We start from the raw sequence: 144,179 nt of genomic DNA, 5'->3' as shown, positions 1-144,179 counted from the left end.
AACGTCCCCGATGTTGTTTTATATCAACTATTCAATTATAACAATAATTATTATCATTATAACATTTTCGTATTATTAGGAGGCATATTATTATATAACGTTGCAGGCCGTTCGTTTTTACATTTCATCCCTTCAACGAGTTTTCAATATATACGATGTTTGTGCGTGACATTTGCCTGCCGTTGTCGTCGACGGTCCATTATTATTATTATTATTATTATTGTCATCATTATTATTGTTATTTATTTTCATTCATACAATAGTGGATACGAAACTAAATGGCAATTTAAAAAAAAAATGCAGCCTTGGAATTCAGAACAAAATGAATGATAAGTGGTGTGTTATTATTATTTTTTTCAATTTAGGGACGATTGTTACGCAGATGTCGCGATTCGCGACTATTATATTAGTTCAGAAAATCGGAAACGTACCTACTCTGACAAAAGAGTACCACATATCGTGTACAGCTGCGCCGCTGCTCTGTATATGATATACACGCACGTGTAGAGTGGTGATATTTTTTCATTTCCCGTATTCTTGCACGCATAAAGACATTGCGTAAAATTGATCTTAATCGGCCAAATATATATTATATTTATTTCATATTGGTACGCAAAATGTATATTGTATAACATGATATTATTATAACTTAAGAGAATTCGTTTGAAAATATATCGTGTGCTCGAGGAATGTACTTATATTCGTTCACTCCGACATCTGCTTGCCCCGATTTCAAAACAATAAACGAGACACGCGATATTGCATTAATGTCTGACGAGTTTATTGAAACTACGGTTACTACCTATATAGGTACTATATAACTGTTATAGTTTTAAAACATTTAACAGTTAAATGATGTTTTCTTTTAATTGTTTTATAATATTATTTTACCCTTATATCTACCTATCTTTTTCAAAACCGAACATATTTGCAATATCCAGAAAAACGTAAAGAAACTGTTGTTTTACTAAAATATTTTCCAACTATTTTACGACATGACAGTAACCATTTTGTTTGATGCACTGTACTTTTAAATTTTCGATCAAAGATGTATTTTAATGTGTTTGATTTCTTTTTTTCAATGATGGTATAAACACATATTGATTTGAAATTCGTGTATGTATTTGTATAGACAATACATTAAAAAATAAGTGTTTATATGTTTATATGTCGACAAGAATAATAATTAGAATAAATTCTAATGTTTGATAAATCCACTAGATATATGTAAAATTTGTAGTACTAATATTTCTAATGTAAGTAAAAAAAAAAAAAAAACATTTAAACATTCACTTTCGAAGAATCATTGTATGTTTCAATAGTATACAGGAAAAATTATAGTAAATAAAATAATAAAATAAACTCATTCCAAAGTAAACACTTAAATATAGTGAACATTTTTTACTTAGAGTGGTCCGTTTGATATAGGTACTATTTGAAAACCATAGGCATTTTAGTGGTTTACTAAGGATGGGTAGCGTATGTGTATTCAGTGTTGTATATATTTACTTACTATCATTAATTTCAAACTTTTATCTACAAAACTATATAAATAGAATACGTTACGATATCTCATTATGAAACTATTTTCTCGAATCGCCGGTTGTCACGCGAAAACAAAACCATACGGTGGCGATAGAAGGATAGTAAGTATATATTATAAAATATATTTAGAGTTTACACAATTCCAAATATATCCTGCATAGTAATATATATAAATGTGTGTGTTATTTGAGTTCGTAAACAAATAAACAAATAAACAATATTACTGTAAAAATTATCCATAGAGTAAAATAATATATATATTATCCAGTTTATTAAAACGTAAAAAAGTAACTGGAAAATAATATATTGATTTTTTAAACCTATCTTTATATTAAGATATTTGGTATCTAACATACAATAGATATAATATTATCTTTATAGCACGAGTATAACCACTTTTTTACCAAACTATCAAGTAAGTGTTTAGGAAATGCAAAAAAAATATAATCTATACTATACGTCAGAATACAGTAGTAGTTGTGAGTATTTCTCGTTAGAAATTCTAAGACAACATAGAAAGTTTATATTATAGTATGAAAGAAATAAATATAAAATAGTTACAGATAATAAACAGCAAGACAAATAATGGGTTTCTTAATTCCAATATTTCAGAATTCGCCTACAATTAATAATACAATATCACGGCGTTTTAGATAGGCAAATAAAGTACTCACTTATCGAAAGAAAATCTTTTCGGTAATTTATAATCAATATTATATTGTGAAGGAGAGGTAAAATATTAAAAAAAAAAATCAAAACAAAAGTTATGGTTGATTTATTGTCAATAGCACTTTTGTTGCCTACTTGATATTTATTATTTGTCGACATTAGACTTTGTACAATCGATTTCAATTTAAAACTAGTTTTTTAGATAATCTTATATTCTTGTGGGACATTTTGGTATAATTTCGTTTGACAAATGACTCATGAAGTAATATAATATAATGTATTTAACTTATAAATTATACCAAAATTAGTAAAGCGGTGGACAACGAAGAAGGCAGGTGAATGTATTTTTAATAATCCATAAGGTTTTATTATTCATTTTTAGTTATAGTTTTGTTTATGCGTAATGTGCTGTCCTGATGTCTATATAAATAATATTATAGTATACATCGTATGTACACACTACACACACGAAAGCCGTGCACTGTATAAGAAGAATGAATGACTACGACGACAACACAGTTGTTTTATAAATTCTTTTTAAAAATGTACCGCCTGATCTATTCCCAGCGGCCCGTGTACGCTTATCCTGCGATTATTCTTCTACTCTCGTGCACATAGTATATTATGTAGCCATACTATATACACTCGCTAAACATTAAATATTAAATCCAATTTGTCTGCGGCCGTTGATTTGCAGTCCAAAGTCAATCGGTCAGCTACGTTTTACGTTTATGCTAGATGCGGCTATGTACCACTACCAATGTTCGGTGAATTATCTGTAGATATATATTTTGTAAACTTATCTCGTCTAGATAGTTTATAAAAAAATGACCCATTATATTTTATTTAATAATAAAAACGATATTTTTTTATTATTATCAAGATAATTCTTTACTGTATTGTCCATTTCTTTTTTTCTAAGAATTTCCTAATGATTATCAATTATATTATTTAGTTAACGTAATTGTGTTGTTTTCGTACACACGATATTGAGATAAATGTGGTAGCAGTAATAAAATGATATTAAGAAAACAACATAAGATATTTGATGCATAATGACTTAGGATAACCTACAAGTAATATTATTTAATATTATTAAAATTGTTTGACGAATTATCAAGTATGCAAATATAAAAATATACCATTTAAATTTAAATTAATTTTTTTATATTCGGCCAGTTATTTTAAAAATTATCTGAGAATCCTGTAAGCAATTTTACTGAAGTGAACTATTATACCATTTATATACTATCTAAATGACTTTTTGTACTGCAAATACAAAGTATTTATTATCTATTTTGATCTTTAGATAATATTATTTAATTATCAATGCTGGATTTGTTATTTTATTATTCTTTATATGACTGTACAATTATGACTTAGACACTTAAAGTAATGAGTAATGACTAATAATAATGTTATGTTTATTATAATATATTAGACATTAAACACTTCATAATATTATATTATTTATATTATTAATAAGTCTCATCAATACAACATGTTGTGTACATATTACATTATTATTTAATATTATGTACGGCAAACATTTTCACGGTAATGAAAATCCTCATCAGAAAAAAATAAGTAATATAAGTATTCGTAGTATAACTCTGTTATAAAGCACAGTATACCTTGAGGTACGACATGTCCGTTTATACAACAGCTGCGGAGTTCAGTGACAAGAAGTCGGTTCACCGAAAGTTTTTCGTCATAATAGAGAACAATAAAAGATATTGATGGCGATTTGAAATTGTACTCCAGGATCAGAACGCAATAACAGCCTCTATTGCCGCAAAAATGTCGGGGATTCCGGAAGAATATATAATTTTGAAACGTATTTACTGTACATCTAGTCTATGTTCGTAGAACCGATAGACGTGCGTGTACACCACCTGAACGCACAAATACATATTATATTGTATATAGATACCTGAAAATCGCGTGACACAAAAAACAATGCGTTTTTCCAAATTGCCCACGTGTAATACTATAATATTATACAGATACTACCGCAGCTGCATGTATTTTATCGTATATTGTTGCGTATAATAGTCGACCTGCCTCACAATATACAAGTCAATACATAATAAGGTTTCGACGAAAAAATAATTCTTGCAGATTGCATAACGTTATATATATACGAGTATACTATACGAATTATAAATAATACAATAATATACTATGATACCGCGTATATACAAGATGGTCCACTAAAAACATTCACCTCATTTTTCTTAAATAATGTATGTACCTACTCAAACTCTAATTCTTGAAATTTGAAATTATAATTTATAATAAGAATTCTATTATTTTAATTACTTAGATTTGGATATGCTGTTTCCTGTATCCTGTATTTTGTTTACAATACAAACTACTTTTTCCAAGTCACAGTATCAACCCTTTCTTATAGAATTTTTGTTAATTAAAGTATTATTATTATTTTAATAATAAAAATTATTGAAATTTCAAGTTATTATATTCCTCATCCCTTCTAAACGTAGGTTAGGTATAATCAAGGACATAGAATCATTAGTACACAAAGATAAAAAGCACATAAACTTTATTCGTTCAAATGTCGTTTTAATTATATCAAAATAAAAAAATAAATAAATAAACTTAACAATTTAAAGTAAAACAAGGCGATTTGTATTTGTAAAAAATAAGTTTGTGTCGCCATGACAAGGACATTTCTTAAATGGTATAAAAATTCTAAGTATTTTAAAACGTAGTGTACTTAAAAATTTCAAAAATCATACATTATAAACATAAAAACGCGGCGAGCATGCTAGGTGAACAGCACTGTATAGGTTTACCTACTGTAAATTCCAGTGCAAGGACAATATCGGTTGCGTGTTAAATATTATATTGCGAGAGTATTGTTCATACATTATAGCAGCAACAATACCATTGCAATTACTATATTAATTCCGCCCGTCGTCAAAATTGACGTTTCATAGAATCCTGTGCACGGACGCCGTTTTCCTCGTATATACTTCTAGAGTTGTATAACATACGTAAGTCACTTCGTACAGATACCTTATTCAAACCGGAAACTGTTTTTTTCTTTTTTTTTACAACGCGCCTTGTGTTTTTATACATACAAACGTTGTATATTATATTATTATATTTTTATCATCGTTCATAATAATAAACAGGCAAGGTATGATGTTATTACCGTCGTACCTGTACACACTATAACCATCACTACCTACATATTATTGTATATATATATTTATATATTATAATACGCATTACCTATACGGCCAACACTCCTCTCGGTTTAGGCACATACCGCAAGTGTGTACACTGTTCATAATATTAATATTATATACGGCGGCGCACGTGTCCGACTATATAGTGTGTACAATATGACGTTTAATATATGGCGTACGGATACTAAAACAATACAATATATATTTTTAATCATCATCATTGTTATTATTGTTCACCGACAACAAAAACAAAAAAAAATGACTGGACGAAAATCGTCTCTGCGACGGTGAAATTGTTATCGTTAATTCGATACCGCATTATTATTATTATTATCATCAATATATTTATATAATGTTATGTATATTATTATACGACGCTTGTGTAAGTATGAACCTACGAACGAGTATTATATACCTAATAATCCCTCCGGATTTATCGCCCTCGCTCGACGCTGTTATCCTACGATTAACAGGCAAGTGTCGTTTTTCCGGCGCAAATTTTAATTAATTTCGAACGCGATGTACATTTCCGTTTATTGTATATACATATTTCTCGAAGAAATATGTATAAACCATATGATATATTGTGTATATATTATTATTATTATAGTATTCATCGTTCGGTTTAAATCATTTGTGAAATTCAACGCCTGCAGTGACGTTTACCCTCTCTCGTATGCCGGCGCGCGCAGTATATATATATTTTGCACAAGGACCTGTTCGTGTGGCTCATTGAAACGACAAAAAAATGAAAAAAATAAAAATACCGTCCTTGTTTTATGGGGTGCGCTAATTAGGTTGACAGAATTCCGAGGGTTCTCGTATCAAAGGTTCATAAACGCGACGCCGCTACCGCCAAAAATGCAGTAAAATGGAAAAAAAAATATATAATAGTAATAATAAAAAAAAATAACTGGTTTCTTTATATTATATTCGTCTTTTTTTAACCGTCCGGTTATTTAACTTTAAAACAATTTTTGCTGTGCTAAAACCTCGTGAAGTAAATATTATTAAAACGTTATAATATTATATTGCATAAAATAATAGTTGTAGGTTGTAGATAAGATATAATTGGATTAAAGTTTTTAAATTTGGTTTCACTTTATCATCATGAGTGATTTACATTTTTTAACAAAAGAATCCAATTATAAAGTATAAATCGTTTGTGCCAGTTTTTTGCGCAAAGGTTTTTTTTCAATATTTAGATTTTTAATTAGTATATTTTGTTGTTACAATTTAATAATTATAATATTGGTATGAAATTATGTATGTATACAGGTCTTTTTATCTAATGGCTAACGGTAATGAATAATGATGCTATACCTTTACATTTTATATACAAAACATAGTATGATAATTAAATGATATCTCTTTGACAATCTGCAGTCTATCTGTTAAAATTAAATGTAATAGAATAGATATATTATACTATATGCGTATGCTGAAATTCAAAATGAATAAAATTTAAAAAATTTTAAGACAAATGAAATGTTTTTTAATCGCATATATTTTAATTTTAACTAATGGAGATAATATTGTTTTTTGGTATCTTTAAAAATTAACTAAGACTTTCGTTAAGAAAAATTAATTTATAATTATTATAAACAAAACATTAACCCAGTAAACTAATTTATGGTTAACACATCTATTAAAATCCAAATGGATAGGAGAAAACATTTCTTCACATAGATGATAGGTACCTATATAAAATATTATGTTAAGTATGATGTATATATTGTATTTACTATTTTAAGTTGATTTTGTCGGTAATTTATTATAGTTACTACTAATATTTATTTGTAATATTATAACGTAATAGTTTATAATAATTAATAATACAATATAATATAACTGTAAATTGTAATAGGTACAAGTTAAAACAAAAAAATCATTTTTATTCTAACAAATAAGAATGGTGGTTATACTAGGTATATTACACACTATAAACACTCATGCGAAATTGTGGCTTAACTTTCTAATACCTATAAATTGAACAACCAATTAGGATTAGGGGATGTTTTTGCTATCTACACTAGATACGAGTATAGAGGCCATCAATAATTCAAGGCAGCCTTACGCTATCGAGCACCATATTATTAGAACTATTTCCAAACTATAATGATAACCAATGGTATTGAATAAATATAAATTATAATATATCTAAGCGTTTCTTGTGCAGTCGTCTACAATTAATATATCGACGATTACGCTTTATATATTCGCAATTTGCTAAATTGTATTGTATCATGAATGACAATTATTAATTAATATTGACTATTGTTAAAAGTGATTTGACACTTCGATATGTTTCTAAACGTTCACGAAGTGTTTCACATCCAAACACGATACATTTTACTGAAAACTGAAACTATTATAAGATATAATTCTCGAGAATAATAAAATAAAATTTTTATTGTAAATATTGTAAATATTTCATTTTAGAAAATATCTGTAATTAATAAATATATAGCAGACAATAGGCGAAAAATATACAAAAAAAAAGTTTACATACTCTCGCCTAAGACTATTGAAGCATTACTTACGTTTATTCTTGTTATATTTTAAAACTCATATTTTTTATTATTAATTAAGTATATATTATATACATATAATCAAATATATAATATTATATTTATATCAAAAGGAATATTCAAGTCCCAAGAGGGAAAGCGGAGGCGATGAATCATTTAATCATTTTCTCCCTCATAATTACTCCTGTATTATACCTAACTAGTTCTATATTTTATAGAAATATATGCGTTAATTAACGAACAAATAATGCGAATATACCTACTTAAATAGTAGGTGTACGTGCGAAATACATAATGATTTTTCAATTTGCAGATGTTCAGTAAGATGTGTTATGATATAATATAATACAATAATATACAGTCCACACAAATACCTGCTGTCAGGCATCAGGAAGATGGTATTCAGCTTGTAGCTAATTGTTTTCTACTATATACGTATAACAGTTTCTAAGTTTTTGAGAAAATGATTAGTTATGATATATATATATATACACACCTAACACTCGAGTACTTACTGTGTTGTGCTCGTAAATGCGTCATATATATATATATATATAATATACATATATATTATGTACGTTTCACTAATGGATTCTTTTTTTTTTATTAAAAACCATTAAAGTCGAAACTTAATGATTAAATGTCTTTTACCCTTCTGTACAAGTATATATATATATATATATATATATAGATATATACCTATATATATATTATACCTTTATATATGTTTTCCGATTTCAACTTTGGTCCACGATAAAGTTTCTTTGCAGACTTCATATCGACCATTATATATATATATATAAATTGTACTTGGTAGATTGGTTGACTAGAAGTTCTATAATACTTATACCGTCCACGTGCATTCGAAATTATTTCAATTTCGTATTATAATATATTAAATATTTTTTTATCAGTCCTTCCGGGTAGTACGGTCCGTTATTATTACTCCCTCGTACATACATTTTACTTCTACAATAAGTATGTATGATCCGTATCATTGTATACAGTGAAAAACTTACTCAGACGGAAAAAAAAATACAAGTGTAAGAAATAATTGTACACAACACACGTTATAGTATTATTGTATATTATACCTATACCTATATAATACATGAACGCCGCACTTGTATAATATTATAACTGTGTTTATAAAGTTTATATAGGTACTTATACTATATACCATATTAATACATACATAAGGATTTGAGAGTTGGTTTTTTTATCGTCTAATATGACAGAACGGCGTTACAATCGTATATACATGAAAAAACTGCTATCTCTTTTCAAAGCCGCCACCATTTTTTCGGTGTGATCTGGATTTCACTATTAATTACAAAGGTACATATTTTATACTGTACAGGATGTTCAATGTGTAAATGACTGTAGCAATGTCCTTAAACCTCATTATACTCATGGCACATTTAAATTTTAAACTATTATTTATTTTTTGCAACTCACATATGTTTAAAAAAAATTGATAGGTATTTGATATTACTACTAATTTTTTTTTTTATATTAAAATTTCTGATTAATTCATTTTTCATTTCATTTAATTCATAAAATTGAACGAAATACATTTTTATTAATAATTTATTATAATATATTTTTTGATATTAATTAAAAGTATACGTAGTATTCAAATACGAAATTTACGCAACTCAAGATTAAGTCGGAATCAATGGTTATAAGGACCACTGGATTATAACGTTTTACTCTGAGGCTATTTTGTAACCTTTGATATCTTGCATAATGCATATTGATAAAGACCATACAATAACATGCATATTCGAAAGTATGCTTCATTATAATAATTCTTCCTCCATATTTTAGGAACAATACATATCTTTTGACATTCTGAAACGTACACATTATAAATAGGTACATTGCTAATTGCTATTCAATTGAACACTATATAAATTGATTTAATAGAATATTTATTTTTTATCCTATTTACAACTTATAATAAGAGCCAATATAGGTATATAATTACAACTATATATTATATTGTCTATCAATGAAAATTTCATTGTCAGATGCCTATAATATATTGTATAATATATAATATATAAATATTTGTAATTTATATTATACGATATTGGCACAAGTATGGGGTGCATCAAATATATATATATTTATAGAAACCACTCGAAAGAATTTAATTTTAAATGATCATACGCAAGGTATATTATATTATGGTGTACGACATATTATGAAACTTGATAAAATAATAATAGCATAGCTATTTTTTTATTTTAAATTTATTTGATTTTAGATACTGGCAAGGAATGTATTGGTTTTAGAATATTGTGAATTTATTTTTAATCGATCCGAGTACAAGCACTCGTGTTATTAAATAATATAAATATAAAACAATATACGATATATATTATAAATAATATAATATACAATATACATATAAAGTTACAAACAATAATAACATTTAGGAAGTTGATTTAAAAACTTCTACATAATAAGAAGAAAAAAAATGATCAACACCAATAACACTATAACAGAGAGGAATACATGAGAGAATATGTATAATAAGTAGGACAGATTCACAGATGACTTGCAATATTTACATATTTATTTTATATTTGTATACAGCTATAAAAATAACCAAATTGTAGACTATATAGTAAAAATCGCGTTTTTCCTAGTAGTGTTGTGAGTGGAGCTCGAATGCATTTTCTGGTGATAGACAAAAAAAGATATTTTATGAGATAAAAGTACATATAGCCTTATCAATGTGGTACTATGTAGATAATGTTAAGTTCACAGTGAAAAATCTTCAATTAATAAAATAATAATATGTTCGATAAAAATAATACTTTTCATTAATTTAAAAACCCTAGGTAGCAAAATAACAATATTATAACATTATAATAAAGTTACAGCCGTAATAAGTAATATTTATATCCACTCATTAACTATTAATTGAATTTAAATACATTACAATTTATAATAATATAATTGTATTATTATTTAGCAAGTTTGAAAATATTGCAATAATAACATTTCAAACATAACATTTTTATAATTACATAAAAATAAATCATATTATTATTAATAATAATAATGTAACTACTCGTATGTAAGTGCATATTTGGTAATTTTTTAATAAGCATGTATTTATTAAAGAATATGAAAAAGATTAAGTGGTTTCCATTTGAAAATTAAACATTCGAAGCTTAAATTATAATATACAAAAATAAAAAACCAGAAGTATTAATTATTATAATTTATAATAGTTGAGAACGCTGTATAGAATATTTAAAAATACAAAATAGTAGTATAATCCAAATTCATAAATGTTGACTGTTGAGTACCCTATACGCCTATGCACGTCATTATTTTATGAAATAAAAATATGTCGGCAGAATAATACGTTATTCAGGATTTTATAGGTATACATATAATATTATAATATAATACGTAAACAATAAAATTGAATACTAAAAAAAAAAACAATAGTCATTATCCTTGGCCGAGTTGAAAAAACGGCTGAAAAAAAACTGTATAAACGTGTCTGCTCATTAAATTGTTGGTGTGTGAAACATTTAGCCAATTAGAATGGATTTTCGTTTTGGCGCAAAAAGCACACGCTGTATATTTATATATTATTATATTGTTTTATGTTCTTTTTCGTTTTTTTTTTACACAACATCATGAAAGAAGAGTAGCTATTATAGCAATATTTTTTACTTTTAAATCTTGAAAATCGGCTTGTCAAATTGATTAATTGACTATTGTCGAACGATTCCTAATTGGCTATAGTCCCTGAGACATTGTGCACCATACGGAGACAAGCATATGGGATTGCTATTGTAATACATAATATTATATTGTACCATCACAGACTATATGAAATATATAACTTATATTTCATATTGTATATTCCGTGCAAGTATTATAATATTATGTCAAATAGGTATAACATGCGGCCCATATTTTTCTAATTTCTTGGAATGCCCAAAATCTTGAAAATAATGAATTCAAGCAAGAAAAAAATTTCTTCATACAATTTGTTAAGAAGATGTGACGTCTGCTGACTGCTTTTGCTGCCAAATTGTCACCGTCTTACAAAAGTACATCGTAGACATTTTGCGTTTATACCAAAACCAATTTTGCGATGTTATATAGTCGGCTTTATATAATACATATTAGTTAGAATAAATTGACCAATAGCCAAACTTAAAGGTATATGACTATATGAGTATAAATATCGTCTGTGTTTTAGGTTTTGAATATTGATTTTCTGTGATATTTTAATTTTGAAATATTTTATAAGTACCTACCTACAACAGTACAACATACTTATGTAAGAATAGATATCAAAATACTTATATTTCGTTAAAAAATCAACATATATGATGTATTACAATATATCAACTACAAACACAGTTGATATTGTTCTTACCTTTCAGTATAGACACTATTTAGTAGCTATAATATATAATAGGTCGATTTAGTTCAACAGTTTAACATGAGAGGTAACAAAACAAAATTGTTTTTGCTGATCGTAAATTTAATATTGTGAATGTTCATAAGACGGAGACGAGTGTGACGGAGGTAGGTAATCATAATAAATTATATTTTTAAAATAAATTATATTCTTATTATCGAAAATCAATTTAAAAAGTTATAAAATGATAACTTCTGCATTTTAACAATTAGATATTAATGAAAAAATAAAATGTCGACGAATTATAATATTATATGATATACTATACCATGGACTTACTATAAATGTACACCCTTTTTTTTATTTTCCTGTTTCATTGACTCATCGTTTACAATGTCACGAGGACATGGGGTACTCGAGCTTCGCAGCACCCCGACAGACGGTTACAACACATGGATTATTGTCATATCAATATGTCATTTTAACTTCATTGAAAATGGTTTATGGACTATAGTTGACTATCGTTAACGAGTATAGTCGTATAGATAATATAATTATATTGCAGACTACTTGTTTGGGCTTCAGTAACCGAAATTACGAAATCCCCCGCAAATGGACAGATGGTAATAACTCGACGGCTATAACACGTAATAAATCCTACAAAATAAATGTTATACAAATATAAATTTTTTGACATTATATTATTATGCATATTGTTGTACATTCATTTTGATATTATAATACATATTCGCCTGAGATAGGTAATTAGGTACTAGTTTGATCAGTGATGGCAGCGCTAGTTTAAGTGACACATAATAATACGCAATAAAATGTCTCAACTCTTAACTTCGTGCGCAGTTTAACACTATCAAATAACTATTTATTGAAAATTGATTAATAATATTATTTATATTTTATAAATTCAAATACCTTATATAGTACCAAAACTACCAAATATAGTGAAATATAATCCTATAACTAAAGGCCCCAAATTACCATGGGCTCTACTGGTCTATTTACCTATAGGTATTGTTTATAATTTATCCAAAAATTGGTGTTTCTTTCAAATTCTATCCAAAGCATTACAACAAAAATATCTTTTAATGATTTATTGGGTCATTCAATTTGTATGACTTTTTTAATATTTATATTTGATTAATAGGTTATGGATACCAGTAAATTACAAATTAAAAATAAAATAATTTATACACATTTTTTTTTTAATATTTCATATTAAATTATTAACATTTCATGTTACATTAATATGTTTTTAATAAGTTTATAATTATCACGTATACACTATACATACGTTACATACGTTACATTTGGGACTTATAATTAAAACTTAAATATAATTTGGTATAAAACAAATGTTGAAATATGTATAAATAAAAAAAATTGCACTACAAAAATGTATTATATTAAATAATAATGTCATTAGTTAACTAGGTTTATAATTCATATATTGAGTAAAAATAATCTTATCAATAAATTTAGAATAGATTTTTTGTGCGTATAAAAACTCACCCATTCAACCCAAAAACAATATTGAGTACCATAATAATTTTATAAAACAGGTACTAAATGTAGGCTGATTAAATACAATAATAAATTTTTATCTCTATTAAAATAATAACTTAAAATATAAAAAGTTATAAAAATAAAAAAATAACTAAATTAAATGAGTAATAAAATTTCAAAGTATAAAATATAATAGTAATAAAATTTAAGATGAAATAATACTGAAAATAAAATTGTGGTAAAAATATCTTGACACATTGCAAGGAATATAAATTAAATGTTTGGACCATTATGGCAATATTGTAATAAAAAAAATATGTATATGGCCCCGATGAATTGAGCTTTAAGATATTACAATTGATATTTCGATAGAAAAAATAATTTTATTTTATTTAACAGTCTTTTTAAAATAATATAATTTTTTTTTATAAATCATTCAAAATTATGTGTTTAAAATCAAATAATATCTTGGAAGAATATCTAATTTTTACTAATTTATCAAGATAAAGTAAAAAAATGCAGATCAATCAGACCTATACTACATACATATATAAATGTATATTGTATATAGCAGTGGTTCTTAACCTTTTGTAGATCACAGATCCCCTTACCAATCTTTTTCGAATACCTTTTTTTTACATTTCGTGGTAATAAGTAAAATTATAATAAATGTTTTATATTATAATTACATAAGTAGACATAACAATACATACAGATTTAAAATTATATCTTGTCACAACATATTAAAGCTGCTGTGGTCCCCAGGGGCTGCTAACCACAGGTTAAGAACCGCTGATAGATGATAGATAACTAATAATTTAAATGTACCTAATCAATTGTTGAAAATAAGCAGATAAAGATGTGTTACACAATATGCCTTAATACTATGATAGTTATATATGAGGTATGTTCCAAAAGTAAGTGTATTAAATTAATTGGTATGCACATCATGAAAACATAAAGCTATAAAATATCAGGAAATCAGATAAATGCTATTGAGTTATAAAAATTCTAAATCCAATGCAAAGATATTGAACAATGCACAATAAAATGTTTGGAAATCTAAAAATTTTGCTAATAAAAAGTTTGAAAAATTCAATTGCATCTTATGTATATACTACATATTTGATTTTAATGCATACCGCACACAAAGTTCATTAATAATTTTCACTTAATTGCTTTTATCATGCACCTGCTAACATACCATTTTTAGTTTATGAGTGTTTAGCCAAAAACAATATAACTAGAAATTGAACCACAGTAAGACCACCTAAGAGTAACACTTAGAAAAAGAAAACTAGTAATTATATAGAAACATATTATATTCTAAATTTATAAGAAAAAAGATAATACACTTAATTTTGAAGCATACCTAATATACTGTTAAAAAATTAAGTAGTTTACACTCAATTAAATTTGAAGACTAGAAAATACATTGAATCTTGGTCTGTCAAGTCTAATAGTATATGTTAAAAATAATAAAACATTTAGACAGAAGTTTCAGAGTTCAGCTTAAGAACAAATCTATTTGATTTTGGATTAATAACTTCCTCTATAATACTGAAATGGGGAAGTTTATGTACTGTACACAAAAGTGAAAGATCATTTTGTCGTAGTTGAAACACAGTTCCGTCTTTGAGTGCTCGAGTCAATAATTCATTACAAATTAATGACCAAGATTGAAGTGATTTTTGTTCTTTTTCATTCTAAAAAAAAATAATACAAAAATATGTTTGTAAAAAATTATAATGACAAAAATAATGAATAAATTATTTAATCTAAAAAGTTACTTGTAATACAGGAGATGCACTCAAGTAAGGTTCCAAGAATGCTTTTGGTGAAGCATCATGAGTTAAACATAAGGCAAGGTGAGACAAAATTGACTCTACAGTATGCCTTGGCTGTTGTCTAGTTACTCTTAAATACTTTTGAAGAGATCGTGCAATAGTTGGGAAAACAGCTTGAGCAGCTTCATAAGGATCCATGGCAGAACCGCCACCTTAGAACAAAAGGTTAGTTACTTATGATTTATAAGTCATAACTTATAAACATTATGTAAAAAAAAAAAGGCATAATATTAAATGTAAAATAATTACCAGGATCATGATGTGATCGTTTGACATGGGTGAATGCTTCTTCAGCAGCTGTTAAGAGCCTAGCTCTTCGCTTCTTAACTCTTCGTTCATAGTCATGTTCTTCATAGAACCGTTCGTTATGACTTGAATCTCGACGTCTAGCATGACCATTCATTGTACCTCTTGATTGACTCATTTGGAGCGTGTTACTTCCAATACCCTCAATATCATAAAATTTAAAGCTAGAAGCATTTTTTTTAGATTTGGAGACGGGTAAACGTTCTAAGTATGGATTGTATATCGAAAATTCAGTATAATATCGTTCAAGAACCCAAACAGCAGCACGTTGAATGCTTAATTGACCAATAGGATATGATCGACTTTCACCATCAGGACTCCTAACAACCTATAATTTATGATAAGAATTTAAATATATTATAAAATAAATAGATAGAATGCAAATTAATTTTTTTTTGTCATTACAACTTAATGCATTCTTACTTATTTTGTTTTAAACATTATCACCAACTATTATTTATACATTACAATTATTATTTTTTTTTACCTTTGTAACAATTAAAAGTACTTAGGTAGTACGACATTGGCAATAACAAATATTATACCTACTCAATAATGTTGACTAAATGTTTACACCAAAACAAAGGTTCAGTTTCAAATAAAGAATAAAATAATAATTATCATCATTTTAAGCTATTTCAAGAGGTTTTCTATTATCACAATAAATGCATAGACTAATACCCCACACAATATAGAATAATACTGTATAAATGAAGCATCTCATCAGTCTATTACAATACGACATAAATTCACCAAATCACATAACTTCTCTAAATTTAATCTATCTATCTATCACACAAATAAATAAATTATTAGATTATTTAGTTCAAATTAAACTAAGTTATGTATACAAAATACTTTTTCAAATTAGTTAATAGAACATATACATATTAATATTGATTTACTTTTATAAAATACAAAAGAGACATTTAAAAAAAAATGATTTATACGAAGGGATCTATTTAAGTGTTTATACTTAATAATTAAAAATTTTAAAATCCAACTTTTTTTAAAAATATATTATTTTACATAATTTTATGTTTTAAGAACTAATTTATGTAGTAATAGGCAACACATAAAACGAGCATATGTTACTTAATTTATTTAATAAATACCTTGATATAGAAAACTGGCTGAAGATGTCTTATTTCCATTAACACTATGGCAACATAATGAATACAAAGTAGACAATCACATAGCGAAGAAGAATAAGACACCAAGGCACGATATTCAAGTAGATCTTCACCTGTAGCTGTCGCTCGTACTCCTGAAAAATAAAATATTCTGTGAAATACATTTTATATTTTATAACTTATAAGCAAGTAAAATAAATAGAAATCTTAAAAAACACTAAATTAATATTAATAACATATACGTTATGACTTCTAGAATAAGCTAAGTAAAGGAGTGTTTTATAAAACTTTTTGATTTTTATCTCATTTGGATAGTAAAATAAATTATAATATTTTCTATTTTTTTTTTTTTTATCAGAACTTCTATATTTCTAGTACATTTGGACAATTTAAATCTGTTACTGAAAATAACTATCGATAAATTACCATTAATAGTATTTTGTAGTTATCAAAAATCATTATGAAAAATATTAATCCTACCTACATCTGAAATAAAAATAAATATTTTAAAAATTAAGCTGTTCTAATAACTAGTATATTTAATACTAGATATTTAGTTTACAAAATTCCATAATAATTAAAAGCATTAAATTTAACATGTGAAAATTTTCTAATACAAGTTCTTACACAACTTTGAACTCTACTCAGATTTTATGTTCAAGTTTAAGATAAGAAAAGTAGTATTTTTCTTTGTGAACACAATATTTAAATGTATTTCTATTATATATATATAATAAGAATGTATATTTTTAATGTGATTGTTTCATAAAGAAATGGTTAGGGTTTCTTGATTTTAAAAATACATATTATACAATTAAAATTTTTATTGAGTAATAAAATTCAAAACTTACCCTCCGTGACTTGAACTACATAAAAAAGCCAAAAAATACCACAGCAAATTGATACTAATGCTAAGACAATTGCTCTAAAAACATGAATACGGGGCATGGTTGCTTTCACTGGACGTAGGAAAATTGCCCATGACGCCACAGCCAATAAAAACATTTTGAATGCTAATGAAACTAATACTCCTTTACATTCTGCACCACAATTTAATAGGGTTTCTCTTTGTTGAGGGCTAAGATTTGTAGCTGCAGGACTAAAAACACCTATTTAAAAGAATAACAATATTAATTTAATTTAATATTTATATTATATTAGAATGTATAAATGACATTTGGGAGGTGGGTGCATGAGGATGCACTTGCATCCATGCTAATTTTTCTGTGGGGGTAAAAGTATCATTTTGCTCCCACAAACAACAAGTCAGAAATATTATTTTTAATAGGTAAAATAATTAATGTAATACATTTTAAGTAATAATCATGTTAAATTATAGACTAGTTTAATAATTTATATAAATAATATAAATAATGACAAAATTATTTAAAATGTTCAAATTATCTATTACTTTTCAAAATTTTTTTTAAATTTTTTAATCATGTATAGACTTAAATTTTCTACGAAAATCCTAAAATAACAGTAATAAATCATTATTATTTCATATTATAGTACATTTATATTTATTTGTAAATAATTAACTGTTATTATTTATGTTGAAAAATACCTTACAATATACTAATATATTTATTAATAACCAATTACATTAAATAAATTTAAAAAAAAATGTCTTATAGGTACACACCTAATGCCAAATAAGTTTAATGTAGGTAAGTACCTACATAATTGTATTGGTCTTAACTTCTAGTAATTTTAATAGTGATTTGATGACTTAATATAGAATTTTAATTTGATAAAATCTTAATTATCATGCAGTAGTGATGGTAAAATATTAGAAAGAAATTGGAGTAAATCATTATAAGAGATCACATCCACATGAGTTTTTACCAACTGCTACATATGTGTTATAATTATAATAATTGTTTTTATTTCTAAATGTTTTTAGAATAAAAAAAAATTAAAATTATGAAATTATATTTGATGGCTTAACACTACTACACAGGTATCCAAAGTTTATGTTAATGTATTAAACAAAAGTAAAAAAAGATGAAATTTGGCTTATAAGAGTAAGCATACTAACAAATATAAAATATTTAATAACATGTTAAGAATACATTACCTAATTTTGGTAAAACTAGCATAGCTAACGGGCTAAGAAAAGCGACTAGAGACAAAAGCCCAGTCAAGGTAGTAGCTATATAACGATGGCACAATATTGGAAAAGCACTTTTTTGCTCGGTATCAGGCCATAGAGCACCCATTTCTTCCATCGATCCAGACTGTACTGAAGTATTACCAGTAATTGCTGTAGTGTTTTCACCCCAATTTTCATCCTAAATATAAAAACATAATAAAATGTTAAACATATAAAATCATTATAATAATTTATCAGTAATACCTATTATTAATGAATAAAAAAAACAAGATATATATATACCTATATGTTTATATATTTTTAAAGAATTATATAATCTAAACAAAATGACACAATAAACATGTATGAAGAAAGTGGGAAAAAAATAACATGAAATTACTTGTTTAGGAAGTCGCCAAATAGTAATACTTCGTTTGAAAGTGAAAAAAGGAAGAGAAAAACATACTAAAACCAACTGACTTAAACCAAAAGATATCTACATAATTTTCTTCCCAGAAAGTATCAAGGTATTTTATTTTCTGATAGGAGAGTTTTCACGATTATCTAAAAGAATCACTTTTAAAATACTCTAATTGTTTTAATATCACTCATCATAAAAGGTCTGATATAAAATGTAGTGTTAGTGATTGTATATGGTGTAATATTCTGGTAAGTATAGATTTGTCTTTTAACAGTTTATTATAATTCTTCATTTAAAATAGCAAGGTTTAGGTGACATTGCAAATTAAACAAAGCTATTAAGAAGCATGTGTTGTCTCTGTCTTACTAGTATACATCATAGCAAATTAGCGTTCAGCAGAACACATTATATGAAGTTAGCTTTAGTATTAGAGTAAATTTACCTTTAATCAAATTTAAAGGTAAGAATATTATCTAAGAAATGTCATATGCTTTCATGGATATTATCATTTTAGAGTGAGTTATAGCTATAAACTATTACAACATTAAAATGTAAAATATTAATACATAAATATTTTAATGTTTAAAATAGTATTACTAATTAGATGCAATAAGAAATGCTTAATTTCTTTAATATGTTATTAAAGTTCATTAAACTATGAAAATGTTTAAGATGATTTAAAGTTAACAAAAACAAGCAGAGTAAATTGTGTTATGATATTGATCAAGTTTAATAGTTTTATAACAACATAAGTATTGCATTGACTTAGGCACCTAAATTATACATAGGAATGAAAAATGAATAAATTTATGTTGGATAATAAGAAACTAATAACTAATACTAGAACAAATTAAAGACAAAAAAATAATTTATTATTATTAATATTATATTTGTAATATTAACATGAATAATTACTTGAGGTAATATTTGTACTTCAACAACATCTTGTCCATCTCTTGTATCATCTAACATCACAGTAGTTTGATATGGTGCCATAGTTGTTTCGTATGGATTATTTAAACTATCAGAATATTTGCGAGCAGTTCGAGTATTGTTTCTACACAATATAAAGATGTTAAAAATGATTTAAAACTATAAGCTGTGAAGTAAGAAACTAAAAAAACTTACTTATAACTGTTAGATCTGTGATTACCACTAGATTTTAGTGTGTGACTCTTGTATTTGGATTTGGAACTGTACTCACTCATGGACCTTATAGACTCGGTGTCCATAATGACAACCCAATGTCTTGCACATCACCTGTAAACAGTAAATCTAAAAGGTAAAATTATAGACCTCTAGAAAATCAATAAAAATCTCACACACCGTTAAAAATGTCAAATTCTATAATAATTTTTAAAATATTTTCATTAGGGTACATTAAATGTTATGGTAACACAGGAAATATTAATAATGGGAAACGATAAATCAATTTTACTATTATTATTAAAATAAAAAACTAGAAGGTATGAGAAAAAAATAATTACCCTTTATTTATAAACATAATTCGATCTTTGTCTGTGCGACTGTGCTGTGTACGGTGCACTCATACAGTTATACACATACTTTTTAGTAATTTGTATTCGTAACTATTTTCAATTTTGTTTACATCCGTCATCTAGCCATGATAAATTATGTATCTTGTCCACAGTCCTGTAGAGCTACAAGCGTATAATGACCCTAAGTACGTGACGATATCACGATTGATATTTGTTGTAGGTTATGCTCGTTGTAAAGACATTTCACGTTGTATCTACTGACACCCTGCTGATAGCAGTTGTTCTGGAAATCCAGTATCCCATTATCATCGTCATCCATAAATCATAATATTATTATTTATATTATTATGTTTTTTATTTTTACCACATCACTATTGATTACCATATAGCTTAGTAAAAAATACTTTGATAATGGTAAATACAAAATGCAGTTACAAATATAAACATTAAAAAATATTCACAATAAATTTCCAAAGAACAAATTCGAATACTTGGCATGTATATTTAAACACTTCTTTTAGTTGTTCACTTGTACAAAAAAAAATTAATTGTGTAATTTTTTATTTAAAATGTTACGTAATGTACTTATATGTGTATAAAATGTAATGTACTAAAAATATTATATAGATATGCTATGATATGTATGTATCATTATAATATAGAACTTTGTACTACCTATAACTTAGGAAAAATTTGCTATACTTATTTTAACTTTGAAATACCACTCAAATACCTACTTTAATATTAATTAAATAATAAACGGCTGTTAATGAAATAAGTATAAGCTTAATCATTTGTTTTAATTATAAATAAAATAATATAATGATTGTCAAGACATTTCAGAAATTTGACAAATAATTCTTTTGAATTTTGTAAAGTATTTAGTTATCTAAATAAAATTAATAATTATAATAGTATTTGATTTTTAAATACTAATATTTTTAAGATATCATTTAAATACTTTATAAAACAGATCAACTACCTAGTTCTAGAACTATTTATAAAATAGTCTTTAGTAAGGCTATATACTATATAGTATATACTTATTATTGATTACTATTACTGAAAGTGCTGCTTACTAAAGCAGTGTTATAGTAATACAATCTGTTGAACTATAATTTATATCCATCTATATTATCGTTTATAGTATAAAATAAATAGAGCTGTTTTTACGAAAGGGGGCATCAGTTCCCAGACCTAAAGTCTGGTATTTGCACTTTTTCTTTAGTTTTAGTAGATATCTTGTCTTTCAGAAAAAAAAATTGAAATATTGGTTTTAAAAATGTTATTATTTTATTTTATTATAAAAATTATTATAGTGATAATGGGATAAATATGGTAGTGTAAAATTAGGAACTAAGGAGTACAATATTTTCAGAAATCCCTATAAAAATTAGCTTTTCTCGTTCCATACACTGCTTGAATCCCGGACGAAAAGTCCAAAGACAATTAGTCCATGAACAAATGTATTTATTTACAACATTTATTTTTTTTGATTTACGGCGTTTTTCCTTAGGACGGCAGTATATTACTAATTATTTACGCATTATCACGATTGAACTCTAAAAATTCGCAATACTAGACTTATTATCATAAGCGAATAATTGGTCTTATTTGTGGGGGCTTAACATTTTTGTCTTAGTCATATGTAAATATATATTTTTAGTCTTTTAGACGCTTCAACCGTCGTCTGATGTGGTTTGATTATGTTTTGAGGGGGCTTAAGCCCCCCAAGTCCCCCCCAATAACCGCCTATGCAGTTATTATATAAATACAATTTTTATGTATAACATATATACTTTTTTTTTAATTGAGTAAAATTCCCCGTATTTTAATGAAATAAGCTTCAGATTCCCATTTTTTCCTTTATAAATTTTGACGTAAAATTATTTGTTTTGTGTAGTATGAAATACCTATATATAATAAAATATAATTATAGATGAAAATTTAATAAAATATTTTAATTATATTTTCGGACTTTTTATCCCGTATCCGACAATAAAAAATGAATCCGGACTTTTTGTTCATTTTTTTTTAAAATTTTTTAAAATTTTTGTCCCCGAACTTTTTGATCGATTACCAATTTGTTCATAGCTATGTGTAACGTATCCATATCAATAACTGGTAACCGCTATACGAATATAATATGATTTGGTATAATTCAAAGAAATACTTTACTTTTTTGGTTTAGGCTTCTAAGGAGGAAAATTCTTTTGAAATTCGTTAAGTTCAAACCCATTAATAAAGACAATAAACATTTTTTAAAAACACTTAATAAATCAAATTTAATTTCATTATTCTAATTTATTTGTATGTTGGTCTTCACGATTATTATATTTTTTCGAACTTCTCAAATCTTAAGAACGACACGTCCATATCATTGGTGTATTATCCTGAGTTGAGCGCATATAAGCCTATACGTTCGTTACGAGCTTTTGTATCTGAGGTCGCTACATGTTTTAAATTATCGATAGGACCAGTGGCGTAGCCAAGGGGGGGGGAGCTAAAGGGGCTATACTCAGCTATAGCCTCCCCCATTGGCTGTATTTTTTATATTGTTTTGAAATATGTATTTAAATTTCCTTAAAAATTATACTAATATATTTCTTGTTATTAGTTGTATACTTGTATAATAGAATATTTGAGTTAAGAAAGTATTATTAAAAGTGTTTATTAATTTTTTTGTTGTTTTTGATTTTCAATAACTCAAGTTAAAAGTGTTTAGCACTCCCCATAAAAAAATCCTGGCTACGCCTCTGGCCATAAGACTACAGTCGTGTCATAATATCGTATATTAAGTTGGCTCTGTAATACCTCGAGGCTAAGGGTACAGTCTAAAATTATGCTATAATAAAAATGTATTCAATCAGTCAATTCAATACAGTTCCAGCCTTTAGGCCTAACGATCCATACAGTAATAATTTACAATCGGATATTATGAGTATTTGACTTTCGAAAAAAGGCGGTAACGGTGTACAGTGTGACCATATCGCGGACTGGTATCTTGGGCACCTTCGCGCCGGTTCACGATTCTCGTCCGCCACCGGGGACTAGTCGCCGCGGCTACCGCAGCAGCAGAGCTGCTCTAGTGCTCTACAGTCTACATATTGTCGACAAGTCCGATCCCCACCACCACCGCAGTCGCAGACCCTTTAGATACGCAACGCACACACGCGATCACAACATTACTGTATTATACATATATTTAAATGTATATATACTAGTAACCGTATATATATATATATATACATATTTTACACGGACCGACCGTCCCGTTTCTTCGTACGGGTCCATCCCGCACCGACCGATTACCGTTTTAGGTCATTTACAAGTGCATTATCGCCCAACGCCGTACTAGTCCGGACTTAGCATTTATTATAACGTAGCTTCTGCCGCCGCCTCTAGCCAATCGTTTGCACCGCCACCGCGCCCGTCCACGACAACGACTACGACGACGACGACGACGACAGAGTACAAACATTATCAATATCCAACGTGCTCGTGATATTTCGGTCAGTGAACGCGATACCTACCCGATAGTATTATTATTGATCATTATTATTATTATTATTGTTAATCACGATCATCCATCCCGTTTGCATCGCGCAAGTGCTCGTTCCTCGAAACTGGTAAGTCGTGTCTCCGTCCACCGAACACGCGTCTGTTTGTCACTGGCCCCTGGACCGATTTTGGGTGTTGTCGTTGGCAGCTGTTTGCCAGCACACGATACTTCCATAGTTTTGCTGGTTCGTGTAATCCGTCAGCTTATTACCCTCTCGGCTCGACGGAATCATAGTGTATCTTTCGTCGTTACACAAAACCATGTGTCCCATTTCCCTATCAATTTTGGTTACTTGTTCGCAGACAATCCACACACTCTTATAATTAATACTTAATAGTTCTATCAAATTTTATGTGTGTACAGTAATGAGTGGATAGAGTTATTTATTTTTCATAGCTTCATACGAGTGGATACCATCAGTTTATTTCTGAAACATTTTTAAAAGAACTAATAAAAATATATAGGTACAATCTAAAATTGAACCTATATCGTGTTACTGTTGTTTTTATTAATACCTACATTACTACCACCAACTCTGTTGAGAAATATTTTATATTTAAAAGTATATTTAAATAGTTCTAACTACAATATTATAAAGTTACAACACTATCATTTTCAATTAATTTCCGTGAGAATAGCTCAGTTGTATTATTAATATAATATCTTGCTGTTGCATTCAGCTTTAGCAATTTGACTTTACTCACTTTTCCACTGTGCATGTTATTTCTTTACAAAATGCTGCGTTTTCATTGAAATAATATTCAGATAATCAGTACTGTCCATTTACATTTAGAAATATTTTATGATTAAATCTCATATTATAATCATTTACATGTACCTTATAATCAAGAATTGATTAATAATGTATATAATATGTAGGACATTCAATGTTGTCAAGCGTATTGTTAAAGCATCTTTAAGACCCCAATTAGTATTCTTGTTAATATAATATAAAATTATAATAACTAATATTTTTTCTTACAGTTTAAGAACATTTGAATAGATGCCCTATTGAAGTTCATTGTAACATAAAAAATACTTAGTTAATTTTATTGACATGGAGACTACATCTACCGTGTCAGAAGAACCTTCTGTTGATAAGACTACTCAGGTTAGTATATTTATTTAAAGTTTCTATTGTAACTAATTTTATATTGATCATAATTTATTTTACAGCAAAATAATCAAAAAGATACATCGTGTGTATCTAGTACAGTTACAGAATCTTTGCCCAAACAAGCAGATGTTGCTGATAGCACATCTGTAGCCACTCAAGCTTCAGAGTTAGATATAGCAGATTCAAATCATCCGTCTAATGAAAAGAACCGTAAAAAAAAAGATCGTCATTTAGCTCAAGCATTGAAAACTGTTTTGAATAGTATGAATTCTTTAAATACACCAGAAGAAAAATTAGCAGCATTATGTATTAAGTATGCAGATCTTATGGAAGAAAACACTAAGCTAAAAGTAAATAAAATTTTAAAAATAGAAGTAGCAACATTCATTTTTTTTTAAATATATTAATTTTTGGTTTTTAATTCTATGTATATTAGACTGCTTATAAACAAACTGAAAAAAGGGTATCTCAAGCATTAACAGAACGTGATATAGTCAGAGGTGAAATGAATAAAGCAGTTATGACAAGAAGTCGATTGGAGAGTTTGTGTAGGGAATTGCAGAAACAAAATAAAGCAATAAGAGTAATAATTTGATTTCTTTATATATTATTTAATATTTTTAATTTATTAATAAAATTTGTTTTTTTTTTCAGGAAGAGAGTCTGAAACGTGTTAAAGAAGCTGAAGATAAACGCATGGAAATGACAAATAAATTTCAAAACACATTAAGTGAAATAGCTTCAGTAATGCAACAAAATAGTGAGAAAAACAACAAGCTTCGAGATGATAATATGGATATGTCTTCTAGGCTTAAGAATGTGTGTGAACAATATGAGCTTAGAGAACAGGTAAATGGCGCTGTAAGCACATACAAGTTTATTATTATTATTTTTGTACAGTTTTAACTAGGAATTAATTCTTAGTATAGAATACTTGTTAATTGTTGTAGCAAGTAGTTAAGTTAGCTAAACAAATTGAGCTTGAGACTCAATTATGTGATGCTAAGCTGGCCAAAGCAAATATGGAAATCAGTGTAGAACGAGAAACTATTTTAAATGAGAAGACTCATTTATTAAAGGTTTGTATTTTTGAGTTTAATTTAAATTTATTAAAATTAATTTCATAAAATAATTTTCATTTTCAAAAGGAAATACGACTCTATCAAACCAGAATTGAGGAAATGCAAAATACTGAAATAGACTTGCGAAACCAAATTTCCCTGTATAATGAAAAATACGAAGAATTTCAAAATGCTCTAGCACGAAGCAATAAAGTTTTTGCTGGATTTAAAGGAGACATGGAATTAGTGAGTAACAAAAAATTAATTATTTATAAGCTTTATTTGTAATGAATATATTTTTTTATACATAGATGTCAAAAAAAATAGTTAAACAAGAAAAAGAGTCTGCTAGTTGGAAAATGCGTTATGAGCGCTGTCAGCAACTTTTAGATGAAATGACCACTGAACGTACTAGAATGATAAGTGATTTATCTGTAGCAACTCGACAATTGAGTACCTTACAAAAATTATGTCGAACTCTTCACTCTGAACGACAGGCACTTTTATCTAAGTTGGAACATGGTAAAAAAATTCCCGATTTGCCATCAGATGTTACATCTGGGGAAATAGTTGAACGCATGACGGAGGCCGGCATGTGTGCAATGGCGGAATGGTTTACACGCTCAGAAAATACAAAATCTAAACGTAAATAAGTCTAAAGTTTTCCTCAATTTTGTACTTATGTCATTATCGCATTTCAGCGGATCAAATAAAAGAGATACTACAGTCAAAAGCAATGCTACAGTCAATTATTGAAACTTCTCTATTTTCCAAGGACTCAGCTGAGCAGCCACCTCTTACAAATGGAGAAGAAATGTCGCCAGAATCACCTTCATCATCTCAATCACCTACGTCAGATGAACCTGCCTATGATACCGGTGTAAGCAGTAGTTCTTCAGTTAATGGAGATAAAGTAGAATGTGTCGTTGAAAATAATGTTGAAAATAAGTCAGTTGATGATCAAGAGTCCAAAAAGACTGACATTAAAAAGGGCAAGGTAATTATAATTATTTATCACTACACGACATTTATTTTTTAAATATTTATAATTTGTTCTTTTGAAATAATAATAAATATATAATTTAAAATTTAATTTTAATATAATTGTGCATATAAGATGTATCTTTTATAGTTATAAATAAAAGATCATGTATGTATGTCATGTTGTACTTCCTTAGAGTTTTTGGATAAATATATGTTAAAATCTTAGTGTCAGTGTAGTATAATAATATCAATAGTTTGATACAAATTTTTATAAATAATTGTAATATATTACTGTGATAATGACAAACAACAATTCTGCTGTGAGATGTAATATAGTTATAATGGAAATATTTTTTTAAAGTGGATAAAAAATATCAAAAAAAATTTATATAATCTTTATAAAAAAATAAATATATTGTGCAACACTTTCAATATATTCTAATTTAATCATAATTTTTAAATTAAATAAATTCTTGTTTTCTTATAAAGTTGTTAATTAATAATATTTAAATTTGAAAACTATAGTATGAATTTAACTAATACTTCTTTAAATTGACGTGTCGTGCTTTGTTTACCATTCATCAAAAATTCCTAAAATGCGTATTGAACTTTACTATCTACAAAAAAAAAAAAAAACTAACCTGTGTATCTTACACAATGCCAAATGTAAAAATAAATCTACTGTACATTACTCACCTGACTGCTATATATAATTTTGTCAATTGAATGTTTCAGGAAACTCAATCGAAACGGAAGGCTAAGAAAACGTAGTAATTTTTGTCTTTATTTTAACACGTAGTAGTTCACTAATACTAAATTTATGAGTTGAAACTGCCAACTGTATTTGTGAAACAGTGGATGTTTCTTATAAGCAAAATTTTTATTGTTATTTTATTTTCAAGTCATTATTTATCTAAAGATTATTACCTGTAAACGGTTTTAATTTTGGATTAAATTAAGCTATATATTGAATACATGAAAACAAACATTTTATTATTAATTATTATAATGGTATTTATTTATACATTGTAATTATTGTAATATCTATCATCATTTATTTATATAGCTTTGCCAATTTTGCTTTTATCATAAAATAAAAAACAAATAATAAAGAATATTATTTAAACAAAACAAACTTATTTTATTTTTTTTTCAAATTAATAATCTTGTATTTTTAAATGTTGCCAAAAACAATATTAGACTATGATACGTGGAAATAGTATCTGTTATATTTTATTGAATAAACTCGAATTGTAAAAATTGTCCTTGAACTATTTTCCTTTTCAGTATTCACTTTAACTTATCTATTTTAAATTTTAAACTTCTCATTTATATCTAGTTTAAATTATTACCTATCTATTATTAATATTGGCGATTTAACAAAAAACGAGTTCATTTTGTCAAACTAAAAAAAATTATAACACGTCTAGTAGCTTATTCAGATGTGGTCAAAGGAAAAAAACGACATTGTTTCTTGGTTTATTATTTAAAATTATAAATTGACATAATTTGTCTCAAGGTCATGGGGCGATATCTGTCTTATTATTGAATTAATTATATCATTACCTATTGTAATTTTAACAGAATGTTAGAAGAGAAAGATAACCATAATTATCTAATGAATTAATTTAGTTATGTCATAACTCATAATACCTTTATAATTCAATTACTTGAAAGTGGTAAAAATTAACTTTATATTTTCATGGATCATATTAAATTTCATCTGTGTAATTATTTATTATTGTATTCTCTTAGAAAGATATTTTTTTTAGCTGTTCTAGCTAATGCTTAATAGTATCACATCACCCTCCCCGTGAACTTACATAAGTTGCTAAGCTAAGCATAATTATGTTGTAATTAAAATTTTCTTGTACTTTTGAAGATTTTAAATTTATAATTTAATTTTATCTTTATTGATTAATATCCTCGTTATAGTATTTCATTCACAATAAATGGATTCATTATGAATAATAATCAAAAAAAAAAAAAATAGTATTTATTGGAAGATTTAAATATATGTATATAAATATTAAATAATTTATTCATACATTCCATTTTATGAATCACTATTATAATATTAGCTGTTCGATAAAAATATGCACAATAGTATTATAATATAAATCTATTAATAAATTATAACGTTTGTATTTAATATAATTGTAGTTTTATTTGTTACGTATAAAGATTAGTACCTTTATAATATATTATATATCATACATAACTATTACCAGAGAGCAGAGACTATATTATTATTATTATTATGATATTATTATAGTCTGTGCCAAGATTTAAGATATTATACAAAATAATGTAGTATATTTTAAATCGTGGTCTGTGCTATTACTGTTATCACATTCAAACTTTCGTGCTTATCAATTATTTTTTATCACTATAAACTCAAGGAAATAAACGCAGTCTTAAAATACTATGGATTAAAATATCAGTATATCACGCACAAGTGCACAACCGAAGTACTGCGTAGTGGTGACTTATGGCGAGGTCTTAGGTATGAAAATTGAAAAATTCATTTGTTGTATTTATATATTTATATAATATGTTATATATCTCTTTTATTGTACTAAATATATAGTTATTATTACGCGTTTGGATTTGTGTCAAGTATTATGTATTAAGGTAAAAACTAGAGTTCAAAAGTTTGTGTACCTAAATAGAATATAGGGAAGGGAATTAAATAATTTGTTAAATACACTTTTAAAAATTCTAAAAGATACTTAGATACCTAAGTACCTAACTATACAATCAGCTCAGATTTATACTACAATACTTTTTTTTAACATAAATTTGCTATTTTTAAAATTTTTTTTTTTATACATAATTTAATTAAATTTATTATATGTGAATGCAATAATATAAATGACGCTATTAAATTACGAAGGATTATTTATCATTGAAAATTTCAAAAACCTAAGGATATACATAATATACAGCACATTTCATTATTAAATTCAATATAAATTCATTATTGTTAGGTATTATTATTATTATAATACTATTGTAAGTATTCATTAAAACAATATAATTTAAGGTTATCGATGTATGAATGAACTATTTATAAATTCGTAATGATTTCACGAATAATTTACATTTTAAATTGTGTTGTGTATATAGTAAATATTTAAATACTTTTTGGACTATAACCCATAAGTACTCCATATGTAGGTATCTACCTAAATTATTCGTAAGTAACATTATTTTCTTAGAAATATTTTAAAAATCATACAGACATAAGCATTTTGATTCAAACTTCTAAACTATTAAGGTAGGTATCTAAAAAAAATATAAAAGGACTGCAATGATGGAAAATAAAATTTATTGGAGATAATATAAAATAGGTAAGCTAGTGGGCAAGGTGGATATATATTCAATTTTCATATATATCCATCTTGCTAGTGGGTACCTCTCTACTGTACAGTGTACATTAGGTGTTAACTAGGTTATGATTATTATACGGGTGTGTTAAGTTTGAATTCAATGATGTATTATTGTAAGCGAAATACAATAATGAACGGTGACGGTATATTAGCCTATAAGTCACTTTAAGTATATTTCATGTTATTATCGTAAAATATTTTACTTTTATCAACATTTAACTTATACAACGCAAAACATAATTACGCCTATCCATTTACTACCGTAAACCAGTTACCAGTATGAATAGATTCGTAACATACACATAAATGGAATATTTTAAAATGAATAAAAAATGTTATTGCATATAGCAAAATTCATAGTAATATAATGTGCGTATAATTTTCAAGTTTCCCCGAGTATTATTTTTAAATTATAACAAAATAATGAAAATCGTTATTTATCGGTTAAAATTTCAACTTGAAATATCCATGAAAAATAATTGTACATGCATTTTTTAGATTTTATGGTTTGAGCATGAACTACTTTTAATGAATCTTGTTTTAAATTTTCAAGACTTAGATATTAAATTAATGTTTTTATGAACTTTCCAACAATAATATAGTTTATGTTAAATAAAAGTAATGGGCATTTTTAATTTTCACTTCTTTAAAGTAGAATCTAGTTCAAAAACACCCTCAAAGTTAAAATCGATAAATTTTTTGACTACTTATGGTGTAACACAGGCACAAAAAATAACAACTCAAATTATTGTTAAATCAATACATTTATCGCTCCACTTAGAATCTAATGTACCAAACTGAATATATCTCTAGATTGGGTTATGTGAAAATTGAGGCATTTAAATATAAAAATATAATTAATGAATTATAAACATTATAAAATATTAGCATACTCACCAACATTTTAAAAATGGTTGTAAGCCAAAATAATTAAATGAATAATAATAATAATATATTTTTGGAGTGTTAGCCAGTTCACCTCATAGTGCATCCTGCATAATTTAAAATGAACTGAGATGTACTCAAAATATGACCTATTTTCTTGGAATACTTTTGTGAAACTCTTTTTCAGTGTATTGCAGGGTGCATAGAGTTAGTAATGAAATTGAAAACAATTGATCATTGTGAAATCTGAATAATAATTTTATTAGTTAATGAATTAAATTAAAATTGAAATACTTACATTAGTGAATTTCTATAATATTTGAGTCAAAAATATTATAACTGTAACCATTATATCTATACGTAGGTATAGTTTTATTACATTAAATATTTTTATAGATTAAATTTATTTATGGTATATAGATATTATGTTCTACAGACTAGTGACTACACGCAAGAGCACCTAAAAATGTACATTTTTTATTTTACATGAAATTTTAAATAATTACGCCATCAACTATGTCCAGTTAATTAATTGTACCTATCCTAAAAAAAAAGTACAAAAAATGCACTTTTAAAAGTCAAAAATTAGGTACTTCCCATGACATAATCATTTAATTTATTGATATTCGGATTTCGGATATTCCTCCTTATGTCTGTAGTTTTCAAACTGTTTTATCAAAAACATCCTTTTGTATTTATTAAATATCTTAAATAAATTTACCTACAGCTTAGAACAATAAGTTATAATATAATTTTTATTTTATACAGTTATAAGTTAGGTAAGTATATGTATCCATAATACAAACATAAAGTTTTAATATCAAATAAAATAAACCAAATACTTTCGTAAATAGTTTAGTAAATATGTATAAATAAAAAATAATTATATAATATGAAAAGGTAAATGGGTAATAACTAATAGTGAGGGTAAGCTGTATACACATTCACATAGGTGGTTATCCACAAAAATAGATAGGTATCTAAAATGTATTGTTTAATTTAAATAACAAATTATTAAATATTTTGTACACACCAAATGTCGAACTACCTATTTAAAAAAATGATAGGTTACCACAAAGATCAATTTAGACAAAAAATACAAATAATAAGAATAATAAAACTGTTGGAATAATATTGTGTGTAGAAAAAAATAGTACAACGTAGATTTAGCGTCTTATTAAAATAATTATTTTATTGAAATGTTAGCTTAACTATTACCATCGCGCGGGGCGTCGCGAGGGGGGGTAATAGGGGGGTGCACTTTCACCCCTCCCTGACTTTTCAAAAAAATAAAATTGTATTATATAATATAATATTCATAACATCAAATAATAATAAATACAGTGTACTCTCGATTATCCGCGAGTGGATTATCTGTAGTCTTCCGCGGAATCATCTACTTATCATATGTATACAACAATTATAAAATTTAAAATATTTTTGTAATATTATATAAATTTTTAAATTAAAAAAAAACATGCTCTAATTTAATTTTCCTTTAATACTATTCAAAATTACATGCTTTAATTTTCGTTTGAATTTTAACTTAGCGGATTATCTGCGGAATTCGCTTATCTGTGGATTCCAAGCCATCCTATTTCGCCAATAATCGAGCGTACACTGTAATAATAATAATAACTTATAATATTATTTAATAGAATAGAATAAAATTAGAAATCAGCGTACCTATACCATGCACGATGCACCCCCCTGATAAAAATTCTGGCGGCGCCAATGCCTGTCACCTATGTAGGTATATATGATAATCAATATAGTTTAAAAAGTTTTTCAATTTTCAACTTTGAAAGTGGTTACTTTTATACTACATTTATCAAATTTGTGCCATAGAAAAAATACTGGCAGTTATTAATCTCGATCTTTCTAGAATATAGTCATATAGATAGCTGATAGGTATCTACTTTTTTAAAGCACATAGTAAATAAAACTAAATTTCTATATTATTATTTTCAATTTATTGTAAGCGCTCGTTCGTTCGTAGGTATAGATATCGTTATAGTGTAACCATTAACCAATAATAGTATATATACGCGATTACGACGAAAACGATCAGAAAATAAATGTGTTTTTAATACAAATAATATTATATATGTTCATATACCAAATGACGCGCATACGTCTATACCTATATAATATAGACATTTATATATATCATATAATATATAATTGGTCAATCAATTTCGTCTTTACATTATTAATGCGTAGTTCCGCGTTTATAGTCTGAGACCAGGGACCGTGGGCGTCGAGCAAACAGTACGCCGCTGTGCAACTGCGCGCGCAAAACGCGTCCGCGGCACACTGCTCACAGAACGCGACTGCGATTCGATGGAGCCGGCCGTGGCGAACGCGACCGCGTCGTTATCGTCGGCCGTCGCGACGACAGCTTCCGCGCTTCCGGTCCCGTCCGCCGCCCGTTTGCCGAGTCCCTTCGTCCAGACAGCCTTTACCGGGCTGTCCGCGTTCGGCATACTGGGCAACCTGTTGGCGCTGTTCGTACTGTACCGGGCCCGGTCGGGCGGCAACCGCAAACACGTGTTCATGTTGCGGTGCCTGGCCACCAACGATCTGATCGTGCTCGTCGGCAGGGTGGTACACATGTTCGTCAACGTCAGGTGGCCGTACACCAAGAAGACCGTCTGGTCGTGCCGGATCAGCGTCCTGTGGCGGTTCTTCGGGCTGAACTCCGGGTGCGTGGCTCTCATGATGGCCGTCGAACGCTGGCTGGCGCTCACCAAACCGTTTTTTTACAGAAAGGTGCGTACCTACTCATAATAATGTGTCGTTTACTATCGTCGCTCGCAGTCTTAACTCTCGACGGTGATAGGGTCGCGCAAACAGTTAAGTCGCGTCTGTCGCGTGAGTCAAAAAGTCCAGGTCGGTCCGACTAGCGGCGGTAGACCGTCCAAGACGGTCGTTAGTAAACCGTACCACGAATTACAATGGAATTTAGATACCGCGCGATACTGTGCGTCTGTGATGTATAGCTGGAACGTTAGGAACACAACGCGAAAGTGAAGGCGTGTTGTTGTGATGGCGGACGACGACGACGTAGCTGTGGACCTGCAGGATTTATAGATATAAAGTTAAAAAATACTTATTGTATATATAATATATTATAACGTTTGTAATAGTTGTATACATCAAAAAATGAGATGGGCAATGTACCTACCTATACGATCAATGTAGTTACTCAATGAATATGCGTGATAAGAAAAACTTAAAGTCCATCTATATATAGTCAGTCTATATAGATATAGATCATCTATATCTATAAAAATACTATCAGTGATTGTATTCGATGTATTAATTTTGTTTTGGAAGTAAAACGTGTGTACGTTTTCGTGATTCAAAATGTTATTATAACGTTGAAGTTGAAAAACTTTTGGGTTAATCGTTATTTAGAGTTAAAGAATCGTGCGACTTTTGTGTTTATCGTAAAGTTAGAATTTAATTTTGGATAAATTATATTTTTGCAACTGATTATTCTATAAAAACATTAGTAAAAATTAGATTTTAATAATATGCACCAGTGGATACTGCTAATCTATTTATTTTATACGTGTTAGAGTCTTGACTTTTTGATGGTTGCTCTTCAATACATAGCTTTTGTGCACAAGTTAATTAATAGTTAATTACCTTTTTTTAGAGTTCCTTAACAGGATACACTTTGAAATTTCAGGTTTAAATGGAAATAATCGTCTTTCTTTGTACTTACTATAATGTTCAACAAAATATATAATTACATTTTGTCTTGAATACCATCTATTAAATGATAAAAATATGATAATATTTTTATGGATTCACGTATAAAATTTAAAAAAAGGTGGGCACATGAGTATAGTAGGTGTTGAGTAAGCCACTGAGATGGATCATGGATATGTTAAATTTGAATTCAATGATATATTATTGTGAATAAATATGAATTTTAAAAGAAGATATATATCACTAATTATATTAAATTATAAACATTTTTATATTTTTTCGATGTAGTTATTAGGTAAAGTAATTTATTTTACAATTAGTAGTAGGTATAGAATGTCGTATTATTTTTTGCTGAAAGCGTTACATATTTTGGAAATATCATGTGTTATAGTAAATATTAAATGTAAATGTTTCATATTTTTACTAATTTCATAATGTTATTTGGGCTTATAATATTCTAGTGGGTAGATAATATCTTTTTGTAATAATTATCACTCATGATAGCCGACGATAGCGATCGTACGGCTAGTATTATACCTATTATATGTATAATGTTTTTACTAATCAGTCATCGCTCAAAAATTGTACAACCGCCCATTAACGAATACACTGTATATTTACGTTGGGAAATGAATTATAAATAAAATAAGTTTACTTAAATCCATTAATTAATCGAACAAATATATTGGTGCATGATGTATTAAAGTACCTAGGTAAATAAAAAAAAAAACATTTTAATCTAGATAGTAGATGTTATCACTTTCTAACTTAGTTCAAAAATGCTGTATACACATGAAGTTCAATTAATTTTGTATAATTGCTTGCAAATATTTAATGAATATAATGGAACTTTGATAACTTTGGAAGGGAAAAAAATTCGGTCTTTATTTTACCAGAAAATACAAGATTTTCTTTAATAAAATATTTAAAAAAGTATCCTATAGCAATAATTTGAGTATTAATAGTATAATTAGTACTATTATAAAATTATAGTTCATATAGCACTATTTTAAGAAAAAATCGGCTTTTTTTTTTATTGTTTTTTATATTGCAGATAATAATATATTTTGACCTTCATATAAATTTACTAATAATGTATGGTAGATAAAAATTAATTTAATATCGGCTATTAATCTATTAAATTTATAAATCGTGCTTTTGAACATTACATAAAGATTAGGTTGGTCTACTATAATCGTTATTTATATTGTATAATATTTATGTTGTATTCATATCATGTCACGTTTTTCTCGAAATGGACTACGTTTTCATACATTTTATGAAATGGAACCGTGTATTCTCCACTTCACGTAATTATGGATACATGAATCATATTTAACGAAACTTGTTCCATTATTTGGATGTTCATATAGTGAATTCAAAAACTTTAAATTTTATAGACAAGTTATGGTGTACATAGACACAAATAAAAAATACAGATCATTGTACATTTAATACATTTATTACTCCGTTTACAATCTAAAAAAACCTACAGTTTTAAAAAAAATATTTTTAATTTTAACTTAATTAGTTATTTTTAAATAAACTAACAAAAGCAGTTATTTTTATAGACAATTAAACTAGTATTTGCGTTGATTAGAAAATTAACTTACTAGTGAAGTTAAAAATTAAAAAAAAAAAAAATTTTACTAGTTAACGAGTGGGCGATAAAGTTTATCCATAGCGCTTTTATGTCCAAACGAGTATATTCTACGCCCTACAGACAGGATTTCTCTATAATATATGCTGACAATAAAAATTAAATTAAATTAAATTTGTAAGATTATTTATAAAAGGTTTAGTTTATTATTCAGTTCACTAAGTAATATAAAATAAAATATCCTTGGTGCATTACAGAGGTGAAAGTAAGAAGTTTCCTGCAGTTTATCAAAAAAAATCGGGAAAAGCCACAAAAAAGTGACCGAAAAACGGGAATTTTTATGCAAAAACAGTTTTCGACAAAACTGACAAAATCGATTTTTTTTATATAGTTGTAACTAAAAAACAAATTCCTGTAAATACTTGAAATTTTCACCAAATGTTTATATTAGGTAACGTTATTTATACACGGTTAAATTTTAAAAATATTCTGACATTTTTTGAGCTATTTTTAGACAACTGAAGTTTTCGATTTTTCTAAGTATTTTTTTTTTTTTTTGAAATGTCATTTAAAAAAATTGAAAATTTAATACGAGGTTTTTTATAAGTTGTAATTATTTTACTGTATTATTGTAGGAAAAAAATTATAAATTATTAGTCACAATTAAAATATTTCTATTTTTCCTTGTCCTTTTTGTCCTTGTTCGCTAATGAAAAATTACTTTTCAGCTATGTTGAAACAATAATTTATGTTTTATTTTTTTATTTCTAATCTTAAAATAGGTATATAAAGTTTATTATTTTAATTTAGGACAAACAAAATTTATTATGAAGTATAGTTATATATTCCTGTTGAATTGAATTGAATTAATGAAATAACTTACTGATACTAAATTTTGAATAATAGATTAGGAATGTACCTACCTACTTCGCCGAAGCTATATGTTTTTTTGTAAGGTAGGTACATCTCTTCTTATACTATAGGTGAAATATAAATTTATTATTTTTATAATTTTTTTTTTTTTTTAGTCTTAAGACATTTATTTATTTATATATTAACAATAATTAAGGTGTTTTGGACTCAACGGTTTTGGTACATATGTCTATGCTGTGCTGAGTGCTTCCTTATATGTAACTACTAACTAACCTAACCCTCTTTTCCTATATATAAGGTCCACGACTTGGCCACTGCCCTATTGTTGTGTGCTTCAAAAGTTGTTGTCTCCGTAGGTGCAATTTGTGTGGGCTCGTATGATGATAACGGCTACTACCATATACGTTGAAACCCGGATATTCACGAACTACAGCTTAATAATTATGATTTTGATTATACACTTGCACATCTTGATTTGTAAGGTGGGTCTAAGAATTATTGTGAAACAACATGTTTTATAAATACATACATGGCTCTTAGAATTTATAATATTTTGGTATTCTACTACAATAAACTTTTATACTTATAAACACACGTACATGTATTGAACGATTTTATAGAAAAATGAAAACTGTAGGAAAAAACTGGTAAGTTGAATTATTTTCAAAAATCGACTGAGCAATTTTGATTTAAAAAAATACCTAAAAATGATATTGCATTTGTCTGTCATTTATGATATAACTGATAAGAGTTGTCAACATAAAAAGTATATCCTTTAATTTAATATAACCTCATTAACCTCTAATAAATTTTAGACATAGTATTTGAGTTATTTTAGTTATATGTTTAATAAAGAACAAATATTTTTAAAGAATCTTATAAGTAAGTACTTCAAAATATGACCAGACACAATTATTATAGTGTCGCAGTATATTTATTTTGTTACTATTAAAATATGAATGTTTAGAATGATTTTTTATTCGATTAGGTTTTATAAATTATTTGTTTCGATATATATAGTTTTGTATTAGTTAATTGTTATTTATATTTATACTGAATAAAATATTTCCATATTTTAAAGTATAGATACTGATATGTTCGTATTTACATTCATGTGCATTTTTATTTGTATAGGTCCTAAAAAACAAGCTTATATTATTTATAGATACGTTATGAATGAATAAAATAATTTAGTAATAAATAATTTTAGGTGTACGATGTTATTTTGTAATAATTGTTTATTTTTAGGTAGCTAATTCCTATACCTAGACTTATTTAAAAACAAAATTATAGATATTATTATAATTATTAGATACAAAATTGACGCAACCAAATGAAGGCACCAAATAAAATAGTATAAACTGCATACATTTTCTACAAGTCATAATTTTCATCATAAAATAAATTTAACCAAATTGATATTAATTGTAAAATTAATATGATTTCAGCATTTTAGCCTTCAATTACTCAAAGGAATGATGGCTATACTTTGTTTAGAAATACTGTGTTTAATGTGCGCACCGTACTTTGGATTTGGATATGGTCGTTACTGGGATGAGAAATCGTCAACGTGTGTGAGTTATAGGAATGCCAAAAAGCCTTTGGACGTACTTCACGTTTACGTTTATTTAGGTCATGGTAAGTAAGTTACCTTAACTGGCTTATTTCTTGGCCATAGGTCATATAATTAATTAAAAATATTCAAACAGTATAAAAAAATAACACATGGTTTGATATTATATGTAAAACTAAATTAATTCACTACCTTATTTTTGTATAATATACATGAAGTTAGGTTAGGTTAGGTTACCTACCAGAAATACATTTGAAACTTATTATATGACCATATCATACGCAAGGTTATAATAAATAATAATTTGTTATACTCTAGATATTATATTGCAATTTATAGTGTAAATAACCTAAGTTAATGTCTTACCAAAAGTAACATAAATATTATTTATAATATGATCGTTTGTAAACTATATATTCAAATGCAAATAAAAATAAATAAGTTTTATTGATTACAGCTAGGCAGGGGTTAAGCCTAGCATTTTACATAATAAAATAATCAAAATATTTACATTTTTAAGCTATTTAAAGTTTTGAGAACTTTTTAAAATTTTTTTTCAAAAATGGTCGATAAGTATACTTTTACTCTTTTAAAAATCGTATTAATTTATTACAAGGTTCCTCATAAGTAATGGATCTTATTATTTTGAGAAATGTCGAAAAAATCATGGAAATTTACAAATTAAATTTTAGTTTTAAATTCATAAAGCTATATTTTTTATATCTAAGATTTTAAAATATAATACGAGATTTTTATAATTTTTTTAATCCATAATAAAAATCATTTTTATTTTATTTTACTATAGGCGTATTTGTATGTTTTGCGATAGTCTATACGAACATAGCTGTTATGAAAGCCTTATGTATGAAGAATAGTTCTCACAACCAGCATACCGTGACAATTAGACGCACCAACCGAGAATCTTCATTGACTTGCAACACGGCTTCCAAAGAAGAAAGAAAATTCGGTTGGCTCATGTTTTTTCTGTGCATCACGTTTCTCACTTGTTGGGTTCCGCAAATGGTAAATACAATAATAAATTAAAAGATAAATGTTGAGAATATTGTTGACATTGCAGTTGGGTATTTAAACTTACTAACTGAGACAACTGAGTGTTAGTAGTTAGTATATTAGTATTAATCTAATGTAAAGTGTATGCATTTTTTCAAACAATATTATTGTAAAAGGTCCGGAGCGCCGAGCGATGAACTGAAAAATTACTTATAAAAATGTAATAAACAACATTGTAAAAACAAACTTTTGACAACAGAATGGACCGAAATTTGTTCGGTTAGTTTATTAAGTTTTCGTTGATAGAAGTGGTCTACCCTTAAGGAACTGTGCGTTTACTGACTGTGTTTGTGCTTCGTACCGGCATTTATAGTCACAGACTCACAGACGCTGCGGTGAAAGGCAACATTAGGAAAAATCTAACATTACACAGAGGTTAGAGATACATGGCTGTGTTGAGTTGAATCCATTGTCATATTGAGTGACTGTGGTACCGGTGGCGATTGTCGTCTTCATCCGTGTAGATTGTTGTTCCTCACGATGTAGGTATTTATTTTGATTTTGCTGGTGCTTCGTTGATCGGTTGCGATTGCTAACTAATTAGTATTTGTACTTGTAACCCAATATAAGTGCTGTTATAGTTTATCCCGAAATTTATGTATATTGTATAGCAACTTGCTATTAAAGTTGAAAATCTCATCTAATCTCGAGGAATTTATTGAAATCGAACTAAAAGTTTTTGAAATCAGCAGTTAGGTATATCTAACTACTAACTACTTTACTATAGTAAAAAAACCTCATTTAATATTTATTTATTCGTTTATGTGTTCCATGGCAGATATCAATACCGTTATCCAGGTTCGTCGAGGATGAGTCGAATATTCGGCCGTTTATTATCACTACAGATATGTTGTTGGCTATACATTTTACGCTTAACCCATATCTGTACGTGCTCCAGAATTGGAAGTTAGTTAAGATGATCTGCTTGCGGTCAAATATCAAAGAGAATGGTACTGCTAGCAGCGGAAGCGCAAGTCTTAGTAGTTCCATGAGAACAACGGAGGAAGTATTATCAGAGCGACCGCTCTGATTGCGATGTATGACGGCTGAAGACTACTGCTGACTTGTATACCTATTTGAGCATAACTTCATAGTAATATATAATTGTAATGTCTCTTTATATTTATATATTTATGTACGAAAATATATATATTCGAGTATATCGTATATATATCGTACAACTATATGCTTTACGTCATTTACGATGATATTATTATATTAATATTTTTCATTTTTGGAAAACTACCAGCGAATGTGCTTGTAATTATTGACAAATATATTATGTACATAATATATAATAATTATTACATGTAAGACATTTTTTTTTTTCATTTTTACAAGATATTTACAAATTAACAATCTATTTACGAAACTATAAGCAAATGTGAAATGAAGAAAGTATTTTTGAATATTTTTCAAAAAAGTAGCCTTCCAAAGATAGCTCTGTCTATTTAAAATACCTAGGAGATTATATATTAAACCATTTATGTTTAAGATGTCTACAAAAATTACTGAAAATTTTGCATAATCGCATATGAAACAAATTTTTAAAGCTTTGTGTTTGGAATTTGGAAGGCACTTGGAATAATTTTAAATTTAATTCAATCTACTCTTTAAACTTTCCAGATAACATTTCTAGAAGAACAATTTCTGAAACTTTCATAAAACTGGTTGAAAATTGTTTGATTCTGCAATAAGCTACCAAATTATGGACATTGCTTTTTTTCGTAAGTTTGAATAGCAAATAATAAATTAAATATTATTTTCTTTTATTTAAAAATAATCCCATAGCAAATCTTGCTGGGTCATATAGTTTATTAGCATTTTTTTTTAAAATTTTATTTCCATATACTTACATAAAAATACAATTTTATTTTCATGAATTTAAAACGAATTTCATATATTAATCAATCTATAGAAATTTGCTATAGTATAATAAGTTGAATATCTGAATTCTCAATTGGTTTCGAGATTCAATGAATCTACTAAAAGTAGATAACTTTATCGTTGGACCAGTAGTTTTTAAAATTAACCGTTAAATTGTAAAAATACTCATTTATAAATAATAATACATTCACAATAATTGAAAACTATATAAAAAAGAAATTGTTTATTTTATTTCTAGACTTAATGCCAAACTTATCTTATGAATTATTTATTAAAAGTTTGCTATTTTATAGATTTTAGTTAATTATTATGTCCCTGTAAAGATTCCAACATTTTACCTTAATATCATAACATTATATCTGAAGAGATTTATGTCCGTAGACGGGTTTCGATGCAAAAACTGATGGTTATTGCTGGTGAGAGAGTGAGATAGGGAGTAGAGTCCTGGGCCCCATAATTCCTGTTCCAGCCTGTTCAGCTGGACGTTCAAACTAATCATTTTGTTTAATCATTAGCAAATTTTGATAAACTAAAAGTATACAATAATATAACAGTCCACCAATAACGTTGAAAACAAAACTTATTATTGTTTTCTTCGAACAAATAGAACAATTTTTAATTTAATTAATTTACTCAATACCTAGTCGTTAAAACGTAAACAACCACCGTTTGCTTATTTCGAAGCAATAAATATTTGTTTGACACAGTTTACTTTATAAATTATCTTAAAAATGTACTTTTTTATAATTATATAGTATTGGATTAAAATATATGATATGAGATAAGATTGTACATGTACAGTTGGAATTAGTTTTTATTTTGTGCATGTTAATTATTGTGCTATGCGCTATGGGTTATTTCAACGATATTTCGTCGATAACGACTGACTTTGATATAATAATAATAAATTGTATTACATAGATATAATACTATACGTTAGATAAAATTTTTACGTATTTCTTGTTATGAAAAGCTCACATAAACATGGTGTTCCGAAATCGTCGCATGTAAATAGGTAAAACAAAACATGGCAGTCAAAATGTTATTATTTGATACTTGGTTATTAGTAACTAGTAAGAATTGTGTGTGTGTTTATAGTTAATTTTGTGTTTTGGAAATGCATTAGTTATGGAAAGTTATATATAAAAATCCAGTGCATAAAATAGAAGAGAAAACGAAGCAAAGAAAGGTAAGCTATCATTTGGACTATTTTAAATATATCGGTATTTTAAATATCCCTTCTCTGAGTTACCGATAAGCAGGTTGTGAGTCCGGTTCCAGTACCATATGAATTGGAATGTTATAGGAATAACACAATTATATTTTACAGAATTAGTATTAATTCAAGTAAGTCCATTCATAATGAGTACGTGATAATTTTACAGAACAATTTACTTCCGCGTCCCAGGTACAGCCATTATGTAGATATATTAATATAGGACTTATATATCCTTACCTATATTATAGGTAATCTTGATTTCATCATTAGTCTTATCTTAAAATTTCTATATGCTGCAATTTCAAATAGATATTTTTAATTTTCATATTATTATCTTAGATAGTGTTATGGAATACGTCATAACAGTTTTATCCGAACAAAGGATTATCTTAATATTTAACATTTTCCAGAGATTGATCGAATAAAAAAATTATAAAAGACCAATTTCAGGAAAAAGCTGTTGAGCTGGTAAAACAATTCCCAAAAAACTTAGAAAAAGAGTTTACAAATTAATTTCAAAGTTTATAATATATTCAGACATCTTTAGCGAAAATTACTTACTTTGGGATCTTTTGATATTCCGAATGCAATCAAAACTTTAAATCTGAATTTTTTATTTTCTATCCTTACTTGTAGCTCTCCGAATATTTATAAAAATTTTAAATTCTTGCTATAATATTAAATGCAGAACGCTCTCTCTCTCAGTATACTTAAAAGGGATAAGGCCATGAGGAATCATAAGCTCTTGGTCCTACAAAAGTTTTCACCGCGGTGCTAGTAATTGAACAGTACACTTCCTAATTTGTTTATTAATTTAAGTATCGTAGGTACACCACTATTACGACGATAACCATAATATAATATATAATTGAAGGGTGTGCGGGAATAACGTGCTATGTACCAATTCGTAAATTGTTCAGTAACGACTAAAAACGAAAAATGTATAATGTAGCACGTTATTGCCGCCCACCCTTCAATTAGTAAACAAAAATTGTCATTGTTACATTATTATTATGTACCTGGTGACGTATTTAGTCACGCACAAAACGCAAAGGCTATTCGATGGAGCTCTCCTCGGCAAATGTTACCACGCTGCTCTTGCCGACGTCGACGGCGATTCCAATCAACACACTGAGCGTTAACGAAACTCTATTTTATATCGGATTGGCCGTGATCGGCATAGTCGGCAACCTGCTGGAGCTGTTCATACTGTACCGGACCCGATCGAGCAGCAACCAGAAACACGTCTTCATGTTGCGATGTATGGCTACCAACGATTTGATCATGGTCGTCGCTTTGTTGGTCCAAGTATGTGTGAACTTCAAAAGGCCGGACTACATGAGGAACCATGTGTGGTCGTGTCGGCTTCGCGTCGTGTGGCGGTTCTTCATGTTGTACTCGGGGTGTTTGGCCATGGTGATGGCCATCGAACGCTGGGTAGCGCTCACCAAGCCGTTTTTTTTTTACCAAAATGTGAGTATTCGTAAACCGATGCAGATTGAAACTTAATCTCGACCTCAATGGTCTAAAACCCCAAGTGGGGTTAAGTTATATATATATATATATATATATAGTTAAGAATAGTATATTAGCAGTTTAATGTTAAAAAAGTGTGTGTACTACTTGCGCATATTTGAAATGAAACTTCTTTCGTGAAAGCAGCTAGATTGAATACTATTGTTTGGATAAGGAATAAGAATAGAAATAAAATTTTTTTAGAACGACATAGAATACTATTTAGATAAAAACATTATAGATTCGAATAGCACTAAAATATAGTTATTAGCACTATTGGTTGTAAAGTTAGTATTGGAAAACATAGTTATTGGCACATGATTTTTAATTAATTTTCTTCAATTGTTCATAGCCATAGGATAGCATACATGTTATTACTGTTACTTGGCTATTCTTCATTGATTATTTATGGTTAAGTTAAAAACAAAATTAAATAGGTAGTTTAATTCAGCTGCTATATTATCTGTAGAAAATATAGATGATTTTTCCAAACATTATGATGAATATATAAAGTATAAGAAAATAAATGTATATATTTAATAAGATAATATGATAAACGAATAGGTATGGTATAATACAACATCATTATCGATTAAGTTATTTCAATTTATAAATTATGTTCAAAATATATATACTAATAGGTATTTAACCCTTTCAGACCCGACAAAAATTGTTCAGATTTTAATATTTTTTGTTACCATAGTGAACCAATGTCACTTATAGAGGACATACTCCTAAGTCCGTCAAAAATTAAATTTTTTTTTTTTTTTAACGATTTATTTTTATTAGAGTCCATAGTAAAAGGAATATGCAAAAAAAAAAAATTTTTGTGGTAGAAGTTAATTTCTGTCTGAAAGGGTTAAGTACATTAAATTTGATATTACATAATTAAAACATAATAATAGATATAAACCTAAATCCAGAAAATTAAAAGTAGGCATCTATGTATACATTATTTTACTATACATATTGCAAATAATAATAAATATTAATATTATTTTATTTCTAAAATATTAAAACTTAATATATCACCACAGAATAGAATAATCACTATTGGGTGTATCTAAGAATTTTATACTTTTAAGGTAAAAAAAAACAACAAAAATTAGAACAATTTATTTGAAAGTTATAGCTTCGAATAGGAATAATAGTTATAAATTAACTATATTATACATAATTTATACAAATTATATAATTGGCACACCATGTCAGTGGTGTATTTAGGATTTTGTCTAGGGGAGATAAGTAGATTGGAAAATATATAATTTCCTCGGCAGGGAGGGATACACTCATCATCACCACTGTTTCTCAAAAATGTTGAGAATTTATATACTTATTATCAATAAGTAGGTACTTACACATAAATATATAAATTTGTATTCAATTTTTTTTTGTAAATTTATTATTTTTAGGTAGGTATATAATTTTTTATAAAATGGAGAAAACCATAAGAATACAATATTTAGTACTTATTGATAAATATACAAAATTATATGTACCTAAGACGAAAACAGTAAATGTGAAGAATACAGAACAATTAGCCTCATAAAACATGCTTCTAAGATTCTCACAAAAATAATTTATAAAAGAATAAAGTCAAAGATAAATGAAAATTTAGCTGAAGACCAATTTGGTTTCAGAAAAAATGGACGGAAAAAATAAAAATGTTGAGGTTTTCATGAGAATGAATATTTAAAAATTAATATGGTATACACTAAAATTGAGAAGAAAAGCATGGATCGGACACGTAATAAGAAATAGTTCTTAGACAACCACCACATTAATAGAGGAAAAAATCGAAAGAAAACCGGAAGAAGAAGGTCTAGAACTCCATTTCTGAAGCAGGCGATGGAAGATACCGAAATAGGAATTTATTGGTACTTGAAGACGATTATAAGTGACAGATATAAGCGAAGAAAGACATAAATAATCATTCAACCAATCTTCGGACTGAAAATAAATATATATAAATTAAATTAAAGTATATGTACTAATTATAGAAACCATATGATTCCAGAATATCAGTCTTCGTCAACTTAAACTAATGGTGGTCATACTTTGGTTTGGAGAATTTTGTTTAGTATGTGCCCCAATCTTTGGATTTGGTCTGTATTGGGATGAAAAATTGTCGTTATGTGTGCGTTACCGGTATGCCAAAAAGCCTTTGGACGTACTATACGCTTACTTATATTTCTGTCATGGTAAGTAGGTAGCCTTATCTGACTTAAATAGATAATCTTTAAAAGGGGTTAAAAATTAATTAAAAATATATAAATAATATAAAAATAACAAATGACTTGTCAATACTAAAAAGAAAATTAATTTAAACTTTAATTTCAATAAAATATAGTTACCTACCAGAAATAATTATTTATTATACTATAAATAATATATTGTGACTTATTGTGTATTCTAATTTAATTTCTTGACAAAAGTAACATACAACTTTTTTAAATGATTTTTAATTTAGATCTTGAATTTTATTTAACATTATATGATTTATTGTAAACCACATAATATTAGATAACACAAGCAAAAATAAACAATAATATTATTAATGTTTAAAAATAGAAATTAAACTGAGCATTAAAAATAAGATATGTAAATAGGTTTGAATTTTTTACAATTTACTTGAAAATTCAAAAAAGTATAGCAACTATTAAAATTTAATATTCTTAGCTGGGCAATTAACGTATACATTTTTAAATAATGATTTTTCTTAGAAGTAGTGTCAATAGTTGATCCTTTCGGCTTTCCTTCACTTTTTAAGTCTAGTACAAATTGTGAACTTATTTATTTATTGTATTATTTTGGGTATTCACATTGAAAATATCTTTTATAAATTAATAAAAAATATGTATATCTTATATCTAATATAAAAGTTATTTTAATTTTTGTGCTATTTATAATCTCAAGAAATATTTGATTTTTAATTTGTTATCAATTTATATAACTCTGTGATAAAAATATTTTTAACTATTAATAATTTATTTTAGATTATTTTAGATATTTAGATTCCTTATAATTATTTCAGTCCATAAAAAAATAAAAACGTCTATTTTTTTTTTTAGGAGTATTTTTATGTTCTACAATAGCTTACACGAACTTGGCCGTTATGAAAGCTCTATGTATGAAGGATAGCCTTCAAAATACGCACAACGGGACAATGAGACGTTCCAACCGAGAATCGTCATTGACTTTCAACACGATAACGAAAGAAGAAAGATCGTTTGGAAGGCTCATGTTTTTGCTGTGTGTCGCGTTTGTTACATGTTGGGTCCCGCAAATGGTAAATTCTACTGCTTCCTATAATAAATATTATACACAAAGGTAGTGCGATGTTAGACTTAAACATTTATATTTGTGATCCACTATATTACAATACATTATTGGAATGTATATTGTATATAATTTATTTTTTTCTTTGGAAAACATAATTTTATATTATAATATTCCACTTGCTGTTGATGCTGAAAATAGAAGCTAAAATCGTTCACTTAGTCCTGAGGAATTTATATATAATTTTATTAAAACTCTATCGGTAGTTTTTCTGGCAGTTATGTAATAAAAAACTTATTTATTTATTTTAAATATTTATAATTTATTTATGTTGCAAATTGTATTATTTTTTACGTTTTTTTTTTGACAGATATCGATACCGTTGACCAGATTTGTCGAGGACGAGTCGAGGGTTCTGCCGTTCACCATCGCCGGGGACATACTTCTGGCTATACACTTCCCGCTGGATCCATTTTTATACGTTCTGCAGCAATGGACATTAGTAAAATCAGTATGCTTTAGTGAGTTAAGACCGAAGAACAAAGAAAATGCAAACGACGGTAGAATTTCCATGAGAACAACAGACGAAGTGTTCTCGCAGCAGCAGTTCTGATTGCAATATGCGACAATCTAACCTAATGTTAAATAAGATAAAAAAAAGTTTATATAGGTTTTTAATCTGTTATTAAATAATTTTAATGTGCTAAAACGATTAGAATTTAAAAAATCTTATTTTTCTTTAGTTCAACAGGGTTTGATTTGTTGATAATGGTCGAATTGCCCTTATTTTAGTTGGATTTAAAAAAAAAATAGATAATGGCTGAACTGTATTTGAGCTCAAAAAGGATATTTCAACAAAAATATTATGCATTTAAAAGGGTTAAACGTTTAGAAAACACTTATATCCCTTTCCACTTACAGGCTTAGGTCTGACAAAGGTCTCAATCACCAGTGTGGTTCAAAATGATTGTTTTAAGATAACATTATGTTAATATAATATGGCAATGTAACACACAAAGCCGTAAGGAAGATAAAACAACAGATAAAAATGTTAAGAATCTAGTGTTTGAAGAGTCTAATTAATTCATTATGCATTAACTCAATAACCAATTAATTACTTTGTTTCATGTTCTAAACAACTATAACACACTGAGGCAAGTGCATAAAAGTATTTAGACACAAATGACCAAATTAAGGAGATCTGTGTAGGCAATCAAATTAACTCCTTTTTAACGATACCTACGGTTGAAAAAGTAAACAACGCTTATCACTTCTGATAGGGTAAAAAGGTTAGGCAAAAGAACACGACTATTGTTTGGCCTTTGTAACATACAGAATACAATACAATAATTATTCGTTTCTCAAGAAATAAGGATAATCAACTCAAACTTAAGGGGAGAGCAAATTAAAATTATTAAATGAACAAGATGTCTTGGAAATCAAAAAATTAGAATTAACAATGGCAGATCTTAAAATAATACTATTGATCAGTTCATTAAAATCCATGAAGTTAAAACGAAACCTGTAAAAGTTCCGTAACACTTGGCGTATTGATACTTGGAAAAACAGTCAAGAAGGTTACTCAGATTTCTTACTTAAATCAATAATTCAAGTTAATACCACTTTTTTTATTGTAGTTAAAAATGTATGAACATTGTTGTATAGGTAGTTAAGAATTGATATTTAATACAAGGTTTTTTAAAAGTTTGAATTACATTAATTATAAAAAAGTTGAGCGTTGACCAAATAAAAAAAAAATATTTAAAATTTTATGAAATCAAAAATTCACGCTTAAAATAACTAGTTGGGACACTTGAAATTTATACTAGTTATTTAATTTGGGATTTTCTGTACACGTTTTACTTTTATAGTATTCAGCTCATTAAAAGAATCAAACTTAGAAATCTTGAACCACGACAATCTCACGACACCACTACTGAACCAAGAGATTTTGTTTTCAATCACATATGTTAAGGATGGAACTGGACTTTTTCTTAATGTACCAGAACTTAAAAATGTTTTGAATCAAACAGAATCAAGTTAAAAAGTTCTATGAAAGGGTAATTCCGCACCGGAACCACGTTAAAACAAGCCCAACAATATTTGTAGGCGATACTATTATATTATGATAATTAACATGTATATATATTTAATATATTATATAAATAAAAATAGTACCTATTCATTGTATAATTATTTATATTATCTTTTATAGAAGCATAATACAAATATGTATTACAATAAGATTTTTATTAAATTAATAAAAACGGTTTTAGGAGACAAGTTCTCCACTGTTCTGTGTGTTGAGTTAATAGTGGATGATGCAACTGAACTTATTTTTTTATTTTTTACTTTGGAAAAAAATTTACACTAAAATACAAGCTGTTTGTCAAATATTTATGATGTCTCTAGTCTATATGTTATTTTTGTTGAATTTAATAAAAAAAAATAGGTAATTAACTTATTTTTTTTTTATTTAACTAAATATGTCTGATAGTTTGAGTGTCGTTGTAATTTCCTATTTTGAAAACATTTTTATGATATTACATTATTTAAATGTATATCACATTAATTACGTATTCAACTTTTAAACGAATTTAATAATATAATAAATAATATTATATTGTATCTCATTTATTTTAATGATCGTAATTAGTACATTTTTAGCGTACGTTTTTCTAAAGTTCTATTTTCCTTTCAAAATTAAACAAAACTTAATCTATTAACTTAAAATTTGTTTAATTTCATGGACACAAGTAGTATGAAAATCCAAAATGTATAGGTTCAAAACCCGTAGCACAACAGCTTCACAGCCCGCAGCATACTCACTATTCCCCTCACTATAACCATCGACTCAATAATTTTTATCATTGTTATTAATAATAACATAAATAAAAAAATACTGCCAAAAGTAATCACCTCCTTTGTCAATTCTCTAAATGCACCACTGATTTTCGGGTGACAATTTTAATATAACTTACAGAGTTAACAATATGGTCACCACTATGAAAAATTAATAAAAACTATTTTATATTTAAATCAACTTTCTATTTAACTATATTATCTTTACATTTAATTACAAAAAAACGCAAAACCGCTCTTGCCTTTCTATTTACGCAGAAAAAAATATTTAGAGAGATTGACCATTTTTAAAGTTAGTTTAACTTTAAATTCTAGTTATGTATAATGTATATGACAACCAGATAATTAATTGATGTCACCAATTAATTTTAGTTGAATTTATTGTGATATTAAACAAAAATTTAGGTTAGATCAACCAGTTTTTTAGCTGTTACAGCTATTTATTATGGTAAAATGTAGATATAAACAAAAATTAGGTTAGATCAACCAATTTTTAGTTGTCACAGCTATTTATTATGGTAAAATTTTTTGCGATATAAACAAAAATTTAGGTTAGATAAACCAATTTTTAGTTGTCACAGCTATTTATTATGGTTAAATTTATAGTAATATCGAAAGAAAATTTTAGGTTACATCAACCAATTTTTAGTTGTTTCAACTATTCATTTCAGTGGGGTATTTAGGGGGGGGGTATCGGTATAGGTGATAGATCCCCCCTGATATCTTATTTGTTACTAATTTATAACATTGTGATATCGATGGTAATTCAACTAATTCCTTAGGGAAATTAAATTTTTGCTAACATATATCCCCCCTTGAAAAAATCTTAAATATGCCACTATTTCATTTAGGACAAATTTATAGCAATATTGACAATTTTCTTCTCTTAACTTTTACTTTTTTAATCTTCTTTTTAACAATTTGCATTACCACATTAAATAAAATTTCTTTCAAAGTTCTTTTAACATCAATTCAGTGAGAGATATTAGTGCTTCACTATCAATACATTCATCTAAATACAAATAAGTAATTATTAAGTAAATAATACACCTAATATATATATTTATATTTAAATGCTTATATAGTAAATGAACTAATTTTCAATGTTAATAATTTATTTGTCAGTTATTATTTAAATAATTACATTTACCTTTAAATTTTTCAATACAATTTTCCAATTTCCACTCTTTTAATTTAGATATGGTAAACTCGTCAGCCATTTTAAAATTTCCAACCTATTCAAATAATAAATTTTAATGTGTAGTATCAGCATTATATTAACCACCACTAAAGTTATTAGTCAACCCTGTTAAGCACTAACAACGTAATAGGTGAGTTGATTCCCAAGACCTATGTTATGTATTAGTTGATTCTCGGGCCATTATTAGGTATGTACGAGTTTATTCCCGGGTCATTAAGAGGTAGGTACGAGTTGATTCTCTATATTGTAGTATATCAATTATCAATAGATTACATGAGTAAAGAGTTTACGACTGTAAAAAATTCGATCGTTGTTTTTATAGTGGGCACCCAAATATTTGTTTATGTATTTATCAATGAGCTGTTATAGGTACAATCGGAAACGTACATAAAATGCAGGAGTGATGGAACTATGAAATCTAAAGAACATACATTTTTTAAAATTTTTTACCAAATAACTAAAATTTCTTATAATTTTTTATTAAATAACTTATTTTTAAATATTTTTTTGCCTATTATTTTTTTATATTTTTTACCTATCATTTTTTAATTTTTTTTACCAAATAACTTATTTTTTAAATTTTTTTACCTTAAACTTTATATATTTTTTACCTAAAACTGTTTTAAAATATTTTTAACTAAATTTTTTTATATTTTTTACCTATCATTTTTTAATTTTTTTTACCAAATAACTTATTTTTTAAATTTTTTTACCTTAAACTTTATATATTTTTTACCTAAAACTGTTTTAAAATATTTTTAACTAAATTTTTTTATATTTTTTACTTAAAAAATATCGTTTTTTAATATTTTTTTTAATAAATAATAAATATAATATAATACAAAAAATAATTAATGTGATTAAACACACAATACTTAACTATCATAATCAATAAAGTTGGCCTTCGCCTTTAATATATAGTAAAATCACATCATTTACCATTGTAAACAACTGTCAACTTAACGACCATCTTTAAAAATTAATACTATAGTAAGTAAACAAAAATTATGCATAGGTACATGGTACATTTATACTTACATGTATACAAATAACAGCAAAAACCTGACAAATTTATAAGTGACAATTGACAACTTAAAATTTAACACTTAAGAAAATTTCAATTTCAAATGACGCAATGACGATGATGGAACGGGAAAAAGAATAAAACAGTAAAAAGAGGTTCGCTACACTACAATACATTCTAGGACTCTATATTTGTAATGCGAAATATGTATTTGTATATTACTCTACTGTACAGTGTATAAATTGGCATAAATAATATTATTGCAAAAAGGACTTAAGTGATGAACTGCAAAATTACAAGTTACAAATACATAATAATAGCATTGATTAAAATATATTTTTAATGTATACATAATCAATGTTTATAGAGCGTGACAATTTTGTTATTTATGATTTTTCGACTTATGAGTCGACTACCATCATTGTAGTTGATACAATCTTTTAAAGATATAAATAACCTAACTAAATTTGATATAATTTATAGTTTATACTATATTATAGTGTTAACTATACATTTTTCTTTGGATTATATAATTTTATATTATAATATTCCTGATAAGCCGTTAATTATTTTAAGATTACTCTTATCTTATTTCCGTGAATTTTTTTAGTATAAATTGCATTCTAAAAATCTAAAAAAATCTAATATTATTCAATTATTTTTTTTATATTGTTTTGTACTGAATTTGGCTTTACTAGAACAGGTTACTGTTTTAAAAAAATTAAATATACACCATTGGAAATATGTAGAAATATTAGGTTAATTTGAAGGGATTTTTTCACCTGGCCATTCATACAAATGATTTTTTATAATTATTAGCAAATTTTAATATAACTACTAAAATTATACAATATTATAACAATCAACCAATAACGTTGAAAACAAAACTTATTGTTTTGTTTTGAAAAAATAGAACAATTTTTAATTTAATTAATTTACACAATAGTCGTTAAAACGTAAACAACCACCGTTTGCTTATTTCAAAGCAATAAACATTTGTTTGACAAAGTTTACTTTATAAATTATCTTGAAAATGTACTTTTTTTATAATTAAATAGTATTGGATTAAAATATATGATATAAGATAAGATTATACATTGTACAGTTGGAAATAGTTTTTATTTTGTGCATGTTAATTATTGTGCTATGCGCTATGGGTTATTTCAACGATATTTAGTCGATAACGACTGACTTTGATAATAATAATAAATTGTATTACATAGGTATAATATTATACGTTAGATCAAATTTTTACGTATTCCTTGTTAAGAAAAGCTCACATAAACACGGTGTTTCGAAATCGTCGCATGTAAATAGGTAAAACAAAACATGGCAGTCAAAATGTTATTATTTGATACTTGGTTATTAGTAATAACATAGTAAAAATTTTGATTTTACGAATTGTGTGTGTTTATAGTTAATTTTGTGTTTCGGAAATGCATTAGTTATAGAAAGTTATATATAAAAATCCAGTGCATAAAATAGAAGAGAAAACGAAGCGAAGAAAGGTCAGCTATCACTCGGGTAATATTTTAAATATCCTTCATTGAGTTACCTATAATATGGTGAGTTCGGTTCCAGCACCAAGTGAATTGGAATGTTATGATAACTATACAATTATATTTGATAGAAATAATATTAATTTAAGTATGTCTATTCATATCTATAGTACGTGATATTTTTTTAAAACAATGTACTTCCGCGTCCCAGGTATAGGCATTATGCAGATACATTGATTTAGATGATTCTAATTTTATTATTAGTCGAGACTAGAAATCTCCATATGTTGCAATTTTAGATAGATTCCTTGTGGGTTCTATAGATTTTAGTCTGCTAATATCGATATTCTCAGTTTTCTTATAATCTTACATAGTTTTATAGTATTGAAAGTGTTTCTATGGAAGGTCTAATAAAAAAAGGTAATAGATCAGATTTAGGAAAAAGTTATTGCACATGTAAAACAATATCCAAACACTTAGAAAATGAGCATACAAATAAATTTTTAAGTATTTTTTATATTGAGCCAACTATAGAGAATAATGATTAGGATCTTCTGAAGTTCTGCATGTAATCAAAACATTAAATCGGAAAAATTTATTTCCTATCCTCCTTTTAGCTCTACGAATATTTACTAAAATTCTTGATACAGAATTTAATGCAGAACGCTCTCTCTCAATATTAAAAAGAGACAAGGGTTCATAAGCTTTTGGTCCTATAAAAATTGTCACCGGTTCTAGTAATGGAGCGGTACACTTCCTTATTGATTTATTAATTTAAGTATCGTAGGTACATCGCTATTACGACGATAAACCATAATATAATAAAATATTTTTTTTTTATTAATAATTGTTGATATCCACGCATATAATAGACTTGATCAAAGAAAAATGTCATTAATTATATTATTATGTACATAGTGACGTATTTAGTCCAAGAGGAGTTGTGGGCGTTGAATAGTGTTGCACCGGTTCACCACGCGCTAACAAGGCGACAGTGATTCGATGGAGTTGCCCGCGGAAAATGTGACCACGCCGTCATCGTCCGCGTCGACGGCCTTTTCGGCCCGGGCGGTTTCTTATCACCGACCTTTTATGAAGTGATAGTTTATATCGGGTTGGCCGTGTTCGGCATATTCGGCAACCTGCTGGAGCTGTTCATACTGCATCGGGCCCGATCAAGCAGCAATCAGAATCACGTCTTCATGTTGCGGTGTATGTCCACAAACGATTTAATCGTGCTCGTCGGCATAATGGCCCAATTTTTTGTGAGCATCAGATGGCCGAACACCCAGAAGAGCGTGTGGACCTGCCGGATTACCATTCTGTTGCGGTTCTTTGGGATGTATTCCGGGTGTGTGGCCGTCGTGATGGCCGTCGAACGCTGGGTGGCGCTCACCAAGCCGTTTTTTTTCTACCAAAATGTGAGTATTCGTGGATTTAGTGTTTTTACCTGCTTTTACAATATCCGGTCTGTTTATGTCACGTGGGGTTAGGATTTATGTAGTCGGAAATCGTCTCTTTAGATTGTCTCGCCTATCAGATTCATACCGGCTGATTGCGTTTAGTACGAAAATATTATGGTATTTGTCACATTTGTTAAATTATTATTTTATCTAATAAAAATGTCAATTACATAGTAAATATCACAAGTAAATGAGTATTTAAAAAAAATAAAGGCGGTCAAGCTAAAAAATATAGTAATTTGTAATATGCGTCTAGATGCATCGAGTGTGAAGTTCAGAGATATAATAGTATTGTACATGAAAAATGATTTTGAGCTTAAACTGTATCAATACTCATTATCACTTAGTATATACATTTTAAGATATTTTTTTTGATATTATTGTTTGTAGAGTGATTTATTTTACTTTTAACATATTACAGTAGGTTTATATTCATATTAACTCTTGGCGTCAATGCAATCGATGGGAGTTATATATTTATTATTATGCCAAATATTAAGATGTTCTTAAATTAATGAGGTTAGTATTATATTTTGGTTAGTGGTTATTTAATTTATTATATTATTGTTATTAGCTTTTGAGTAAATACTAACTTAATCGTAAAAATATGAATAGTAATGGTATAAAAGAATAAATAAGTAAACTTAAAAAAAATTAACTTATTCTTAAAAAATGATTGCGTATAATTATAAATTCATAATTTAAGTATTAAAGTTAAGTTTTACGATTTAAGTAGTTCCCTGGAATAATGTTTTTGAATAGAAGTACCTACATTGTTTTAAATATAATTTTAAACAAGTAGAAACAAGTGTTATAACACATACATAACCGACCATTTTTTATAAAAATTTATTTTAGCATTTATTATAACTGTTTTAAATTTATTGCTATAATTATTATACAATTTACGTAAATTATGATGTAGAGCACGCTTTTTGATCTTTTTTAAATAAATCATTTTTACGCGTAATAATTATAATCTGCATAAGTCTTCTGGATTCAGTAAATGAAAATCAAAGGATATTTGTTGTTCTAAAAGTGATGACGAATGACTGACAAAACACAAATCATTGTAAAATCAATATATATCCATTGCTGTGCTCAGAATCTAAAATTAGTAATATCCATTATTAAGTAGGTACTCATAATTTTATCTCTTATTTTCATCACTACTTTACGTACCCTCTAATGGGCCTAGTTAATTAAATATACAAAAGATAGGTAGCAATTATAGGTATATTATATTAAATAGGGAATTCATTTTAGTTATAATAATGGTACATTTTAAATAAAATATAATATTAAATACTCCAAATAATAAATATACTTATATATATACATATAAGTTATTATGTACTATATTTATTTATAGATACTCTAAATTTAAACAAATTAAATATTTATTTTTAAGATATTTTGGAACACTCTCAGTATGAATAGCGTTCGATGGTGACCGCGAAAAAGGTACGTTATATCGCCATAGTAAACAGTGGACCACGTCCAATGGCTCAAATCCTTATAACGGAAGAAATAATTAGTAATATAGTAAATCCGAATGACAACAAAAAAAATCTATTTACTGGGCTTACGAGTAGAGACGAAAAAGAACAGCAGACGTCGAGAGCATAGAATAGTTTAAACGAAGTTAATAGATGGCACTGTTGTTATCAGTTCAGACAACTCTATAATAACGTGGGATGATAACCACCGCCAAGTCCTATAAGCTCGTATAATTTAACTAATCACAGTTACCCAAATCTCTCAAGATCAGACAGTATTAAAAAAAAAAATTTAACATTTTTTTTGTTAATTAGTTAGATTTATGGTTCACTTATAGATTTAGTGAAGTTATATAAATAATTTTTGATATATTTAAACTAATTTTTCTAGAAACCCATTTTAAAACTCGTACTAAAAATTTTTATCTTTGTACTACCACACACTAGGTATAATTAAGTTGTACACTAATCTATGAACTGGGAATAATAAATAAATACTTACAATACTTATAATTATTAAGTATATTCAATTTTCTTTAGTATTTTATAAACTGAAGTTCGTTTATAGTATTGCAATCATTGGCACATTGCATTTTAAATTAAATGTGAATATTATTCATAATTAAATATGCAGCCTTATTATATATTAAATCGCACTGAATAGTTTTACTTACAATGAAACGTATTGAATCGAACACGATTGCTCTCACAGTTGTATAAATAGTAATGATTGCACGTACACAGAAAAAAAATCAGTAATGGGGTTTGTAATACTTTGTATGTCATTATCAAAATAAATTAAACAATTCAATATTAAAATTCATAGAAAAAAAAAACTATTATCTACAATTTTAGGGAGGGATATAGTTGATTACCTTATAAAAAATTTAACATGATTTAAGTATATGTTAGCAAATTGTAGATATTGCAAATTGTAATATTGTGATACCTATAGGTATTTATATCTATTATTAATCTGCTATACGTATTTGAAAGTTATTTTAAAACCATGTGCTTTACAGTATTAAAATATTTTAAAAGAAACTTATAATTAAGTAATATGACCAGACACTGTGATAGTGTCATTGTATACATATTTATTTTGGTACTTCGAAAATATGATTATTTTTTATTCAATTAGGATATAGGTTTTTTTGACGATTATAGGATTATAATAGTTAAATCTTGAATTTTTATTTATACAGTTTTATACATATTTAAATTTCCATATTTTATACTATAGACAGGTACTAATATGTACGTATTTATAATGTTATGTTCTTATTTGTGTAAGTCCTAGAAAACCGGTCCACGTAAATATTTTTATGAACACGGTATGAGTTAATAAATAATTTTATTTTTAATGGATTTCAGAGTGAATAATTAAGTTACCTATTATTATTATTATTATTATTTTAGACAAAAAATAAAATAACTCAATATGTTGCTTATTATAGTCGGTTTCTAATGACATGAATTTACCTATAATTAATGCTTCAGTTTAAATTAGTGTCATCGTTGGTCATTAAATTAATACTATATAAAATAATTAGTATATCAAACTTTTTTTTATCATACTATTGTGAAAAGTAATTATTTGTCATAAATCAATAATGATTTCATATAATGTAATCACATTAATATTATAAAATATAAAATAACAGTAAGTAGATATTGTCATATTATTTCATAACTTATTCAATATTATTCATTTTTATAGTATTATTGTGTTGTTTGTATGTTTGATGGGCTGCAGTAGATTGGGAAAATACCTAATATCATTGTTTTTTCGGGTTTTTATAAGTAAACAAAACTATATAAATAGGTAAGTATATTATCTGAATAATTGGGTTCAATTTTAATTGTATTATAATGTACATAGGTACACCATACATGATGTAATATTATTATTTATTCCTTGATAATTCCTATAGACAATATAATTTGAATTATTTATTTGAGGTTAATTTCATAGCAGATAACTTCCTATGGCCTATGTATTTAGACTATATATGTATATATAGTAATATATACCTCCGGTTTACCATATATAGTAATAAATAGAGAAAAGATCAGTTATAGAAGCTGCTAAAATTGATAAAGTATTCACAAAAAATATTATATAATTCATAGAAAATATTAAGAAAATCTCAAATAAATATGTCTTTCGCGATAAAAGTATATGCATATATTTATAACATTTAGTTTGTTTAAAATATATTTTATGTTATGTAGCATTTAATCTTTAATCTCAGTATAATTTATTCCATTACTTATTATTCTATATTTGACTTAATATATTATATTAAAACAAAAAATGTGATATGCTATTATATAGATTATCTTGAAGTTTTAACATAATATTTTTAGTAAGTAAATCGGCTTTCTTTATTTATCTACGGTGCTGCAATATGAAAAGTCCATTAATTAGTACATCATTATTAAAAGTATTAAAGTACGTCATGACGATACAAACCATCTGGCAACCAAAGTTATTATTGTTTAAAATTTAAACTGAATATTGTAAACAGTTTCGCATTTTCAAGAACATTGTAAAAACAATATATAATAACGAATAACCTATAGGTTATTTTTCTTAAAAATTTAAATATTCATCTAGCAAATATAATTATTTGATATCTCTGTATAAATTTTTTTAAAAAACCTATTTTAATTTCTGAGCTCTAAATCAAATTTATATTTTGATTCGTGGTTTACTATCCTATAACTGTCTATTCAGGCATAAACATTTTAAAACATCTTTATTTTAATAATAAATACGAGCAGATCACTTACGTCGTTTTTCGATAAAAACAGTTAAAAGTTAAAATAGTTTGTTAATTACAGTCAATTTTTAATTGACTATTAAATTAACGTTAAAACATTGTACACTAAACAATATAGCATAACATGAGATAGATGGTAAACTACGTTGATTTTTATATTTTATTAATATTTCATTCAAAAATGTCATCTTTACCATTATTAAAATGTAAATTATAATTATATATATATATATATATAAAATAATAAAAATTAGGTATAATAATAAAAATAAGTTTAGGCTTATTTTAGTAGTTAGGTGACCTATACATTATTACTGTATTGCTGTATTGCAGCTTCTACTTGTAATAGACGCATACTATTTAATAATATATTATTATACATTATAGCTTCTCATATATACCGGGGAGCTCATTTGTGCTACATAGTAGATTTGAATTCCTTAATAAATCATTACATACATATGTAAAAACAATTTTGAGCGAAGGAGATTAACAATTTGAACTTGGGTACATATGTTTTATATAAAATAAAACATATATTTTGATATTTTTTGATTTTTCATTGGTTTTAAAAAAACTTGTGAGGAACATATTTATACTTTCAAGTATTAATATATTGGGAAAAAACTTAACAAAATCATAGTTTGTATGAACTTGCTTAATACATTATAAATATTTTAAGTAGCTTAAATTTAGTTGAACATTTTGAAAATGACATTGTGTATATGTAGGAATTAGGAAAGCGAGTACTGTTAGAAAGTTTCAAAACTCTACCATTACAATTTTTAATAATGAAACGACCTATAATCATTTGATATAAATATATAACATATAATATATTGTTATTTTTTGTTTAAATATTAAATTTTTAAACTCTCATAAGAACTTTAATAAGTAGCTTTACGCTGATAATTTTTTGATAACAATGAAAATAAATAAATTGTATCTTCTTTTCAATTTTCAAACCTTGGGTGGCCATGTAAGTATTTGAATTGAAAATGTTATGAACTTTTTATACAAAATAATTTGCATATTTTTATAATTTTTAATATTCTTAAAAAAAGAATATAACGTTTTTCGAGTAAAGTGGGAAAATTAATTTTAATCGTGTTTAGGCATTTTAATTTGTTAGTCATTCCCCTAATTCCCCTAATTCTATTCGATTTCCGCTCATGTACAGTTTACACGATGTGTATGATAAATCTATAATAACTTTGCGTTTTTAAATTTATTGTAAAAAGATTTCGCGTAAATGGAGTCTTTACCGGTTACGAGTAGGTATCTACCTATTACTTGACAGCAGCCATGGTCGGCTTTTAGCTCAAACTTCAAGTCTTATAATTGATCTTAGGCATTTACATCCGATACTTTCTACTAAAAGCCTAGTGTTAGGTTTAAAAGTCCGATTTTCAAAATTTGACGTCGCAATTGTGTAAGTATAACATATGAGTGTAGGTGTGATATCATAACGTGACGTGGCAGCTTTGCAAATTACGTGGACTGTATTGTGTAGGTACTCATAAATATATAGACGATGCGTGATGCAGAGTTCGTACCTTATCACCGCTTAATTCTCGGGGTTCAGCAGTTTGACGGTCATCGGAGATAAGACGCGTTTATAATAATGTACATATATATAGGTACTATATATAATAATATGTACGATAAAAATCCAAACACAGTTATTATACAGTACGAAAACTACGTAATGTGTTACTATATACTGCTGTACATCGATGAGCATAATATATTATAATTAAAATGATGATGGTCAGTCATAATTCGGTTAGCATTTATGCCAGTTGTACAACAGGACAGTTGTAGTACACCTTCACTCCGTGCGTAAACGTTACGTACACATATAATAGTGTAATGCCATGTTCACGTTTCGCGTACATAGTAAATAGGTGTAAGTACGTTGTGCCAAGACAATGTGACGACAAAAGCAAACTTTGTGCGTACGTCGAATTTCATGTTTTATTTTTTTGTGACAATAATGTTGAATTTTTTGTTGTTGTTTTTTTTTTTACCCGTTCTGTGCGCATAAACTTCAGTAATTTCGCCGTTATATCATAATCATATTATCGATCGAGTATTATGTACATTATAACGTAGTATTATCATTATTATTATTACAGTAATTGTACTGTGTTATTATTATCATCGTCAACTGCTGGAAAGTTTTTAAGTACAGTGAAAACCTTGTAGTGTATACCACGACCGTCGTCATAAAAATATACAACTCTCAATAACGGAGCGCGTGTCGAACTGCGTTTTAATATCGAACAGTAATAATTGCAAACAAACGGCGGAGTTTGGAGTGCTACGACAGTCGTTAATTGTTGCCGACGGGGATGACGACGACCGTTTAAAAACTTTGTCACACAAACACTCGTCAAGTTTAGGGTCTTGCGAGAAAACTGTCGAACACAATTATTTAGCGAGTTCTACGAAGATCGAGTGAGGACTTTTACGTTTCGACTTATTGGCACGCCACAATTAATTATATATACGTTTAATATCGACAACTTGTAATACGCAATACATCGTGAAATGAAAATTCGTGAAAAAAACGATAATTCGCGCTGCAAAAAGACAGCGGTGACAGCTATCTGCGTCCAGGGGTAGGGGTGGTGCAACACCTGTATCGAGTGCACGAGCTTAATAATATAAATATCGGATACGATAACGACAACGACAAACACATAACATATATATATATATATGTGCTATTACTTATATGCATTATATGATATGATATGATAATGATAATAATTGTCAATACGCGATACTAGCGAAGTCCAATACAGAGAGGAGGTGGTCGTAAAATACATTGTTATTATTGTTGTTATTATTATTACGTGTTTTGTCGGGCTTACAGGCGGGAATAGGATCGGGGGAGGGCGGCGGCGGGGAGATAGCGCGCCGGTCGACACGCTCGCGGAACGCGACCGTGGCGCAGAACACGACCGCGATCCGATGGAGCTGGCCGTGACGAACGCCACCGCGTCGTCGTCGCCCGCGACGCCGGCACTTCCGGTCATGCCGTCCGTTTCCCGTTCGTCGAACGCCGGCGTGCAGATGGGAGTCACCGGGCTGTACGCTTTCGGCATATTCGGCAACCTGTTGGCGCTGTTCATATTGCACCGGACCCGGTCGAGCAGCAACCAGAAACACGGTTTCATGTTGAGGTGCTTGGCCACCAACGATTGCATCGCGCTCGCTGGCATGCTGATCCAGATGTTCGTGAGCTTTAAGTGGCCGAGCACCAGGAACAACGTGTGGTCGTGCCGGATCCGCGTCCTGTGGCGGTTCTTCGGGCTGGGCTCGGGGTGCGTGGCCATCGTGATGGCTGTCGAACGCTGGCTGGCGCTCACCAAACCGTTTTTTTACCAAAAGGTGGGTACCCGTATAATAATAATAATAAAATACCTATCGCTGTATTAGTCGGTCATCTGGTTGCATTTACCTACGCGTAGGTACCCAGTAGTATCCCCCCACAGACGGTATGTCCGCGAGGGTCGCCGAAAACTGTATGAAAATGTCCTATTTATAATATCATCGATTTGTTTACATCGACACATATATTATTATATAGACCAGCGGTTCTCAAACTGTGCTCCACGGAGTCCCAGGGCTCCCCGAAACCAATTTAGGGGCTCCGCGGGCACATTTGAATTAAGTAAATATTATATTAACATTCGTTAAATTGTTACAAGTTACACTTATATTGTATAAAGTTTGAATATTAGCAATTTTTGATCCAGAATTTTTTATGAGTTGTAAAATTGGTATTTAAAATTTTTGGGACTCTGTGAATTTTTTTTAGCATCTCGAAAAAAAAAGTTTGAGAACCGCTGATATAGGCAAACAGCCCAGTTAAATAAACTGTCGAAGAATTCTAATTTATAGCTCACATCGATAGAACTGCAGCAGGCGACCAAACACATAATAATAATATGATATTTTCATTCGGTGCTCATTTGTTAAATTACGTGTCTACGATTACAATTATTTTAATTTTTATAAAGACTCAGTGTTTTATATAATACCGTTTTAGAAAAAAAATTAAATGAATTTTTTTTTTATTATTCCGATTAATGGCCATTATCCTCTTAAGTGATAAAGTGTATCGTCGAAAAAGAAAAAATTGCGATTTTAGCAAAACTTAAACTTCTATAACCATGGTTATATTAATTTACTAATTGAAAATATCATTAAAATACGAATCTCAATAGCAGTTAGCTACTTTATATTTTAGAAAAAAAAAATTAACGTTTTAAATAATAGCTACTATATAGCAGCATATACCTTACTAAATCAATAGGTTAATGATTTAATGCTTTTAACTTTCCATTTACTTTTAAAATTACGCCTATATCATAGATTTACAATTGTCTTCATTACTTGGGGCCAAAATCGCTATTTAAATCGATTTTTAAAAATTCAAATATCTGACGAACGAAATATACATAATATAATATTATGTTATGTATTTATATTTTATTTATTTATTTGAAATCACTCTGAAGGCAATGATTAACCTTATTTAGTTGATTCATTTTGTCAAGTACGACGAACAAGTGATTACAAATTTGTAATGCTATAACATACATTATTTTGATCGTATAATAGTATACTCACTAGGGGCGGGTCTAGCTAAAATAAATACTGGACAATAGGTACATAATAATATTAAAATAATATGTGCACTTCTGCATCTGTGACAACTATATCTAATATCATAAAAAAGTCAATGAATCTCATCTGGACCAATTTTAATATTACATGTACGAATTCCATGAACATATTATTAAAATTTATTATACCTATTATAATGGGATGAGCGGTGCTGTGTACGAATCGTGTTTTCTTATTATTATATTCGAGACGCGCGACGCGTGATAACAAAGACAGATTTACACAAGTTGGTTATCAGGATGCAAACAAGTCATTTCAAAGTGTCATAACCGAGCAATGTAATAAAACCGTAATCAAAAATACATTATTATATGATTGCACGTGCAGCGTATTATTGGTTAATTTTTCTCATAATACGTAAATTGGTAAGGTTCTTCAATAATAGAATTTCAGTTATCGCTTGGAGTCTTGGAAGCTTCATGTCGTAATAAACAGTAATAATAACTCTGTCGATGCCTCCCACAAATGTTTTGGATTGAAACGTAGGGCTATTTTGTATTGTCTTTGAAAATCTCGTTTTTAAATAAATTTTGACTTTTGTAGATTATTAGTAGTAATTCGATCTATTCAAATCCACTACACCATACATATTGTATAAAACATTGTTCAAAACTTGAAGGGCTAAATTAGATAAATATTATTCAATTGCGTAATAAATCATTGACTCATCTTTAGCATGTGTACACTTAAGCTGTTTATAGTGAAATAGTTACATTGTGAAGCCATCATCGAATTTTGTTTTCCTATTCGATTGATTTTAGTATACACGTGTTTTTAATCTCAAGTTATAAAATTATTAATATTAAAAAAAAAAAAAAATGATGAAATTGTTTGGTTAAATAATGAAAGCTATGTTTGTATCAACAAATAATAAATTTATTCTAAAATGTAAAAAACTGAAAAAGTAAAGTATATATTTACCATAGTTCAAAATGGATTTCGTGTGAAATAATCGTTTATCATTTGGTAATTGTATTTCGATATGTCATTGAATTTTATTCCGTAGAACTTGTCATACATTTCATTCGTTTTTTGATCAATTTTATGCCTTGAAAAAATATTTTTTGACAATTTTCCGAGTAAAAGATATTTTAATAAAAAGAGAAAATCTAGCAAAATTTGTACAAGCATAAAATATTTAGTTTCATGTATTATTCTATTGTACTAATAATAACATAATTATTATTATGAATAATGAACATATAAAATTTAATATTTATCAAATTTGAAAAGGTTAGTACTAATCATTATAATATCATGATAGTGCATAACATATTATTAATATAAGAACTATAATTTAATCTATTATTTAAAATTTTTTCGAATAATATTTGTCTGAGTATTTATTTTTATGTCTGGTAATGATAGTATTGAATAAAATATTTTTATTTATTATTTTTTTGTCATATTTATTTTTTTTTATTTGTACAATCTGTATAAAATATATTTACAATAAGCACAATAGTATAAAATATAAATACATATTTATACATTTTTATTTGAATAATCATTTAATGAAAATATTAAAAACCTTTTTTTTTTTATTATTTCAAGAACTTAATATACTAATACACATAAATTATGTTTAAATCTCTTTGTTACTCGAATAAGAGTCGATGTAGGTACAATAAACTATGAGTTATAGTTATTAATTCTACATAGCGCGTTAAAATTATGTAAAGCCGAGATAGGTGTTAAATTGTTAACAATTATGTATTTATATTTTTCTTCACGACAGTTTTGTAAAAATTATAGAATTTCAAATTGCAGGTTTAATTGACGGATAGAAATTATAAATCACATGCATAATATACCTACTTTGGTAGGATTTCTTAAAATTTTTAGCTCTAAATATGAGGCAATTATTTTAATTACGCAATTTTCTTATGGTTTGGGATTTTTTATAATACATATGTCATATTACGACTGTACTCAGAATATATTTCCGTACCTTATGAATTGTCAATAAATAGCACAATACTGTCATCATTCATCGTAATAATATTATGACTGAAATGGAGAAAAGGTAGAAGGTGCCAATAGACAACAAAAATATTGTATGTGTAAAAAAATGTGCCATATTACTCAATATAATAATGTGATGACTATCTTATTTTCCTTTTTAGTAATTTATTGTGGTTCGACAAAAAAAAAATCGCATGCTTTTATGTCATTTCTAAGCCATTTTGGTTAATAACATTCAATAATTAGGTAATAATTAGGCATCAATATTATTATTTCTCCTATTTTTAGTAGTTATAGCTAAAAAGTAAAAGGCAATAGTGTAAGTCTTTCAAAATTTACTAACTTGTATAAGACGTAATAATGGCTTTTTTTATTAATATTTTCTTAGCAAAACAAAATGCATGTTTATGTTATTTCTTTTGAAAAATAATTAAGGACCCTTCAATAAGTATATTTTTCAGATGATGGGGATTAAGGCGGGCTATATGAGTCAAAAGAATAAATATATACACACATAAACTATAGTGAATAATTTATTGTAATTTTGAATCGCTATCATTTTATATTTGCAAATGTTAACATGATATAAGTTACCGTAAAAACTAAAAATTATCTTGTGGTATAGTTTTATTACGTCGCAATAGCAATAATTCGGTTGTTCTTACAGAATTGAAATATTTAACTTGAACTTTTAGATCATATTTTATTTTGAAGTAGTAGTAGTAATAGTAATCAATTATTGATAAAATAAAATAATAATTTTCAATAATTTTGTTAGATTAGACCATCTGTTTTGTACATTATGAATAATAATTATGATTCTTATTACATATAAATAATTAAAAATAATAGTTATGATTATTGACTAATAATATAATATTGTTACAGTCATAAGGATCAACCTAAAAAAAATTAATAAATAAAATGATAATATATAATAACCCTGTATTGAAAGTGAAATGTATAACATAAGTAGTCTATAGTAAAATCTTTATTTTACTTTTAAGTTTTCTCTGGGCATGAAGGTATTTTTCATGATATTGAAATAATACATATATTTTTTTTAAATTGGATTTGTTTTATATTTATAATTTTCACTGCATAATGTCATACTAAACATGTAGGTATATCAATAGTATTGGTGCGTTGTAGATGCTATTTCTGATAAAACTCCAAGTGTGTTTACCAAATATCTAATCAATCAAATGTATGCCAATATATTATCGAGTTATTTAAATTTGAATTTGTATCTATCAATAATTGTAATACTCATTAATCGTAATTCTTATTATATTAAATATAAATTCTATGTAATTAAAAATAAAAACATACTTATGACGCTCAATTTTTTCAAGTGAATTGCATCAAATATGATATTATATCCAGTGCATTATTATACATAGTATAACGTCCTTCAAACATTCAATTATATAAATAAATCACAATAATTATCGTATACATTTAAATACTTACTAAAATATTTTACTTTATCATTATTATAAGGTTTCTTATTCCGTTTAGAGACTGTACACTAACTGCAATTTTCATTATTTAAGTTCGTTTATTATCTTATTCGATCTTTACGTTCTAAACTGGGTATTATCTAAAACTATTAATAACATGATGTCGTTTTCATTTAAAAAAATCAGTAGAATAGATAAATTGATATTAAAATCAGTTCAATGAAGGAATCGATGATTCAATTGATTTTTTATCATACACGATACATATACAGTATACAATATACATATATTAAATGACAAAAAAATATCATGTATAAATCATACATAGGTATCGGGATAATAGAAAGATAATAATTATTATATAGATGTTAAAATAATAATTATTAAAACATCATCTTGCTATATTTTTTAATATTATGTAAGTACAATTATATTAATCTACAGGGAATGGTTTATTCGAAATATACCATTAACGCTAATAACGTATTGGCAACCTCAATGTGTCTTAAACTTTTAAATGTTGATGCAATGCTCTTGGATACATACCAATAATATTATTTATTTCGCATGCATAGCAGACATTCGTATATGATTAACTTTTCATTGAATATTTTTGATAGAATAGTTGCGTTCGCTGTAAATTGTAACTAGCAATTTGAACTTTTAGCATTATTTTTTTTTAATCCTAGTGAAGTTTGTCACATTCAAAATTGTTAGCAATATGTATACAAATTATAAAGATTAAAACAAAATATAATCCAACTATGATTATATTTAAAATTGTAAGGCTAATAATCAAAAACGTCGAATTCAATAACTATTATAAATATAATATATAATATACATATATATTTATCCGTTTTTGACGTATGAATTATGAATGTTTTTCTATTTATGTATGATGTTTACTATTAATGATATTGTAAGCTGGGTGTGTGGGCTGGTGAGTGATGGGACATTACTCATAATAAACAGTATACCTGAGTATCTACTTTTTTTGTTATTATATTATATTGATAGTAATCAACAGTGATCGTATAAAAACGTGCACCTGAATATTAATATTTGTTTGATTCATATAACCGCTGATACAATTGTATTTTTGATTCAGTTTGTAAACATTAATTTAATTGTAAATAATTATAAATTTTAATGTATTCACTGAGCTAAAAAGTGTATTGAATTCGTGAAGCTCCTCTCACCTACATTAAAAAAACTTTAACATGTCAAAACTATAATATAAAATATAATACATTATAAATATGTTAAATTATGTGAAAAAATTATAATATTATAGGATGAATGTGAGTCTAATGACTCTGTGTGTAAATACAATTTTAATAATTTATACTATTTGTATATTTATATTACATTTTATTTTTTGACATTTTTGATATAATTCACCACATAATATAATAGTATGATATTTTAGTTTAAATATATATTTATTATATTAACTAAAACAAAAAACTTTTAATTCGTTGTCAATAACAATTAATTATGATGGAACGTTTTAGGAATTTATAAAACCTTTTTAAAAGCGGATAAAACAAACAAACTGTAAATAATCATTTTTTTCCAATGACCAGCTTTATAGTATCAATTACGTATTGATATTTAGGGGCATAATTGAAATTTTAGTAGAATATTTTTGTTCAAGGTAATGTTTAAAATAAAACGAAAGTTGTAGGTAGATGTAAGCAAAGCCACATTCAACATTCTCTATAGGCAAAAGTTTTTACTAACTATAAGACTATAAATTATACTTAATATTTCCAAGTAACAAAAGAAAATATGTTTGTTTCAATACAAACATTTTAATTAATTAGAAATTATCATAATGATTAAAATATATTATATTTGATTAATGATAATAAAAAAAAACTAAAAAAAAACAAATTGTAATTTTTACAATAATAATAATAATAAATACATTTGCAATGTCTTATAAAAAAATTAAATTGAATAAATCATTTTCCAAAAAAAATATTTTTCTTATTTGAAGCATGTAAGTATGCATTTAACATAATTTTGATTAGAATTAACTTATTTGAGTGTGTACATGATTAATTGTATGAATATAACATTTTTAAAGACAGTTAAGTTAAATTATGCGAATGAAGAAACTTAATGGAGACAGAACTGCATATTATAATGTATATAATATAAATTGACCAGCTTATTACCATGCAATTGTGAGTATGATTGATTGTGAATAACTATATAGGTAATATATAGTTATTATTATATTATAATGATAATAATATTATGTTCAATTTATAAATAAATTATAATATTAAACTAATTATATGTATACCGATCATGACTATGACAGGAAGAAATGTATGATATATATGTAAGTATAATATAGATAATATATGGTATACATAATACATAGGTACACGAGTTTACATTATAATAAATAATATGATACAACTTTGATCTTAACGGATTTTATGTGTCTGTCTCCATGATTAGTAATTTATAATTCTTATTATAACGAACAGAAATATCCTTAAACCAAAAAATAAAAATTCAGTGGCAAAACTGTAAATAATGTAGAATATTTGACAATATAGTAAATTATATTTTTGTTTGTATAAAACCAAAGCTTATAATAATATTTAAAATGTTCTTAATTCATGATATGTACAAAATGCACTTTACTGAGAAAAAAACAACTAAATTTGTAGGAAATTCTATTAAAATTTGTCCATTTAAAATTAATGCTTTTAAAGAAAATGTTCACTCACCCGTGTAAAATACGCGTAGGTATGTTTACGTACATACATATACCGATATTACATTATAAGATGACTTTCTTGATGAAAAACGCTGCGAATAGGTTTGTAATATTTCTGAAATACAAATGACATAAAATGCACAACCTTTATCTTTATTTTCGCTCTTTTGTTCTATTTTATGATATAGCCAAAAAACTTAATAAAACTGTTGTAGGTAACACAAGTCTGAAGCAATTCGTTTTATTAATATTAAAATTATTATTTACTAGGTATAACTTATGATTAAAAGTATGGAATTTTTAGTATTTTATATTACGGATAATGAATATATTATATATACTTTCTTTTAAATTTGTTTTTAAGTTACTTAAAATGAATACAAAATGATTTAAAACGATTATTTTTATTGTACATACAATAAATGTATAAATATTTATTACAAATTTAAAATGTACTTAAAAATGTTTTGATTGTAAATTATTACAACAAATCTTGAAAAGATTAATAATAAATAAGTATTATCTCTGATTTTTAATTCTAATGTACGTAATTTTTGTTAAATGTGATGTAAAATATTCACTGAGAATCATTTAAGTTTTTTTTCACATAAAATAGTTTTATCAGTTGCATAAATTTTATTATAACACCGTACCCTTTCTACCCATTCATATCAGTGATTGCGCCTTGCCTGCTTATTTCGTTTTTTTTTTTTAATTATTATTAATGTATAATACTATTATTATTACTTATTAGTATACTTTCTTTTGTATAGCGATAGAATATCACATGTTTATTAATTTTGTCTATTTGAAAAGACATTGTTATGTTATAAATATTTGGTGTCTATTTCCCATTATTTTTAACCAACTTTTAGTTAAATCATTGATATAATTTTAAATATGAAAAATGTATATTATACTAAAAGTATAAATAGAAAATGCTAAATTTTTTTATACACATTAGTTGTCTATCAAAGGGTCAAGTAATAGATTTAACTAAGTCATTGATTAATTACCTAATAATTCATCCAAACGTTTAATAAATTTAATATAATTTATAATACACTGTCTTATTGAACTTTATAATGTAGCTGTTTTAAATATCTAAAAAAAATAAATGAACATCCAAAGTCGTAAACCTGTCATTTGTGATGTTTATAATATATTTACATTATTTTTTATATAAACAATGATGTTATATGTACAATATATTATTTTGTAAAATTTTCTATTGCGATTCGATAAGTCGTAAACTATGGCCTAAATTTATAAGGTCAGATACTAATTAGGTTTTAGATATTCATTGTTTTTTTTTTATTTATTTTTCGTTTTGTGATATGAATTTTTATCAAATGAAAAAAAACATATTGTAATATTATTGATTGGCCCATAGCCAAATATAAACAAGAATATTATATATATTGATAAAATAAGTACCTAATCAATTATATAGAACATGTCTTTTTTTTTTTTTAATTTAAGATCATAAACAAATAATATTGCAACATTATAACATTAAAATGTTTAACATATTAAAAACATGATTCATTTAATGTTTTATAAATTCAATAACTTTCTGTAATAATTTTTAATTTACAATAAATTGATAAGAATCATAAATATCATACCTAATAAATGTTTTTAAAATTTGTAACAATTGAAAAAAAAACATAGAAAATGTATATACTAACTATATAATAAATTAAAGCTTAAAATAAAGACAATTTAAGAAATTTTATTCATTAACATGATCTATATTATGTTTACTTTTGTGTGAATTTTGAATTATTTTGTTTTAGCTACCTACTAATTTAGTATTAATTATTAAACTTAGTCACTTATCTCCTATATTTTAAGTGCATTCCCGAGAACACACACACACATATATATGTATTTATTATAAACTTCTTGTATATACAAGGATTAGTGTAAAAATGTTTTCATAAAACTAATTAATTATTAATTAAATCGAATTTATTAACTTAACTAATGGGTTGGTTTGTTGATAATAATAATTATTATTCAAACTGATTTAATTAATTAAATTATATTATCTAATAATGATTTTTGTATTTTAACGTATAAGGCGTGATTCATCAAGCATACTCACGCACATTTTTTCCTTTTATAACAAATTTATTTATGTAAGTATTTTAATATATTATATTTTCAAATATTTCGATTTTTATACCATTTAAGGAAGTTCTTACTTTTTTCAAAGGAGAATCAACTTTTTTTTTTAATTGTCAATCAAATAACTTTAAAAAAATTGAATGTATATAAATTTAAATTCAACACAATATTTGTTGAGTTATTTAACATGGTGTACTAAGAATAATAAACAATACGTTTTTGATTATAGATCAGGAAGATATGGATGCTTTGATAATTTTAATATCATTGTAATTTATTATAACTAATAATTTTTTCATTATCCATTAATATTTTATAATTTTTTGTAAACAATTTCTGAGTATAATAAGCTCTACATTAAATATTTAAAAAAAATATTTGCCTAAGAATTTACTGAAATATCTGTTCTTGATTGAAAAAAAAACAGTTTAAATAATCACAATAGTGTCCTTAAGTGATATAAAATACCAGAGATTTCGAAAATAATAATATATGTGGTCCTTATTAAATATACTTCAAAATCAGAATTCGAACACATTTATTATTAAAGTAATAATAGGTTTAGCTTGCTTGGTGAATCGCTCTGTACATAGTACGAGTGTATTGATTTAAATTTGTTAATGTAATTATTTTATTTCATTAACAGTAGGTACTTAGGACTTAAATTGGTTGTAAATTGACGAAGATCAAGTATGACCACTTTTCATAATTTTATAATTATTGATATCAATACAATTTTACGTCGAAGTATTTTTTTTAGAGATGTCAAATTCATATATTTATATTACTCATAAAAATATATAGAACATTTAACTTTTTATTCGAGGAATAAAAACTGTACGTATATATATTGAACGATTGATCTCGGTAGTACAGCAGAATATACCAAACTTAACAAATATATAATCTTGGGATCTGGAATACAAATAAAAAGATATATACGCAATATAATATATACTATTATAATATACTCATTAGTCATTACTTCGTTCGTCGTTTGAATTCAAATGAAATAGTCGGTGCATTAGAATAATATTTTTTTTTTGTTCCGAACGACAGTGTTCTTATCGCCGTTGACATTGACGATTGTTATCGCACTGTAGCGAAAAATAAATGCAAGTCAATTTCACGTATCAGTTTTCAAGGTTGGGCGAATTATAAGTTATAAAAAAAAAAAAATTAAAAAATATCGTATTTATAAAATTGCATACAGGTAAACGAACAAATATTTGCACCAGCCCTTCTGAAACGAATACGCAGTTACTTTGTCCCGTTTCCGGGTAAACGAGCGTGTGCTGACACGGATCCCGTTCACATTATGTGTGGACAGCTAAGGAGTGTATAATATGTTTGACACAATGCTCATCGATACCATGTACAACAATGATAATAATACAATAACACGCTGCAATGGCCTGTACGTATCGATATATTATACGATATACCTATAATATTCGCCAAGCATATTATTTTCTAAATCTGCGCACAATCACCGGTCTCACGTCGTCGATATTTTTTATTTTCATTAATATAATATTATTGTTGTCGCCCGCGGAATGTAATAGCGAAGAATTTGCAACTGGCCACCGCGTGCCTGTCGGAATATTAACGCCGAACGAACACAAACGCGTCGTCGTTTCCTCGACTAACAACCGACACGGCACAGCATTATATTATTGAATACGACTTATAATGTATTATATTATATTATAATTTATAAACGTACGTCGTCCAGTGTCCGTGTTCAGTATATAATAATTGCGGCATTGCGCGATCAACACGTATTCGGGGTGACAAGAGATATTTTTTCGACAGTGCCTACACACACCGAAACGCAAACAGCTATATATTTTTTTCCTTTTTACCTACATAAAGATGGTTGTGCGTTTGTCAGTAATTAGTATCAGGTTATCTTGAAAACTGCTGAACCGATTGGCACCAAATTTTTTAACACATATTCCTTGATACTTAGACGAGTATTTATAGCTTCGTTTTTCAACCCCTTATATAGGTCCCTGTATAAATCTTGGCTCACGTAGGAATTTCTTTTTTGGCTCACAAAAATTGAATATTTTTTGTTCATTTAAATATTTAATGCTTATGTAATAGCTTACAGGAATAGAAGAAACTTGTATAATGTTTATATTATAGGTACTCGGTATTCAATACTCGGTACTCGACTGTTTTTTTCGAAAGCTGTAGAGATTTTTCTTTGAGATATCAAGAAAGTAAAGAAAAATTAGTTTGAACAACGTTTGAAAATATACTAAGTACTCTATATATTCAATTCGCCACATCTAGATGGATTTTCCATATCGGTCGAATTAGTTCACAGAGCGAGAAACACCGACACCGATTTGTGCGTTGCCCGGGGTACACTAAAATCAAGATTTTATACCTATATAACGCCATATTTTATATTTGTTCATTTTTTCCGGACGATGTGGAATTATTTAGCTAGTAATATTATATTACATTGGTATCCTGTATGTAAAATATATTATTATCATACTATCTAGAAAATTGAATAATGGTGATTAAAAAGGGGACTTCAAAGTCTGAATAGTATACAGGAGGCACCTCCGTTCGGCCATTCAGTTACTCTAATTATGAGACGTATATACTAAAAGACCTTGAGAGAACGTATATTCTGCCATATTTTGTTTTGCTAAGTAAAAAAAAATAAACATAAAATGTTAAAAGTAATTGAATTTCGCAATTTTCGATTGAAAAAGAAATTTATTCATAATTTTTTCATATAAGTTTTTATCATATAGATTATAGATTATTATATTAGAGATAAAATGTTATAATATTCACGAATTACGAAGAAAAGCATATTAGTCACTGTTTTTTTTTTATCGATTATAAAGGTCTTCAGATGTTCGTGTGTACTATAAAATTATTTTTATATTTTTAAATTATAAAACACTTTTATCTACAGACTTTAGATGTTTGCATTCAAACTTTTTTACTCGGTTATTGGTAAACCGATTAATTTTTTATTAATCATATAATTGTTTAGTGTACATTTATACGATTAAATCCATTTTAATTCGTGGGTCATTATGATTGCGTAAAGTTATATTTATTAATCATTCTTAACTTCAAAACGAATTTAAGATTTGAAAAGTATTTCAAACTTACAGTGATCTTTTATAATTCAAATTTTAAGTTGTGTGTCTATAAAATAGAATAATAAATTATGTATTGGCTATTAAACGACAAATTGTTATGAATGTATCTACGATTATTATTTTAAAAATTTAATATTATAGATTATTCTTTTTTTTTTTAGATATTGTCTGAATCACAAGAACAATAAAACTTATTAAAATAAAATAAAAAAAATAAGTTCTGATAGTTAGTATAGCTAGAATACATTACATACTATTGGCGGTGAATGTGTAACATATTAATATTTTGTTTTATTAAATTTAAAATTGATGTTGAAAAAATTATATTGATCACGTAAAGCTTGGTTAAGGCTAAGTCTATTTAAATTCAATATAACTTATTTGTAGTTTCTTCTTGAACTTATTAGAGAATTGTTGAAAAAAATGAAAAATGACCAACTAGTTTCGATTTACAATCAATAGGACTACTTGCAATATGTAGAACACTCTTGCTTCCACCAGTGAAAAAATAATCCACAAAAAAATATAATATTACAAACTGGTACAAAAAATCAATTCTTTTTTCACTTCATTTATTGTCTTGAATAAAAAATTAAAATTAAAAAAAAAAACGTATTCTGTTGTAATTGTAATTAGATTTTAATGATCTCACTTAACCAATATCTTGTAAAATTTTGGAAAGAATTAAGGACATTCAAATTTATTTATTTTTATATGATAAGCTTTTATTAATATCAGAATATATTTGAATGATTATTACTACTTATAGTATTATACAGCTAATAAACAATATTTTATAAATTACGTCTTATGTAGCCTAGGCATTATACGTAACTATCGTTATAGTATATATTTAATATAATAAAATGTTTTTTTAGGATCACTTATGTAAAAAAATTGGACATTGAAAAATTATTAGAAATGTTATGTTAAATAGACTTCAATAGATTAGAATATATTTTTTAAACGTCAATTATTATTTTTATCAATAATTCACCGTTTAATATTTTGTAGATGCCAATTTTTCTTCTCGAGGAAATTCAGATATGAAAACTGATATGATAAATTATATTATTAAGGGTGTTGGGTTTTTAATGGTTATATATTACATCTAAAAAAGTTGTGGTTTTTATAATTTTTAATTTTTAAATTTTACTACGCAATACTGCAAATTTCAATAGATAACATAAAAAATAAAATCACAAACCACAAGTAGGGAAATATACACAATATTTTATCTTACCTATTTACTAATATAAACATAAAGATGTATAATACGTTTAATCTATAGATATTATAGGTACTTACAGTTTATTGCGTAATATTAAAATAATATAATAATTTATTATTTTAATTAATTTAAATTGTATTTTATTATATATTTACATAATATATGCACAAATAATAGAAGCATTGTGACATAATACAATAAATATATATTTATCATTCGTAATAAACCACGATGGGATCAATATTATTTGATATTTTGTTTACATTTTGCAATATTTTATCAGTTATTAATACGATACTATTTTATACATATATATACAAGTACATATAATAATTATTATTATATTGAACTGGGTTTAGTTTCATTTGACCTTATTATCGAATCAATTGGCTTATTTTATTTATTTTTTTTTGAAATTGGTAAATGTAACCCGCGGGGGATTAATTGAAAAAGCAATGGACGGTATAACTGCAAAAAAATATCTCAAATGTCTTGATAAGACATTTGATGCATTTGAGTCTATATACGACCTTTGATCAATGTATATAATACACAGACCACCAGTGTGGAAAAACAGATAAATAGTGTACGGTTGGACGGCGTGTAAGTTTTTTTTTTTTTTTTGAGAAAATGTATGTCTGTTGATGAAAACACGACATGCATTATATATAATTTATATTGATACATTAGGCGATGAAAACAAACAACGCAATTATTATATTCTATTTTTGCCGATTAAAAATTATTATTCTGTTTGTGACACTATAAAATATACAAGCAAGCTGCAAAGTCTTGGATTAATGATATTGAAGGTCGTTAGTAAAAACAAAATATTGTATATACCTACATATGTTTTTGTATAAGGTGTATACACAGGCGCAGAAATCTTTTCTTTTCCGATTACGTACCGTGACAGGAAGGAGGAACTATATATAATAAATTCGTCACGACACTTATATTATATTATATATTATACTATGCGTGTATTTTAGTAATAGAATTCGACAAATTAACTCATTACAGTCATAGCACATATTATTTAAAATATAATTAAATTTTGTTTATTTTGTGGCGTTTGATTTTTAATAATTAAATCAGTTTGAATAGAAGAATTTCATTTTGACACTGACTATTGTAATAACTAAAAACTTTTTTATAATAATATAATATTGTCCAAATCCACACTATGGGTTTAATTTTTACTGAATAACGTTTTATTTTTAAACCTTAGTATGTTTATTCGCTATATTCATATACTAGTTACTACATAATATTGTGTTTAATAAATTATAGTTATCCAATGAGGGTTAGAATAGTGTTAAACATTTAAAAAAAAAAACATAAATTGTATCGTAATTTTTTCCATGAAACGTATATTTTATTTGTAGATCACAGTATATTATACAACCAGGGTTTATATAACTTAAGAATAATATTACTTTTTAGTATGCCTTTAATCTTTATATTACAATTGAATTACACAATTGTTATAGTTTTAAAATATTACAAATAAAAAAAAAAACGATTTAAACGAATAAATAGTTTTTTTTATATTACCTATTTTAAAAAAATTGTTTCTTTCCACCCTAGACTTATCATGTTCTATAGCTGAAGTAGGTTAGGCTAGACTTATTGTTGGCTGTATAATATTACCATTTTTAGTTGACTGGAGAATTGTTGAAAGTTTTAATAAATGAGCTTACTCTCTATGAAAGTTAGCATTTTACGCCAAAATTTCTTTTAAATCATATAAATAATACGACGATAAAAAAAATGTGAGGGACTTTTCGTGTTTGATATTCATAGTGCGAATATGCTTACTGCTTAGTCTCGTTAGTATTGGCGTTGCAACGGCGACTCAATCGTCATAGTAATACTGTCGAGTTATGTATGAATGTATATAAATATATAAGATTGTAGGTTTAACTGTATATATATGATATAGTCGCTTGTATATAACATAATATAATATTATTATTATTGTACGAGGTTAGGTTAACATAATATATTGTACTACCTTTACTTATGAATATTGTGTTGCGTTACGTATCCGATAAAGGAAAATGACACGTGTTTTACGTTGTGTGTATCTATGAAACGTTTTAATTGCTCACGCGCAAGCAAACGGTTAACGATTATAATATTGTTTGCCGTTCCATTGCTAGTCCCCGGATGGGTTACCACCTTGGAATTTTAGCAACACACACGCAACGTCCTAAACTAACCATAATCGTTGTGATAAATAGTACCTAGGCATCTAGCTATATCTCTCCTAGCATAAAAAAAAAATCAAAATACTGTTTACTCTTGTAGTAGGTAATAATAATGATAGTATTATAGTGCGATGACAATATTAAACTCGTATTGATATTTTAACGCGAGACGAAAATGCTATTCTGGGATATAGTTAAGTTCACAACAAACAGTGGCTTTAATCTGTTTTATGTGGTATCGATCACGTAGACTCGATGAGCTATGATGAGTATTATTAACCGTATAATATAAAAAAAGATATGCATAGTATATTTACCTTGGTATAATTTAGTTACATGGCGAGACGATATTGCATCACCAACAGTAGTTATCGAAGTCATCGGGTCGAAATGATGGCCATTGAGTCACTAGCAGATGAGAGTAGAGTGTATATACACTGTGGTTGGAAGTAATGCGTCACTATTATTCTTCTAATTAATATAAAATATGGGTGAAGTATATGTCTTATATTTGGCTTAAAAGTAACGACGAATTCAGCGATATATTTTTATTATTATAGTTCGTACGTATTTGATATCATCATACTTTGTGTATAATGCACCAGTGACCCATTTATAAATATATAATATACATACGAGTTGATGAGTCAAAATCTGTTTCCGTTCCGACAGAAATACGAGTATAACGTATTATCATACTTAAAGTAATATGTATTATGCGAATTGCTGTACACAAGTCAGATCGATTTATCGGCCGTGTGCTTTAATATATTATTGTTTGCGAAGGCGCATATTGTACAGGACGTTGCTACCTTATTACTTCTATGTGTACTGTGTACTAGCTATTACCTATACATATATACTGAGCAAGAAATTATAAAGGACGCATATTACTGTACATATTACTTTTGATTTTCAAGCGGGACCAGCGGCATGATGTATTATATTTTTGCAAATGTTTGTTTTGCTTATTAAATACGTTTGCTGTGCTATAATAAGAAGTTTATAATAGTATGCTCGTATATCCATCAAACACAGACTGTATTGGACGAGTTTGATGTATTTACTGCATATTATATATTGTGTACTCACTTATATTATGAATATTTTTGAGGATAATTATACCTGTGCATATATTATACTTGTGAGCTTAGGTCAACATAATTTATAATTATAGTTAACTTTATAATATTTAAGTATAAAAGTATATAGGTTTAAGTGCATACACTATACAATTAATAAATTAAAATCCATATGCTCATAAGTTGTAGGATTCGTATATTGGTTATAGAAGATTAACTTGTTAATTGCTAATGGGAAAAAATTATCAGTAAACGTGTATAATTTGTGAAATTATATTAAGTATAGTCAAACATATAATGACATAATATAATAATGCTGTTAATCACCGAAGACTTCACTAGCCTCAATATATTGAACAACTTTGAAATAATAGAATTAGGACGAGAACTAAACATCGACAATTATATGATAATTTTTTTTGTTTTTCAGAAAAGCAAATTTGTATAAAAATTGAAACTAAAATTAGTCAAGCCTAACTAGATTTTTTTTTTAATGTACATATAACTTTCCTAATGGCTCTTTGTTATTGATGTTATACAAGATTATAAATAATAATTAAATCTATATACCTTTAATCATATAAATAATATCGATCTATTATAATCCTAAGTCGTAGGTTATATATATTTAATCGGGTTGAATAAATAGTTAGAGTACATACAAATACAAAAAAGGCTTCTTAAAAAACTATAATAATTAAATGGATAATTCATGAAAACACCAAATAATTTTTATTACTTGATATAAAACCACAGATTTATATATATATATATTCATATAAATATAATGTACTAATTATAGAATTCATGTGATTCCAGCATATTAGCCTTCGTCTACTCAAACGAATGATGGTCATACTTTGGTTAGGAGTACTGTGTTTAGTGTGCGCACCATACTTCGGATTTGGTCTCTATTGGGATGAAAAAACGTCGACGTGTGTGCGTTACCGGACAGCCAAAAAGCCTTTGGACGTGCTATACGCTTACTTATATTTCGGTCATGGTAAGTAGGTAACCTTTAAAAATGGTCTTATTATTATTGAAAATTAAATTAATTTACTCCCTTATTTCTATAAAATAGTATAGCAACCTACATGGTCGTAGCAAGGGTGGGGCAGGGGTTGGCACTTGCCCACCCCTGCAGTATTCAATTTGCGCCTCAAATTGAATTAAAACAATTTTTTTTATATAATTATTATTTATTATTGGCATTTTTATAATCTTGTTTTAATTTGCCCCCCCTGATTTAAATCCTAGCTACGCCAATGGTAACCTACCAGAAATAATAATTTATAATTTATTAAACTAAAAATAATAAACTACTGTTTATTAGTTTATTATGTATTCTAATTTAATGCCTTACCAAAAGTAACATAAAACGTTTATTTAATATTTTATTTGAATCGTGAGTTTCATTTAAAACTAGCTGACCTCGTGCACTTTGTTGCTTATTAAAAATGTCATCTCTATAATAATAAGTTTTCGATAGAATGCTATTTTTTGAATTGCATTATTATAATTATTATTATTATTGTTTTAATAATAACAAAATTAAAGCCAATAGCAACTATTTACAAACAAAAATGTCCATCGTAAATAAAATTTTTTTTTTCGAGAAAACAAGAATTTTTACGCAAAACCGGTTTAAAAAAATTGATTTTGTTTTTTTAGTTTAACTTAAAAACGAATTATAATTCATATTATTATAATTTTAGAAACAAGAAACATCGAATCAAATGTTTATAACAACATTTTATATACTTAATAAAATATTCAAAATATTTTAATTTTTGAACTATTTATAGTCTTGAGAATATTTGATTTTTATACATTTTTAAATAACTGTCTATAAAAATATTTTTGCTGGGTTCAAAATCTTAAAAACTTCATAAGTACAAGGTTCATCATACATTTTAAAAATACAAAGTCGTAATATTTCTTTATAAGTGGTAAATCTTATAGTTTTGAGGAATTTTAACAAAAATATGAGCATTTACAATAAAATTGTAATTTCAAATTGATAAAAATGTTCTTTTTAAATCTAAGATTTCAAAACATAATACGAAATTCCTTATATAGGTATAATTTTTTCAATTCATATAAAAATAAAAATGTTTGTTTTTATTTTTACTATAGGTGTATTTTTATGCTTTGCAATAGTCTACACAAACTTAGCCGTTATGAAAGCTCTATGCATGAAGGACAGCCCTCACAACAAGCACAACGTGTTAATGAGACGTATCAGTCGAGGATCGTCATTGACTTGCAACACGACTACCAAAGAAGAAAGATCGTTCGGATGGCTCATGTTTTTGCTGTGTGTCGCGTTTGTTACATGTTGGGTCCCGCAAATGGTAAACGCTACTGCTTCCTAAAATAAGTATTATAGTATTATATAGATACTGCGATGTAGACTTTAACATTTATTTGTGGTTCACTACACTCAATACACTATAGAATATTTATTTACATTTTGTAGTGCGAAATATGTATTAGTAATTTACTCTACTGTACAATGAATAAATTGGCATAAACAATATTATTGCAAGAAAAACTGAAGTGACGAACTGCAAAATTAATTATTCCAAATATAATACAATTGATTAAAATAATATATTTAATGAATATATTTTTATGTATATTTAAGCTATGATTATAAGCGTGAACAATTTTGTTTTTTTCTGATTTTTCGACCCATGAGTTGACCACCATTATTATACTTGCCCTTGGTCCTTGCACATAATCAATCACAACAGTTGAATTCCAATCAAATATTTTATGTTATATTTTTATCCTGTTCGAATAAAGGTTCAACTATTTTTTAGACAAATAATGTGATGTCACTGATTTATATAGCTTATATACTATCTGCAATACCTACCTTTTTTTTCTACTTTTATTGATTCAATTTCATAGATTTCATTTTACGACAAAACAATACTGTTGTAGCACATTATACTATATCTTTATTAATTAATATACTTCAATATAAAACATGAAAATACAATATTTTGATGACCTACGTTTAGGTATTTTTACAAAAAAAAAAAAAAACGTACATGTAATCGTGAAACTATAAATTCAACAAATTTTCCTGTTAACAGTTGTTGTTGTTGTTGTTGATGTTGTGTTCCAGATAATTATATTATATACCTACAAACCATATAAGAATTATGAACGCGATTTATAAATTATAACACAATCTTGTAAAAGGGGACAGAAGTACAACTAAATTTAACATAATTTGTGTTTAAATTATATTTTTTTTCTTTGAAATAACATAGTTTTATATTATAATATTCCTAATAAATCGTTAATTATTATAAGATTACTTTTATCTCATTTCCGTGAATTTTTCTAGAATAAAATTGCATTCTGAAAATTTTAAATTACGCAATTATTTTTTTGGCGTTTTATTTTAATATTCCATTTTACTAAATATATATTATATTATAAGCATGTCTGGGTATGTCTATGTTTTTACAAAGATTGCTATACAAGAGTATTAATGTCACGTTAAATAACATGTTAATCGTTAAAAATTTCGTTGTTCGTTAACACCCTGAATATTGAACAATAGATGGATTTTTGTTTCGATAAAATTATCTCTACGTTTTGATAATTTTCAGATAATTATAATATTAAATTTTAAATTGATTATATAATTTATGTTTGCATTCGCAAAAATGTGTGTAGATACTTATTAAACATAATTAATCACTCAATAATATTTTGAGCGAAATAACATTGCAATTTGCAATTTTTTAAGATGTCCAAAAATAAAAATTAAATTCCGTGTCTCTTTTTAATACACAATAAAAGTATAAAATCATGAAATTTTCACTTGTTTCATCAGATTTTTAGAATATTATAAAAATGTACATAAATGATGCATTAAAAGTGAATATAATAAAAATAACTATGAGTTGTTGAATGTGGTTTTGAGAATTGTAGCATAAATAAGACAGGAAAAAATCACAGAATATCATATCCTATAATATTTATTGGTGATAATAAATTGCAGACATCGTTCCTACAATACCTATTACTTTTAATATTTTAAAATTTTATTCTATTGATAAGACGCTTGAAAAAATTATTCTGAGATATTTCTAAGATTTGAAATATAAATAAAATTTAATATAAAAATCAAATTAAACAATTAGTTCTTAAATTAATGTTACGTCACATATTTTATGTTCATATTTAAAATTTTTGTTGTTAAATTATTGTCGTTTAAAAATATGGTAGGTATCGTTGACAGAATATGTGGCTTAGGGCAATAATTGAAAACATAGGTCGAACCAGCATTTATATTCAGGGGGTGCGAATATTTTTGTAAATCTTAACCCCCTCCCATTATAAAAAATATTATTATAATATTATACTTAACTATGAACTGCCAGGTTACCTATATCATATGTTGTTTAGTATTATTTAAGTTTTATTTTACTTGATTTTTTTTAGCGATCGATAACGATAGACGCGCGTCTGTGCTAGCTATGATGAGAAGGGACCCGCACCGCCGCACTGTCGCGTCGATCATTATCGATAATATATATTGTATATCTATATAGACCAAGTTGGTCAGATAAGCTTGTTATAATTTTATATTCTTGTTTTTTATATATTTTAATAATATTATACAGTCTACAGTCGTCTATGATGCGTCGTGACAATTATGTCGTCCCGTCGCTCGTTATTATTTTATATGATATTAATAATTATAATATGATCCGTTAAAAAATTGTAATATACGTAAACGTAATACAGTCCACGACGAAAAATATTTATTTTATTATATAGTTTTTTAGCAACCCAACATTTGGTCCATTCGATCCGTATGATTTAGCGATAAAGTGCGAAATCCAATGATTATAAGCTATTAAACCGCGTGGTCATTTTCGACGTTTTTGCTTAGAAGTGCGTGTGTGTAGGCGTAAACGGACCTAGAGTAGGTCCGATCGTACAGAGAGTTCGATTTTAATACCACATCGCAGTCGATGCATATTAAATGACCATCACGTTATTTTTTTTTTTTTTTTTAAATTTCGCGTAATAAGTTAACAATATATATAATATATATTATACGCGAGTATATATTATATTGTCGTTTTTTTCGTGCGTGTTTTTTCGATACACGCTGCGTTATTAAATGTGCCATAGAGTTCGCCCGCAATACTTAATCCGAAATAATAGCAGCCCTGTGCGTTAAGGCTTGCTAACAAAATCGGTCGCGTAGTGTATTTTATAAAATCACGTGAAATCGTTTCGGGATATTATAAATTTAATCGTGATATGTGTGGTGTTTAAGACAGCAGTCTTCAGCGACATATTGGATCAGTCATCACAGTATCGAGAGACAAGCGACCAGCGAGGCGACCAGGTAAGAGAGTCTCCACATGTCATATTATTTTTTTTAATATAATATCCTAAATTATATTCCCTGAGTAGGGCATGAGAGTAAGCGTCGTAGTTAGGGGGGGAGTAGAATTGTCGTACGGGTGATCGGCAATGCGAGAGAGATAACATTGTCAGCGCGTACACGATAATATATGCGATATACCCCGGCCCTATCAACCATTATAGAATATATATGTATTATATATTATTATCGTAGCCGACGATAATACCGTGATAATAAAGTTGTTGACATTTTCAAAGAGAAAATAAAAAACAAGTGCGCGGTATTTAGCTACATCGTAATAGTGTTATTTTGTAACACTACATCACGGGATCCGTTTAGAATTTTTTTTGTAGATTGAATAAAATATGACTGCCAAATTAATAGCAAGACGCGGACAGCTCAAAGGCGTATTAACACGGTTCGGGAGCTACGTTTCCGCTGAAGATAGCGACATCGAGCAAATTCTTGTTAGAAAAGAAAAAATTGAAGAGATCTGGCAAGAATTTAATCAGGTTCAATCTGAATTAGAATTGGATGAGCAAAATGACAGCGAGGATCTGTGTAATTATAGAATTGAGTTCGAAGAATCATATTTTAAAGCGATCGCTACAGCCAATAAAAAGATTCAACGAGAACAAAATACGAGTAGCAGTACGACTCTTCAACGGGAAGATAATCTGAAAGAAGAAAACAGTAATAAGGAATGTTGCAGAGCCACTCCGATTATAAAATTAGCCGCTTTAAATGTCCCTACGTTTACGGGTTCATATACTGAGTGGGCATCATTTTACGACATATATACATCGTTAATACATAACAACGACAACCTATCCACAATACAAAAATTTTTCTACCTGCGATCGTCATTAGCGGAAGGTGCTGCCGATTGTATAAAAAATATTGAAACTACGTCAAACAATTATCAAAGTGCGTGGAATAATTTAATTACGCGTTACAATAATAAAAAACTGTTGGTGCAGACTCACGTCAAGGCTATATGTGATTTACCTGCTATTAAAAATAAATCTTCAGCGAGTTTACGGCAATTTTCTGACGCGTTACATAGTCATTTATCGGCATTGAAAGCACTAGGTCAACGACCTGATGATTGGGGTCCGTTATTGCTACATATCATTAATACAAAGATGGATACGGATACAATTAGCGATTGGGAAATAAAAACCCCTCGGGACGAACTACCTAAAGTTATCGAATTGCTCGATTTTTTGGATTCGCGTTTCCATATTTTAGAAGCAGTTGAATCGGCTAAACATATGAACAAAGCATCAAATATCGTAAACGATAATAAAAATACTAATCGAAAAAACAAATTCGACAAAAATAGTGTATCATTCGCGGCAACTTCGGAGGTACAGTGTTATGTGTGCAACTCATCACACACAATATATAAATGTCCTGCGTTCATAGCATTGGCGATCGGCGATCGCATTAAAAAAACAACCGAACTTGGACTTTGTAAAATATGTCTACGTCGGCATGAGAAGAAGAAATGTCTTGCGCGACACTGCTTTAAGTGTGGAAAACCACATAACACGTTGTTACACATAGTTACGGAGTATCAGAAAGCTTCTGCACCTGTTAGTGAAAAGAATAAAGTTGCCACTGAAGTGCAGGTATCGTCACCGGTGACTACTTCAGTTAACGCACACGTATCAACAACAACGGAACATGTTTTATTATCTACAGCATTGGTATCAGCGGTGAATATAAAAGGAAGTATGATACCATGTCGAGTACTATTGGATTCCGGTTCCCAAACGAATTTTATAACTGAAGAATTAGCGCAAACGTTAAAATTAAAAAAAATTAAAATTGAACATTTAATTAACGGTATCGGCGAAACGTCACAACGCGTGACCTCCGCGGTTTGGGGAGCAATTAAATCACGTATGAATAATTATACATTGAATTTACGAATGGTGGTAGTACCCAAAATCACTGGACATCTACCAAATAAGAAGGTGAACGCGAAATATAATATTCCCGACGGTATAAAATTAGCAGATCCGTTATTCTATTCACCACAAAAAATTGACATCTTAATAGGTGCCGAACACTTTTTTGATATTCTATGTGAAGGAAAAATACGTCCAAATCCTAACGGCCCGTTATATCAAAAAACAACGTTTGGTTGGGTAGCTTCCGGACCAGTCACAATAAATCAACGTGAAAATGCAATGATCACGAGTACAACATTTTACACAACTGAAAGCGGGCCAACGTTAGAAAATCTGTTACAAAAATTTTGGATCATCGAAGAACCAGGAAATAACGTCACACACACGCAAGAGGAACGAGCATGCGTAGACCATTTTAATAATACGGTTACGCGATGTAAATTTGACGGACGTTTCATAGTTCAACTACCTTTCCGCGAGAACGCAAAACGATTGGGAAAATCATATGAAATTGCAAAACGACGGTTATTAGCCATGGAGAGAAAATTCGAAAACAACAGTGAATTGAAGATAGAATATCACCGTTTTATGAAGGAATACGAAGAATTAGGCCATATGGAACTAGTAAAAGACGGAGAAGACGAAATTGAAGGTGAAACGTGCTATCTGCCACATCATGCAGTGAGGAAAGAATGCAGCACGTCGACAAAACTACGCGTTGTATTCGACGCATCGTGCAAGACACAGTCAGGTGTAAGTCTAAACGATACACTATTAAAAGGACCTGTCATTCAGGATGACATCATATTTATATTAGCGCGGTTCCGAACACACAAGTACGTCTTATCAGCCGATGTAGAAAAAATGTATCGGCAGATTTGGGTATCAGAGCCGCACCGCAATATGCAGCGCATATTGTGGCGAACAAGTCCAGATGCACCTATACGGACTTATCGATTAAAGACGGTCACATACGGTACGGTACCAGCTTCGTATCTGGCTACCGCATGCTTCAAACATTTGGCCGAAACGCACCAAGAACAACATCGTGAGGGGGCGGAAGCTATCGTGCGTGACTTCTATATGGATGACTTCTTAGGAGGTGCGGAAACTAATGAGAAGACCGCCGAACTTTTAGTACAACTTACTACACTATTAAATACTGCCGGTATGAAGTTACGAAAGTGGTCATCAAACGATATTAGTTTGATTAAATCAATAGTACCCGAGGAAGACATTGAATTATCTAATGATTTCGAAAGCGATAGTACGGTAAAAAAAATCTTGGGACTATTTTGGGACGCCAGCTCTGACGAATTAAGATATAAAGTTCCACTGTTACCAAGTTGTGCAGAATACACGATTACGAAACGGAAGATGCTATCGGATATAGCATCAATTTTTGATCCTTTAGGCTTGGTGGGACCGGTAGTCATACGGGCAAAGATATTATTACAGTCTTTGTGGCGAGAAAAAATCAATTGGGACGAGGCAGTACCAGATTTTATGCAGGAAGAGTGGCGTAAATATTGCGAATCGATTCCGTCATTAAATAATTTGGTCATACCACGTAAAATTGCAGGTGATTTAATTAACGACAAAGTAGAGATACACGGATTTTCAGATGCCAGCGAAGTGGCTTACGGTTGCTGTCTATACTTGAGATGCATAAATAGTGACGGTGCATGTTCTACTAGTTTAATATGCGCTAAATCCAAAGTAGCCCCAATAAAGTCATTGTCTATTCCACGCTTAGAATTATGTGCCGCCTTGTTGTTAGTACGTGTAGCAACCACATTATTACCTAAGTTACAAATAAATATACAGCGAAGATACTTTTGGACTGATTCGACTATCGTATTATCTTGGATTGCATCGCCGTCTGCGAAGTGGAAGACCTTTGTAGCAAATAGAGTGAGTGAAATACAAGACAAATCTTTACAGTCTGAGTGGCGCCATGTTAGAACTAACGATAATTCCGCCGACGTAATTTCAAGAGGCTGTTGTCCATCAAAGTTGGTTGAAAACGATATGTGGTGGTTCGGTCCGTCCTGGTTATGTCAAAATGAGCGCGAATGGCCAGAACCACCGAAGAACACGTCATCAAACGAGTCTATCGCAGATGATAGTACGATAGAGATGAAGAAAGACAAGACGTTCGCTATGGTGGTGGCAGTATCACCTGAAACAATTCTACATCGTTTCTCATCGTTCTCAAAATGCATACGTGTAACCGCATGGTGTTTACGGTTCAAAAATAATACATTACATAAAAATTTGAAATTTAGCGGATCGCTTAGTCCGCGTGAATTGGATAACGCAACTACGACATTAATAAAAACAATACAAGCATCTTATTTCGCTAGTGAGCTACGCGAGTTAAAAAAGGGAAACTGCGTCCTACCGAAAAGTAAACTATTGCGTCTACGTCCCTTCTTGGACGAAAATGATTTAATACTCGTCGGTGGTCGTTTGAAAAATGCTTCAACAATTGATATACAGCACCGGCACCCGATTGTCCTGCCAGCCGATTGCACATTTACTAAAATATTATGCCGCGAACAACATGAACGCTTAATGCACGGCGGACCACAAGCGGTGTTAGCAGCAATACGTCTGAAGTACTGGCCGATAAATGCACGTAATTTGATTCGCAGTTTAATACATAAATGTGTCGTATGTTTTCGTAGTAAGCCAATCACCGTAGAACCGATTATGGGAAATTTACCTAGTGATCGCGTCGTGCCCGGACGTCCGTTTATTAAATGTGGTGTAGATTTCGCTGGACCATTTTTTATAAAAAGTAGTCTATTACGTCGAGCCCCAGTAGTTAAGTCGTATGCATGTGTGTTCGTTTGCTTTTCTACCAAAGCGGTTCACATTGAATTGGTTAGCGATCTCACTACACAGTCGTTCCTAAATGCATTAAATAGATTTTTTGACAGGCGCGGAAGGAGCTCCGCGATATATTCGGACAACGCGACTAACTTCGTCGGCGCGAATAATAAGCTTAAAGAACTACGTCAACTTTTCCAATCGAAGCAACATTTAAATAATACCGAAAAGGCATTAGCCGACATAGGTGTTACATGGCATTTTATTCCTCCGCGTTCACCGCATTTCGGCGGGTTGTGGGAGGCAGCGGTGAAGTCCATGAAATCGTTGTTGGGAAAATTATTGGGCAACGTAAATCTGACATTCGAAGAATTAGCCACTCTCCTAACACGCGCTGAAGCATGTTTAAACTCTCGCCCTCTAACTCAACTATCCTCTGATCCTTCTGATCCAACTTGCATTACTCCCGCGCACTTCCTAGTAGGAGACTCTCTTTTCGCTATACCTGAACCAAATTTATTAGATGTACCTATAAATCACTTAACACGATGGCGTCGAGTCACGCAGTACTCCCAGTGGTTATGGCGGCGTTGGAGCGCTGAGTACTTAGGACAGTTACAGGAACGTGCGAAGTGGTCCAACAGAAAAGGACCAGAAATCAAATTAGGTTCTGTAGTATTGATCAAGGAGGACAACATTCCCGCATTGCAGTGGAGGTTGGGAATAGTCGTAAGTACTCACCAAGGCGATGACGGAATAACTCGTGTGGCGCAGATTAAAACAGCAGATGGGCAATACAAACGCGCTGTAAGACGACTATGTCCTTTGCCGTTCGAGGGCAACACAAATTAATATAAAGTGTTAAAAAAAAAAAAAAAATGTATATTTGTTTTATGCTTGTCGCATAAAATTTATTAAGTATTATTATTTTTCTATTTTATATGCATTGTTTATTATTATTATTATTATTATTTTTTTTTGGTGTTATACTCGTGTTGAAAATTATTATTTCAAGGCGGGCGGTATGTTGTTTAGTATTATTTAAGTTTTATTTTACTTGATTTTTTTTAGCGATCGATAACGATAGACGCGCGTCTGTGCTAGCTATGATGAGAAGGGACCCGCACCGCCGCACTGTCGCGTCGATCATTATCGATAATATATATTGTATATCTATATAGACCAAGTTGGTCAGATAAGCTTGTTATAATTTTATATTCTTGTTTTTTATATATTTTAATAATATTATACAGTCTACAGTCGTCTATGATGCGTCGTGACAATTATGTCGTCCCGTCGCTCGTTATTATTTTATATGATATTAATAATTATAATATGATCCGTTAAAAAATTGTAATATACGTAAACGTAATACAGTCCACGACGAAAAATATTTATTTTATTATATAGTTTTTTAGCAACCCAACATCATATATTATAAACAATTACTTACTTCGTTTACAATTTAAAAGTGTCATATTATGTAAAGAATCTTTTTTTTGTTTAGAGGGTGCCACTTCATACCTTGCACATCCCCTGGCTATGCCAATGATTATAAACAAGAAATTCATGAGAGTATTTTTCGGGCATTACATATCACTATAAATTTTCAATGTAATCCCCACCAGACGCTATAACGACTCATATTTGATATACGAAAAATGATTTTATTGAAGTGTATTACTATTGAGTTAGGAACTGATAAGAACAAAACCGTTTCGACCTATTGCAGGTATAGTATACTAAGAGCTATCTACTGGCAACTTATAAAACCTTCTGAGTTATTGCTATACATTGATAGATGTCAGTCTGGTACAGCTTGCTTACTTCCCATGCTAAGATTTTTCAAAATTTCATTCATATTATGTAAGCACCCTGTATTAATATCTATTTATCTATTTGTATTAATAGAAGCCAATTCTTATGTATGAGTAAGCGATCCACAGATAAATATGTCGCTCTCTTGGTTCTAAAATTTAGTTCAAAGATACCCGAAAATTTTCACCTCCTCGTGAGAAGCTAATTATTAAAATTTTGCATTTTAAAGAGATACTCATACAAAGATTTGTTAACTCATGACAAAAAATATTATTTTGTGTACGTGAAAATTGGCATTGATGTACCTCACTTTGTAAAGAAATTTGGCTATAGGACACTTGGTATATATAACCTAACGTAGTTAAAACGATAGTACTATACTCTTAGCTTTTCAGATAACATTTTTAAAACAATTTTAAAATTTTGATCAAAATTGAACAAGTAAAGTCTTAATCTGTAATAAGTTACAAAAATAAGGACAATAAATTAAATATTATTTTATTTTATTTAAAAACACCATAGTAATACATGTTGAGTCAGATAGTCTATACATTCATTTATTTTTTAAAATTTAACCAATGTATAAATAAAAAACTATTCAATTTTCGTGAGCCAAAATAAAATGCATATAGCTACTATATAATATCAACCTGCTATTGATGCTGAAAATAGAAGCTAAAATAATTATTTTAGTCTCGAGGAATCTATTGATATAATTTTATTGAATCAGTACCATTAGTTTTTTTGGCAGTAAGATTGTAAAAAAATTGTTTATTTACTTTAAATATTTATTAATTTATTTATGTAGAAAACAATCGTGTTAATTTATACGTTTTTTACGGCAGATATCGATACCGTTGTCCAGATTCATCGATGACGAGACGAGGATTCGACCGTTCACCATCGCCGCGGACATGCTTCTGGCTATGCACTTCGCGCTAGACCCATACTTGTACGTGCTCCAGCACTGGACGTTAGTTAAATCTATCTGCTTGAAATCCAAAAATAAGAAAAACGCTAACGGAGGCAGCACGAGCGTGAGTCGCAGCAGCTCCATGAGAACAACGTACGAAGTATTCTCACAGCAGCCGCTCTGATTGCAATATACAACGGCTGAACTCTGCTGCTGCACGCGTGTGTTTGGGCATGACCGTATAATAATATACAATTATAATATATATACCAACATATGTTACGATGATATTTTATAATTATTTTTCATTTTTGGAAAACTACCAACGAATGTGCCAGTGATTATTGTCCAATATATGTATATGTTCATGTATACAAATTATTACATGATATATCTATCTGTATACTATTGTATATATAATATATAGATATATGCATATAATATATACTCCTAGACGGCGGGAAGGAACGAAATTACACATATTATAAATGGGTTAGTCGTGCAAAAAAACTTAAAATTCAAAAACAGTAACACACCTGTATTACCTACACTATTTATTCGTTTTTCCGTAGAAATTATTATTGTAAGCGTGAGGCAAACACGCGATTATCCTTATTTTAGGTTTTTCTATAGCTACCATAATCCATACATTTTTTTATAAAGTACGAAAACTATATGGAAATTCATAAAAATATAAACTATTATTTTAATTTAATACTATAATATATCATATATTGTTATTTAAACCATCAATAAACAAAATCATAAAATATGATAAATACATTCAAAACATCTTCAATACCCTTCCTGTAGATATCTACTGTCAAAAAAAAAAATTAATAATAATAATATAGGTTTTAAGCTGTAATTAAATGTACTTAAATGATTAGAACTTAAAATATATTATTTTTCTTTAGTTCAACGAGATTCAAAGAAATTATATAATAGGTTAATTAATTTATTTGTATAATTATTATAGTACGTACATTATGTTATCATTATACAATATACATATTAAACATCAATTGCTGATAATTTAATTTCACAATCTTATAATATAAAATAAATACTCATGTAGTTAAAGAAATACTTTAGTTGTGTTAATAATCTAGGTATTTAGAACTTTGAATTAGCGTATTATATGAAATTGAAAAATCTGGAATAAAATGATACTAAAAAAAAATTGTTACTTATTTGAAGTGTTTAAAATAGAGATATTATTACCAAAGACTAATAAAAATGTATTAACTAAAAGATCTTATATAACTTCAAGTTAATAAATAGAAAAAAATAACATATACTTGAAGATTTTAAATTTAAAACGTAAACATATCTATACCAATATATTAATTTATTTAGTATATTTTCATATAAACTTCATTATGTAGTTACTATAAATTAAAAATTATAGTTATATAATAATATGTTCATTTTTAACTCAAAATATATTTACCTCTGTAGCCTTTAGGTAACATAATTTTCTAATATGTATGCACATAAGTGTTCATAATATAACATTTAAAAATTGTTTTGTTTTTATGAATTTCCTATTTATTACTTACATAGTTACATGTTACAATATTGTTTTAAATATTGTTTGTGTCACTATCACTACTTAGGTTATCAATAATTCAATCTTTTTTTACATATTCTAAACTTGAATAATTCTTGGATACTGGATAGTAAAAATAAATAAGTATTCTCCCACTCAAAATCAATAGTTGAAATAGAAATGCATGTGTGCTTATAACATAAAATAGTGTTGTCATTGTTTTCAACCTTTTAAAACGTATTCATGTGTTGCATATCGTATCCCGCATTATATAATTCGTTTTTAATATGAAATGATAAATATAATTTACAGTTATTTTTTGTTACTGAAATAAGAAAAAAAACTATTTCAAAGTATAAACTACAATATAAAAATATATATATTAAACCTATAATACGAATTTTGAGTATTAACTAAAATATTATTATTAAAAAATTAAAGAAAAAAAATAATACCAATCTATAAATAGATTCTGAAATTTTTATTTTACCGTGGAAATTTTTAACAACCCATTCCGTACTTTTTTTATATATAAAATTATGTAACTATTATGAAATTAACTGTCGTATCAAGAATATCTATTATTTATGGGTAGGTACTTTTTACTTAAAATACAGTTTACCTAATACATAATTAGTTTAAATCAAATAAAAAAAAAATTTAATAATAAATATATAAATACAAGACAGATCAATTTTGTTTGAATAATAAAAAAATATTTGATAAATGATGATTTGTTTTCAAAACTGTTTATGATTAGCACATTTTGCACCTTTATTGACCTTATTAATAACCATAGGTACATTTTATAACATACCTTATATTATATTATAACTTCGTTATTCTTTTAGGCATGCTCTTATTATCATATTTATTTTATCCAGTATTATTCTTGGCTATTTATTTCCTTCATAATATTATGTTTAATTTTTTTTATTATTATTATTTATAAATTTTGCTTTTCAAGCCTTATAGGTTTTTTTTACTTATTAATGTTATGTTATTTAAATATTTTGTTTGCTTTATTAATTATTATTTATATTATATGTATGTTCTGAATAAAATTGGAATTATTATGAATGTCTTTTATTATTATTTTATTTATCATAATATCATACGTGTGATTTATATATTTTTTAAATATAACAAAAAATAATATGAATTACTTTTTAAATTATACATTAGCAATAATTGTTTGTCTACATGCATATTACTATTAGAAAAAGTAATGCAAATCATTTTAAATTTAATATGTTTGTTTAATTATTGGTTTTCAGTGCCATTTGTCAAGTTTTATTTTTGTGATGGCTAATATTAACCACAATTTATGCTTTTACTGACAAGCATTATAGATAATGTTATGTTAGAACTACATTAAATCATCTACATTTCTAAATGTTTTGATACTGCATATTTTAATAGAAAATACATATTGAATTGTTTAAATAAAAGTTAGGTACATGAACGCTTTTTTTTGATCTTGATACAGGTCAACAACTTTAGTTATAAAGTTACAATAAGAAAAATAAAAAGTAACTACATATGAATAATTATAATGGTTACCTTAAATTGAGTGCTAGAAATCAATAAGTTTAAAAATAAAATAATTTTATTGCTGTTTTTTCAATTGGGCTCAAAGCTTCGAAGAAGTTGTCTCTGAAAGCTTTATATTTCATTTAATTCGGATAAAAAAATTAGAAAAAATATGTGTTATTCGTATAAAAATGGTAATCATACCTGATGTAACGTATCTACATATCTTTACTATTTTTACACATTTTTTAGATAGGTAATTTTATGTTTGTTATATTCAATAAGCTTAGCGAATATGTTAAAATAAAACAGGTAAAGGTAGCTTTAATGCGAATGCTATTAAACAATTTAATAATATTTATTTAATTTGTATATTATTATAACTTTACTTATACACAATTTTATTTGTTTATAGATGTTTTTCGTGGTTCACATGGCCAGTGTTACACTGAATAAAATACTTCAAATTTATCGTATCGTGTAACCATATTACTTACTTTATATATCATAACATTTTATTATACCTGTGATAAAGTTTATATTTTAATATGTATATCCATGTTTTTAATTTTATTTCAACAAATGTATGGAATTATCTCATTAGTATTTAATAATAATTATAGATGATGAGATTGAGCAAATATAAAATAATTTAGTTAAAATTAAAAATGTATTATTTTTTTTAAAATGTCAAATGGATCTACCAATTTTCAATCAAATCATAACAACCACAACCGGTGATACAAGATTGTATAGTAATATGATTATTTTAACCTTGTTTTTGGTTATATTGGTAAATTTCCAAAAATCATTTTAAAAGTGAATCAAAACAAATATATAATTTCAATAAATAATATATTAATAAGTAAATCTACTTAAAGTTTACAAAGATTAGACTTTTTCTTGAAAAAGATAATGCATAATTTTTATACTTTTATCTATTTTTTTTTCTTTCTTTCAATTTTTTCTGATTAAAATATTATTTTTATACAATAACATATTATACATTGTTAATGTTATTTGGAAATTTGTTTTGTGTTGTTAATTCTTATGAAAATGATGATACAAATATATTGGTTATAATAATACATATTTATACGTACCTACAATCTACCTACGTATATCTACGTATTGTAGTGAGTCAAAGAAATAAAACTAAAATTAATTTTAAATTTAACAGTTATGGTAACAAAATGCAAACGTTAATAAATATAGGACTATCTATGAATCACGAAATAGTAAAATAGGTATGTACACATTGTACATGGTAAGCATTAAAACTGATAACGCGTTCACTAAAATATCGTTTAGAGAAAGTTAGTTTCGAGGGTGTATGTATTTTTGAGGAACATTCAAAATGAATAATATTTATGAGTGTATATTGTAATACATATGGCACGTCATACATGAGTATTTAGTCACTATTAAATAAGCCCATTCATCTTAACGATGATTTAGAAACTGTTGTAGACACATATATAATATTGTATACCTACCTTGTCAGTTATCTCATGAGAAAACAGTACAATTTCAAGCATATGGAATAATGTAGAATATTAATTAGAGTGGCTGGTTGGCCATTTAATTTTCTTCACTCAACAAATATTTGGTACCCACCACAGCATCGTTACAAAACAAGCAATAATTGATGATATAGGTACCTTTCGAGGTCAGAATATTGGATGTACAGTAGCTAGTTTTTGTTACACTTTTTTTGTTTTCCTTCAGGACAAAGTTAATAACTATACCAATCATAATTTTAATTCTGTGGGATAAGATAATTTATCACAGTAATAAATTTCAACTATTTCGATTTATGAACAAATTTGTTTGTATTATCGGTATTGTACTGTTAGATTAATCTAAAATGTTTTTTGGATAAGATTTTTTCGTCAACTTAACAAAATTATTTTATTGTTAATAATTCTAAGTGATGTATATCAAGTCAGTTTTTTTAAATTAATAAGCATGTACCTATTATAAATTTATGAACCATAATAATACACACAAGGCAGTAAATATCAATAATACCAATCTAAATAAATCACTTCTAAGTTTTCAACTTCTTATATACCGTATCATAATAAAGACAATAAATTATTTTAATCTACGTCTCACGTTAGATTTTATAGGTCTAACAAGCAATTAAATTGAACGTATCCTTTTCATCTTAAGTTTATTTCTAATTAATTATTAATGTAAGAAAAGCTATTATTTTCAGTTATATAAGAAACATATTTCATTATTTACTCCAATAATACCGTCAATTTATGTTTAGTAAAATAATGCATAATACAGTTTAACCATACAAAAATTTTTAAAACATATAATTTATAAGAGTTATATTGATATCTTAGACCAGGCTACTTAGAATATTGATACTAACTTACGTTAATTTTTTTATTGTGCCATTAGTATTAATTGTTAATATGTAATAATATATGTTATTCTATAAAGTAAAATTTCATTGGTAAATATTATAGTATATAAAACAAATTAAGGATCAAGTTTAAAATACCAAGAATAGTACATTTTCATTAACATACGTCTGCAGGGAGTACGGTGATGGAAAAGTTCATAAAATGAGTTAAATAACATATTTTTCTTAAAAATGAAGTATTAACCTTGTTTTTATGAAAACATGAATCAAGTTTATCATATAATACACCAAATAAATATTATGTTAATAAATAATAGAATACAGTAAAAGCTACCAACAATAGAATTTCGTCATTGTTAAAGGTGACAACGTTCTACCTTAGGCAGCTATCTATGACTTTGATATTTACTTAAATATAAGTGTTTGCAATCAATTTTCCAGACACATGTTCTCATTTATATACTTAAATATTAATATAAAAATTATATTTTTGATATTAAATTTGGTTCGATTAATGCAACGATGTATATTTAACTAATAAGTATTAAAATATATTATTTTCAATCTGTTAATAACGTCAGTGTATCTCAAATTTGAATGCCATTAAAATATATTTCCTTTATGATGGACTTTTATGTCTTGTTAGAATTGGATAAATAATAAAAGATAATGAAAAAAGTTAAGCTTTTAAATTATCTGTTCAAAATATTATGTAGCATGGTTAGGTATATAAATTATGATACCTACAAGCACCTTATATCTGTACACAAAATCTAAATTATTTATTTAACTTTGTTTACATTATTTTGAGATAGATATTAATACTTCATTAAAACATCCATGCTTAAAATTTAAAAACGCGATTTACATTTAGAAAAATAGAACAGAAACATCAACATAATACATATAATATATGTATAGTTTTACTTATTGTTTATAAATTACATCAAGTTTTAATAAAATATATAGTAATTTAAATAATAAATATTATAAAAAACAAAAAATAAAGTATAATGAAAGAAAGAAGCACGTTATATTATAGGTTTACCGACAACGATATTATAGTATTATACTACTCTTAATATATCATATTAATTATAATACTAAAAAAAAAATGGTGCATTAGATAGGCAAATTAGAGTTTTAATTATTATACTGGTTGTTCAAGCCTATTTCTAGAAATCAGAAATGCGTGCACAACTATGCGACTAAGTCACCATAATATTTCGATGTATAATTGCAAAATTATGCGGTAGAATATTAAAAATAAAATTAATAATGGGGCACTGAAAATTGTCTAGATGAGAAGAATTATCTTATTTCATTAAAGATGAAGCTTAAATGTCGATGACCGTGCCTTTGTGTGGTTTGTGGGTTTTCTGGCTGATTGTGTTTCCGTTCAGATAAAATGGAAAATAAAGTTAAATCTTTTTTAGATTTTTAGATTTTTCTAATAAACACATTCGTCTGAGCGACTTCATACATACAATTGTTGGAAACAACTTATACAGGCTGTGGATTATTGGTAAACTTGACATAAGTTAAAATATCATTACCGATGTTAGGGTGTATAATATAGCATTTGTCCCAAAGACTAATATGTCTGATCGATCAATTGGGAATATTTAAAAACTAATCAACTACAATTTACATGATAACTCAATAATATTTTAGTAACGATGATTTACTTTTTTTCAACAAATCGAAAAGAGTATAGGACACATTTCATTACAATATTATTAAATTCATCATTTTTACTAGTTCTATTAAATAATAGTATAGATTTCCTCGATATACGATGAGTAGACACCATAATGCCAAATATATTTTCATTCGACAAGCACATGAAATATAGTAGTTAATCATCCTTTCAATACTACCTTATCACAACGCCCTGAATAGGGTCTCAAAATGTACGTACATCAAACTAGGCTATTTTGTAAGAAATTTCCAGACGTCGATAGTTCACTTGAATGGAATTCCACCCGATGTATTCTGTAACTAATCCTTGGTGTTAGTATCAGCGGTGTGGCCAATGCTGATTTAAAAACTCAGGCACCCCCGTTTCATTTAACATATTTACGGGTTCGTTTTACTTATAGACAGTGATAATTCATTTTTTGATCATTAAGAGAAGCGATATTATAGCCTTTATATTACATTAAAATTTATAATTTTATAATTAAAAATAAATTAGGTCTTCATATGATTTTTTTAATTCTTTAACTTTTATGAACTCGATTGATTTGATTAAGATTGTTCTCGTAAGTACTAAGTAAATATTATTTTTTATTATTTACTTTAAACCATGAGAATTGATTTTATTTTATTTATCTATTTATTGCTACGATTCATAATACATGATAATACAATTTTTAATTATATTGTATTTAAAGAATTCGTATTATTTTTTTTTAAATTCAAAAACATTTTTTTAATAATTTGTTATGAAATAACATTAATTATTTTATTGTGTTTTAAAAAATTATTCTACACAATTTTGTATAAACTATACTCGATATCAGTTTAAATTTTGATAAATTCGTTAAAAATACCAAAATTTCCAAATTATTTTAATATTAAAAAATTATGGAATTTTCAATTATATAATAATAGGTAAAAGTTGAGTGTTTAATACAGAGTCACTAGGGCATACGATTTTTTATATATTTTTTTAAAGAAATTTAAGTTATTGAAAATACCTACATAGAGGTATTTAAAATTCTTTTTGATGAAAATAGCTAATTTAAGAAAATTATTGGTCTTTAATGATATATTTTGTAGTATAATATTTTTTTAATGATTTTAATTATTTTTCGAAATTCAAGAAATATTAATTTTTAAGACTTAAAACTATGACGGTTACTAAGCAATGTTGCGATATATTTAAATTCATAACGTACGTCGTTATTGACCAATAAATTAATAACAATAATAATTATATAGTATAATGCTAATAACTACCATAATATAATATAACAAACAATTTATGATAAACAATTATTCAATCTATTGTATTATAATAGATTACTAATAATAGAAAAATAATTACATTTTATAATATCCTTAGAAATACAGTACGACACGCAGTCTCCAGTCAGAATTGCTTATCGTAGGTATGCAATAATTTTTCATTGTAAATTTAAATAAAACACATCCATATAATTCAAATGACTAATTAAATGGATAGACTCTAAACCTACTATTATAATACAATACAGCAAAGTAGGATTTTTTTTTACTGTCATTATTACGTATATTTTTGATTATTAACTTTGGGTCGTTTTGTTCAATATATAAATATTAAGTTTATTTTGACGGCGTAACGACTACCTTGTTTTTCTTTTTAAATTCTAGACGAGAGTGTCCGTGATTGCATATTTTGTGTTCAATTATTAAGATGTCTAACTACTTTTATATTATTTTTATCAAACATTTTTCTAGAATTTTATTTTTAAGTATTTATTTTCTATAACTAGTGATTCTGAGATTCTGACAGAGATCATTTTCAGCATTAAAAAGTATGAAGAGTTATTTCAATTGAACAAGAACAATTAAATTTATTCGCTATTCTTAATATTGAAAACTCTTTGTTAGAAACTATTTCATGAGATGAATGTAGTGACCAAACATCAAAACAATTAAGTCAAGAAAAGTTTTGTTATAAAAAAAAAAAAATGTAATTAAATTTTGTAAAACGTCATAATATAGTGCAGAAATGTAAAATGTCTAATAGTAAATTTAAGTTATAGTTAATTTATTTATGATATAATTTACTTGGAATCATATTATTACAAATAACTGATTTGAAGTGTTTGAATTTAGTAATTCTTTTTTTTTTTTTAATTCTAATTTTTTTATTGAAATTTAAAATTATACTAGTGGTCCTTATGAATAAACACACAAACCTGAAATTTTCCCTGTATTTATGCTATCAATTTCTATACAATCAAATATATGATAATAATGTTTAAATATTTTAAATATTTTAGTACCATTTGTATACAATTGAAAATTTTTAATTTCTTTATTTTTTTTTTTTTTGTAAGTATCGATTAAAAGTTTATGAAAGTGTAAAATAGGTATTTGAAAATTTAATACAAGGTTTCTAGTATGTGGTTTATTTTTGAACTAAAAATATCGAAAATTAAATAGTCATAATATTTTTTTTAAATGCTTTAGATTTTGAATTTAAACGGAATCAGTTAAAATCTTAAAAATTAAATATTATTTTGTATACATAACAAATTTCTGTTTATACTTAGGATTTGAAGGTTGAATACTGAGTTCTTTATACATTTTTCAACTTTTATATATAAAAAAGAAAAATCGAATGGAAATTCAAATAAATTTTTTATGAGCATTCAAAGTTAGTTTTAATCTTTACAACATCGAATCTTTAACAGTACAATAACTATTTCTTTCCAAATGATTCAAAAATCTTTAAATCGTATATAGAATTAAAAACTATATTTTGTAGTTAAAATTCATAAAATCTTTTCGTTTTGTACATAAGTTTTGAAAATTTAATATAAAATCCATTATAAGTATTTCGTACTAAAACTATAATATTATACTCACAATTATTTTTTATAGATATTTTAAATTCAAATTTAGATAAAATTACTTATATTTAAACGACAAATAACGTTGTTAACTATTTTGTTATAAGTTAAAGTTAAAGTTTTTATAAGTTAAAGTATTTATTTATTTTCCAACTATATTTTAACAGTTTATATGAAAACATTATTAAAAATGTATTCGTGGAAACCTAAAACTTTTATGTATATTTTATTATTATGAATTTTACTATATATAATGACATTTTTGTAATATTTTATAACATTTTAAGATGTTATTTGTTTTTAATATGAATCTATTATTACTGTTTTACAGTATTTATAGAAAGATGCTATTAAATTATAAGTTGTATAAGTTGATAAAATATAATACTATTATATATATTGTTACAATATTTTAATACTAAGAATATAATAAATGCAATATTTTCTGAAAAAACTTTATCAACCTACTTAAATGTTATAAATAAAATAAGTTACTTTAATACCTATATCAAAAAAGCATATAATGAAATAAACTTAGTAATAAAAGCTGACAGACCGTTTACTCTCAGAATCATTTTTCGTATACAATGATATTATAATACATTATTTAACTCAAATTAAGTACACCTATAATAATTACCTACTCGACACCTGATGTACAGCAGAGGAGTATCCACTAACAATATTCATTATTGAACATTTATTTGTTATTCTTTTTTCAATTAATTTTTAATATTATTTAGATGACATGGCGATTCTAAGACAATGAATAACATTTAAAATACTTTTTTTTATATTATAAAGATATTTATCAGTAATATTATTATTTGAATTATTACTTTATCCGTTATTAAAGAATTTTAATATTAAAATTATTTTGAAAAAAAAAATAATTCGTTCATTATTTAATAGTATATATATATTATATATTCTTATAAATGTTTATTGTATAAAGTTATTGTTTGTATTTTAAAGGAAAAAAATACTTGCACTTGGGAGCGAAATGTCGTAGTTCTGCCTTTTATGTATATTTATTTATACAGAATCTACAAGATTTGTTATGTATATTGTACTGTAAACTTTAACAAGCAAACAATAAAAGTCTTATGCAATATATTATATACTCACTATAGCATGAAATCTATACTCAATTGCAATAGTTTTCAGCTAAAAGTGAGAAAGTTTTATTTTAAATTCTGAACTTTTTATTTAGAAGTGAGCTACACTTACTAAGCTATACCAATTATTACATTTTTTTTTTTTTTGTTAATAAATAATATGAAAACATAACATTTATTGCAAAACTTAAAATACAACATCTTTATTTTTTTTAACATTGTAATAATTATACCATAATTAATTGATGATGAATGCTTTAATTTTTAATTGATAAAAATACTTGAATTTATTTTTCTGTAAATTATAGTAATACAAATTTATGGAAAAATAAGTGTTATGAGAATACTTACTCATTTAAAATACACGACATTTTATAATAATGCTATTTTCATAGTAGATTATGAAATCAATATAGTTATATTAAATTATAGATACGAAGAAAAATAAAACTTTTACCTTTTGAAGTCTTCGTTTTATTATATATTTTTATTTATCTAATTAGATTATATAATTCTTAACTAATTTAATGGTATTGTCTTTTCAAACTATTCAAAGTATAATTACATTTTTAAATATTATCTTGTGGCTGGATTAATAATTTGTTTCGTTCAGTAAAATCAATAATATAAATAACGATATATCTTTTATAATCTATTAATTTATAATCTAAAGGTAATAACAATAATAATATATTAATATAATATAATTAATAATTATTATAATAATTAGTTTTAGGATAGAGATTTTGGTTTTGGTCGAATTTAGGTAATTGTCATCACTGTATACAGCAGAAATCGTTGGTTATAATTATTATTTCAACCTTGAAAACAAATAAAAAACAAAAAACAACAATTATTATATAATATGTATATAAATATATATAGACTATAGATATCAGTTGTATATATTATCTAACTATCTAATGAATATTATTTTAATGTTATATTTAAGTATTGATACCTAATTTTAAGGGATGCTGTGTATTGGAGTGGTATCCTCCAAGCTTGTGGGTGAATCTTTTTCATTTGTATACTTGGTCCTGTTTGTTCCAGGTTCTTGTAAATGCATTTTTTCTGGATCAATGGAACGGGTTTCGTCGTTTTCCAACATAAAAAGCACGCCAAAGTTTAATTGTCGAATGTCGTAGTAAATAGACAATGTTAGCATCACACATACAAGTCCCACAACCAAATAGCCTATATAATATTAAAATATGTAGAAGTGTAATTAGTGTTATTATTTAGTTGTTATTTTTCATATTACGATTTATAATGATAAATTTCGAATTTTTTCAATACTATTACCGGTTATCATTAGTTTGTAGAGCGGTCTGTACTTTTGATCTGGCGCGTCGCCCGGAATGTAGTCTCCAAGACCAATAGTAGTGAGTGATATAAAACAATAATACAATGAATCCATATAGTTCCATTCGGGTTCCAAGTGTGTGAACATTGCCGCAGGCAGCAGTAAAAACAGAAATATCAGTGTGCAGAGTATGGTGCCAAAGTGTAATAACCGAATAGTGAATGGTGGATATAAATGTCCAAGGCGGCTGTTGAGAAAGTGTAGATACTTTGTCGTGGGTATCATCAACCGGTCGACCAGTGCAGTCAATAGTACTAGTGTCAAGGGTATACCAAAAAGTGCGTAGAGCATACAGAACAATTTTCCTTCTTGAGATAGCGGAGTAACATGGCCATAACCTGAAAGATAATTTTTAACATAGTAACTATGAATTCCTATATATAATTTCAGTATATGGGCGATGTAGGTAATAGTAAAGACTGATGTTTATAATTAACTATGTAGTAAACAATATGTATAAAAATTTACAAGATATGCAGTATACACATTAAAAATATGCACCAAGTTAATAAAAATATTTAATAAACATTGATAACAAGACAAGTATACCAGGGCCCAACAAAGCTCATCATATAAAACCAGGGATCACCTATTAATATTTTTAATAGGCAAATTTAGGAATTTAAAAAGTTTTAGAGGTGCCATAAAAATCGTATGTATATATTTGTCCGAATAAAATAAAGAAGAAATCAAAAAATGAATTAAAATTAATAAGAACTTCATTTTATTCATCTTAAAAAAAAAATAATAAATTTCTTGTCTGTGGATCAGACAAAGTTCGTCTACAGGCTGAAATTTGGTGAGACCTAATATAAACCATATAGTGATCGCCATATAATTATTTTTCTTCGATACTGATGAAAGCATAAAAAAAATTCTTCCAAAATTAAGAAATATTATTTTTGATTATCAAATATTTGTCCATGATTATTAATTAATTTAAAAATTAGTTGTTGATCAACATATTAATTTTTGTCTTTATTAAAAAAAAGGAAGTTGATTAATTTATTAAAAGTGTATAAAATATGCAAATTATATGCTCCAATAACAAAATATGTATCAATATGCAAAATAAAATTTGGTATATGAAATCAGTTTGATTTGAAACGCCCACATTTCAGACCCTTATAATCGAGCATACACTGCTCAGTGTGAATATGCTAATGCATAGTTATAATTATAATATTATATTAAAATCCTGTCTCTAATAATAACTTTTATTTTGGTTAATGTTTAAAAAATACATTTTTTAAATTTAATTACAATTACAATGAACTAAAGTAGAATTATTAAAAAACAACATCAATAAAAGAATAAAAGAACAATTATAACATATTATTCTTAGTTAATTCATAATTAGCAGTTAACAAACAAAACAAACATAAATTTATTTCGACATAGTCTAAGGCTATCGGTTATTAATTTAACGTATTAACGTGAAACACTCATTAATCCTTCAAAAACTATTAAGATTTTTAAAATATTTTTATTTGTTATTCGTAGTAATTTCGAAAAAAAATTTTAAATGTATAACATACTATGTTTATTACTATTTTAATTTTCTAGGTTTTTTACTTTTTGAATTAACAACATATTATACTTTTAATTTCATATTCTAAAGCAAAATGTTTTCTTCTTGTATTTTGATACATAAAAATCAAATTTTTAACGAATATTTATAATAAATCTCTTTATATTTATAAACAATATTTAATTTTTATTAATGTAATCAAATAAAAAATTGAAAACTGTAAATGATAAAATTGGTAAAAAAAATATTTTTATTTTTTTCTAAATATGTTGTTTAATATTGACTTAACGCTATTTATTGAGAATATTTTTAAAAACGTATATAGTTTTTTTTAATAGTGAGTGTTACATTAAAATATCACCCATATCATGTGAAATCAATGTAATGATAATCGATTAAGTACATTTCAAAGTAAAACATCAATGCCAATAACAATTATTTTCATGACGTAAACATTGAAAAATGAGTAACAAAATATATTTTAAAGAAAAAAATATTTTAAAAAGAGTTTCATTTTGCTTTTTGAGTCATATTTTTTTATACTTACCTATAGTTGTTATTACGGTACAAGCAAAAAATAAAGATTGGCCAAAACTCCAGTTTGGTTCTCCTGAAACATTTTTAGCTGCTGAAACACCTCTGTTACTAGCAGATAAAACTTCTTTTATAAAATTCTCCATTGAATCATCTGAAAGGAATAACAAATTGATTAAATAAAGTCATTTGAATACTTTAATACAATATATATTCCACAGTTTTTGAATTTTTTTCAAGTAAGTAGGAGTATGTTTGGAACTAGGTTGGTATATTGACTAAAGAAATTCCATTAAGCTACAAGGAAAAAGTTTAACAAACTGAATGTGACAAACTCTAAGTTGTATACCAGTACTCCAATATTACAACAGTGTTCTATTTTAAAAACTTTTAATTTGAATCATAATATTAAGTTATAGTATAGAAAGTTGATACTTTGAAAGTACAACATTTTATGGGTTATAGATGGTCTTTTTAGATAGGTACCAAGTATTCCAAGTACCAAGTAATTTTGTGTGGTCCATTTTCTTGGTATAACTAATAGGTAAATTTAATGTATTGTTATTAATGTATAACTTTCAATAAGAGATTTATGTCGTAGATTGGTTTTCCAAGTAATTTGTAAGTAATGTTTGTTGAAATGCATACAACTCCTGTATGTAATATTACACGAATACAAATTGTATTAAATCATTATATTTAATGAAGGTAGATTTTAAAAATGCATGAACTACCCAACCACTTATTTTCTTATTTTACTGAGTATGTATGTTATATTATCACGAAATCGTTTTTTTCCTTTTTTTTAAATTTTTACTACACTATATGTTCATATATTTACACCTCTTTTAATCGCCCATTTAGTAATCCTATATAAAATTTCAAAATATATGCATGTACTTAAGTATACTAGCAACTATCACGTAGCTATGAAAATATCTGACAGATAATACTCTTATATTTTTAAGTTTTGTATCAATATTTGTTTACAATTAGTTAAACGAATTCATTTATTCAGTTTTTCAGTTTTTACCTTCTTTAATACATACCTATTTGTTTTTATTATTTATATTTATTACATGTTTACTATAAATAAACTGTACGTTTTGCCTTTTATTAATTTTATAAATTACTAAGCAACCATTGAAAATAACTGCTATACTGATTATAGGTACCTATAATTTCGTATTTATCATCTTTGTTGGTGTAATAATACATTTTATATGCTTGTAAAATAAGTGTCGGTACTCTAAAATACAGATCATGATTTCAATATCACATTTGAGTCATTTGGGTGCTGTATGGTAAATAATAAATATAATATTATATTATAAACTCAATTGATAAACTATATTAAAACGTTGAAATTAAATAGTTTCGCTAAACGATCAAGTTTAAATATTGTCTTTGGAGCAAATAAAAGGAGCGGACACAATGGTACTATAAGAGACGCCGGTGGAAAAATTGCAGAACGTGGAACTTTTTTAGAAGAAGATTATTTTTATAAAAAAGTAAGTCATTTTATGGTTATGCACAGAATAAATAAACTATAAAATATACTGCAAAAATATGACATACATTTTTAGGATAAAATACTATTGGAAAAACTATTAGAAGATATAAAGAAATGTAAAAAAACAGATCAAAAGAATAAGACAGAAAATTCAAATAATCAGAAATAGAAAAAAACCTAAGAGAAAAAATATACATTTTTTTCCTTAGTTTTTTTTTGTCAACATTATTGATAAAAATATATACTTGGTTTGCTTTTTAGTTTTTCATAAAATATATTTTTTTTTAAATTTTCATAATTATAATATTTATACATAATTAAATTTTTATCTAGTGATAATAAACCTTTTTTTCAAGTAAGCGGTTTTTTGTACAGTGTGCTATGTGACTTAAATAACTATAAAGTTATGGCTATAATTATTTTATTAATTTATGGATATAATTTTGATTTACTCTTTTAATTTTGCTAGCTATTTTTGTTTCATAAATGTTAACACTTAAAGAACTAAATTAAATTTACAAAATAAGTTGTATAAAGTAATATAATGTAATACGTACAAATAATAAAAAAAAATTTAATTTAGCGAAAAACACATTTTAGAATTTTTTTTCAACTGTAAAAGAAATTCGCATTTTTATGGTACTCATTCATCATTTATTTTTCAGTAATTAAATTAGTGTATACATTTTTTTTATGATCAATATCATGATATCATCAAATTTTTTCTATTCGATATTATTCTATAGCTCAGTGATGATTTACTTTTATGATAATTTCTATTATTAAAATTAAATAAATAAATCATTCAATTTTTACTCTATATAATATAATTTGTTAAATTTGCATCATTTTAAAAAGCAAACAAGTTATTTATTTTATATTTAAGTGTATATTTACAGAAATCATTTATTGGAGGAAGTACTTTAATTGCTATTGCCCGGATTTTTTATTGAATAAATAATCATAACTATAGGCTATAATCATTATTCAAAAATAAAAACCATTTCAATAGATTTAATAGTGATGAAACATTTTAACTTTATCTATAGATTTAAAAGGTTTTAAATTGAAATAAAAATAACATTTTTAGACTAGATAAAAATAAATTTAAATTAAATTGTTACATGTCACAGAACTCTTTTAATAGAGACACTAATATACCACTAAGCCACATTTTCATCAACAATTTGTTGATGAACAATAATCAATATAGACATACCTACTACCTACTACAATATACAATAATTGAATTACTTAAACTATTGTGTTTAGAAATCTGAAAAAACTATAGTTCATACAATTAGGTTTCTATTGTAGGAATATCTAACCAAATTATTAAAAAAAAAAAAAAACAAAGATGGAAAAATATTCTATTTTAGTAGGATTTGGAACTTTTTCCATAACTAAAATAATCATATTATTTTTTAACCTAATAGTTTTAATTTAAAGTCACAATCTTTTTTAAACAAGTTTTAATATAATTGTTTAAAAAATTATTTATTTATTAATAAAATTAATGGAATAGTTTTATTACTTATGTAATATAGACCTGTAAATTATAAAATTTGATTGTTATCTATTATTATAAAAAATTTGTAGTTATTTATATAAAATATATTATCATTTAAAAATGATCTATACATACCATAGTAGTTACAAGTTATACACTAATACAAATGTATAATAATAATTGTAGATGGAAAAAAGATCATTATTATCTCCATTATTTTTATAATATGAAATAAAAATTATCAATTATTTTTGTTAAAAATCTATTTTCAAAAAAAAACAACTTATTTGTAGTGGGAAAAAAATTAACTATTAGTCCAACCCTCAAGTAGGTACATTATAAAATTAAAATTGATGAACTATTTATAAAAAATATTCTAAACAGTAAAATAAATACTAATGTAAATGCTTTAATTAATATTTTATTATTTATTATACACTTTTAGAATATTTAATTAAAATAAAATTAGAGATTATACTTATTATAGTTAATAACATTTTTAATAAATGGTAATTATTGAACATTAAATATTATCGTACTTATATTAAAAAAAAAAAAATGTTAATTTGAGTTTTCATTTTTAATATATAACGAGTTCAATAAATTGTAAAATATACATACATCGTTAAACGAGACAATTGCTATGCATAATTTATCGTAAACGGTAAGTGTTGATAATGTTGATATAATATTATTTTCAACAAAATTACATTATTATTTTCATATTATTTTTTAAAACATAAAATATGGTTATTACAATCGTAATAAGATATTTATTCACAACCGTTTTGATTGTTCATATAATATTTATAGTTTTTACATTCAATATAAAGTGCATTGTTATATTTATTATTCTGTGATGTTTTTATATAATATCAAATAAAGCCAACAATTAAATACTTTTGGATTTTATAGCATTTATTGATGTATAGGTAGGTAGGTAGGTATAGTGTTTTTTTTTTATATAACCGACATAGAATTCAAAATTAAATTAAATTAAAATGCTTTCAATTCATTATAATAACTGAGAGACTTATTCGATTTTATTTTCCCTATCGATAATTTAGATGTTATAAAACAGAAGTTCTAAAGTTATTTCTACTATTTCATTATCAGACAATTACTTAAAAAAAGACATTTTAAATACCAAAAACGAATAAACCATTGTCCGTTTTATATTCCAGATCTAGATAAGTATCATAATATTTATTCTTTATATTTGAACAGCTGTTGGTAGATTTGTATTGACAGTCCATTATTAAATATAAATGTATGATTAGTTAAAAGCTTCGTCCTTGCTAAATATACACAATATAGATGTTACGAAGATTTTTATTTTTATATCGTAAAACTAGTTATAGGTCAAATGAAATGAAATTGTTTGCTTAATTTGATTACCTCATGGCCCAAATTTTTAGTATTTGCTTATAAATAATAAATACTTAACCTTTAATAATTATAAATTTCATGATTTAAACTTAAAAGCACTTCTGTATAATAAACATTCCTTAATAAAAAAAACATCTAATGTAGATAATATATCTACATATTATGTAGACTTTACTTTTTATAATTTGATCTAAAATATATTGATTTTAAACCGTTTTTAATTATTTAATATTCAAATAAATGTATTTAGGTATAATTAACATGGTATGATTTAGTACCTATATTTATTAAAATATAATCAATTTATTGAGTTTCAGTTCCAATGTTTGGGAATTTTACTCGGATAAACTACACATGTATTATTTTTTAACTTTATAATTTATAGTTAAAAATATATAATATTTATTAATCTCAGGAATATTGTAAATAATATAATAACTAAAACACATACCATACGCATATTGTCTACTTTATTATTAAATTGTAATAGAGAAAGTATTATTGTTTTCGCTATCATACTAAATATGATTATAAAAAAACATGTACACATAAAAATATAACACAAATTATTACTCAATTTGTTTTTCTACCGTTATTTTAAATTTATTAAGAAGTAAATCAATTTTTATCGTATATTTTTGCTTCAGCTGTTTTACTATAAGCTATTTTGATGATTATTAGTTCATAGTAGTTTATGTCTTTACATAATATATACTTTGAATAGCTAGGTATTCTCGAGTCAAATGACCGTAATATATATTGTTATTATTATTTAATTAAACAAAATATTATTAGATAACCATTGAAATATACAATGACCTTTAGACGAAATTTAAAATACTAATAGATAATTGTTGAAGCATCCTTACCTTTTAAATTATATGGTATATTCAGACACTTTATTTTATGATATACTAGATAGACGAAATGTGTTAAGAGAATTGGTGTATTATTAACATAATAGCATAAACCATTATTAAGGTGTGCTGTACCTGACCACATTGACTTCACGCGGGTCCTGGCAGGGTTTGATTGGGCGGCCAGTGAATGATTGGATTTGAGAGAACTGTCTCACAGTTGACATTTTAATTTTTAACACGATGCACATACGTGTAAATAATAATTACTACTGTAAATATATATTAATGTATACAATGTGATTATGCAATTTTATCTAACAACTAAATACAACATGTCAATAATTTTCACAACTATTTGAATATTATGAAAAATAAATCATAAAATCACATTTTGTCACTTTATACACGACAGCTATGACAACATTGAGAATAATATACATTTTTCAATATTTGCTGTTATACGATTTTAATATCTGATTAAATTAAAACTTATAACTTAGTAGTGTACGGTAAATTATAGAGGACTGCAAAAATGTTAGGCGTACCTGACCTAAAAATTTGCGTTCACATATAGGGTTAAAATAATTTTAAATTGTGTTTGATGTATAACGATAATTCAATTGAGTATAATATAATATTGAATATTATTAATGAACTAGATGAAAATTTAATAATGTTTACTTCTATACAAAGTTTAACAATATTACCTATGTTGATTTTTTCTAGATTTGTAAGATTAATTTTCAATTTTAAGATTTATGAATTTTAACTGTTTAAAAAATGACAAATTAGTGTATTAATTACGATTTGTTCAATAAAAGCAATGGACTTTTTAGTTTTTTCTTATAACAATACAGTTATATAGGTATAAAAAAATGTTTTATAATTTGTGAATAATATAATTTAAATATCTTTGTACTAGGTATAATAATAAAGTATATTATAACGAATATGAGATCTTACAAATTAAAATTCGTGTTTTATACTTGTCTTCTCATATCCTATTTAATATTATATATCCCATATTAAACTTCTGACAAAATGTACACGGTTGTAAGCGATTTAATGTATATTAAATCTTAAAATCTTAAAATATTTGAAATGGCTAAATAGACTTTAATTGGGGATTGATAAATCATAAGCATTCGTTCTGCTTTAACTTACTACAGAATGTCTGTCGTTTATAATAGTATTTTGAACAAAGTTCTATCAAATATAAATTTGAACAGATATGATATCTGGTAACTATTTAATTTTTATATATTTATAAAACGCTTGACAGGTCTTAAATTTATCAAGACAAATTTTTTTAAGAAGAAAAGAAAAATAACTCAAAGAGAATATAATTCTCAAAGATATGTAAAGAAATATTATGAAATGTAATAGGTTCATAGATATTCAAATTTCATTAGTGAGTATGATTACTTCTACTTTCAAGTAATCAAGTGTATTCATATTATATTCATGTATTTTACATAAAATGTTTTTATAATTTTCGCATTCGTGCGAATTGCTGTACCAACTTTCATGATACGCACAACGCTATTTGACAAAAATATATCTATGATTTATTATATTTCCATGCAGGGAAAAATATCGAATTTTTAATTTTAATATTATAAACGTTTTATGAAAAAAATATTATACATTGATGAGCTATATTAAATTATTCAAATTATATTATTAGAGTATTTACTATTTTAATTTAATTTATGATTTAAAAATAGTTATGAATTTATGAATTTTCAATAATAACACTGCAACAGTAAATTTATCAATGAACAACTATAAAGCAATCCCTGTCTATATAAATACACACTTTTTGACTCTATTAAAATCACTGAAAATACTATAATATAATATTAATATAATGTAATGTAATTAATCATACACTCATACATTCTTACTTTAAATACTGGTTACCATATGTATGATTTAAGATTTTCAATAGTGTCCCAGTTTTGAAATCATCTATCTCATAATACGTATATGTTTGTAGTAATGAATTAGTTTTTAATCTGTTAATGATATTATTGAAGTCATTATAATAACTGTATTATTCAATTATACGAGGGGAATTCAAAATTTTTATTAAATATCCATAATATAAGAATAACTGAAATATTGGAAGCGCTTCTAGTGATAAATAGAAATACGTAGGTGCAATGTATAAGCATAATAAGTATAAGTTAATGCTCTCATTCAAAAATGTATGTTAACTTCAAAGTAACTGATAAAAAATCTTTGGGTAGAAAACCAGATATGAAAATCCTGGTAAAAAATTTAAAAAAAAACCATTTTCACCCTTTAAAAAAAAATTCTTCTGAAAAATTGACTTGGATAAACAAATACTGGTATATTTTTTCAATATAGAACTAATGCCACATTTTTATTCGTTTTGTTTTTATATTATTTATTATGGGCATGTCAAAACTCCTTTCAGAAAAGGGTTCAGATATTATTTACTTTTGATGAATAATATTATTAATCAAAAATAAAGCAACAGGTTTCTTGCGTTATATAGATTATGAATTATAATGGCTTGACTTGAAAATGTGTAGAGAACCGTTTATTAAAGATAATAATGTCAAAGTGTCACTAAGACGATATGTTAAATAATATTATGGATTGTATTTCTAATCGGTTTATTCAATAAACAAAGGATAATTATATTTTAAGATTTAATATTAATATTATTTTAATTTAATTCGTGATAGAATTTAATTTAAAAAAATTAACCAAACGATTGGAGAATCAATAATAAATAATACTATGATGTTTTAAAATTGTTTTATGTTAGGTATAAAAATAAAGAATATAACATTATAACAATCAATACTTTTGAATTACCAATTATGAAGACGTGAGCCATGAGTACTGGCATAAGTATTAGAAGAATTTTTTTAATTGATTAAAACCGATTGAAATAATTAAATGTTTACCTGAAAATGCTATATTTTGTTGCGGAGAAAGTATTTACATTGTCACGAGAAATTGAATAGTCTAAATTCCTACTATAAGAATTTCCCATGTATACATATATTTAATACCTTTAAACTATTATAGAAGGTTACTCAAAAATTTACTGAATGTCTTAAATTAAATTTAAAATTGTTACCATGGACAATTATACGTAATTTTTAAGGTTGAAAACTATACCTGCTTGTAACAAACACAATTAAAATACACAAATAATTATTGACAATAATATAATATAAATTTAAATAACAAAATACTACTAAACTGGCTTACGAGTAGAAACTATACTGGATAATTCACCAAACATCATATCTATTTTCATTTCTTCCTTGGTGTACTGTACTCGTATTCTAATTATTGAAAACAGCATATGTTTTTAAGAAAAATTATATCTTCATTCTTCACTTTCATCGTTATAGTTTTCTACGTTTTGTTAATATACATTTTTAATTTAATATTTTAAAACAGAACATTTTTGAGTAAATTTGATACACAAACATTTAATTTCAAAAAATAAATAATTAGTTATAATAATACACTGAAACCTCTCAATGATGAACACTATCGGTCACCAAAATTGCATTCGCTATTGAGAGAAGATTAATTTTCGAAATTCATTAAAGGTGAACATATAAAAGGAAAAAAATATGTACTAGATTAAATTAAATTATAATATTATTATTAGGTTTTTAATGCTTAAACGATATAATTATTTTAATAGTTTAACATAAGTACATATTTAAATAAATCTGAAAAAAGAATTTATACATACATAAACTATACTTGTTTGTTATCATTTTAACAGTATAAGCGCATTTACCTGTCATCATTTAGTCATTAATTTTAAATTATGGTAGAAATGTCGCTATTCGGAGGTTTCCACATTGAAAACTAGTAAAAATGTCTATGTTCTCAAAAAAGTGTTCGCTATTGGGAGGTATCCATTACATTAGGTTTCAATCTATTTAAATATTTGAATATAAGATTAATTGCTAAAAATTGTTTGAGATACTATAATATTGCTATTCTTTATCAATCATCAAAACTTTTACTTTATTAAATAATATATGTATATGTAAATTATGTTATTACTTATTAGATAATTTTTAAAAGGTATATGTATATTTATAAATATTATGTTTTAAGTAGATTTTGTTCTTGTTATTTATATCTTATGATTAGGTAAAAAGTTCATAAATACTATTTATCTTATTACTTTATGGTTTTTAAATTAAGATGATGCATATACATTTCTTATCAAAAACGCATTATATATTTAGATTTCCTAATATTTACATTTTACACATCCAAAAATGTATTAACTTTGAAGTATTAAATCTGAATGAAATATTTACTGAACCGTAGTATTCTTATTCAAATAGACTATTATCTTTAGACTCAGTTTTTAGTTAGTGTTTAATGGTTTGAATACAGATCAATACAGTTGATTTTCATTTTATTTGGTAGTTATTGAACTATATGGTAATAGTATAATATAGTGTTAAATCTTAAAGCTATAAAAAATCAATATCATGCACGATAGTAATTTTTATTGTTGTTTTATAAATAAATTTCTAAAATTTCAATCAACATTTTTTATTATAGATACTCGTTATATTATGACCTTTTTAAAATAAAGTTTGATACATAAAACAAATATATTAAATAAAATTACATCCCTACCTATGTATAACTCTATTAACAATAAATTGATTTGCTTGCAAATGGTTGTAGTATATTATACGAAATTTAACTTAGATTTTCAGCATATATTTAATAAACACAATAATTATGATTAAAAATAAACAATTGTTTATTTATTATTTATTATTTATTATGAAAAAAATTAACTAAAATGTCCTAAAAAGAACAAAAAATATTTATAAAATGAACAAGAATTTTAAAAACTCTTACCAGACTAATGAATAATATAATAGAATTATATTACTATGTAGTTAATTTGTAACTTAAAAGTTATTAAAAGAGTAAAATATATGAATTGAGTTATAAATAAAATAGTTTATGGTCTTAAGATCAATACCACGAATCTACACCTAACGGTTATAATACTTTTTTTTAATAAAATGGCTCTAATTTCTTAAAAAAATATTAGCATAAATTTAATTCAAAATATAATTTAATTAATTATTATTTTAAATAATATGCAAATTAGTTCTTTGGTTATTTAATGAAAAATTAAATATTTTGAATTGAAAAATGTTTTCAAAAAATATATTCACTTCAATGTCCTATATCTATAATGTGCGATTTCAATGGAAATAAAATTATGTTTAAGTAGAATATATGAGTTGAAAAATTATAAATATAATATACACGATGTAATATCATTACTTCTTATATTATGATATATATACATATATACCTACACATTGTGCAACACTAACAAACCATGGATATTCTATGTAGTCTATACATACACCGTTATGTTTGTTGCTATCAATCAGCTTATTAATCAAAGTTCTATAATTCCATCTGTTTATCGCCAATCAGTACTATACCGGAGTTTATATATTACTCAAATATCAATTTACCGAAACGATATCTTCATTATTAGTTGTGCCGAAATTTTTTCACTTAACTTGGTAAATCCTAATTGTATAGGATCGCTTGGTAATTTTCAGTGAGAAATAATGCAATGACCATCCTTTCGGTTTAAATGAGAAAAAATATAAAATGTTTTTTAGTAAGGCGCTCTGAACTAATTTAATTAGACATTTTGGTGTACGGTTTTCTTTTTTTCTTTTTTAAAAAGAAGGTAGGTACAATAAATTAAAACTAATAAAACTTACTTTGTAAAATAAAAACTGGCCTATAAAATGTTTAATTTCAATTGATCTTAACATAAATTTTATTAAAATTAATGAAGTAATTAATTTGACATATACAATATGCCGTGTACTGTATAATAGTGTTAACTAATTTTAATTTTTACATTTTATGTTTTTAATTATTGAAATTTCTAACCAAATGCAACTGAATGTTGTATTTGTGGTTACAATGTATATTTTGTTATGTGTATATGAATTCAAATAATTCCACTAATTAATTCCCATCATAACAGACTGTCAACACATTCTTACCACTTATATTTGAATTCTTCCCTATCTCCGCTAAATTCGTGCCGCCCATTCCACAGTAAACATTTGAAACTTCAAACATACAATCTCCTATAGTTTCATCATTTGTTTTAAAACAAGATTTATCTATTTGACTGTTGACTCAAAACTGGGGTTGAATTATATGCCTTATAATTAGGGCAGAGGACTTATAACAATAATAAATCTTAGTATATAAAAGTACATATAGGTAATATTCACTTCAAAACCTAACAAATAACAATACGCAATTAAAATTTTACACTAATTTTTATAAATTAATATAATAATTTATGCATTTGTTAATATAAATCATGCAATGACATATATATGATATAAGTATATAACCACTATGGAATCAAAGGCGCTAGAATAAATTGAAACAAAAATATTGATCATTGCTTATTAAAATTCATTTCTTAGAATTTCTTTAGTAAATATATAAATATTTATATAAAATATATAGTTTTTAATCTATTTATTGCTTTTTGATGAGTAATATTTTTAATCTTTTTTATATATAAATAAAATATTACTAGCTATTTATTCTTTAGTAATATTATGAAGTAGGAAGACTTTTTAAACCAATAACCATAATATCGTTAACGTTTTATTACAAAATAACAGATACATAAATAATATGTTCTATTAGTTAAATTAAGTTAATCAAATAAATACTAAAATCATTTTTGAAACTTTTTAAAAATATTAGAACGAACTTTTTTGATACATTTGATTTCAATAAAACACTTAAATTGTATTTTATTCAGATATATATATATCGTAATTAATGCAATTAAAAATTGTTAATGAATTATAGATAATTAAATATTTTTAAAATGAATCATTAGACTTAAAGGAATTTAATCCAGGATTGAGATCTGACAATGAACTAGACCAATGAATATACATGTATTCGTTGTGTATTTTATATCTTTTCAGCAGTTTCATCTTGATTTATTGTCATTTTAGGTAAGAAAACCAATTAGAACTTATTTACAAGAAAAATCTTCTCTTCTGTTGAACTAATACCTACATACAATTCGTTGTCTTATTTTAATTTTTAAATGCTTAAGTTTTGGAAACTCGACGTTCTTTTTCGTTACCTAATTCATATTAATAATTGAATAATACATGAATCTATGTAAAAGTTGTATAATGTAATTTTTGCCTATAAATAAAATAAATTCATTAGTAAATTTATACTCTCACGTAAACTCTCAAATATAAAATGATAAAAGCATATATTAAAATTTAAATCATTCATCATAGAAATATAAAGAATCCGAGATAGTATTATTTTCTTTAAGTTTGATAATGGGTCAATTCACTCTAATATTTAAACATTTGAGTAAGTGGATATCGCTTTGCTATACAGTAGGTATCAAGTGGATCATTATAGTATATCATGAGTATGCTAAATTTGAATTCAATGATATATCATTGTACACGAAAAACGATTGAACGCAAACGGCCTGTCGTCCAATAAGTACCTAGGTATAATAATAGGTATAATATGTATAATATGTTACGATACATTTTTGATATTTCTATTAAAATAATTTATTTAACAATTAGTAGTGTAGTATTTTTATATAATTGTTGCAAAAAAATTAAATTTTTTTAATATTAATATATTTTTATTATTGCAATAGTATATATTTAATTTATACTATATTATAAAATTAAAACATTGCTGTTATTAAATTTTGAGTCAATACTACCTTAACGTAAAAATAGCATGAATATTATTTGATGATATTAGTAGGTTATAACTTAAAATTAATCCTTACATTTTGAAAATTATATTTTATTTATTAAAACTCATAATATACGTAGGTACATATTTTAAGTTCCCGCGAAAAATGTTAATAGTTTTTTTATCATTTAAATATCAATAGTAACAACTTTTAAAGCATCCTGTATTAAAAATATATTTAGCTTATATAGCTTTATTATTTACCTTAATTTTTCTTTACTAATTAAATGTTTCCCGTGCAAAGAATAATATTAAAAAATAATATATTTATAATAGTGGGATTTCAGTGAATATAATAGCAGTGTATAATTTATTTATGTTTATACTATCTATTACAAGTCATTTGTCATTCTACTTAAAGTATATACGGTAGGATTTGAATATCTAAGTTTAATCAGCGCTATTGGAGTGACACATTGTTTATCATGTCGTATGTATTGAAATACGGTTCAATATAACAACATTGTATATTTATATATGGTTCGTAAATAACATGGCAAACTAAACAAATGGAATAAATGAGTCTTTTGTATTACATCATAATTTATGATGAATGCTTTTTATTCTTCCAACAGCCAACATAAAACACCTGGGATTAGTCTCTTAACAACATTTTAAACATAAAGTAGAAATTGGCTCTATTAACAGTTGGGGTCAAAACTTTAGTGAAGCCGAGAGGAATTTATTTTTAATACGTCACGTATTCTTTTGAGTAGGTACCCTAAATAAAAACATGTGTAGGTAATCAACTTGTATAATTCTTTAATCTTATATTTTTGAAATTTATCAGTACATCTCAATGAACTGTTATTTATTTTTCATCTCACTAATTAATTGTAAAAACAGCAATACATATCTGCCATTAATGCATTATATATATTATAATATATTAATAATATATAATTATAATGTATTATTTATTATATAATAAAAACGTTATATTCATTAATAATTAACTATAAAAAAGTTTTTATAATTAAATATACATTTTCATTTTATATAAAATCATTCTAGAAAATTTCATTTTGTATGGTAAATAATATTTTTTGAATTATTTAAAATATTATAAATTCATTATTTTTTATTTAAAAAATATTAATTTGAAATTTGAGTAAATAATTTTTTACAATAATAAATATAATTTTGGTGTTTCCTTAAAAACAACTAATGCGAGGAACTAATATTCCATATTTTGTAAGTGTTAGATACCAAAACGTTAGGTATTATGTATTTTAAACTATAAAATAGTTCCAAAAACATATTACGTATGGAATCGATTTAAAATGTTAATTGAATGGAATTACCTAGTCCCGTGGAAATCAAATTCCTATCGTGTTATAATACAAGGAAAATTAATTGATCTTTGTGATACACAATGTTGCTTCAGAATCAGATCTTAATGGAAATTTAACCTTAATTAAATTGTACAGTTATATGTATTATTGTAACTATACTTTATACATTTCATTATCAGTTTAAATTTCAGAACATATATTTTTTAAGGGATTACTTTTATGAATAGCTAGATGAACAAGTTTTCTTCATATCTCTTATCCCAATTTTTACGATTACAATGAATTTAAAAAAAAAACTTTGGTTATAAACATTGTGAATATTTCTTCGACTTTAACAATTTATTATGAGGTGTAAAAAAAATCAAAATTTTGATTAAATTTCCTACTTGAACAGTGGTTAACAAGAATTAAGGGTTCGAACGTGCTGTTGAGCTTATTGTTTGTACAAACACTTGTTACCTACCTAAATCCAATTTAATATCCCAGCGGATACGCATAAAATATGACGAAAAACCATGCAAAAAGAAAGAGTGTAATAGCAATGAAATATCATCCAGGGTAATATAAGGTTCTAGAATCAATTTACCCATAGATTTAAATCCTTGGTCAGGTAAGAAATACCTACTGCAAGGATCTTCGCCGTTAAACCATTTGAATACATGAATATCTAATATAGTATGATGGTTAGTTGAAATGAATTAAAACCTTAAACGTAAATTTGAATAAGCTGATTTTATTATATTATGTAAAATTATCTATTTAAATTGTCAAATTTAATTAAATGTGTGCCAAAATTACAAAATTAATTTTGTGACAATAAAATTATATATATCTACATAAGTACTATAATAAAAATTACTTATTCAAAATATTTTAACTATAAATGGTATCATTCTAACTAAAATACATATTACTGAATAATATTAGTAGGTATTCTTTATAAATAATATATTAGATTATTATTCATTAAAATAATTAAATAAGCAAGACTATAAACTAAAAAGATTCATTTTTTCAATAAAATATATATCTATTATACATAATGGTCTCCCTGTTTTTCTCTTTAATTTAGTAAACAAATTTTAGTATTTTTAAATAGGTACATACGATAATAGATATGTTTGATTTATACTTTAAGATTTTTTTATCATTTCACTGATCTTTGCTTTTTAAAATAAATTGTGAAAAATTTCTTTTTTAAGTTTCCGTCATTTTAATATTCATGTGAAAAAATACCTAATAAACATCTTTTTAACATTTTTATTACCTACTTCACCCACTTTGGTATCTAGTTAAATTTCGTATATTATATATTCGTAGGATTATAGGAATAAAAATGATGCGTCCCACGAGGAAAATATGTGACAAAAATAAAATATATTTTAATAAGTTTTTATTTCATATTTTTTATTTATTACAATTATTAGTGAATGTTATATTTTTTATAAAAATACAATTGATAATATTATTAAAAGTTTTATTTTTGTTCTTTTATTTACTAGACAGTTTTAAATTTTTGTTGAAATTAAAATTAAAATTTAATAAAACAATTAACAAATGATTATAAATAGTAATTAATTTTTTATTATTATTAAAATAATATTGACAATCTATACTTTGAGGCATAATAAGCAAACTTTATAAATATATCATAAAAAAAATAAATGAAGAACACAACAATGATATATACATAAGGAAGGAGGCCATTCTGGAATATAATCCAAATTAATAATAATAATTGATTAAAGAACAAAACATATAATACAGTGTTTAAAACTTTTGAACATTAATTAAGTGATTGATAACTTAGTGGCAATTTAGATTTCTCATGGACATAATAAAATTGTATTTAAATATGTATTATTAATTACATATATGTATTTTCCGACAAAATTTAGTTTTGTATTACGAATCAGAAACTATAATAAGTATACATCTTTGATATCGTGGTTGTCAAACTCAGTTATTAAGGTTTTTTCATTTATAATGGTTTTGATATAGGAGACGTTTTTTGACTTTCCATTCAATATATTGACATATAATAGATAGATTTCAAACGTCGTCATTTTCCAACCTACACGTATAATACTTTAAATAGAAGGAAAAGCAGTTGTAAATTCAATTTATTGGCTTTATTCTTCTTCGAAACATTAAGAATGATACATTGTACACATTATTCAATAATGTCAAATTTTAATGAGGTGTCCGTGATACAACAAGTAATAAGTGTTCTCTAAAAGATTTATTATGAGCTATGCAAAAATGTACTTAATAGGTATTCTCCAATAGATAAGTAGTCACCAGATTAACTTTATAACCTTTTATTGAAATAGTGATATACATTGTCATCACACTTCAATCAAATAAAATAAACACTGAATAGAAAATTGTATAATGCCTCAATTCATGGCTCGTTACGATTAGCCAAACGCTTCAGTGATTTTGAAACGGCGCATATTTTCAAGTGGTATAAAGAAATTACACGGTAAGTTATGTTTGCGTTAGTTTTATTACCAGAACCGGTAGACTGGCAAAAATATATTTATCTGGTAGTGGTTTAACGAAACGAACATAACAAGAATGAATGAATCAAACACACTAAAAAAAAAAAAAAACATGAAATAATATGTATCGAAATTCGTATGACCGTACACACGGTAAACAGTTTTATTTACGAAAGTTACAAAAAAAATATTTAATAAATTATAAAGCTGAATTATACTACGTTTTAGTTTAATCACAAAATAACAACTAAAAATACACCTACTTTATTCTAAAACATTGAGTACGTAGTTAATTTTTTTTTTTTTGTGAATATTTATAATGCATTTCATAGTGCAATATTAATTTGAATCACTTTAAAATTTAAATTAATAAAAACAAAAGTTTCTTAGACTCTTAATTTCTTAAAATGATCCCACTACTACCTCAATATTCTATGTTAACTGTGATATGTAGGTTTTGAAATTTTATTTTTTCTCGCCAAATTAAATTATCAAGGTAAAACAATTTCATTAACCTTCCTACATTAATACCCAAATGTTATTACTACTTAACTACATGGTAAAGTAGTTGAATATTTTCAACAACTTTGTAGATTCCTATATAATAATAATTTGTTAACCACGCAGTTTATCTACACAAAATACGGTAGTAGAGCCAGTAGGCGAATTTCAGCATATTTTAAGTGGCACAAAATGTCAAAGATAAAATAGAACGTTCTTTGCGTGTAAACTTAAATAAAATAGTCCTTATTATATTGAATCATCACAACTATTCAAAAATGATGGTAAATGATAATAATATGTACATTAATAACTTATAATTAATAATTCAATATACATATATAATATGTATTATACGTATATTATTTTTGCCATAATTATTTTTAATCCAAAATCTAGCTAGCAATCTAGAATTTTTAAACTGTCTTATAATCATATAATCATAGTCAACAATATGTATATATTTTCGTTTATAAACTTATTATCATTTTCAATATATTAAATTGCTTAACACCTATACTTAAAATAACACAATAAAATACCTATATAGTTATTAATGATGGATTATATAAACTGTACATATTGGATATCATATGACTTGTAGTTCAACGTTGATAAATAATGTAACTAATAACTAGTAACTCCATAATATTATAAGTAAAACAAATTATATAATTAATAATAACTTAGTTGATTACTTTAGTAGTTTTAAAAAAGAAGCTTATGAATTTGACAAAAAAGTTTGCATTTTTGATTTTATGTTCGGTTTGGTAAAAAAAATTTATGTGAACATTTTAAAAAAAATATTTAGATGTGCCTTGAACAAATGAATTATTCAATTACAAAAAACCAATACCTATTGCGATAAACGATTTTTTAGAATCTAAATTTTATTTTAAATCGAAAAAAAAGTTACGTGTTATTTGATAGAATAAAATTTAACTATTTCCCTGGTCGCCCACTTTTTTGAGTCATGACACTTGTACTTTTGTACTTTATTTTATTTGTACTCCGAGATGAAGTCATTTCGCTTAGTGTGTGCTGAAAAAATGGCTATATCTTCTTTTGAAATGTATAACACTATTATAATATGATTTTGTTTAATTGCTCATGTTAAAAACACATATTGATGGTATAGACATTTATATATAACTGTTTATCGAATTCCATAATTTAAATTACATTTATAATAGTTTATTTAAATACCTACCGTATTATAATGTTATATTATAATCCTTCAATTCGACGTATGCCCCTTGAAATTTGAATACAAAACATTAATCATTTTTATATATAATATTATTACAATATTATTCATCACTAATTTTACATAACGTATATTTTATTTCGTAAAACTGTCTATACAAAAGTATTTAATTTTACAGAATAACTTATTGTATTTTATATTATTAAGGAAAATAAGAAACATAATCATATAAAAATGATTGTATAAATCGTATGAAACATCATCATGTGCGTAAAAACTTAAACATTATATTATAGAAATTTTAAGAATATTCATTATACAATAGCTTAACTTACTTACTGACTACAATATGCAATATCTATATCAACTAAAGAAGTTGGAATGAGGCTATTTGGTTTAATGATGTTGAATTTTTTAAGTATTATTTTTATTTAATGTTAAAAGATTATTCCTAAGATATACATTTTAAAATTAATGACTCATTTATATTTAATCCTCATCGTCTAATTGACCAATATTCGTGATTACTTAAAACGAAAAATGAAATTTGTCTCTTACCTTATATTATTAAAACAATAAAATAAAGAGCTTATTTTAATTTAATATTTTTTTTCCTAACACGGTTATTGTTATTGTTTAATTTAATGAGATATTTTATCTTAAGTTTAAAGAAGATTTCTGAATAATTATCTCATTTATATCTTACAAAAAATTATACTGATTTAAAAAACTTAATCTCTTAGCTTGCAGTCTAAGAATGTCATATTTTCAAACTAATAATGTTTATAAATTTGATAAAATAAAAAACCTTTATTTATAATTTATTTTTACAACTTAATAATGTAAGTTTAAAAAATTGTCCATAAAAATATATTAAAATATTATTAACTTTGCAGAAAATGTTATCTATAGGTACTATGGATAATTATATTACTTTTAAATTATTTTGTTTATTTTAGTTTTCAATATAAATTATAGGTATTTAGGTTAGGTATTAATGTATTATAAGCTATACACAACATTTCTAAAATAATAGAATTTTATGATTAAAATCATAAAAACTAGTTTTGCATTTTAAATTGAATTTATAACAAACATAGGTACAAAAAATATTAAACACCTCTAACTAGTTATATATTTTTAGTAATAATATTATTTCAGTCTTCAGATATTTTTACTTGAATCTGCGATGAAATAATAAATTGCTATATTTGAGAGATAAAGTAGAAATGAATTGATATGTACTCAAATACATTACATATTCATTGCTTTTATATAACACAGTATGTTTAACTATATAGAGGTAACATGAATATTTTTGTGTTACCTTTATAGTTGAATTTCGAACGTTTGACTTTGAATTTGATTCAGATTTGTACTATAATATTATATTAATATAATTTATTAATATTTATACTATATGATTGACCCTAAGAGCCAAATTAATGATTGAAAAATTATTTATTTTTAGTGCATGTTGAAAAAAATATTTAACATTTCAAAAACTATAATAATAAGTTATTTATGCAGTAACAAAAAAAAAAAATAATCTAATTCAAACTTATAGATACATTCAAAATATTTCATATTACATTTATCGTTCAACACTGCACAGTATAATATTATACATGAATTGACAACTTTATACAAAAATACTCATTTAATTCTCATTGTTGAATATAGCTCAATCGATACACGTATTTTATAGTATTATTATAGTAGAAATCTTTGATTTAATAAATGTTAACATGATCTCAAAGTTAATCAAATTATTTTTAATAACTTAATATTTTAGTCCGTTAAATAATAAAAATATTTGATTGCCATTTCATATCAATTCAATTCTTTGTTAAAATAGTAAAATGATCAGAAGTTTGTATATTCTCTCACTTAATAATTGATGCTTGAAACTTTAAGATTCGGGTTTGTAGTAGTTTATTGTGCTACACCGATTTATAATGTTTACTCCACGACCTAACAAAAATATCTTTTCTCTCTATTCCCATCTTTTATTTTACTTTTTATAAGTCATCTATTCCCACGAGAAATACCTTCTACTGACTACCACCTTACCGACTTATTTTTCGTTTTAACCATTTTTCTACGATTTTCAAGTCCTTCTTTCATTCAAAATGTATATATTTTATGTGGTTTCAAATGTATAACCTAAAAACAGTATCGAATATAACATTATTGTACTAGAGAGTATACGTAGCCTTTTACAGTTTTGCAATAAACTATCCCATCGTAAAACACATCAATTGATCATAACTCATAAACTAAACTAAATAATACATGTTTATAACACATAATCTGTTAACCTATAAAATAAATACTCAATGATCTATGATTGCATTATTATTTTAAAGATATGATATGTTAAATAAAATCGAAATCGTCCAGATTTAAGTTACATTAGAATATTAATGAATATTAATAGGTATTAATAAAATTATGTATGTAAAAATCGTACGTTTATAATAAGATTATAATTTTTAAGAATATCTAACCTATACTCAAAGTATTTTAAGACCTAACTATACATAATTTATTATTTATGAATAATACGGATTTTGAAATAATTTTATAATTATAAATATGAATTTATAAATTCAATCCCATACTCACATTTTTCAATTATTATTTTAATAAAAAAAATATATATGTTATCATTATAATAATGTACTGCTATTAATTCTATACTGGAGACTTTATCTTAATCTAATTATAATAATATTTGAAAAATTATAAAATCTACAGCTATTTAGTCCCATTAGTTTAATACAAGAACATTATACTAAATACTATTAGATGTGTATCAGGATATTAATAAAGCAAAAATACCTAAATGTTTTTAGATTCAAAACAAACAATGAATAATATATTTGTTATTCGTTTTAAAAAGTATTCTATACTATAAAAACTGTACGATTTAATTTTTAGTGTTATGTTGATATTTTTACCAAGTGTTAAGAAGATTTACCGATAAATGTCAAAACATTATGAAAAAAAGTAGAAGTAATAGTTTTAACCAAGCTCCGCTCAAAATTGTATTTTAAATGCTATTTGTTACTTTTAAAACTATCATTAAACACGAAACTAAATATTGAGCAGAGATGAATGAAGTAATACGATTTTCCAATATAAGGTATTATATTTGTCTGTCAATTTTAAAAATATTTTTACGCTACCGAAAATTATTAACTTTTAAAATTGCTATTCTTTAATATTAACAATCAATACTAAAAACATTTAAGGAATCAACACTTGTGATCCCCATAGAATATATTTTATTAAACGAAATACTTAAGTGTCAAGAATTTATTTTTTGTTTAAGGTTTTAGGTTTTCTTTTATTGCGATAGCTAACAGTTTCATTTTGTTGTGTAATTAAATTTACGGTAGAAAAACATACTCACACTGTCTTCACTTTTGATTACTTCACTAGAGGTGGTGCCTGTTGGGAATCTATGTAACATTGTAACATATCTATTCCCTAGCACCATCAGGAGAATGATAATACTTTGTAGCTTCTGAGGTAGTGGTTCAAGCTAAAACACTTAGGACATAAAACTAAACTTTTACCGAAAAAAAATTAATCTAAAATGTATGATGATAATAATAATTTAACTTCAAAAATTATAATATATAATAATTAATAAACAAGTAGAAAGAAATGTATAATATTATCATTAACTTAAATATTATAAAATAAACTACAATACTTTCAAGTGATACAAAAACAAATAAAGAAAAAAGATATTGTGGATTTATTATTCAAACTCAAATTTATACAATATTAATATGAATTTATTATTCAAAATACTTAATTATTTATTAAAATGATAAATTATAAATATAATGATTATAGAATATATCATTTTATCCCAAACATATAATTATAATAGGTACACAATTAATCCCCATGTCATTCCAATACAATTTCAAAAATGGATAATTATTAATTATTCTATAAGATTTTATACTTATTAACTAGTTATAATTTTAATTATAAAATTAATATAAATTAATTTCTAATTTCTAGAATATAATAGCTTTAAATAAAAGCTTGTAACAAGTAAAATTTTAAGCAAAGCACCTGCTGTCCAGCTGTCTTATTTAAATCATCTTAAACGACTACAACTATAATCTCCGTATTAACTTGGTTAATTTTTATTAATAAATCTGTATAATTTAGATCTAAAATATTTTTAATAGAAAATAAATAATAATTCCTCGGTATTATACATATTTTTATTAAAATATTTTGTATACTTAAAATCTAATTATTTTTATTATTCAATATTTTCTTTACAAATATGTTTCTCATAATTAATTATTATTTATATATATATTTTTTTTTTTTTTTGATAAATGTATTTTATTTTATTTTTGTATCATAATACAAATATTAAATACTTATTAATAACACAACTATTATAATTTATAATTTTAATAAATTTTATATGATTTTTACCTGAATTAGATAACTGATAATGTTTTTTATAAAAATTAAATGACATGATGTAAGTATGTATACCTAATTACAATTTTTTTTTTATATATATATATATAACTCGAAAAAGAATAACCCTAGATATTTATTTTATTTTTATTTTTAATTTATTCCAGATATTTATATTATTATATTATATTTTACAACCACATTTTAAACACATTTCGAGCTATATTTTAAGCAATTTATTAACATAATACATTTTCAATTTTTTTAGTTTTTTTTATAATTGTCAAATAAACTGGATAAAATCATTTGAAAATTTAATTCAAAGTTCCTTATGTGTTTTTTATTTCTCATTTAAAAATTATTGAAAATCTATTGTAAATATGTTTTTTACAAGCATATAATAAATTTAATAAAGTTAACAAAATTAATAAAAACTTCGAAAATTAGCAAATTAATTTGTAGTTGTATAATCACCAATATTTAAATCAATTAAATGCACTATAATACTCTACTAGTTAGATTTGAATGTTAATCATAAAATTACCATATAAAAATGAAAACTAATACTATTACAAAACTATTACAGTTTAGTTTTATATATAGAATTATAAATAAAAATAGTTTCGTTATTTTTTAATGATATTAATAAAGTATACACATAATATAAGTTAAAACAATATTTAATACAAAATATACTCATTAGATAAATTTAAATTTATTTTTGTTTCAAGTAAGAAAATAGACAGTTCAAAAATAAAACAAGTGAATTTTATAATTTGGACATGTAGAAATTGTTCAATATATGTATTTACTTTAAGTGAGATACACTAGAATTATATTTGAAAATATGTACTAAAATAGAGTAAGTTAGGAAATATATCGTAGAAAATGAGTTTTGACTTTGGTATAATTTTTATTTTTAACAAAAGGCATCTTAGATATCTCTAATGATATATTCTTTTGTCAACATTCTATACTACGTGTGATGAATTTTTGTCGGCAGAAATTATTAATGAAAAAGTTTAGAAACAAATAGCACTATAAGGCGTCGCGTGTGTGTTACAATGACAAAACTATTCCCACTTAAACAAAATGTGTAAATGTATAATATATTTATAACCACCTTAATTTGATATAAATTATTTATAAAAAGTATTATTATAAAATATTATGAAATAGTTCAATTTGAGTGTTTCTTAAACGTTTTATCTAAACTTATGCAGTAAAATAGAGCTTAAAAAATATTTTTTAAATTGTTTAACTACTTGAAATAAACTTATAATGAACCATATACATTACTATATATTACTTAACCATATATATTAATTTAAAAATAAATATAAATAAATATATATATTAATTCATTATATTTTTTTTTTAAATTTTTAACTAGATTCTAGAAAAAATCAAGATAATATGTATATCAATTTTTTTAATATCTTTAAATAGTTCAAAAAGTGTTAACATAATTTGAAAATTAGGACATGCCTAGAAAATTAATATAAATATTTTCATGAACATTTTTGGTTTGATTGTATTTTTATTTTGAATTACATAAAAGTACAAACGTTTTCAATAACTTTTGTACAAAATATTCTCGTTTTCCCGATATTTTTTTTATAGTTTTTCTCAATTAATGAAAAAATTGCTGGGAATTTTTCACTTTTTTTTTACCCAATTTCCTAATAAAAACCACGCTCAATATTGAAGATTGAAGCTTTAGATTATTTCTATTTTTATGTTTACAAACATCAAAAAAAAACCACATTATTGTAAAATCCAAAGCATTCATCGTCTGCTCAAAATATAAAAGAAGATAAAAGTAATGCTTTCAATATAATATTATAATTCGATTAAATTTAAACTCACATTTTTCATACAAAAAATATAAAAAATCATCATATAGTTTTAAACACAGTCGTTAAAATCTATCATATAAATACTACTGTTACTGCTGATTTTATAATAAAATGTACATTTAATTTTGATAGTTGACAATAAAAGTTCGTACTTTATAGGATTTTTTGCCCTTTTCTTGTCTAAAACGAATCTCTTTCAACTACAAAGTTGATTCATATTACGTAAAATAAATAAATTAAATTGAATTTTGCTTTTTCTTATTTTATTCGGTTTTGACTATTTGAAAATATAAATTGAGATTATGTATTTTTACTATTCTTTTTTTTACTGATACTAATCTTAATTATTTATCATTTAAATTTAATGATGCGTTTCTAACTAACTAAACATTTATTTTTCAATATGTTCAACATAATAAATGTACTGGTTGTTTTCTCAAGTATGATGTCTTTAAATACAATTTCCTAACTTATTAATAATTGTTCTATGAATCTTAGTGCTCTGTTTTAACGAATTATTTCCTTTTACCGTTTACACCATCATTGGGTTATTTTACGGGATCTATAATTTATAAAACATAATATGTTGATTTTAAAAATTAATTTAAATTTTTAATCACAGGGTTATAAATAGGCAAGTCCTTTACACTACAAATCATGGATTAATTGTTTTATTCTTGTTTCATTCTGAGTATTTCATAACTCATAACCTTTATAATTTTATCAAAATATTAATTAATACATTAAAATATTAAATAAATAAGTTTGTTTAAGTAAGATAAAATTATTAACTAGTAATTTATAAGTATTTATGCCGAATGGATGCAATTAGATAAACGTCAAAGCTATACCTATGCAACAAATTTTATTTTTAAGAACAATTACAAGTTAATTAAACATTTTATTTTTGATAACTATTTGCAAATAGAATGTTTCTGTTCAAACAACTGACAATTACTATACAAACAAGCAAAACTTAGAGGTACACTAGAGCTATACTATTAAAATAAAAAAATGATTAATTTAATGGTTCACTAAATTATAATCATGCGCCACTAAATCACGTTTAAGGGACCATTAGCTCACTATTTATTCATTAAAATATGTTAATTGATTGTTTATGCGACCTAGAATGAGAATAATAATTCTTTACTTCAAGTTTTTAAATTATTATTTATAATTAATAATAATAAGTAAAAATTGTATTAATATTTGTTATAATATTTATATCGAATAAAATTTTTTGGATACATTAATAATAAATATAATTTTTTGACCATTTACTCCAGTATGAACCAATATGATTTTATAAGCAAACCTTTTAATTAGGTACAAATAACAATTTATTGTAACTTATGAAAATTATACAAATTATATAATAATTATATGCCTATCTACTACTTAAAGTGGATTATTAAACCTAATTTAAATAATATATTATACGTATAGTATAAAGGTAAAAAAATAAAATAAAATAGATTGGTTAATATTTCACTGTTTTTCAAATTATTAGAAAATAAAAATATTTTAAACTGAATTTGTTTTTTTAAATAAACTCAAATACAGGTTGATATCTATCATTATTTATTTATATACATATAATTATAAATAAACTATATCATTAATTTCTATTACATTTTTTTTTAAAAATACACTGATTTTTCATTTTTCATTTACGAGTATATACCTGCACACTGCACAGTTACATGTTTTTTACTTGTATTTAATTAAAATTATCCTTTACTTTCAAAATATACTAATGAATATTATTGTGAACTTTGAATGTTCCAAATTAATGTTTTTAAATTACGTAATATTCACGAATCGGCCATTACGTTTTTATATATTTTAAGCGCGTTTATATATTTGTTTTAATACATAATTTATAATTTTATATAGTATTTAAAAAATATAAAATATATAAGAAAAATTAATTAACTATATATTAATATATATAATGTATATTGTATATAATATATATATTATATAAATATTATTTAATAACTCTAAATATATTGTATTCGATATTTAACTATTTCATTACAGTGAACTTTGAATGCTTTTGACTTAATCTTAAATATGCATCATATTCTTCTCCACAGGTGGTGCTGCGTATGCACCTGCGCCTAATACAATAATTTAAGGTGGTACCCACCACAAACTCATTGAATATAGATAAACATATACATAGCCATCATGGTCAAAAATGTTGCCACATAGACAGTAGAATAATATTAAACAAACTTTCAATTATACTAATTGTAGCAAGTGTGGCATTTCGCAGTCACCGCTTTATAAAGAAGTGAATTATATCAAAGAAATCCCTAATGGTTATTATTTAATAGGTGATAGGAGCAAAGTGACTCAAGCGTAATAGTCTGAAGAAACAATGATTGTTGTACTAAACCAACTTTTGGGAAATATATCGAGTTTGCCTCTGTATATCGTGATTACAACAATAAGCAACGGTGTCTAGAACTTAAACTGTTTTGTAACCAACTGACATAACTAACTTATTTAATTATATTATATGATATCTGAAATAAGTGGTCAACATTTTTTTTTTTTTTTTAGTTACATTTAAGATTAAAATCATGAGAGATGGTAAGCTGCGGCAAAAAAAATTAACATTATACAATCTGTGGTAATTAATAATGTATATATGTATAATATACATAGATACTATGTACATATCGATACCATAACATATAAAGGTATATACATTCAATATACATTATATATACATATGTGTTATTATGTCCATATATCATAAATACAATAACAAAAATTGTTGTGGATTTATGCTGTGCAAAGTACTCCAATATTGTACCAAATTATTAACAGTAACAAATAGGTATTGTAAAACTTTACAAAATTTGAACATTCATTAATTCAATATTTTATTCATTTAGTTTTATCTTGTACATTAATATAATTTGTTGGAAGATACTTTATTTAAAATATTATATTTCTTTACAATAGTTCTTATTAAAATGTATAACTTTAAGAACAATTTGAGCCTAACAAATTCTTATTTTGTTAATATTATATTATTATCTTTAATGAAAAAAATATATATTTGAACTTTGATAACTGTTATTGAGATGTGGTATGAGTCGATATTACGAGTTGAATGTCTGCATATATTATTAATTATTATTATTATTACACCCTGGGCAATAGATGCCATTGGTTATGATTTTGAGATGTAAATTACATATAAAACGTTAACAAGATATCTGCATATTATTTTTACGAGTAAAACTTGAAGTAATTAACGCTATTAAGTTAATTTTGATGTAATGATATATAATAACTCCTACAAGAAATTCGTTGAATGTAGTTAGAATTATACTTGTGTTGTATAATTACCTAAAACTTACAAGTGTCAAATAAAAAGTACTCTATACTAACTACAATTTATATACTTACTATGTTCTAAATAAGATATAAAATTACTTTCGTGATAAACTTAACAGTCAACAATCAAAATCCCTCTAAGAACAGATTATACTATAAAACAAAAAATATTAAAATCAATTAATTATTAAAAATCATTTTTTTTTTTAATTTACATTTATTTTCAAATACTTATTTGATTTTTAACCATTTAAGAAATTTTGTGTAGTGATACAAACTTATTATTATTGTTTCAGAAAAACTTTAAAAATAGAATGATAAGTTAAGTTGAAATTAAATATCAAGTAAATTTAAAAAATAGAAAATGTCTTATTATTAATAATAGTAATCCCAATATAATGTAAATCTTAATACAAAATAAGTTTTATAATATAATATACAATACACATACTATAGAACTTACTAGTGGTTTTATCAAGATCTCTTTATAAAACATTCTGTATTTCGAAAGAATTCTACTTTTTTTTACATAAAAATTATTATAAAAAACGAAAAAAATCTATCATACGGTTGACATTTTATACAAAAACTAACAATTTTGTCCAAGATGTCTGCAATACGCATTATAGCGATATCCGTTATATCAAACACTAATACCTACCATAATACACTTTTGTTTCTTAAAAGTCCAAATTGTTGCTGACGGCTGGTTCTTGTATATACCATACACGTACAATATAACATAGTCTATCACGTACAACTTGACAATCCAGACACATAACATATTTTGTACAATGATATATTTACGGCGGATATTACATTAGTACATTATATGATACTAATATAATGCATATAATATCTCTTAACTTACTGATCACGGAAGTTGTTAATATCACGTTTTCGCTAATGGTGATATTAGGGTTTTATGTCATCGATATGTTAATGATAATATCTGTTATCTAGTAGTAGGTAACTACTATTTATGGCCAATGATTTCAAGGATATCTTTAAAATAAAAAATACCTTATTAAACATAATATTAAAAATCGATACAAGTATACAACTTCTTATAACTGACACTGTAAATTGCCTGTCATAATATTATGTATTTTATATGATATAAGTTTAATAAATAATGCAGTACAAATTGTATACACTTAAAACGTTAAACTCCTTATAAATAGCATGACGAGAACAAGTATTTTTTCTCGATTAATTTAGAAAATACAACAAAGCAAACTAGAAGATTTTATCGTGCAAATAAATTAGCGTAGCGTATTTACTATATTAATTACAGTTGGTAGGTACTTGAACAAAGTACAATTAATAATATCATCAGAATATACAAAATAAACATATCATATCATAAGCATATAATAAACAAACTTTTGTATATACGTATATATGAGTTTGTCGGACATCCGCTTTCAGAACATTTCACTGTATAATATTACGTATATATAATAGCAAGGAGCCATTTAAGTGGGGAAGCTGCCATAAAATATACAAATATGATGAAGGCCTATGTGATAAAGTTAAAATAAAATAATAATAAAACCATAATACGTAGAATTTAATATATATCTGTAGAAGTAATATAATATATTCATCATATAAATAGTTATATTAGATACCTATGTATACATTATACACATATAATGCACATGACAAAATGTATTCCAACTTCCAACTTTCTAAATCGTTTTTAATTCGTTAAAATATTAAATAACCCTTCAACACCTGCATACATACGTCATTCATACATAGAATAGATACGATAAATAAAGAAAAACCTGCATACGATGAAAAAAGTTGACCTGTTTAAATTTTAATGTCTCAAAAACTCAAATAGCGCCACTGAATAATGGTATCCATATAATTGATTAAACAACTGCTGATCATTGTAACATAATATTATTATCCATATTATGAACCGGTTGCTGCAGTTATACTATAATAACATATAAGTACATCAATCAATACACACGCTACACATTTACATTAAATGTATATGTGTGAACTGTGTGTATTGTATACGACAATAATATTTTAATATATATATATACGAAAAACTTTTGTTATCTAGATTAACACTTAGACCGTCGATTAAGTTGAGTAACCATATCCATTCTAAACATGTTGAACGACCGTTTTCGCCAATTACGTTTTCATCTCACGCGTTAGTCTCAAAAATAAACTTTTCCTATAAAAACTCCTATTTAAACGAATATGGACTCATGATTAGAGAAGAGAATTCGTTAATTTTACCCGTTAAATTTTATTAGTTAGGTTAATTTACATATATTTGAATGATATATTTTTTTTTTATCCTCAAATTGAGTAACTTCTCATTTCAATTGTATTCACGTGTAAAATAACATTATATTAATAGCATTTTATCCACGGATACAAGTGGAAGTTTAACATAATTTTATTATAAAAGTAAACATAGAGTTACCTAATACTAGAATAAAAAGCGTATTAGTATATGTATAATAGTAATACTGATATTTACTGGTCATTAACCGATATTATTAATGATAAAATACCAATGAGTTCTTAATAGTTAATACCTACATTTGTCAAATAAAAATATTATACACTATAATACTAATACCTATAAAAAAAAATGTACGTAAGTCGTTACGTAGGAGTCTTTTACAGTAGCGCTCCCGTAATTTAGGTATGAGAAAAAACTGCAAAATCACCTGCATTGATAAAATCCAAATACTCCAGTGTCCAAATGTCTTTGTCAAACAACCAAAGCTCCGGACTACGTCTCAAATTAAACTCTCCATACAGGTATTTCTATCCCAACACTACAAAACGTTACTAAGTTAATTTACTTTGGCGAATCTCCACAACCATCGTGACCCCCTAATCTCAGAGCTGTCAGTTCTCACTATTCCAGGTGACCCACCACCACCAAATAAAGCACCTAAAACAAGCAAGGTGTCATGGCCTATACTGATCGACTAGCTTCCACTGCTCCTCGTCTTAAGGTCCCATCGATAAACGCGTCATCGAAATCAAAAGTCTATAAACATTTCAACTATAATTCGTCGCTATATTTTTATGTGAACATCAAAAACATATTATATCGTTTGCACTTGTCGTAAAACACTGTTTTTTGGTTAAAAATAAGACAGACATACAGTACGAGTATGACGTTTACGCTCATTACAGGTATATTATATATAGTGCTGCGAGATGTGTTGTATATACCTCTGACACACGTGTGCCCGTCGAGAAACTCTTGCCGGAGGTCCTTGAGTTCCCTGACTCGGGCCGCTTCCTCCGGCGCCTCGATGGCAGAGAACACGAACGCTCCGATCGCCAAGAACGACACGTAAAAGCCGATGAACACCAACAGGCGTACGGTGGCCGGCGACCACATGGCGACCGCGCGGCGCGTGCGGCGGCGGTCCGCGCTAATGCCGGGCGGCGCGTGGCGAGCTCCGCTGACGCGGCGGTCTCGTCATCGCAACACGGTCGGCCGGTGACTGACTGCCGGGCGGCGCAGCGTCGCGCCCCGAGGACGCCGGCGGCGGCAGCCCTTTGGTGTGTAATAATAATAATAATAATAATAATAGTATATACCCTACTCGCCCGAGACACTCTCGCACCTCCCCTACCATCATCCCCCACCCGGCATATCACCAATCTCGCCACCCTACCCCCCGATCCTAATATATATATATATACACACGTACATACTATTTATAGTCCCACCGCCATTCGCCAAAAGTAACGCCTCGCAGCCAATCCAACGTCCGATGGCGCCAACGAAATTATAGAACCTTCCTAAGGGCATCTTTATATGCGGGTGTAATAATATAGGTATTGCGCGCCACGTATTTATACAATACATCGGCGGATCGGCCGTTTGTAAATAACAGTAGCCATAGGTACGTGCCACCGTTCATCCTTTGTACCTGTTATTGTTGCTTGATCGGAAAAAACGATGCATTTCAAACTCATCGCCGTTTAACGAGGAAAAAGATTTAACGAATCGACTCTGGAGGCCGAATATAACGTTATTAACGAACGGCAGAATGACGTCGCTTTAATTATTATCTTTTATTCGAGTAGGTATACCCATAATATTATAACCGATTGTTAAAAATATTGTTGTTATTGAGCGAATAAAGTATTTTGTATCGTAAGCTTTGCTTGTAATTTTTACACCCCCTCAAAATATAATGTCTAGTTGTGCCTGTGATTAAAATACATTATTATTATACGGCGTAGAGGCGTCTACGGCCTGCAGAACCGCGATTGACCGTGGATTTAGAGGCACCGGGGTACACACGATATTTTATGCGGAACTGCAGGCTAAATTAATAGATTAGATTGTGTATCCGTTCCAGAATCCGTGCGCATTTTTCATATTGTCATTTAATTAAAATTGTTTACATCAGTCAGACCATAGTGGGGCAAATGAATTTAAATTTTAAATAAAATAAACATCGTGTAGTTTAATTTAATTTTTATTACTTTATTTTGCATTCATATATTATACTAAGTTCAATAAATAAAAAATATTATTATTCAAATCAAATAATGATGCATTTTTCGCGTATTAATTGTTCAATAAACTTATAAACATAAATTAAATATAATGAAAAATATCTCACAAAGAGTTAATAAAATAAGAGCAACAAATTGTTCACAGCCTACGAACACACCGTATGTCTCAATCCAGGCGTAAACATGTTATGTGCACTTTTATCTATCTGGTCACACGTAAATGCATATAAGCAATACTTACAACAGTATGTTGTCCCGGTGGATTTTCCGAACTCTGAATACGTACTTATTTTACGCATTGCAATATATATGTATTATACGTGTGGAAAATGAAGACAGTCGAGAGGTGAGAACTCGATAAACTCGTATCAATAGAAGTCTTTACTCGGATAGAGAAGTAGATGTAGACATGGGGACGAAATTATTACGGCATCACACTTTTCTGTCGTGTCTTTTGCATGCAAAAAATCAAAAGAGAAAATATATATTAACCAAATAATACACCGTTATTCGTCGTCATCGTTTCGTGTTTGAGTATTTCTTTTTTTTTTATATCCTAACACAAAACGTATTAGTGACGATCAATTTATTCGTACTCTCCGTCCGTCGTTACTTGAGGCTCCGATGTATAGTAATTTAAGCTGAATCAATTTTCACGTTGGATTTATTTTAATCTCACATCCCTGCAAAGTGCAGACACATTCTAGTATTTGTTAAATAATAAAAAAAAAATAGTTAATAATTATAATGATATTTCAATTTAAGTGGATCATAATAGACTATTCTTTAAAATATACTTCCAAACTTCTTAAAAATTGTTAATCAGAATCACCTGTTTTTACAGGCTGTTAAATCGTTCTTAGTACTTACACAAATTATAAATTATAATTAATCTAAATTTGATTTTTTAGTTTAAATGTATAAGAATAAACAAAAGTCAACAATCACGTATAGATATAATTTAATTACTAACTAATTTCTATTAATAGGTCAAAATATTTCCATCTTGTAAGCATCTTACTAATTCGTTTTTTGTTGGAACAGTATAATTATCCAATTACAGGGTTAATAGTATGCTTGTTTTAATGACAACCGTTTATTTTATCTACATGTGCCCATTATTTTCAATGTTATGTTGTTATTCGTTTATTTACTAGAGGTCAGATTTGTAATACAAAAAAGTATGATATCCATACAATATATATTATGTAATTTGTATGTACCAATATGTAAGTTTCAAAAATGTATCAAACAATCAGTATTTATTTTATAATACGCTTATAGATATCTTTTTATAGCAGTTGCATGATAGATAATATAATAGATACAAAACTCCTGCGTTGTTGGGTAGTAATCTTACAACTACTGTAGCCCTTGATAACTATTAACTGTAGAAAAAACATCAATAGATTATTTTATACTTACTTTATCCTTATTTGTATTTCTTTTTTATTTTAATTATAATAATTCTGGAATACAATTAAGAGTTTTCACTTAGCAATGAATATTATAAAATGTATATATATATATATATATTTTTTTTTTTTTTTTTTTTTTTTTTTTGAAATAACTTGTTTTTAAACTATTCTTCTTGGCTCTGACAATAATAAAAACATTTCATGCGATGACATGACATTATCTTTTTGATATTCATAACTAATACAATGTTGACTTAAACCTTTGCATTTAATATTTTATTCCACTATAATCTACTGCTATTGTTATTGTTGAATCCATAATCATTACGTCGTTTAGAACTTCCATTCTTCATTCTCCACCAAATGTATGATTCATTAATTCAAAGCAAAATATAAAACAGCTGACATTCTTTATAAAATAATATCATTTTTATAAAAAAATGATATGTATCGTATTGTATTCAAAATACTCAACTTATTCCAGTGAATAAGTTTTAAAATTTTTCATGAACTTGGATAA

At 26.1% G+C, this 144,179-nt stretch overlaps 7 protein-coding genes across 14 annotated transcripts; 5 read left to right on the top strand and 2 right to left on the bottom strand.

Annotated features, from left to right (window-relative positions):
* Positions 1-13,969: 13,969 nt before the first annotated feature.
* LOC114129632 (vang-like protein 2) lies at positions 13,970-21,366 on the bottom strand. Its single transcript, XM_027994433.2, has 9 exons — positions 21,173-21,366; positions 20,814-20,945; positions 20,601-20,742; positions 19,250-19,463; positions 18,021-18,278; positions 17,152-17,303; positions 15,980-16,364; positions 15,674-15,882; positions 13,970-15,589 (listed from the first exon to the last, which is right to left on the bottom strand). The coding sequence occupies exons 2-9, from the start codon at positions 20,915-20,917 to the stop codon at positions 15,371-15,373; spliced, it is 1,683 nt and encodes a 560-aa protein (XP_027850234.2). The 5' UTR covers positions 20,918-20,945; positions 21,173-21,366; the 3' UTR covers positions 13,970-15,370.
* A 2,923-nt stretch (positions 21,367-24,289) lies between these two features.
* On the top strand, positions 24,290-29,043 carry LOC126549636 (alpha-taxilin-like). 4 transcript variants are annotated; one of them, XM_050199412.1, is made up of 10 exons: positions 24,290-24,696; positions 25,731-25,857; positions 25,923-26,213; positions 26,300-26,446; positions 26,518-26,724; positions 26,814-26,942; positions 27,012-27,170; positions 27,236-27,569; positions 27,626-27,921; positions 28,644-29,043. In XM_050199412.1, exons 2-10 carry the CDS (start codon positions 25,804-25,806, stop codon positions 28,677-28,679), a joined length of 1,653 nt encoding a protein of 550 aa, XP_050055369.1. In that variant the 5' UTR covers positions 24,290-24,696; positions 25,731-25,803; the 3' UTR covers positions 28,680-29,043. The 4 variants fall into 4 exon arrangements, with proteins under 4 accessions (XP_050055369.1, XP_050055373.1, XP_050055385.1 ...); XM_050199416.1 differs by having other exon boundaries at positions 24,290-24,813; XM_050199428.1 differs by having other exon boundaries at positions 24,291-24,696; positions 26,518-26,712.
* Positions 29,044-30,228: 1,185 nt separating this feature from the next.
* On the top strand, positions 30,229-42,338 carry LOC126549646 (prostaglandin D2 receptor-like). 2 transcript variants are annotated; one of them, XM_050199456.1, is made up of 5 exons: positions 30,229-30,414; positions 34,409-34,957; positions 39,827-40,016; positions 40,757-40,974; positions 41,801-42,338. In XM_050199456.1, the coding sequence occupies exons 2-5, from the start codon at positions 34,529-34,531 to the stop codon at positions 42,050-42,052; spliced, it is 1,089 nt and encodes a 362-aa protein (XP_050055413.1). In that variant the 5' UTR covers positions 30,229-30,414; positions 34,409-34,528; the 3' UTR covers positions 42,053-42,338. The 2 variants fall into 2 exon arrangements, with proteins under 2 accessions (XP_050055413.1, XP_050055404.1); XM_050199447.1 differs by having other exon boundaries at positions 30,230-30,414; positions 34,423-34,957.
* Positions 42,339-45,115: 2,777 nt separating this feature from the next.
* On the top strand, positions 45,116-49,670 carry LOC114129634 (melanopsin-B-like). Its single transcript, XM_050199488.1, has 4 exons — positions 45,116-45,601; positions 47,661-47,844; positions 48,715-48,932; positions 49,293-49,670. Exons 1-4 carry the CDS (start codon positions 45,191-45,193, stop codon positions 49,533-49,535), a joined length of 1,056 nt encoding a protein of 351 aa, XP_050055445.1. The 5' UTR covers positions 45,116-45,190; the 3' UTR covers positions 49,536-49,670.
* Positions 49,671-63,048: 13,378 nt separating this feature from the next.
* LOC114124383 (prostaglandin E2 receptor EP4 subtype-like) lies at positions 63,049-98,548 on the top strand. Of its 3 annotated transcripts, XM_027987620.2 has the most exons (5): positions 63,055-64,655; positions 82,744-82,927; positions 84,061-84,278; positions 94,749-94,969; positions 98,317-98,548. In XM_027987620.2, exons 1-5 carry the CDS (start codon positions 64,236-64,238, stop codon positions 98,351-98,353), a joined length of 1,080 nt encoding a protein of 359 aa, XP_027843421.1. In that variant the 5' UTR covers positions 63,055-64,235; the 3' UTR covers positions 98,354-98,548. The 3 variants fall into 3 exon arrangements, with proteins under 3 accessions (XP_050055439.1, XP_027843421.1, XP_050055433.1); XM_050199482.1 differs by lacking the exons at positions 94,749-94,969; positions 98,317-98,548 and adding an exon at positions 93,593-94,256 and having other exon boundaries at positions 63,049-64,655; XM_050199476.1 differs by lacking the exon at positions 98,317-98,548 and having other exon boundaries at positions 63,056-64,655; positions 94,749-97,448.
* A 6,678-nt stretch (positions 98,549-105,226) lies between these two features.
* Positions 105,227-141,228, bottom strand: LOC114124397 (potassium channel subfamily K member 1-like). 2 transcript variants are annotated; one of them, XM_027987638.2, is made up of 5 exons: positions 140,937-141,228; positions 109,409-109,549; positions 107,270-107,668; positions 106,926-107,161; positions 105,227-106,785 (listed from the first exon to the last, which is right to left on the bottom strand). In XM_027987638.2, exons 1-4 carry the CDS (start codon positions 141,106-141,108, stop codon positions 106,932-106,934), a joined length of 942 nt encoding a protein of 313 aa, XP_027843439.2. In that variant the 5' UTR covers positions 141,109-141,228; the 3' UTR covers positions 105,227-106,785; positions 106,926-106,931. The 2 variants fall into 2 exon arrangements, with proteins under 2 accessions (XP_027843439.2, XP_050055451.1); XM_050199494.1 differs by lacking the exon at positions 140,937-141,228 and adding an exon at positions 131,447-131,601.
* Positions 110,514-111,168, top strand: LOC126549650 (ATPase inhibitor mai-2, mitochondrial-like). Its single transcript, XM_050199502.1, has 3 exons — positions 110,514-110,699; positions 110,771-110,906; positions 110,982-111,168. Exons 1-3 carry the CDS (start codon positions 110,659-110,661, stop codon positions 111,075-111,077), a joined length of 273 nt encoding a protein of 90 aa, XP_050055459.1. The 5' UTR covers positions 110,514-110,658; the 3' UTR covers positions 111,078-111,168.
* Positions 141,229-144,179: the final 2,951 nt, after the last annotated feature.

Source organism: Aphis gossypii, chromosome 1 (genome assembly GCF_020184175.1).
Source record: "Aphis gossypii isolate Hap1 chromosome 1, ASM2018417v2, whole genome shotgun sequence".
NCBI classification, from domain to species: Eukaryota; Metazoa; Arthropoda; class Insecta; order Hemiptera; family Aphididae; genus Aphis; species Aphis gossypii.
This window is presented reverse-complemented; position numbering and strand designations above follow the sequence as displayed.

Bases quoted from the DNA above. Each gene is read 5' to 3' on its own strand.
- LOC126549636 (XM_050199412.1), top strand. From the start codon at position 25,804: ATGGAGACTACATCTACCGTGTCAGAAGAACCTTCTGTTGATAAGACT. The intron at 25,858-25,922 runs GTTAGTATATTT...TTTATTTTACAG, and splicing joins CTGTTGATAAGACTACTCAG to CAAAATAATCAAAAAGATAC. The intron at 27,570-27,625 runs GTAAATAAGTCT...ATCGCATTTCAG, and splicing joins AGAAAATACAAAATCTAAAC to CGGATCAAATAAAAGAGATA.
- LOC114124383 (XM_027987620.2), top strand. From the start codon at position 64,236: ATGGAGCTGGCCGTGACGAACGCCACCGCGTCGTCGTCGCCCGCGACG. The intron at 82,928-84,060 runs GTAAGTAGGTAA...TTTTTACTATAG, and splicing joins TTACTTATATTTCGGTCATG to GTGTATTTTTATGCTTTGCA. The intron at 94,970-98,316 runs GTACGAAGTATT...ATTTGTTTATAG, and splicing joins AGCAGCTCCATGAGAACAAC to ATGTTTTTCGTGGTTCACAT.
- LOC114124397 (XM_027987638.2), bottom strand. From the start codon at position 141,108: ATGTGGTCGCCGGCCACCGTACGCCTGTTGGTGTTCATCGGCTTTTAC. The intron at 107,669-109,408 runs GTAAGTATAAAA...ATTATCTTTCAG, and splicing joins TACCGTAATAACAACTATAG to GTTATGGCCATGTTACTCCG. The intron at 107,162-107,269 runs GTAATAGTATTG...AATATTATATAG, and splicing joins CTACAAACTAATGATAACCG to GCTATTTGGTTGTGGGACTT.
- LOC114129632 (XM_027994433.2), bottom strand. From the start codon at position 20,917: ATGGACACCGAGTCTATAAGGTCCATGAGTGAGTACAGTTCCAAATCC. The intron at 16,365-17,151 runs GTATTTATTAAA...CATAAATTATAG, and splicing joins AGCCAGTTTTCTATATCAAG to GTTGTTAGGAGTCCTGATGG. The intron at 15,590-15,673 runs GTAACTTTTTAG...ATTTTTTTTTAG, and splicing joins GTGCATCTCCTGTATTACAA to AATGAAAAAGAACAAAAATC.
- LOC126549646 (XM_050199456.1), top strand. From the start codon at position 34,529: ATGGAGCCGGCCGTGGCGAACGCGACCGCGTCGTTATCGTCGGCCGTC. The intron at 34,958-39,826 runs GTGCGTACCTAC...ATATGATTTCAG, and splicing joins AACCGTTTTTTTACAGAAAG to CATTTTAGCCTTCAATTACT. The intron at 40,975-41,800 runs GTAAATACAATA...GTTCCATGGCAG, and splicing joins CTTGTTGGGTTCCGCAAATG to ATATCAATACCGTTATCCAG.
- LOC126549650 (XM_050199502.1), top strand. From the start codon at position 110,659: ATGATTTCAATATCACATTTGAGTCATTTGGGTGCTGTATG. The intron at 110,700-110,770 runs GTAAATAATAAA...GAAATTAAATAG, and splicing joins AGTCATTTGGGTGCTGTATG to TTTCGCTAAACGATCAAGTT. The intron at 110,907-110,981 runs GTAAGTCATTTT...ATACATTTTTAG, and splicing joins AAGATTATTTTTATAAAAAA to GATAAAATACTATTGGAAAA.
- LOC114129634 (XM_050199488.1), top strand. From the start codon at position 45,191: ATGGAGCTCTCCTCGGCAAATGTTACCACGCTGCTCTTGCCGACGTCG. The intron at 45,602-47,660 runs GTGAGTATTCGT...ATATGATTCCAG, and splicing joins CGTTTTTTTTTTACCAAAAT to AATATCAGTCTTCGTCAACT. The intron at 48,933-49,292 runs GTAAATTCTACT...TTTTTTTGACAG, and splicing joins CATGTTGGGTCCCGCAAATG to ATATCGATACCGTTGACCAG.